At 41.9% G+C, this 144,179-nt stretch overlaps 1 protein-coding gene across 2 annotated transcripts; it reads left to right on the top strand.

The window, feature by feature from the left end:
• The first annotated feature begins 51,086 nt into the window (after window positions 1-51,086).
• On the top strand, window positions 51,087-98,357 carry LOC148022194 (uncharacterized). 2 transcript variants are annotated; one of them, XM_087697834.1, is made up of 6 exons: window positions 51,087-51,384; window positions 52,025-53,782; window positions 54,030-54,281; window positions 96,470-96,550; window positions 96,679-97,347; window positions 98,119-98,357. In XM_087697834.1, the coding sequence occupies exons 2-6, from the start codon at window positions 52,463-52,465 to the stop codon at window positions 98,173-98,175; spliced, it is 2,379 nt and encodes a 792-aa protein (XP_087553960.1). In that variant the 5' UTR covers window positions 51,087-51,384; window positions 52,025-52,462; the 3' UTR covers window positions 98,176-98,357. The 2 variants fall into 2 exon arrangements, with proteins under 2 accessions (XP_087553960.1, XP_087553961.1); XM_087697835.1 differs by having other exon boundaries at window positions 51,087-52,070; window positions 52,231-53,782.
• Window positions 98,358-144,179: the final 45,822 nt, after the last annotated feature.

The following is a 144,179-nucleotide window of genomic DNA, read 5'->3' as shown; positions in this document are numbered from 1 at the left end:
AGCTAGGACCAATACTGTCAATAATTTCATTCCTATCCAAGGTAATGGCTGCAATCTCTGTTGCTTCCATTGCAACGAACTTGGTCATTTCAAAAGGCAATATCGCAAGCTTGGTGGAGGACAACGTCAAGGACCATCCCAAGGAACCATCTGTGGCCAAGGAGCCGCCACCCGGGCCAGAGGGAGGACCGCCAGTGTTGCCGAAAAGGAGTTCAGTGATGAAGAAGATCCAACCATGGAAGCTGACTTTGAGAGGGCAACAGTCCATGCCACTCTCCACAAGAAAGGCCCAAATCGCCAGTTTTCAGTGATTCAGACTCCATCGGATTATCAAGGTAAAAGCTTCAAAACCTTGATTGATTCTGGCATTACACATTCCTTCATTTCACCTAGTTTGTGCAAAAAGATTAGGAATAGCCACAATAGATGCACCTACCTTACTTGTGGAATTAGCAAATGGTCGTGAGGTCACTTGTACTAGGCAAACGTCTAAGGTGAAATTCCTACTTGGTGGAAAGTTGACTTTGGTCAGATTCAGGGTTATGAACCTAGGTGTCCACGAGTGTTTGCTTGGAATGGATTGGCTTAAACCTAACGATGCCCACATTCACTGTGGAAAGGTCCAAGTTTCCTTTCGAAATTCTGAAGGGGAACTGGTCACAACTCAAGGAGAGGTTGGTATGCCAAAAATTCAACTGGCCAAAGCATCTCGGATAATAAAAGGAGTTAGAAAGGGGCTACTTGTCTATTTGATTAAGCTAAATAAGCTAGACCAGAATCAGGAGTCTAGAGAAGAACCTTCATGGCTAAAGAAATACGCAGACGTATTTCCTGAAGAGCTGACAGAGCTTCCTCCTCGAAGGGAAGTCGATCATGAAATCAAGCTAGCACCAGGAGCTGCACCAATCGGAAAGAGACCATATAGAATGTCCATCCCGGAAGCGATTAAGGTGAAGGAGCAACTCAAGCAACTTTTAGACCAAGGCTACATCCGTCCTAGTAGTTCACCATGGGGAGCTCCAGTGCTGTTCCAGAAGAAGAAAGATGGAATGCTTTGGTTATGCATTGACTACAGAGGGTTGAATCAATCAACCATTAAGAACAAATACCCTATTCCACGAATAGATGAACTTCTTGACTGTCTTCAAGGTGCAAAGATCTTCTCCAAGATTGATCTCAGGTTTGGATATTATCAGATAAGGATCACGGAAGAAGATATCCCAAAGACGGCATTCAACACAAGATATGGACAATTTGAATTCCTAGTCATGTCATTCGGGCTGAGAAATGGTCCAGCTACCTTCAACAGGTTAATGTAGGATATCTTTAGGCCCTATCTTGATGAGTTTGTACTCATCTTCTTCGACGATACCTTAGTCTACTCCAAACAGGAAGAAGATCATGAACCCCAGCTTCGCATTGTCCTTGAGACAATGAGGGCACACAAGCTTTATGCCAAAAAGAAGAAGTGCACATTTTTCAAGCGACAGATTGAATATTTGGGATTCATTGTATCAACAGAAGGAATTTCAGTGGATCATACGAAGTTTTCTTGGATTGACAGGATGGTACATGGTCTTTATCAAAAACTATGCTTTGATTGCAGCGCCTCTAACGGATCTACTGAAGAAGCAAACATCAATTGTATGGTCAATTGCTGAACAAACCAGCTTTGATAAACTAAAGCAAAGCTTGGTATCAGCACCCATCCTGAGACTTCCAGATCTTAGTAAGGAGTTTGAAGTAATAACTGATTCTAGCACACTTGCCTTAGGATGTGTGCTTATGCAAGAAGGTCATCCTATAGCATACTCTTCAGGGAAACTGAAGAGCCATTAGAGGAACTATGCTACCCACGATCTGGAACTGTTAGCTGTCATCCATGCTCTCAAGCTTTGGAGACACTACTTGCTGGGTAACAAGTTCACCTTAGTGACAGACCACAAGAGTCTCAAGTGGATTTTTACCCAGAATGAGCTCAACATGAGGCAACGTCGATGGATTGAAGTGCTGGAGGAATATGACTTTGAAATCAAATACCGGCCTGGAAAGGAGAATGTAGTTGCCGAGGCACTCAGTCGTCGCAAGGCATTTCTAAATTCTCTGATTTTGCAAGATCCATCAATAGCAAGATCTCTAGCCACAAAGGTATCCATGCCAAACAACCCAATTCTTGAGCTAGCTAGAGAAGAGGCATGCCATGATCCAACCTATCAGAAATTGCTAAGGGAGATCCCCATCAAGGATCAAGACCCGAAGTACAAGCAAAGTATCTAGAATTCTCTATCAATAGTGGACTTGTCTACTATAGAACGAGATTATATATACCGGCAAGCCAATCACTCAAGCAGAAGATGCTTTGGGAAGCTCATGACTCCCCTTTTTCAGGACATCTTGGCTATGCCAAGACCCTCAATGCAGTCAAAAAGAGTTATTATTGGGAGAGGCTCAAAGGTGATGTTCTCAAATATATCACTGAGTGTTTGTCTTGTCAACGCATTAAGGCTGAACATGTCAAAATGCCAGGGAAATTGCAACCACTTGACATTCCCCAAATGAAATGGGAATTCATTAGTATGGACTTTGTTGTTGGCCTACCCCAAGTTCAGGGAGGATACAACTCCATTATGGTTGTGGTGGATATGCTCATCAAGGTTGCACATCTAATTCCTGTTAAGACAAACTATAAAGCCTCTGACATTGCAAGGTTATTCATGAAGGAGATATTCAAACTACATGGGTTACCCAGAAGAATCATCAGTGTGATCGTGACTCTCTCTTCACATCACACTTCAGGGGAGCCGACTTCGAGGCCATTGGGACTTAACTCTGTTTCAGTACAGCTTACCATCCCCAAACCGATGGTCAAACGGAACGAGTCAACCAAATCATTGAGGATATGCTAAGGGCACACTACTGTCGCGAACCCAAAAAGTGGATTCAATATTTGCCACTGGTTGAGTTTGCCTACAATGCTTCCTACCAACAAAGCATTCAGATGACCCCTTTTCAAGCATTGTATGGGCACGACTGTTGTAGTCCTTTAAACTTCTCGGATCCAACCATGAGGATTGAAGCCTCAAAGTAGATGCTGGAAGACATGGATGACCAAATCAAGTCAATAAGACAAGACATCCAAACCACCAAGGATAGATAGAAGGCATACGCGGATTTGAAACGTCAAAGATAGATCCTTTGCTGAAGGAGATATGGTCTTCATTCACGTACGTCCAAAGAAGAGTTCCCTATCCTTAAGTGAATGCAAAAAGCTAAGTCCAAGGTATTGTGGACCCTACAAGATTCTCAAGTGTCTAGGGCCTAATGCTTACACACTGCAACTCCCTGAAAACCTAAAAGTTCATAATGTATTCCATATCAGTCTACTGAAGAAGTATGTACCTAACCCTAGTCATGTACTTGATGATCAACAAGTTGTAATACCTAGCCAAGGAGTACTTGAGCTACGGCCTGACACGATCTTAGATGTTAGGGAGAGGCATTTGAGATCAAGGACCTTGAGAGAATATCTCGTCCAGTGGAAAGATTATCCCGAAGAAGATGCCACTTGGATGGATGAAAGTACTCTCAACCAACAATACCCCCAGTTCTTCTCAAGATGAGGACATCTCGATTCCTCTAAGGGGGAGAGAATGTAATATTTTTGCACGAAATATTAATGACCCCTCACACGACGCGCAAAAAGAGGTTCAAAATAATCTCTCGCATCGATAAATGTTGTGGCTAAGAATTCCATCCACGTGCATTGATAAATTCCAAAATTATACAAATTACTTTTAACAAAAAAATTATTACAACAAGATATAATTTGTTCCAAGACATCTTGAACTAGTCAAAAGACCTCCTAGATCAAAAGGTATGCCAAGATGATAATCATCATACACCCAACAATAATCATCCTTACCAATATCAAAAGGTATGCCAAGATAACAACTATCCAAGAGAGGAAAACTACCATCAATCCTTTCAACCATGTCATATGCATATGCAATCCATGAAAGGTAAGAAGGATCGAAGCTTGCACTCGAGAGCTATGGTGGGAGAGCAAGAGCAAGAAAGAGAGAGACAATAAATGGGAGCTCCAACAGTCACAATGTGTGACCGGGCCTTCTTTTATTCAAACTGTCACTAAAAGAATAAAGAATAAAGTGACGGTGACAAGCGCCCACCACCTGTAGTGTGCAGTGGTGGTGACTGTAAGTGTAGTAATACATGGGCGGCTAGGCGGAGGCACCTTTACCCCCAAAAACCTCCCACTTAAAGGCAAATCTACCCTAGTGAGGAGTGAAAAGAAAAGGAAAAAAGATAGTACAACATGTACAATGGGATGAGGAAAGATGTCATCTCATCCCATGCCCATCAACCTCCTGAGGAAGGCAAAGCACTCTGTAGAGAGGCTTTTCATGAGCAGATCTGCAGGATTCTGGTTCGTGGAGATCTTGACAAGGTTAACAGACTTGTCCTCAATGACCCCACGTATGAAGTGATACCTCACCTCAATGTGTTTTGTCTTCGCATGGAAGACTGGATTCTTGGCTAACTGAACAGCACTCATAGAATCCGAATGCAGTGTAGGGGTAGCATCAATACCAAGGTCAACAACCAAATGACCCAACCAAATGGCCTCCTTGCAAAGACAGGCTTCACATACCTTATGCACTTCTGCAACCTTGAATTTAGGCAATCCTGCAACAATATTTTGGGCCTGCATTGATTTAAGTCGCTGTACATTAACATGACCAATGCGTTTATGCCAGATATCAATATCTGCAACTACACCAGTCCCATGTGCAAACATTGCTGCACTCAATTTAGACATGTCTCCATCCAACGTAAACATTATGCCCTTCTTCTTTCCTTTTGCTATCAAGTGACCTTTATTTTTCATATCCTCAACAAAGCATCCATGAGGATTAAATCTGACCTGCAAGCCCTGTTCAACCATTTGACCAACAGAAACTAGAATCTTGGTGATATTCGGAACATGAAATACATCGGATAGGTATTTCTTTTTCCCATCCTGCATAGACAAAGGAATTTTTCCAATCTGCACAATAGGATGTGCAGTATCATCACCAGTCTCCACAAATCCTAGTTTTTCCATTTTCCTTGCATCCTCCATCCATTCTGCATGACCTGTCATGTGGTTTGATGCACCTGAGTCAACATACCATACATCGTTGCTTTCTTCTGCACTTGTCACAGAATTGTTCATGTGCTGCACCATAAACAAATGCTTTTTTCTGTCATCACCCTGTCTACTAGAAGATGCATAATTCCCTTGTTGCAATTTACCATTCATAATGTCATTCTGCTTTTTATAGCAGTCCTTAGCCATATGACCCATTTTACCACAGTAGTAGCATTCAACATTGTTGTTTGCATTTTGGCCTCTTTGCCATCCACCATGACCTCTTTGGCTCCCCCTGCCTCTAGAGTTACCACGTCCTCCTCCATAGGACTAGTTTTCTTGAGTTTGCTGCATATTCTGATTTCTACCACGGCCTCCAAATCGGCCTCCTCTACCTCTGCCTCTACCTCTTCCAGCATTTGAGTAGAAGACAGCTTCTTTTGAAGTTCCTCCTGAAGAAGATGCACCACCATTTCTCTGCTCCTCAGAAATTAGAAGAGCAATCAACTCCTCAAAGTCAGGAAATCTTTCACGGACGAAAATGGATGTTCAGAACTGTGCATAATCCTTTCCTAGACCATTCAAGGTCACTGAGACTAAATCATCATCTTCCAAGCGCATCTGCAATCTTCTTCACCTTCATGTGGTAGTCATTGATGCTCATACTTTCTCTTTGCACATTGTGCAACTCTTGCTTGAGCTGCATTTTCCTGGCTTGCGTATTTGTGCTATACATTTTTGACAAAGTATCCCATGCCTCCTTTGGCGTACTTGCATCCTGAATATGCACAATCATAGAGTCTGAAATACTGATAGACAGCCAGTACATAACTTTCCTGGCTCTCTCATGCCATGCTTTGAATGCCTGCATTTGCTGTTGATTGGGAACATCAGGAAGAACTGGTTCTTCTTCATTTCCTGCAACAAATTCCCAATATCCTTTTCCCATAAGGAAATTCGTCATTCTAAACTTCCATGCTTGGAAGTTGTTCTTGTCAAGCTTTTCAGTGACAATCTGTGAGAGAGAATGAGACGCCATTATAGAACACTGCAAAAAATTCTGTCACTGCAAAGAACACAACTTCAGCCTCACAAGGGCTAATCTGCAAAACTGACGAAAGTGGTATTTGACCACACTGTCACTTCCTAGTGACGATTTTGCATCAACAGGCAACGGGGATGATTCTGTAACTCCCAATGTCTCTGCGCACAGGTATACAATGCAATTTCTACAGTAACTTTTCACCGACCTGTAGAACAGTGGCTGCACAGCATAAAACTGGGTCTTTTCCTGAGTGCGTGCAGAAAACTTCCGCCTCCAAAACAAGCCCCGAAATGGCCTCAAATCAAAAAAACAAGGTCGCCAAGGGCTAAAGCCCTTGCCCGCAGCATATACTGCCCTCTTGCTTCACCGCGAAGGGCGTCTCAACCTGAGACAATGCAGTCTTGCAATTTCCGGCTGTGCTACCTGCAGAGATCTACTCCCAAAACAGAAAATGAAAGCAACACTGCTCCTCTTACCAGAACACCGCGAGCTTGGCTTGCTTTCTTGAGCTCCTTACCACGAACAAGGCTCTGATACCATGTCAATATTGTGGGAGAGAAGGAAGGAGTCTCACTTGTAGCTTTCTTGCTTGCACAATGCACAATGGGGGAATACACACAAGGGTGGAGGCTGAAAACAGTTTTCCTCTTCTTAGTTGTGGAAGCCAAAAGAACTCTCATACAAAGAAATAGAAGAACCCTATATATGGGTCTCAAACCAAACTCAACTAACTAAGGTGGCATACTAGCTGAGCCACGAACTAGAGTAGATAAGGATAGTTGTCATGTAGCTATTATTCATGGGCGGTGTACCAACCGCATCTGCAACTGACACGTCGGTGACATAAATGCACAACGGTCACCCTCGCATATCACGAGTGGAGCTCGATATCTCAACAATAGCATGCCACAACACCAACTGCAAAGGCAATATCTGGATGAGTGGCTATCATGGCATACATAAGACTGCCCACTACGGATGTATAGGGAATCTTGGCCATCTCGGCCCTCTACTCATCTGTTTGTGGACAATCAGCCTGTGATACCTTCACATAAGAAGGTAATGGATAGCCAATAAGCTTTACGTCCTGTATGCGGAAGCGCTCAAGCACTTTATGAATGTACTCCCTCTGTCACAAGTAGAGGAGTCCTTGATGCCTGTCGCATCTAATGCACATACCAAGTATGTGAGCGGCCTATCCCAGATCTTTCATCTCAAAGCTCTTCTTGAGCTGAGCCTTAAGAGCATCTAGCTCATCATGAGCTTTCCCTGCTACTATTAGCATATCATCCACATAGAGGACCAAAATCAATAAAGAACCATCATGGGCTTTCTTCGTGTAAAGACATGAATCCATAGCACTCCTGCTATAGCCCTGTGACTGCATAAAGGCATCAGCTATGTAAGAAAGCCGTCTTGACATCCATCTGGTATAAATCCAAGTCAAGCTGAGCAACCAAAGCCAAGACTAAGCGCAGGGTGGTCATCTTAACCACATGAGAAAAGACCTCATCAAAGTCCATACCATGCTTCTGCTTAAAACCCTTTGCTAGCAATCTAGCCTTGTATGCCAACTTGGGATGGCTAGGGGTACTTTTCAGCTTATACACCCAATTGCATGGCAAAGCCTTCTTGCCTTTAGGCAAGGAAACCAAATCCCAAGTCTCATTCTTATGCAAAGAGTCTATCTCAGACTGCATAGCCCTCTCCCAGGAGTGACTGTCACCCCTGCTCATAGCCTCATCATAAGTGAAAGGCTCTCCGGCATCTGTAACCAAGACATAATACATCGAGGGCTGAAATCTATCAGGTGGACGTCTGTCTCTAGTAGACCGTCTCACCATAGGCTATGTTGCCTATCCAACTACTTGTCCAACACCCTGACCATAAGCATTTGCTGCAGCTATAGGCTGTCCAACTGGCTGTGCGCGGCTCCTTCTGAAATATGACCCTGCGGATCTCAACAACTCTCTCAGGCTGCCTATGCATCTTGTCTTCATGGAAGACTACATCATGAATGTGGATGACGTTCCATGCCTGCGGATCCCAGAGACGTTAACCCATCTCACCTACATCCCCATAACCAAGGAAAATGCATTTGACACTCTTAAGATCCAGCTTACTTCTCTTGTCCCTAGGCACATGGCAAAATGCCTCATATCCAAAGACACGGAGATGCGCATAAGAGGGAGGTTTTCCAATCCATACCTCCTTGGCAACCTGGAAATAAAACCACTAGAATGTGATCTGTTTATGATATGCATAGCTGTACTAACTGCCTCAGCCCAAAAGCTCTGTGGTGGCAGGCCTGCGTGGCTAAGCATACTATGTACACGCTCCTGGATGGTTCTATTCATCCGCTGTAGGGGGCGGTCAACTAACACTTAATACTCCTCTCATCACATAACTGCTCAAAATCACCTGAGACATACTCACCCCCATTATCTGTCCTTAGGCATTTTAGCCTATACCCAGACTGGTTCTCAACCAATGCAAGCCATCTCTGAAACACAACCAAGACATTGGATTTTAGCTTAATGGGATAAGCCCAAACTTTCCGTGAAAAATCATCTATGAAAGTAACAAAATACTTGGCACCACCCATAGATTGACAAGGGACAGACATCCGAATGTACCAATGCCAAGGACTCACTCATGCATGGCCTAACAGACTTCTTATGCATAGACCTAGTCTGCCTGCCATAAAGACAATGCTCATATGAATCAAAACATGCATAATCAAGGGGCGGTAAGTACTGCAAACCAAAAAATATTTTCATTCTCTTCAAAGACATATGGCCCAAACGGGCATGCCAAAGAGATACATGTGGGATAGAACCCACAGACAAAACATGATCAAGGGAAGAAGCGGATACAATCAAGGGATAGAGGCTGCAGCCTTGGCACCTCTCGCAATCACAAGTCTGCCACCACGAGTGATCTTCCATGCAGAATCTCCAAAAGATATATGATAACCTGCATCATCAAGCTATCCAGCTGACATGAGACTGTGTGTCAAAGCAAGTACATGACATATATCCTACATAACAAAACTGCTACCAAAAGGAAACTACAGCCTAACATCACCAATGCCCACAATATCAAGAGAGTTGTTATCACCCAAGCGCACAGAACCCAAAACAGTATGGTATGAATGAAACCACTCTTGGCAAGGTGTCACGTGAAAGGACGCACTTGAGTCTAAGAGCCAACACTATGCATACATAGAGTGTATCTCTATCATCTGCAAAGCACTAGAAGAAGCTACAAGGATATAATCATCATAAACATCCTCAGGCTGCATAACATTGATCTCTTTAATTTTAACATTAGACTTTGCAGGCACTATGCTGCGATTAAAAGACTTATCCTGCACTTTTTCTTTCCCCTTATCTTTTCACCTTTCATTGCGCAGTTCATGGCATTGTGGCCTAATATGGTCCTTTTTCCCACAATGGTGATAAGTAACATCTGCATTCCTGCCATGGGATTTGCTACATGACTTCCCACGAGACTTGGACTGAGATTTCTGAGAATCCCGTCCACGGCCATTGCCACTACCACTGCCATGTTTTCCATATCCATCATTCCTGCCTCTAACTGTCATAGCATGTGACATACAAGAGGCATCCAAATTCTTACGGTTAACCTCTTCCTATATAAGAGCACTCTCAACATCAGATAATTTCAAGGTAGCAGTAGAGGCACATAATGCAGTGCGGAATACATCCCATGACTCATTAAGAGTACCAAGCAAGAAAAGAGGAGTGACATCCTCTGCAAAAGTGATGTCATGCGAAGTCAAGTTCTTGAGTATAGCATGGAACTGGCTCAAGTGAGCAAACATGGTCACATTCTCCTTCATGCGCAGATCCATAAGCTGCTTCAGCCAATACATCTGACTCGCTCGACTTTTCTTGTCATAGAGATTCTTGATTTTATCCCACAATTGCCATGCACTCTATTCTTCCTCAAATACATTGTAATGAACATGTTCTGTGAGAGATAATACAATAGTGGACTTGCATAACTCATCAAGCTCAAGCCATTCCTCATCTGGCATAGTTGCCCAACCTCAAAGGTTTGATCTGCGATTTCTGCACCAACACCTGCCAAATCTGGCTCTTCCAATAAGAGTAATTCGTACCATCAAGCTTAGTGATGTTGAAAATAGCATGTTCAATGAACAAACTCGCCATAATGTAGGCTGGAAGACTGTAGATAGTTCAAAATTGCTTGTTGTTTACGGCAGAAAATGACGAAAAAGTCAGCAAAATTGAGAGAAAATGGTGAGAAAAGTGTAACCAAAGCTGCTGCCCACCAAGTACTAGTGAAAGTACATCATTTCAAAATATTTCAGCATGAAAAATCCATGTCAGTCCATATATATATGCTTGTTGTAATAAATTATAGATTTTAGTAAATGAGAGCTAACGGTGCCAAAATCGGATCCCAGATCAATCAGATACTGCTAAGACCAAAGCCGGCATCATGCGGGCATAACATAGGCATATGACAGTCGATAAGCATGAACCCAACACCGAAACATGTCATACAAACATCTGCCAGTGAGTAGGCACACCCCCCAATCAACGGGGCAAAGTGTTCCTGCCACTACCAAGACTTAACACAAGTAGGTGTTAGCTCACAAAGAGAGGGACCCAAAGCAAAGAGTCAACTCATAAGCATCAGAGGAACCAAGACATATGAACCATGCATCATCCTGAAGGATAAAATATCCCAAATAGTCTCAAAAGCTCAAAGAGCATAGACCGCCTGCTCAATGGCTGTCAAGCATCCAAAGACACTCCCACTGGCACAAAAGACGTAAATATCAAGCAACAAAGCTCGAACAAAGCATGTACAAGCACCAGTGAGAAGTGTCCAAGATCAAGCATCAATGGTACATCCCGAACATGTAGGCCGTAGAGCATCCGTATATAGCATCCATAAGCATGTAAGACATCAAGTACATCCCAAGATACAACTCTGGCAAGCCAATAAATAGCTCAAGTAAGCTCCGAGAATCCAAGATCAAGCCAAGACTGAGCTCCAGTAGCAATAGGCTCAAAACAATGTAGCTAGCATGTAGTAATGGCATAGGCTAAGCATGTCAAGACCGGTCCGACATAAGCAACATACATGCCATAAGTACATCCAAGAGGGAGCATCCAAATGCTTTGCAAAGCAAGCTCAAGCTCAACCAATGATCCCGAATCAAAACCAAGCTCTATGTCGAGCCCCAAGTGTCAATACATCACCATATATGCCCGAAACATAGCCCGAAAAGCATAGGCATAAGCATATATGAGTAAAATGACTTCAGCCCAACTGTGTACAACAATGATTTACTATTCATAACTGAGAATTTCAGCACCAAAATCAACTCCAAATGGTTGCCAAACAATAGGCATACATTCCCCTAACATCCGCGCATCAAACGGGATCAACCGTGCATCAAATGATAATGCCAAACAAGATGTAGCATCAAATGTCAGTGTAACACTATCATAAATTGTATGTGGACTGTTATAGTAGTCCCAAAACAATGTTAAATCAGTCCAAATGCTATGCCAACACATCAACCATTAAAACCAAGCATCAAAGCATGTTCATATGCCCGAAATGGAGCCTTTCCAAGTGCCAATGGAGGGGGAGAGCTGCTGTTGTGACTGTCAATGTTGAAGACACATATGGGAGGGCTATATGATTGCGCCAATTGTAAATGCTGGTCCTGGGGCTGCAAAAAATGGTGGCCAAGCTTCGGAGGGGTCCAGTTAAAGCCAAAGAAGGCCTCAAACAAGCTCCAGCAAGGGGAGAGCAGCCCACATATGAAATGAGAGCTGGGAGTGTAATGGCTACCCTGTTTCAAGAGGGCTGAAAACTGAGGTAAACCCTGTAAAGAGTGAAGCAATACCCCTGTGTGAATGCCTTGAGGGTGCCCAAAGGGGCCGAGAAGGTACTCGGGAAGCTGAGGAGTGACGGGATCTCGATGGAGTCAGATATGGCTGCCGGGAAGGAGACCCAATGTGAGTGGGGAGTCGATGGGAAGCTGAGAATGCCACGAACCAAGCTCAATAGTCGGGAAGCCGAGCTTTGATACTAGTTGAAAGATGAGAAGGATCGAATCTTGCATGCAAGAGCTATGGCGGGAGAGCAAGAGCAAGAAAGAGAGAGACAAGAAATGGGAACTCCAACAGTCACAATGTGTGACCGGTTTATTCAAACTGTCACTAAAAGAATAAAGAATAAAGTGACGGTGATGGGCGCCCGCCGCCACCTCCAGTGTGCAGTGGCGGTGACTGTCAGTGTAGTAATACACGGGCGGCTAGGCGAAGGCACCTTTACCCCCAACACCTTGGCACTTCCCTTTTCCACTATCTTAATGAAAGATGTTTCTGCCTTCCTGTCTATGACATGTTTCCCTATGGTAAGTGTGGTGTCATTATTAGTTTTAAGTGTTATCTTTTTGCTAGGTCCAGGTAATGAGATACCGACCCATTTTGTTTGAGCTCGGTTCATGACTTTTAGTGGGATTGGTGTGGCTTCATCATCAAGTGTTTCGACACTAAAGAGTCCAAGTGGTATTGATGGCACAATTTCCATACTAGTGGAGGGTTTCTATCTAGGGAAATCAGCATACAAATGTGTAACTCCACACTCTAGACATCTCAAGTTGGGGCCTTGTCCTTTTTTGCTTGCTCCTTTTCAGTGCAGTGAGATGAAATGTGCCTTGGATGTTCACAATTCCAACACGCTAGTGGCTTTTGGTTCGGTCCCCCTTCTAGACCTCTACCTCTTCCAGTGCCTAAAGCCATAACCAACACTAGTCTTCATCAATATAGGAATTACCCTTCTCATCATAAGAGACATAGGGATTCACATACGTTTTGTCCTCTAGTGGCTCCTCTACAAAGTGTATTGGAGCATCGCTCTGTGAATGGGTCACTATGGGTCCAAGTGGCCTAGGGATTCCCATGGGGTTAATGTCAATCCTAGTGGTAGTTGGCTTCGAATCATTAGGCGCATTGGTAGAGATAATGGAGCTCCTCTTACAAAGGTGGGTTACCTATTCCTTGGATAGTAGAGCTGAGTATAGGGATGTGGGTATGGGGGTCTTCTCAGGAATTGAAAATGCATTGCATCATGCCCAAATCTACCACTGTTAGCACATGACCATGATCGAGAGTTGGGACATTCAGTTGAAAGATGGTTTCCACCACAATGCACACACTACATGTGGGATCACACTAGCCTTCTCAACATCTCTTATAGCTTGGCCAACTCTAACTTCAAGTCAGCTATCTCTTGGATTTAGTTGATGTTTTTTCCTTATCTTGTGTGCTATAGTTTGATCGCTCAAGAAGGGTTATGGTTCTCTCAGTGTTTCTAGAGGTGGTGTTCTCTTTGCAGTGTGGCTCTTGAGCTTCTCTCTCTCTCAACAAGTCATCCACATGTATTGCCTCTTCAAAGACCCTATCTAGCATGTCCCTTTGTAGGTTTGAGTTACTAGCTAAGGCCTTATAGAGTTCTTCGTTTGGGATTCCATTGATAAACTCGGTGGGGATTGCTCTCTTATTGGGTTGCACCATCTGTAGAATCTTTTTCTAAGACTTCTCACGTAAGTGACATAATCTCATATTTCCGCCTTGCCTTTTTGGATGGCATTCGTCAACCTAACAATGAGGTTGTTTGAGTATTTGGCTTCAAAAAATCTCTTAATGAAAATATCATTTAGGCTATTGAAGTTGTTGTGCTCAGCATTGTTGAGGCTAGTAAATCAAGTCCTTTGTCTCCTAGGTGGCAGAGTCCAAAGCTTGTGCACGTTGAGTAGTGGGGTCCATGATGCTATTTGCCTCACACACCTGCTCAAACTATTCAACGAAGGTGTAAGGATCATTACCTACTTGATACTTCTCAAGTTGCTTTGTAACTATAGGTATCTTGGTCTAGCTTCTAGCGTTTTGGGTGATTCCCAGTCTAGCTAGCAATGAGGTTACTTTGGGGCTGCTCTACTTTGCTCTATGGTAGTGTTATCTAACTGTCACTTCATGAGAAGCTCACTCAACATAAGATCTACTTCTAACCATCTCTCTCTATTGGCATCTCCTCCTGCTTTGTTCCTGCTTGTAATAGCTAGAACTCATTAGACCTCGTTGAGCTCTATCTCCTGGCGTAGCCTCTATCTCTTGGCGTAGCCTCTAAACACATTGCTCTTGGTTGTAGCTGGCTATGCATTGCAAGGCAACTCTTTCTAGTCTCCTATCCTCCTCGAGAGCAGCTATGATCTCATCTATTGACCTCCCGTGGTGTGTTATTTACGTTTGATGGTCGTATCATGATATGAGTTGCTATATGTTGACTAGAAAATCTCCTAGGTCAAGGTCTTGGTTGTATATGTTCGTGCTAGCACCTACCATGTTTGCGGTCTCTTGAACCACTAAGGTGTCAATGAGGGTGATTAGGTCGACTAAGAACACGACTCTAATTATGGTTCACTTCTTTCTTCACTCAATTATTAGGTGATTTGAGGTTATTCACTTCTCAAAGCTGGGTTTCTTGGTTTATTTATGTGGTTCCACAAGTTTAGCAAGTCCTACTGGTGCGTTCATTTCTTAGCTTAATTTTCCTTTAGTGTGTTCCTTGTTAATTGAATCACTTCGCAATTTTACACTTACTTACACACTTGGATGGTGCAATGTAAGGTGAATTGTGCACAATCAGGCTTTCGACTTTTCTCATGCACCTAAGTGCCTATAATGCAATATGCAACCTTCAATGAAATCATTCACACAAACACCTTGCCATTCAGTTCGGTACTGTTGTAGCTCTTTTACGCGAGTTACGATCACACTTGGCAATCAATTTTGATCTTTTATGAGGTCCTAATGATGTGTGGTCTGCCCAAGCAGTCAAATAGTGTCTCTATTGGGAAGTAAACTGCAAGTGACCAGCTGATTTGGTCAATTCTTGGGCTTGTTAGGATAAATTCCAGTATTGGTCAACTCTATGGTCACACTTCTAGGTCTAGGCTCTAGCTGGGGTCACTCGATAATTAGCTTACAGCATTTGGTATGTTTAGGGGTCTTGATGGTCCCTAAAAATGTATTCTAGTTCAAATTGTTTGGAAATTTGGATGTCCATCTGAGTCTAAGAAGGGTGTCTGAGTGACAAAACTCGATGATAAATGACTCCCTCAATCACATGTGTATCTAGCTATGATCCCATCTTTATTCCTCAATCAATAAGGAAGATTTTGAGCATACTTGGAATCATCGAGAGTGATGATACAATAGATTTTTGTTGGTTGTTGCTCTCCTGACCTACTACTCTCTCTTGAACTACTACTCTCTCTCTCAAAAACATGCCAAAATGAGCTCTTTCTCTCTCTTTCTCTTCTTTTAATCCTCTCTCTTTCTTCCTTTACTCTCTATTTTCCTTCTAAGGTATTCAAAATCTATTTTCTTTTCTTTCCCTACTTTCTTGCTTCCTAGTTGTTACATAAACTGATATTTTTCTTTATTTTTCCTTATTTTCTCAATGTTAATGCATCCTACTAATGAAAAACACTATATCACATTGATCTAACTAACATTCCTAAATCTTCCAAAACCTAAACTATATAGCAAAGGAGATTAAATATCTTCCGACTCCCTCACTTCCTACTTACACCAGCATCGTTTCAATGATGAACTCCTACTCTGTCGCTCGATTTGGAGTGCCCAAGCACTCAACCTTGAATCCATCTATCTTGGCAACAAAACCAAAATGTCATCATTATCACTAGCAAACGTCGAGACCCTATGGACCGCTTATCAATTCAAGTATTTCAAGTGAGTGGCAATGGCTACCTCTCATATAGACATGCATGTTCTCACAAAAGGATGTAATGAGCTTACCGTGGAATGTGATCATTGTAGTCATCTTCCTTGAATCCTTTAATGGCTCCATAATTCAATGTGTTTGCTTAGGCAAGCTCCATCTCCATGCTCCAAACTCCAACGTCCATACCTGCATGTTGAGATATCGAGCTCCACTCGTGATACGCCAGGGTGACCGTTGAGTACTTATGTCACCGACTTGTCAGTTGCAGACACAGTTGGTACACCGCCGATGAATAATAGCTACATGATAGCTATCCTTATCTACTCTAGTTCGTGGCTCAGTTAGTATGCCACCTTAGTTAGTTGAGTTTGGTTTTGAGACCCATATAGGGTTCTTCTATTTCTTTGTATGAGAGTTCTTTTGGCTTCCACAACTAAGAAGAGAAAAACTGTTTTCAGCCTCCACCCTTGTGTGTATTCCCCCATTGTGCAAGCAAGAAAGCTACAAGTGAGACTCCTTCCTTCTCTCCCACAATCTTGACATGGTATCAGAGCCTTGTTCGTGGTAAGGAGCTCAAGAAAGCAAGCCAAGCTCGCGGTGGTCTGGTAAGAGGAGCAGTGTTGCTTTCATTTTCTGTTTTGGGAGCAGATCTCTGCAGGTAGCACAGCCGGAAATTGCAGGAGTGCATTGTCTCAGGTTGAGACGCCCTTCGCGGTGAAGCAAGAGGGCAGTATATGCTACGGGTAAGAGCTTTAGCTCTTGGCGACCTTATTTTTTTTATTTGAGGCCATTTCGGGGCCTGTTTTGGAGGCAGAAGTTTTCTGCATGCACTCAGGAAAAGGCCCTGTTTTATGCTGTGCGGCCACTGTTCTACATGTCGGTGAAAAGTTTCTGTAGAAATTGCATTGTATGCTTGTGCGCAGAGACATTGGGAGTTACAGATTCATCCTTGTTGCCTGTTGATGCAAAATCGTCACTAGGAAGTGACTGTGTGGTCAAATACCACTTTCGCCAGTTTTGCAGATTTGCCCTTGTGAGGGTGAAGCTGTGTTCTTTGCAGTGACAGAATTTTTTGCAATATTCTGTAATGGCGTCAGATTCTCTTTCACAGATTGTCACTGAAAAGCTTGACAAGAACAACTTCCAAGCATGGAAGTTTAGAATGACGAATTTCCTTATGGGAAAAGGATATTGGGAATTTGTTGCAGGAAATGAAGAAGAACCGGTTCTTCCTGATGTTCCCAATCAACAGCAAATGCAGGCATTTAAAGCATGGCATGAGAGAGCCAGGAAAGTTATGTATTGGCTGTCTATCAGCATTTCAGACTCTATGATTGTGCATATTCAGGATGCAAGTACGCCAAAGGAGGCATGGGATACTTTGTCAAAAATGTATAGCACAAATACGCAAGCCAGGAAAATGCAGCTCAAGCAAGAGTTGCACAATGTGCAAAGAGAAAATATGAGCATCAACGACTACCATATGAAGGTGAAGAAGATTGCAGATGCACTTGCTTCCATTGGGTCACCAGTGGAAGATGATGATTTAGTTTCTGTGACCTTGAATGGTCTAGGAAAGGATTATGCACAGTTTCGGACTTCCATTTCAGTTCGTGAAAGATTTCCTGATTTTGAGGAGTTGATTGCTCTTCTAATTTCTGAGGAACAGAGAAATGGTGGTGCATCTTCTTCAGGAGGAACTTCAAAAGAAGCTGTCTTCTACTCAAATGCTGGAAGAGGTAGAAGCAGAGGTAGAGGAGGCCGATTTGGAGGCCGTGGTAGAAATCAGAATATGCAGCAAACTCAAGAAAACCAGTCCTATGGAGGAGGACGTGGTAACTCTAGAGGCAGGGGGAGCCAAAGAGGTCGTGGTGGATGGCAAAGAGGTCAAAATGCAAACAATAATGTTGAATGCTACTATTGTGGTAAAATGGGTCATATGGCTAAAGACTGCTATAAAAAGCAGAATGACATCATGAATGGAAAACTGCAACAAGGGAATTATGCATCTTCTAGCAGACAGGGTGATGACAGAAATGAGCATTTGTTCATGGTGCCGCACATGAACAATTCTGTGACAAGTGCAGAAGAAAGCAATGATGTATGGTATGTTGAGGTGCATCAAACCACATGACAAGTCATGCAGAATGGATGGAGGATGCAAGGAAAATGGAAAAACCAGGATTTGTGGAGACTGGTGATGATACTGCACATCCTATTGTGCAGATTGGAAAAATTCCCTTGTCTATGCAGGATGGGAAAAAGAAATACCTGTCCGATGTATTTCATGTCCCGAATATCACCAAGAATCTGGTTTCTGTCGGTCAAATGGTTGAGCAGGGCTTGCAGGTCAGATTTAATCCTCATGGATGCTTTGTTGAGGATATGAAAAATAAAGGTCGCTTGATAGCAAAAGGAAAGAAGAAGGGCAGAATGTTTACATTGGATGCAGACATGTCTGAATTGAGTGCAGCAATGTTTGCACATGGGACCGGTGTAGTTGCAGATATTGATATCTGGCATAAACGCATTGGTCATGTTAATGTACAACGACTTAAATCAATGCAGGCCCAAAATATTGTTGCAGGTTTGCCGAAATTCAAGGTTGCAGAAATGCATAAGGTATGTGAAGCCTGTCAGTTTGGAAAACAGGCAAGGAAACCATTTCCTAGACATGTTCAAGAGAGTGAGAAGCCATTGGAATTAATCCACTCTGATGTGTGGACTACTAAAGCTGCATCTCTTGGAGGCTGTCATTATTTTGTCACTTTTATTGATGACTATAGCAGAAAAGTTTGGGTGTATTTTATGAAAAAGAAAAGTGAAGTTTTTGGGCATTTCAAAACCCTTAAAGCTATGGTTGAAAAAGAAACATGCCTGCAAATAAAATGCCTAAGGTCAGATGGAGGGGGAGAGTACCTCTCAAATGAGTTTGCAAAGTTCTTGCAGGAGCATGGCATAAAGCAGCAATATTCATGCAGTTATACCCCACAACAAAATGGAATTGCAGAAAGGAAAAACAGGCATATTGGAGAGGTATCTCGTGCCATGCTCAATGAAAAAGACTTGCCAGATTTTTATTGGGCTGAAGCAGTTGCTACAGCAGTCTATATAATGAACAGGACTCCCACTGCAGCAATACATGGAATGACTCCAGAGGAGAGGTATACTGGTAGGAAACCAGATATTTCTCATTTGAAAATTTTTGGTTGCATTGCCTATGTACATGTGCCAGATGAGCTGAGATCCAAGTTGGATCCAAAAGCTGAGAAGTGCATCTTTATTGGTTACTCTCTGCAGCAAAAAGGGTATAGATGCTATAACCCTTCTACTCGTAAGTTTACAGTGAGCAGAGATGTTGCTTTTGATGAGATGAGTAGCTGGTATAAACCAGTAAATGTGATTGATGATGTAGATGCACAAAATGGTAATGCTGCACAGAATTCACAGCAGCAGTCACAAAATATTAGTGGACCTGGAGCGTCCTCTAGCAGTGGTTCACATTCTTCGCCATGGACAGGCAGATTGAGATCAGGAGAATCTTCTCAAAGTAATGCAGATAGTGGTATGCAGGTATCACGAAAAGGAAAAGAGAAGGTTGATCAGCCCATGTTTGATGTGAATGCAGGTCACTCTTATGTGGATGGTGAATCCAGTGGCTCAGAACAGAGCATTGATGATGAGTTGGGTATTCCTTCTATTGTTACACCTGGAGTAAGAAAGACCAGGGATGTTTTGAGAGCACCTGGGAGTGAACCTACTTTGCGCAGGTCTACGAGAGCTAGGTACCCTGTGGATAGGCTGAAATATGATGGATTTACAGCCATTCACTATGCATATATGGTTAAAGTGATACAGGAACCAGAACCCACTTCTTTTGAGGAAGCCATGGGAAAAGAAAAATGGGAGAAAGCCATGGATGAAGAAATGGATGCCTTGGAAGCAAATGCTACATGGGAATTGGTACCTTTGCCTAAAGGTAAGAATTCAATTGGCTGTAAGTGGGTTTATAAGGTGAAGCACAATGCAGATGGTTCTGTGAACAGATACAAGGCAAGATTAGTAGTCAAGGGGTATGCACAAACATATGGCATTGACTATGAAGAAACATTCAGTCCGGTTGCAAGGATGGCAACCGTAAGAGCAGTCATTGCTATGGCTGCATCAAAGGGATGGTCTTTACATCAGATGGATGTAAAGAATGCCTTCTTGCATGGTGATTTACAAGAAGAGGTCTATATGGAGCAGCCACCAGGTTATGTGCATGATGTTCATCCTGAGTTTGTTTGCAGGTTGAAGAAAGCCTTGTATGGCTTGAAGCAAGCACCTAGAGCATGGTCTGACAAGATAGGACAGTATCTTGTCACTATTGGCTTTCAGATTTCCAAGGCAGATTTCTCACTTTATGTGAGAAAAACAGAGAAAGGTATTATGCTACTTGTCATTTATGTTGATGATTTGATTATGACAAGTGACAGTGATGAAGATATCCTTCATGTGAAAATGCTATTGAAGCAGAAGTTTGAGATGAAGGATTTGGGAGAGCTGCGTTATTTCTTGGGCATTGAGGTGATTAGATCACCAAGTGGGATACAGCTCTTGCAGAGGCAGTATGGATTGGACATGCTGTCCAAATATGGGATGACAGGCTGTAAGCCTATTTCAGTTCCTTTGGAGCAGAATGTGAAGCTGAGCACAGATGCAGGTGAGCTTCTGGAAGACCCTACTATGTACAGACGCATAGTAGGAAGTTTGATTTATATGACTATTACCAGGCCAGATTTGAGCTATGCTGTTGGATTGGTAAGTCAGTTTATGCAGGCTCCAAGGAAACCGCATTTGGATGCGGCTAGACGCATACTCAGGTATGTAAAGTCCACATTGCAGTATGGACTATTTTATGAGACTGGGGTTCAGATACAGCTGCATGGATACACTGATGCTGATTGGGCTGGTAGTATTTCTGATAGACGATCTACCAGTGGATATGTGTTCTCTTTTGGGAGTGCTGCAGTCACTTGGAGCAGCAAGAAACAGCCTACAGTTGCCTTGTCGAGCACAGAGGCTGAGTACAGGGGTGCAGCAATGGCTGCATGTGAGGTGGCTTGGTTGCATAAGCTACTTTATGATATGCATCAGTCTACAGATGGGCCAGTTGTCATTTATTGTGACAACATGAGTAGTATACACTTGGCAAATAACCCAGTCTATCATGCTAGAACAAAGCACATTGAGGTGCATTATCACTATGTGCGGGAGAGGGTTTTACTAGGTCTTATTGATCTAGTTTATGTCAGCACAGAGGATCAGGTAGCTGACATATTCACGAAGGCATTGGGCGCAGGGAAGCTACGCAAGTTCAGAGACCTGCTTGGTGTGCAGGAATTGGGATTGAGCTCGAGGGGGAGTGTTGAGATATCGAGCTCCACTCGTGATACGCCAGGGTGACCGTTGAGTACTTATGTCACCGACTTGTCAGTTGCAGACGCGGTTGGTACACCGCCGATGAATAATAGCTACGTGATAGCTATCCTTATCTACTCTAGTTCGTGGCTCAGTTAGTATGCCACCTTAGTTAGTTGAGTTTGGTTTTGAGACCCATATAGGGTTCTTCTATTTCTTTGTATGAGAGTTCTTTTGGCTTCCACAACTAAGAAGAGAAAAACTGTTTTCAGCCTCCACCCTTGTGTGTATTCCCCCATTGTGCAAGCAAGAAAGCTACAAGTGAGACTCCTTCCTTCTCTCCCACAATCTTGACACTGCACATGCGAGAAAAGAGAAGGGAAGAAGGAGAAGAGGAGAAGAAGAGCTTCTCCATGGTCCCTCACTCTCACATACTCACACTCCCTCTCTTCCTCTCTCATGCACAAGAAGGAAGCAAGAGCAAGAATAAGAAGTGAGCTAGTTTACACATGCACCAAGAATGAGCTTATCCATTCACTTTTTGGCTTTTATACATGTCATTCTCTCTTTGGGCACCCAACCCATTTCCATGACCGGTCGTCCGGCCCTAGTTCTCTTTTCTATTCTTTTCCTATTCTTTCTTATTCTCATGACTCATTTTCATGCGCCTGTTCATTTACAACTTGCACAAGAGGGAGTCTGGCGCTCTTTTACAAAGGGCTAAAATGTGCTTTATCTCTTGTGATCCATGTTCTTGATTTTAACATTTTTCCCACACTTCTTGGTCTTCTTTTTACCATCGGGTTGTCTTCTTATGCTCCTTCTTAAGCCTTCTTTGCACATTGTCGTGCCGCTATGCGCACACAGTGTGAAAAAATCTAGAGTACATCGTCATGCGGCTTTCTTATTGATCTAGAGAGCCAATGCCATATTAGTCATTAATGTTAGTGTCTGTAGTGTGGATGGTTCAAAAATACCTGATTTTTGGACAAGTTTAGCCAATTTTTTATATTTTAGATATTATCTCTTGTAAATATCCAAAAGCTAGAGACAACTTCTAGAATAGGATGACATGTAAGAAAAAGCAAGTGGCTTTCAACCATTTTGGGAGGATTTTACGTAAAAAAGAAGGATTTGCGAAATCACGCGATGCACGATCGTAGTTCTCAAGTAATGAATAACACTCCAAACAAGCTCCAAACTAGGAGGAGTGATCTGGGAGGATTTTGGTCACAAGTCCTGGTATTTTACCCCCCTTTCAGAGCTAACGGAAGCATCAGATTGGCAGTCTGAGTAACAGAGAGAAAGCTATTATTTTGTGCACTTTTTTTATCTACAAGAGATTTATCTTCTCAGGATGCAGAAATAAATTGATAGGCTTCACCTTTGTGAGTATTCTTCTACATCTTCTATTTCTTTAAACCCCTTCTCTTTCGTCTACTCTTCTCCTTGAATCTCCCTTCACCCTATTGTCTCTTACCCCCGTGGTAGACTTTTGATCCCAAATGCTCCAACAACGTTGTGTCATTTCGAGGGTTAACAAATTTTCAAGACAATCATGTTAAAAGTAGCAAAAGCATTGGTCAAACCCCCAAAAGACATTATGATGAATTTATAAGAACCATATATGGTGCTGAAAGGTGTCTTTGATCATTTCTTATGTGGATTTGATAATATCCAAACCTTAAATCAATATTAGAAAGCATCACTACCCTTTGCAATCGATCCAAAAGCTCATCAATCCGAGGAATGGTTTATTCATTCTTAATGGTGACTTGATTTAATCCCATGTAACTGATACACAATCTGAGGGTCCCATTCTTCATCTTTTGGAATAGAAATGAGCACCCCTAAGAGAGTTGTTGGGATGAATAAACCCTTCATCAAGTAGCTATTTTAATTGCTCCTTCAATTAGATCACTTTGGGAATAGATATTTCATAGGGCCTTCTTGTTGCTACTAGTTTGGCCCCAAGGACAATTTGGATCTCGTGATCCAGATCTCTTTCAAGAGGTAACTCTATTAGCTCCCCGAGAAAGACATCAAAGAACTCACTTAACCATGGAGGCTTATCTTCATCCTTGGTATCCTCAACCTTGTTGAGTTTGATGAGGTAAACAGGAAGGCCTTAATCCCTTCAAGATTCAACTAACCTTAGCTAATTGGATCTTAGGTTTGCTTGCCCTTATGATTGGGCCATTTTTCTTAATAGGCTGTTAAATGTGATCCATCCTTCCCCATAATATATGTTTTCTTGATTAGTCAGTCCATTTCTAATAGGCAATCATAAACTCCTGAAGGCATCTCCGAAATTTTCTATTGTGGTCTCTTCCCTTAGTTTAGGCTAGACATTACTAATGGATTGAGTTGACATTATTTCTCTCTTGTTTGCTAGTTTCACAATGAGTTTCCTAGAGGGTGTGGGGTTTATCTTCAGTCTTTTTATACATTTAGGGGAAATAAATGAATATGTAGCTCCACAATCGATCAAGATTTGGAAGGGAGTACCTTAATGTTCGGATGGAATTTGGATGGCTAAAAACTACTGCACAATGCCCTGATTATTGATTGAAGTGTGAATAGACCCTGTTTCAACTTCTTCATCAAGGGATGGATCCAAATCGTCACTTCAGATGGCACAAACACAAGCTCCGACTCCACACCCTACTCCTTGCCTTGCTCCTTGCTCCCTGTGCAGCCCTTGGCCCAACTCCATGCCTTGCCCTACATGAGCAACCTCAATTATTGAAGTTTCTTCCCTAGGAGGATTCCATGAAGTGTTAGCATAGGTGTTCATTCCCTTGTTGGGGCATTGAACACGGAAGTGGCCTGGTTGGTTGCATTTAAAGCAACATAGCTCATTATTGAAATTTCTGTTATTATTACTTTTTTTTGCTATAGTTTTGGGGATCACTAACAAGATTTATGTAGCCTTCATTACAGTTTCCTTACTGGTAATTTACTCTAGCTCTTTTGGCGTAAGGAAAGCTATTGAATCTATTATAATACCTTGGAAGAGTGGCCACCAATAGTTATACTCTCATCAAAGTATCTTCCAAGTCAGTGGGCCTCATAGCTTCCAACTATCCATTGAGAGATGGGTTTAGGCATTAACAAAAATCCACTACCTATTGGCTCATGGACATGTGAGGTGTATACTTTTATGATGTAACAAACCAAGAATAATGGCCTTCAAGAGTCAACCCTTGCTACTTGAGGCTGAAGAACTCATTCATTTTGAGAGTCTTATAGGTAGGAAACAAATATCAGCTTTGGACTAGTGTCCTGATTTGGCTCTATGTCATAGTAGATTCAGAGATAGCCTTATCACAACACCATTGTTTCCACAATAGCTATGCTTCTCCTATAAGTTTAAGCCGAGTGATCATTGCTTGATTCATTGGACTGATTCCAACATAGCAAAGAAGTAATCCTCCATCTACTTGATCTCAGTTTCAAAACTTACTTCTATCCTCATTTTTTTGCCATTAAATTCAAGTGGCTTGACCTCTTTGAGTAGAAATTTCCACTCTTTCTCCTCTCGTAGGTCAACAGGGACAATTAGGGTAGCCACTGACTACATTCCCATTGAAGAAACCTAAAAGAATTTTGCTATATTTTAACTCTGTATGGATTTAAATAACTTGATTATTCTCTAGATCATCCAAGAGCTCCTTTATATGAGTCAATGATTTTAGTTATTTCTCAACTTAACACCTTACTTGCAATCATGATAGGATTTGTTTAAAAAGAGAGTTATATATTCACATATTGCATGTACAGTTGCTAATTCGAGATCCAAAAGTTACAACAACCCAACTTGGTTAGATGATTTCCATGACCTGTGATAGACCCATTGATTAAAGGTCATTGTCTCTTTGTGTCATGGTCCAGCAAGTCGATCGCTCCGTGTTCATCGGGTCTTTCTACCCACTGCTTTAACACTTGCCATAGCATGGGATTTTGCTTAAGAAATTCTTTTAATGGCAAGGTTATAGAAGTTGATATCAATGTTGTGAGCGAATTACCAACCTTTTCCTTTTCCTCTAAATCAAGGCTTTTTTGCTAATGTTGTTGGGTAGTTCGTTTATCCGTGGCATCTAGATTCCACTTGTGTGGTGCTACATGAGGTATTGGTGTACCTCTTGTTCTTGAGTGCGTAAGGCTGGTGGACTCACCTAGAGAGCTTATTAATCTCATCCTCCATGACAAGCTCTATGTCCTACAAGTGTGCTTAAGCTTCTCTCGCCCACTCTTTGACTTTTTCTACAACTTCTAAGAAAGTTGATTTGAGCAGTTAGATCTTGCAAAACATATGCATGATAAGCGGCAAGTTGACGTTATGGGTAATTGAGAAAAGAGTACTATCATTGCATTAAGAAAAGGAAGTAAGTACAATGCTTTATAGGAAAGTAGGAAACTGCAGTAGTTTAGCATTATCAATTTTGAGTGGGATGGTGTAAACTACTTGATCTTGCCTGAAATTTGGGCATAATAAATTTTTTAATAAATTCTTAGATGTACATTACACATAACATCCAATGCAAGCAACAACCAGTCAATCCTTCTCAAATAGTATTTTATTATTTAAATAAGAAGGGTGGTTTATACATATATTATGATCATGCTTCCTATATTAATCAAGTAGAAATTTTGGTATTTTGTCTTTTGATAATTTTTTCTATGCATCACTAGCTAGAATTACATGCTTTTACTGACATGCATGTTTTATCAATACAATTGATCGCTTTTGCCTAATGTTGAAAGGTGAGAAGGATCGAAGCTTGCATGCGAGCTATGGCGGGAGAGCAAGAGCAAGAAAGAGAGAGACAAGAAATGGGAACTCCAACAGTCACAATGTGTGACCGGGCCTTCCTTTATTCAAACTGTCACTAAAAGAATAAAGAATAAAGTGACGTGACGGGCGCCCGCCACCTGCAGTGTGCAGTGGCGGGTACTGTCAGTGTAGTAATACACGGGGCGGCATGGCGGAGGCGCCTTTACCCCCAACAACCTCTCACTTAAAGGCAAATCTGCCCTAGTGAGAGAGAAAAGAAAAAGAAAAGACAGTACAAATGTACATAGGTACAAGGGATGAGGAAAGGCGACATCTCATCCAACGCCCATCAACCTCCTGAGGAAGGCAAAGCGCTCAGCAGTGAGGCTCTTCGTGAGCAGATCTGCAGGATTCTCGTCAGTGGAGATCTTGACAAGGTCAACAGACCTGTCCTCCACGACACCACGTATGTAGTGATACCTCACCTCAATGTGTTTCGTCTTCGCATGGAAGACCGGATTCTTAGCCAACTGAATGGCACTCATAGAATCCGATTGCAGTGTAGGTGTAGCATCAATCCCAAGGTCAGCAACTAGACGGCCTAACCATATGGCCTCCTTGCAAGCCTCAGTGGCTGCAACATACTCGGCCTCAGTGGTAGACAAAGCCGTACACTTCTGAACCCTGGACATCCAAGAGACAGCCCCTCCAGCATAGGTGAATACATAGCCAGAAGTGGACTTCCTACTATCTGCATGTCCTGCATAATCCGAGTCAGTGTACCCCACGACCCCTGTATCCTGGCTGCCATAGCAAATACACATATCTGCTGTGCCCTTCAGGTACCTCATGATACCCTTCACGGCATCCCAATGTCTGCTGCCAGGTGTAGCCATATAGCGTGCCACAACACCAACTGCATGCGCAATATCTGGACGAGTGGCTATCATGGCATACATCAAACTGCCCACGGCTGAAGCATAAGGGATCTTGGCCATCTCAGCCCTCTGCTCATCTGTCTACGGACAATCGACCTGTGATACCTTCACATAAGAAGGTAATGGACAGCCAATAGGCTTTACGTCCTGCATGCGGAAGCGCTCAAGGACTTTATGAATGTACTCCCGCTGTGAGAGATACAAAAGTCCCTGATGCCTATCACGCTTAATGCGCATCCCAAGTATATGTGAGGCCTGTCCCAAATCCTTCATCTCAAAGCTCTTCTTCAGCTGAGATTTAAGAGCATCTAGCTCATCATGAGCTTTCCCTACTATCAGCATATCATCAACATAGAGTACCAAGATAAGCAAACTGCCATCACGGGCTTTCTTCGTGTAAAGACACGGATCCATAGCACTCCTGCTGTAGCCCTGTGACTGCATAAAGGCATCAAACTTATGATACCATTCTCTAGGTGCCTGCTTCAAGCCATACAAGCTCTTCTTCAACTTGCACACTAGGTGCTCCCTGCCAGGTTCTGCAAAGCCCTTAGGCTGATCCATATAGATCTCATCATGCAAGTCCCCATGTAGAAAAGTCGTCTTGACATCCATCTGATATAGATCTAAGTCAAGCTGTGCAACCAAAGCCAAGACTAAGCGCAGGGTAGTCATCTTAACCACAGGAGAGAAGACCTCATCAAAGTCCACACCATGTTCCTGCTTAAAACCCTTTGCTACCAATCTAGCCTTGTATGCCGGCTTGGGGTGTCCAGGGGTACTTTTCAGCTTGTACACCCACTTGCATGGCAAAGCCTTCTTGCCCTTAGGCAAGGCAACCAAATCCCAAGTCTCATTCTTATGCAGGGAGTCTATCTCAGACTGCATAGCCCTCTCCCAGGAGTGACTGTCACCCCTGCGCATAGCTTCATCATAAGTGAAAGGCTCTCCTGCATCTGTAACCAAAACATAATGCATAGAGGGCTGAAATCTGTCAGGTGGACGTCTGTCTCTAGCAGACCGTCTCACCGCAGGCTCTGCTGCCTGTCTAACTGTCTGTCCAACACCCTGGCCCTGTGGAGGAACTACTGCAGGCTGTACTACTGGCTGTGCTGGAGCTCTAGGCTCCTCCTGAAAGATCACTCTGCGGATCTCAACCACCTTCTCAGGCTGCCTGTGCATCTTGTCTTCATGGAAGACGACATCATGGCTGCGTACTATTTTCCGCGCCTGCGGATCCCATAGGCGATAGCCCATCTCTCCTGACTCACCATAGCCAAGGAATATGCATTTAATGCTCTTTGGATCCAATTTACTCCTCTTGTCCTTGGGCACATGGCAGAATGCCTCACATCCAAAGACACGGAGATGCGCATAAGAGGGTGGCTTACCAGCCCAAACTTCCTCTGCAACCTGGAAATCCAATCCACTGGAAGGCGATCGGTTTATGACATGCACTGCCGTACTAACTACCTCAGCCCAAAAGCTCTGTGGTAGGCCTGCATGGCTAAGCATAGAGCGGACACGCTCCTGAATAGTCCTGTTCATGCGCTCAGCCAAACCATTCTGGGCGGGGGTGTAAGGGGCGGTCAACTGACGATTAATACCCCTGTCATCACAAAACTGCTCAAAAGCACGTGAGACATATTCTCCCCCATTGTCAGTCCTAAGGCATTTCAGCCTATACCCAGTTTGGTTCTCAACAAGAGCAAGCCAACGCTGAAAGACTGCCAAGACATCGGACTTTTGCTTTATGGGATAAGCCCACACTTTCCTAGAAAAATCATCAATGAAGGTAACAAAGTACTTCGCGCCACCCATAGACATACACGGCATGGGCCCACAAACATCTGAATGGACCAAAGCCAAGGGCTCACTCATGCATAGCCTACCCGATTTCTTATGCGTAGACCTATTCTGCTTACCATAAAGACAATGATCACACGAGTCAAAACGTGCATAGTCCAAAGGCGGAAGATACTGCAAACCAGATAACATTTTCATTCCCTTCAAAGACATATGCCCCAAATGGGCATGCCAAAGTGATACATGTGGGATAGAGCCCACTGCCAAAACATGGTCTACAGAAGACCCAGATACAACAAGAGGATAGAGGCTGCCAGCCTTGGCGCCTCTAGCAAGCACAAGTCTGCCTTTGGTAATCTTCCAGGCAGAATCCCCAAAACAGACATGAAACCTTGCATCATCCAACTGTCCTGCAGACATAAGACTGCGCGTAAGCGCAGGTACATGACGTACATCCCTGAGCAAAAAAGAACTGCCGGTGGAAAACTGCAACTGAATATCTCCACAGCCCACAATATCAAGAGACCTGTCATCTCCAAGTCTGACTGATCCAGATACAGTACGGTAAGAGTGAAACCACTCATGGTAAGGCGTCACATGGAAGGACGCACCTGAATCCAATAACCAGCACTGTACATACATACTAGGTGTCTCAGTCAAGTGTGAAGCATCAGAAGAACTAGCTGCAAGTATAAACTCATCACCACCATCGGACTCCTCAGTCTGCGTGACATTAATTTCCTCAATCTTGACGCTGGACTTCGCAGGTACTATGCTGCGATCAGAGGACTTCTCCTGCACTTTATCTTTCCCCTTATCCTTGCGCTTCTCATTGCGCAACTCATGACACTGTGGTCTAATATGGCCCTTTTTCCCACAATGATGACAAGTGACATTTGCATTGCGCCCACGCGACTTACTACGCGACTTGCCACCACGAGATTTAGACCGACCCTTCTGCGAGTCACGGCCTCGGCCATTACCACAGTCATACCTGTCATTCCTTCCTCTAACTGTCAAAGCATGACTACCACGAGAGGCATCCAAGTTTTTGCGATTCACCTCTTCCTGAAGAAGAGCACTCTCAACATCTGCCAATTTTAGAGTAGCACTAGAGGCACAAAGAGCAGTACGGAAAACATCCCATGACTCATTCAGAGTCCCAAGCAAGAAAAGAGGAGTTACTTCCTCTCCAAAGGTGATATCATGCGAAGTCAGGTTCTTCAGTATAGCATGGAACTGGCTTAAGTGAGCAGACATAGTCGCATTATCCTTCATGCGCAGATCCATAAGCTGCTTCAACCAGTACATCTGACTTGCCGGACTTTTCTTATCATAAAGATTCTTGATCTTATTCCATAGATCCCATGCACTCTGTGCTTCCTCAAATACATTATAATGTACCTGTTCAGTGAGAGACAATACAATCGTGGACTTGCATAGCTCATCAAGTTCAAGCCAGTCGTCAATGTCCATAGTTTCAGGCTGCTCCCCACTCAACCGAAGTGGCTTAATCTGAGATTTCTGCACCAAGACCTGCCAAATTTGACTCTTCCAGTAAGAGTAGTTGGTACCATCCAACTTTGTAATGTTAAAGATGGCACTATCATGCAAAGATGACGCCATTATGCAGGCTGGAAATGCCCAAACAGTCCAAAACTGCTTGTTGTTTTACTGTAGAAACTGCCCAAAAATGACCAAAACGGGGTCCAAAGGGTGAGCAAAGTGTGCCAAAAGTTGCTGCCCACTTAGTACTAGGTGCGGTACACCAAATCAGGATATTTCAGCATAAAAAGTACACCTCAGTCCACCAATAACTGCTTGCTATAATAAATTGCAGGTATGCAGTCTAGAGAGCAAATTGTCCCAAAATAGGATCCAATGTCAAGCAAACAATGCTAGGTCCAAAGCCGGCATGAAACGGACATAAGCAAGGCCAATGACAGTGAAAAGAACATGAGCTCAACACTGAAGCATGTCAAAATAACATCTGCCAATGAAAGGCACACCCCCAGACACTCTAGGCAAAGTGTTCCTGTAACTGCCAAAACCTGACACAAATAGGTGTCTGCTCAAAGAGAAAGATCCAAATATAAGACTCAGCTCATAAGCATCCTGTGAACCAAGAGTACATCAATGCATATCCATAAAGATCGGAGTATGATCCCAAAGTCTCAATGCGTATGTAGCTGCTCAAGACATAAACTGCTCCAAATACATGTAAGTGCTCCAATAGCATGCAACTGTCAAAGGTCAAGCAAGCATGTAAAATGCTCCCACTGGCACAAAAGGCGTACAAAGCAAGCTCAGAAGCTCAAACAACCCAAGAGAAAGCACCAGTGATAAGTGACCATGTCAATGCATCAAGCGCATCCAAGAGAGCATGACATACATGAAGCACCGGTCGTATTAACCATGAAGCAATACATAAGCCCAAATAAGCTCTCGGTCAACTCAATGACATCCAAATAGCAACCAAGATCAGTGATCAAGTAAGCCGGGAATGCTCAAATACATCCAAATCCAAGCTCCAAATGTCGGTATGGCATACACGAACCAAATAGCATATGTCACGAACCAAAGCATGTAATGCAAAAGCCTAACTGTCAAGCAGAGACATGAGGCATAGGCGGTCCACGAGCATGCCAAGTCGGTCCAAATGCCAGTGAAGACGGAGCTAATGCGAAGCTCAAAAGCATCCCATAATCTCATACATATGCTCCAAGCCGTCCCCAAATGTCAGAGACATCATGCCAAAGCTCAAAGCATACATCCGGTATCGGTAGGTAAGTGCCAAAGCCTGTAAAGTACCTTCAGCCCACTGTTATTCCAGCATGTATTTACTGTTCTAAACAGTAGATTTCAGCCCCGAATTCAAGCCAAAATCATGGTCAAACCAAATGCATACATCCCCAATACATCTGGGTAGGAAGTAGACCGCATACGGGCATCAAACAAGGTAACCGGAGTAGAGTATAAGCATCAAATGCCAATGCCAAGTGTGGCTGCCCTGTTTCCAGCACTGTATAACAGTAAATAACAGTCCCAAATCAGCCAATATTTCAAGCCAAAATCATGGCATAATCATGTGCATACATTCCCAAGGCACTAGGCATCATGTAGACCGCATATGGGCATCAAATAGCACAACCGGAATGGAGTATAAGCAACAAATGCTAATGCCAATGGTGCTGGCCTGTTTTCAGCCTGTTATGACAGTTTATGACAGTCCCAAATCTGAAGAGATCAGCCCCGAATGATCAAGACCAATGCCCAAAGCTTGAATGACATCAAACATGAAGTCTATAGCCCTCTTGATCAAGGTAGAGAGCAAGAAGCAATGGCCAAGTGTGGAGCTGAAGTAGATGAGTGCTCACAGCCTGGAAAAAAATGATGCAATCTGCCCTGTTGGTGCTGAACTTGCTGCTGCTCCACATGGGCTGAAAAGGGGGTAATGGGGGGCTCAATGATGGCCCAAGGTAGGCACATACCAAGCCATGAAGACCTAATGCAAAGGGGAGGGAAGATATGAGCTATGGAGCTCAAGAAGAGTGGCTGCCCTTTGTTCCTGCCCTGTTTCAATCTGAGAATACACTCAAATGCCTGCAAATGCTGAAGCAATACCTCAAGGGCAAGGCCCTGATGATGCTCAAGAAGGCCAGGATGGAGCTCGGGAAGCCGGGGAGAGTCGGGAGCTCAAGAGGTCGGCTATGGCTGTCGGGATGGAGACCCAATGCGTGAAGCGAGTCGATGCGAAGGTCGGGAAGCACCGAGTCGAGCTCGAGCAAGAGAATGCCAAGCTCTGATACCAGTTGAAAGGTGAGAAGGATCGAAGCTTGCATGCGAGCTATGGCGGGAGAGCAAGAGCAAGAAAGAGAGAGACAAGAAATGGGAACTCCAACAGTCACAATGTGTGACCGGGCCTTCCTTTATTCAAACTGTCACTAAAAGAATAAAGAATAAAGTGACGTGACGGGCGCCCGCCACCTGCAGTGTGCAGTGGCGGGTACTGTCAGTGTAGTAATACACGGGGCGGCACGGCGGAGGCGCCTTTACCCCCAACAAATGTATGGTTTGGATAATATTTGCAAATGCTTTTAAACCTCATGATTTTTTTCTCATTGGATAGGTGCAACCATTCTACTTTATTTTCTTCAATAATTTCTATGTATTACTTTAATATATCAAATTGTCTTTTGAGATTTATTTATTGACTTTGAGAGAATTCAATTATATATATATTTCATAGTTATATGTATGCCAAATTATGAGCTCGATAAGATTTTAATGAAAGATAATAATTTAGGATATGAGTTAAAGAATTTAACTAATTATTTATGCATTATTTTTAACATGTGGCTCATGCTTCATGCAAGATTACTTAACATCCTGACCTTACCTAAATTATTGATGTGTATGCATGAATGTCTTAGCAATATTTTAATAATAAAAAGTGTTATAAAAGATGCACCCTATTTTTTAAGATAAATCTTCTAATTTTTTTACTAAGATACTTTGTCTATATATATTTATAAAGACCAAATATATTTATTAATTCATTAATAGTGAGTTGAATTAAGCTTATATTTGTATTTATTTTAGGAATTTAAAAGTTTATATATTAAATAAGTTGTTAATATTTTTTATTATTTTCTAAAGATAATAAGGTTATTTCAAAAATTATATACAAATACTTAAGAGAAATAATATATGATTTTGTACATTAGAATGGATAGCATTGTTGGTTGCCATTTTACATGTGTGATATGTCGCTGAAGATGGATCTGCCATGTTAGAGGGTCCTACCTCATTAAACATGTTGACCTTCTTGCATAGGGGCATGATGAAGGGGAAAAAAGGAAGCAGATAAGACGAGATGAAGGATGATGAATGAGGAAAAAATCAAGTGGGTAGGATTTATGGCTTAGAAAAAATATACATCCAAAATCTTGATCTTCACCTTCTTACTCTCTCTCAACCGTTCTACTAAAATGCTCTGCTATTGCCTACCTCTCTTGCCATTTACTCTCTATCGGTCTTCCTTTTATAGATGAGGAGAGAGAGTTGGGATTTTGCCTACACCATGGGATCATTGACATGCCAACATGTGGCATGAGGAGGAGGAAAAGATCTAAATGACTTAAATACAAATATCCATGTGTCGATTAAGAGGGCAATTGTATGAAATATCCTCATAAATAGGGAAAAGAGTTCTCTCTCTCTATGTGTGTGTGTGTGTGTGTGTGTGTGTGTGTGTGTGTGTGTGTGTGTGTGTGTGTGTGTGTGTGTGTGTGTGTGTGTGTGTGTGTGTGTGTGTGTGTGTGTGTGTGTGTGTGTGTGTGTGTGTGTGTGTGTGTGTGTGTGTGTGTGTGTGTGTGTGTGTGTGGGGGGGATTTGCTTGACTGATGAGGGAGGGGGAGTTGTCCTTTTTTGAACCTGGGGGGCGGGGGGGGTGCATGCCAATGATTGATTTTGTGGGGTGCAATGAGGATAATAATGATAATTATACCTATGGGGGGTAAGGTGGTGTGGAGGTGGCCAATGAGGTGGTGAAGGTGATGATTGAAGGGAAGGGGGGGGGGGCTATTGGTTAGTGGCCATAAATAGGCCACCCCTTGCCCCCCTTTATTATCTTCCTTTCATTCTCTTATTATAACATTTATTAGGTTATAACTTTATAAAGTTTTTTTTTTAAATTCTCTTATGGGGGTTGATTCCTATGTGGGGATTGGGAGGGGAGTTTCATGCGCATGGGGGGAAGCTCATACGGAATGTAGAGAAGGAAAGTTACTTGACGAGTCGGGGGGGGGGGGGGGGGTTTCATGTGGGAAGAAAAAATTTAATTCATTGATAGTAATGGGGTCATGACACTACAAAAGCTTAGAAATTCACATATAGCAAGAAATCTAACCCTTGGAGCAATGCCAAGAAGCATTGTAACATTTTTTTCTGAGTTGGGGGAGTAGGGGGGAACAACCAACAAGTGAGCCATTAACAAGAAATTGGTAAAGTGATAAAAAATTTTAAACAATGACAATATCACGAGCCACAATCATTCTCGTGATTGCTTCTCAATCTTTAACATTTTTCCATCACTTTGTAAGGTTGAAAGCCTCATTATATGGTAGTCAAATATTTATCCAAAAAAGAAAAGATAAGCATATGTGCACACACACCCACACACACACGCGCACACATGCACGCACAATCACAACATCATACCTAGGGGTCCTTAAGCTAGGTATGCCTATTGGCCGCAATTGGCTAGCTCAGGGCACATCAAGGTTAGGATAATGTGCCCTAAGTATGCCAATTGGCCTTAGTTGGCTTATCTTAGTTTCTCCACACTTGCTTAGGGCACATCAAGGTCAGGATATATCTAACGAGCTCAACTCGCCCGTGATTAGACCTATCTACTTGAGTCACTTGCACTCTCTCACTCGCATTCTCATTCACTTTAGTGCCATAATAGCAATAACAGAAGCAAGGAAGAAGTACACTTGAAAAAGAAATCAATTTCTCCAACCACCACAAGTAGTTGCGGTCATTGGAGACCTTGGCCTTCAAAATTGTTTAGCTAGGATACAATGCTTTGTCCAACATATTGATGGTGTCTCCCCATACTCTTCTTAATGTACCCTTTTTCTCAACATAGATAATCTTTCCCATTATCAACTACCAAGGTCCCTTACTTCATTGACTACATAACTCTAAAGAACCAATCAAGTAGTCTTCTAAATAAGTAATATCTAAGTCACACCCATATAGTAATCATACAATAGTATATGCACTATTTGGATCTTTGAGTGTGGAGCAATATTACAGGCTTGCTTGGAGTTTGAGCACTCAATTAAAACAAGAAAAAGGCACAAGTGGGTGTGCAACAAATGTGAAAAGGGATATCCTTTTTCTTCTCCTTTGGTTGCTAGTAATGTGCAAGGGTAATCAACAAACCCCTTCTTTCTCTCCCCTCTAGCAAGAGCACTCAATGTTGCCCTATGTATTGCTATCCCTTGTATATCATCTAATTTGTTGTGGTATACCACTATAAACTATTATTCGAGTAAGTATTCAACGACAAATATTTTATTGATTCTTGGTTCACTAATTTAGCAACAAAAGGGTTGCTCTTTGTTGTCTATGACAAAATGCAAATGGCACTTTGACTTTATCCTTGATCCCATTTTCATTAGATTATGCTTACTTTCTTACTCCATTGGATTGCTTGTCATTAAAGAAAGTAGTGCAACACCCATCTTCTTCTATTTCAAGTGTGGATGATGTGTAAAGTAGCAACATATGGAGTGCTTTGCAAACTTCTTCTATTAACTTTCCTTTCCTTATTTGGTATTTTCTTGATCTATTGATTTAGACTTATGGCTTATCTTATCTCTTCTTCAAGTGCTTTCTGCAAGAACATGCACACATCTAACTTTCTTGTCTTCCTTGGAACTGCAATGAATAAGGCTTCGTGCTGACTTCTATAAGCATCTTGAGTAGAGGATGCCAAGGGGCTTATGCTGATTCAAGTCCAACATATCTTGATTATAGAACCACATAAAGAAAAGATTAAGAGAGCAATGTTGTCCAGCTTGACCTAAAACTAAGGCTCCATTTAAAGTCACACTTAGCCTAGCCATGGCTCTCATATGATGAAAATGTTATGGTAGGAGACTCAAGTGATATGACTATATGATCGACAACCAATAAAAGATTGTAAGATGAAAAGACTTACACAAGCATGCTCAAAGATCACTTATATTACACGAGATGTGTTTACAATGAATCGCTATTCTTAGCTAGATTTGTGGTGGCTTACTCTATTTTGCTTGCATGTGGGGCTCCTTTGATTGTTAGTAGATAGATTTGAAAAGAATAGAATAGGATGCACAATGGAAAGAGCAATGGCACAAGATATGGAGGCTCGAGTTTTTATTCATCATCTTCTTCATTCTTCTCCTTCTCTCACTGTCCACTAATACACACAAAGACCTTTAAGTCACTTCACACACAACCCCTACTTTCTTTATGCATACATAGACTATGACTTAGCCTATATCTTATTTCTCAACACTTCTCCTCAAGCTCATAATGAGCTTGCAAATACAATACACCAAGTGCACTTCTAAAGTACTCAAACTTATCTTTGCCTAATGCTTCAGTAAATATATGTGTAACTCTGTTGTTGTGTTGGGGGTAAAGGCACCTATGCCTACACCACCCTATATTTACTTTATACATCATGATCACACACTTGTACACTGTAGGTGGTGGGTGCCCATCATTGTCACTTTATTATTCATTCTTTCACTGACTATCAAATAAGGGAAGGTCAATCACACATTGTGACTATTGGAGTTCCCGTATATAGTCTCTCTCTCTCTCTCTCTCTCTCTCTCTCTCTCTCTCTCCACCATAGCTCTTGTTTCTATTTGCATGCTTTCACTCAGGCTCTACCTTGCAACTAGTATGAGAGCTAACCATTCAAGGAGGTTCTTCATCCTTTGCTTCAGCTCGAATTCAAAGTGTTAGCTCAAAGTTTCATGGCAACCATTATTTCTTCCTCCCAAGGTATGCATTGAATCTTCCCTTCTCTTAGCTTATTCCAGCTTATCAAGGAGCTTCCTAAGGCTTAGTCGAGCCTTATTCCATAACTTTTGCACATAGTATTAGATTCAAGTGTTCTATAGCTAGAAATGAAGATGTGATGAGAGACACAAATGTGAGCACTCACAACGTTGATTTTGTGTAGCTTTCTATTCTCTGTTTCACACAAAATATAATAGTTTTGGTTTGGATAGCAAATTGTAATGCATGTTTTATGATTTTGGGATGCTATTTGGATTGTTTAGAGCTTGATTAGCTCAGTTTTGCACAAATTTATTACTGTCATAATAGTTTGGAGAAGAAGCATACAACAATGAGCTTCATGCTTTGAATGACTATTGTGTCTACATGGTATTTTAAGTTTGCCACATGTTTATGAGGATATCCAGCATTGATGTATGAGCCCAGATATGGTTATGACATGATTTGATACTTGGATTTGAGCCATATATGGATGTACTTGGACTTTGGTCAGTTGCTTTAAGCTTCTATACTTACTTACTTATGGATATTGAATCTTCACTTGACACTTATACGCATGGAAGTATTTGTGAAGCGCTTGGGTTTCTTGGATGCTTTGATGTATATGTCTTGAGCTTTGCTTGCTCACTTTGCATTGTTGACTCTCTTCCAATGGGAGATGCTTGTACTTACTTGGCAGAGCTTGGTTATTTGAGCCAATGGGACTCTAGGTTCATGTATATGATCTCTTGGTTCTTTAAGCCAATGGGACTCTTGGTTCATGTATATGATCTCTTGTATGATATTGGATGCATTTATCTCCACTTGTGGGCTAATTTGATTTCGTATACTTTGGACATTGGTACTTACCTTTGTTCATAGTTTGTCAATGATATATATGCATATGGGATGTATAGCTTGTCAAGATTGTGGGAAAGAAGGAAGGAGTCTCACTTGTAGCTTTCTTGCTTGCACAATGGGAGAATACACACACACGTGGAGGCTGAAAAATAGTTTTCCTCTTCTTAGTTGTGTAAGCCAAAAAGAACTCAAGTACATAGAAATAGAAGAACCCTATATATGGGTCTCAAACTAAACTCAACTAACTAAGGTGGCATACTAACTGAGCCACGAACTAGAATAGATAAGGATAGCTGTCATCTAGCTATTATTCATGGGCGGTGTACCAACCGCATCTGCAACAACTGACAAGTCGGTGACATAAATACACAACGGTCACCCTGGCATATCACGAGTGGAGCTCGATATCTCAACACTCCCCCTCGAGCTCAATCCCAATTCCTGCACACCAAGCAAGTCTCTGAACTTGCGCAGCTTCTCTGCGCCCAATGCCTTCGTAAATATGTCAGCTACCTGATCCTCTGTGCTGACATAAACTAGATCAATAAGACCTAGTAAAACCCTCTCCCACACATAGTGATAATGCACCTCAATGTGCTTTGTTCTAGCATGATAGACTGGGTTATTTGCCAAATGTTACTCCTCATGTTGTCACAATAAATGACAACTGGCCCATCTATAGGCTGATGCATATCATAAAGTAGCTTATGCAACCAAGCTACCTCACATGCAGCCATTGTTGCACCCCTGTACTCAGCCTCTGTGCTCAACAAGGCAACTGTAGGCTGTTTCTTACTACTCCAAGTGACTGCAGCACTCCCAAAAGAGAACACATATCCACTGGTAGATCGTCTATCAGAAATACTACCAGCTCAATCACCATCAGTGTATCCATGCAACTGTATCTAAACCCCAGTCTCATAAAGTAGTCCATACTGCAATGTGGACTTCACATACCTGAGTATGCGTCTAGCCGCATCCAAATGCGGTTTCCTTGGAGCCTGCATAAACTGACTTACCAATCCAAGAGCATAGCTCAAATCTGGCCTGGTAATAGTCATACAAATCAAGCTTCCTACTATGCGTCTGTACATAGTATGGTCTTCCAGAAGCTCACCTGCATCTGCGCTTAGCTTCACATTCTGCTCCAAAGGAACTGAAATAGGCTTACAGCCTGTCATCCCATATTTGGACAGCATGTCCAATCCATACTACCTCTGCAAGAGCCATATCCCACTTGGTGATCTAATCACCTCAATGCCCAATAAATAACGCAGCTCTCCCAAATCCTTCATCTCAAACTTCTGCTTCAATAGCATTTTCACATGAAGGATATCTTCATCACTGTCACCTGTCATAATCAAATCATCAATATAAATGACAAGTAGCATAATAGCTTTCTCTATTTTTCTCACATAAAGTGAGAAATCTGCCTTGGAAATCTGAAAGCCAATAGTGACAAGATATTGTCCTATCTTGTCAGACCATGCTCTAGGTACTTGCTTCAAGCCATACAAGGCTTTCTTCAACCTGTAAATAAACTCAGGATGAATAGCATGCACATAACCTGGTGGCTGCTCCATATATACCTCTTCTTGCAAATCACCATGCAAGAAGGCATTCTTTACATCCATCTGATGTAAAGACCATTCCTTTGATGCAGCCATAGCAATGACTGCTCTTACGGTTGCCATCCTTGCAACCAGACTGAATGTTTCTTCATAATCAATGCCATATGTTTGTGCATACCCCTTGGCTACTAATCTTGCCTTGTATCTGTTCACAGAACCATCTGCATTGTGCTTCACCTTATAAGCCCACTTACAGCCAATTGCATTCTTACCTTGAGGCAAAGGTACTAATTCCCATGTAGCATTTGCTTCCAAGGCATCCATTTCTTCATCCATGGCGTTCTCCCATTTTTCTTTTCCCATGGCTTGCTCAAAAGAAGTGGGTTCTGATTCGTGTATCACTTTGACCATATAGGCATAGTGAATGGCTGTAAATCCATCATATTTCAGCCTATCCACAGGATACCTAGCTCTCGTAGACCTGCGCAAAGTAGGTTCACTCCCAGGTGCTCTCAAAACATCCCTGGTCTACCTTACTCCAGGTGTAATAATAGAAGGAATACCCAACTCATCATCAATGCTCTGTTCTTAGCCACTGGATTCACCATACACATAAGAGTGACCTGCATTCACATCAAACATGGGCTGATCTACCTTCTCTTTTCCTTTTCGTGATACCTGAATACCACTATCTGCATTACTTTGAGAAGATTCTCCTGATCTCAATCTGACTGTCCATGGAGAAGAATGTGAACCACTGCTAGAGGACGCTCCAGGTCCACTAATATTTTGTGACTGCTGTTGTGAAATCTGTGCAGCATTACCATTTTGAGCATCTACATCATCAATCACATTTACTGGTTTATACCACCTACTCATCTCATCAAAAACAACATCTCTACTCACTGTAAACTTACGAGTAGAAGGGTTATAGCATACGTACCCTTTCTGCTCTGCAAGAGTAACCAATAAAGATGCACTTCTCAACTTTTGGATCCAACTTCGATCTCAACTCATCTGGCACATGAACATAGGCAATGCAACCAAAAATCTTCAAATGAGAAATATCTGGTTTCCTACCAGTATACCTCTCCTCTGGAGTCATCCCATGTATTGCTGCAGTGGGAGTCCTGTTCATTATGTAGACTGCTGTAGCAACTGCTTCAGCCCAGTAAAAATCTGGCAAGTCTTTTTCGTTGAGCATGGCACGAGATACCTCTCCAATATGCTTGTTTTTCCTTTCTGCAATTCCATTTTGTTGTGGGGTATGACTACATGAATATTGCTGCCTTATGCCATGCTCCTGCAAGAACCTTGCAAACTCATTTGAGAGGTACTCTCCCCCTCCATCTGACCTTAGGCATTTTATTTGCAGGCCTGTTTCTTTTTCAACCATAGCTTTAAGAGTTTTGAAATGCCCAAAAACTTCACTTTTCTTTTTCATAAAATACACCCAAACTTTTCTACTATAGTCATCAATAAAAGTAACAAAATAATGACAGCCTCTAAGAGATGCAGCTTTAGTAGTCCACACATCAGTGTGGATTAATTCCAATGGCTTCTTACTCTCTTGAACATGTCTAGGAAATGGTTTCCTTGCCTGTTTTCCAAATTGACAGGCTTCACATACCTTATGCATTTCTGCAACCTTGAATTTAGGCAATCCTGTAACAATATTTTGGGCCTGCATTGATTTAAGTCGTTGTACATTAACATGACCAATGCGTTTATGCCAGATATCAATATCTGCAACTACATCGGTCCCATGTGCAAACATTGCTGCACTCAATTCAGGCATGTCTGCATCCAACGTAAACATTCTACCCTTCTTCTTTCCTTTTGCTATCAAGCGACCTTTATTTTTCATATCCTCAACAAAGCATCCATGAGGATTAAATCTGACCTGCAAGCCCTGCTCAACCATTTGACCAATAGAAACTAGATTCTTGGTGATATTCGGGACATGAAATACATCGGACAGGTATTTCTTTTTCCCATCCTGCATAGACAAATGAATTTTTCCAATTTGCACAATAGAATGTGCAGTATCATCACCAGTCTCCACAAATCCTGGTTTTTCCATTTTCCTTGCATCCTCCATCCATTCTGCATGACCTATCATGTGGTTTGATGCACCTGAGTCAACATACCATACATCGTTGCTTTCTTTTGCACTTGTCACAGAATTGTTCATGTGCTGCACCATAAACAAATGCTCATTTCTGTCATCACCCTGTCTATTAGAAGATGCATAATTCCGTTGTTGCAATTTCCCATTCATGATGTCATTCTGCTTTTTATAGCAGTCTTTAGCCATATGATCCATTTTACCACAGTAGTAGCATTCAACATTGCTGTTTGCATTTTGGCCTCTTTGCCATCCACCACGACCTCTTTGGCTCCCCCTGCCTCTAGAGTTACCACGTCCTCCTCCATAGGACTGGTTTTCTTGAGTTTGCTGCATATTCTGATTTCTACCACGGCCTCCAGATCGACCTCCTCCACCTCTGCCTCTACCTCTTTCAGCATTTGAGTAGAAGACAGCTTCTTTTGAAGTTCCTCCTGAAGAAGATGCACCACCATTTCTCTGCTCCTCAGAAATTAGAAAAGCAATCAACTCCTCAAAATGAGGAAATCTTTCACGGACAGAAATGGATGTTCGAAACTGTGCATAATCCTTTCCTAGACCATTCAAGGTCACAAAAACTAAATCATCATCTTCCACTGGCGACCCAATGGAAGCAAGTGCATCTGCAATCTTCTTCACCTTCATGTGGTAGTCATTGATGCTCATATTTTCTCTTTGCACATTGTGCAACTCTTGCTTGAGCTGCATTTTCCTGGCTTGCGTATTTGTGCTATACATTTTTGACAAAGTATCCCATGCCTCCTTTGGCATACTTGCATCTTGAATATGCACAATCATAGAGTCTGAAATGCTAATAGACAGCCAATACATAACTTTTCTAGCTCTCTCATGCCATGCTTTAAACGCCTGCATTTGCTGTTGATTGGAAACATCAAGAAGAACTGTTTCTTCTTCATTTCCTGCAACGAATTCCCAATATCATTTTCCCATAAGGAAATTCGTCATTCTGAACTTCCATGCTTGGAAGTTGTTCTTGTCAAGCTTTTCAGTGACAATCTGTGAAAGAGAATCAGACGCCATTACAGAACACTGTAAAAAATTCTGTCACTGCAAAAAACACAGCTTCACCCTCACAAGGGCAAATCTGCAAAACTGGCGAAAGTGGTATTTGACCACACAGTCACTTCCTAGTGACGATTTTGCATAAATAGGAAACAAGGATGATTCTGTAACTCCCAATGTCTCTGCACACAAGCATACGATGCAATTTCTGTGGTAACTTTTCACCGACCTGTAGAACAGTGGTCGCACAACATAAAACAGGGCCTTTTCCTGAGTGCGTGCAGAAAACTTCCGCCTCCAAAACAGGCCCCGAAATGGCCTCAAATAAAAAAAACAGAGCAACCAAGGGCTAAAGCCCTTGCCCGCAGCATATACTTCTCTCCTACTACACCGCGAAGGGCGTCTCAATCTGAGACAATGCACTCTTGCACTTTCCGGATGTGCTACCTGCAGAGACTTGCTCCTAAAACAGAAAAATGAAATCAACACTGGTTCTCTTACCAGAACACCGCGAACTTGGCTTGCTTCTTGAGCTCCTTACCATGAACAAGGCTCTGATACCATGTCAATATTGTGGGAGAGAAGGAAGGAGTCTCACTTGTAGCTTTCTTGCTTGCACAATGGGGGAATACACACACATGTGGAGGCTGAAAAACAATTTTCCTCTTCTTAGTTGTGTAAGCAAAAAAGAACTCAAGTACATAGAAATAGAAGAACCCTATATATGGGTCTCAAACCAAACTCAACTAACTAAGGTGGCATACTAACTGAGCCACGAACTAGAGTAGATAAGAATAGCCGTCATCTAGCTATTATTCATGGGCGGTGTACCAACCGCATCTGCAACTGACAAGTCGGTGACATAAATGCACAACGGTCACCCTGGCATATCACGAGTGGAGCTCGATATCTCAACATAGCTTACTAATAATTCAAGTTTGTAACAGTCTTTGGTACTGATGGTCTGCACTTAGTCACTGCTAGTTTTACTCTTAGTATCTTGGTTGCTACTTAGATATCCCTAACAATGGGAGCTTGCTTTCTTGGCTTTACCCATAGTTGGATTAATAGAAGCAAATGTCTTTATTTCAACATTGTTGTAATTATAGTTTTCAGCATTGTCTTAGAGACTAGACAATGCACTTTGGGAGTCTATTGCTTGTAGTCGGTAGACACCTCTATACTTTGGTCTTTCCTCCTGTTTTGCCTTTGTTTTTGGCTAAGTTTTGGGGTTAATTTGCAATCATTCACAATAGCCCATTCTCTTGGATTTTACATTGGTATACTGTCATTATGACTAGTTCTTCAAATGATAGTACTATTTTTAACATTGAAAAGCTTGATGGCACAAACTTCACCAAGAAGTAGGCTAGGCCTTTAAAAACCAAGAATATAAAGCCCAAAGACATTGATCAGGATACTTGGGATGAGTTGAATGAGCTATGTAAATCCACTATTATACAATCATTGTCAAAAATAGGTTTATTTCAATGTTGTGGCACCTGAGGATAATGCTTAGTCATTATGGGAGAAGATATGTAATCTTTATGATAATCAAAGCCCTGCTTCACAGATATATTGGTTGAAACAACTCATGGACCTTTGCATGAAGTAAGGAACTAGTGTATCCATGCATTTGAATGAGTTTCATTTGATTTTTAGTCACTTGACTTTACAAGGCATCAAGTTTAAGGATAATCTTCCTCCCTTATTCTTGCTTGTGACACTTCTCGAGTCATGGGACACTTTTTTGTACTACCATATGTGCTAATATGCCTAAGGATGATTTGAAACTCCAAAATGTTGAGAGTATCTTACTCACAGAGGAGATAAACAAAAAGAATGTGGATGCATCCCACACTTCTCATGCATTGAGTGTTAGGGGAGACATGATGGTAAGAGCAATAATGATCATTGTGGCAGAGACTCGTAGAGATTCCAGTCTCCCAAGCAATCTCACAATAAGTCCCGTGATTGTAAGGCCTCTCTTATATGTCATTATTGTGGAAAGTAGGGTCATATTAAGCCACAATGCCATAAGATGCATAATGATAAGCACAATGAGAAAGGCAAGGGCAAGTATAAAATAAGTCTCATGATCATAGCATTGTTCCTAGTAAGTCTAGTGTGAAAATTGAGGAGATAAATGCCTTGGAGCTTGACTCTGATGATGATTACATCTTGGAAACTTCTTCTCTTGATGTTAGTCAGCACTTGGTTGATGCCTCATCGTCTTTTTCTCCGTGCTCGCTCCTTGATTCGGGGCTTCTTTTCATGCTACCTTGTATAAGGATTGGTTTCATTCATATCATAATATTACAGGTTCTGTGAGACTGGGAAATGACTTGGCATTGGATATTATTATAGCATTGGTGAAATTAGACTGTAGTTTGCTTCAAGCAACACTTTTGTTTTGCATGATGTATGCCATGTTTTGGCTTTGACCGAAAGCCTACTCTTTGCTAGACAGCTGGATGATGCAGGATATCATGTATCTTTTGGCGATTCCATGTAGAAGATTACCAATGGAAATCTTGTCTTTGCTCGAGGTGCCAAGGTTGGCAACCTCTATCCCTTACGTATATCTAGATTTATTAACCATGTTTTGGATGTGGTTGATATACCATATGTATCTTTATGGCATCATTACCTTGGGCACATATCTTTAAAAGGAATAAAAATGCTTTCTCATTTGTAGTATCTTCAGCCCCTTGACTGCAAATGTTTTGATTCATGTGATCATTGTCTTTATGGCAAGCAGACATGTAGTTCTCATAAGAAATCTGGTATTATGCGCATGGGTGAGCATCTAGCTCTTGTTCATTCTAATGTACGTGGTCCCATGCCCTATCAATCAACTAAGTGGCACAAAGTACTTTGTGACTTTCATTGATTATTATTCGCATAAGGTCTGGGCATATTCCATAAAGCAGAAATCAGATGTATTGGCCACCTTTACGTGTTGGTTTGCTCTTATTGAGAACCAATCTAGGCATATGCTAAAATACCTAAGGTCAGATAATGGGGGTAAATATGTCTCTAAAGTATTTGATTAGTCAATGAGCGGGGTATTAAGTGCTGGTTGACTGCCCCTTATACCCCACCCCAAAAATGGTGTTGCAAAGTGCATGAATAGAATGATTCAAGAGAGAGTCCGTAGTATGCTTAGCTAGGTATACTTACCACAATATTTTTGGATTGAGGCAGTTACTACTACCATACACTTGATAAACACATCCCCATGCAGCACTGCTATTGGTTGCCAAGTTGCAAAGGAGATATGGCCTAGAAAACCTCCATCATATGCTCATTTGTGTATCTTTGGATGTGAGGCTTTTTGCCATGTTTCCAAGGACAAATGCAATAAGATGGATCCTAAATTAGTAAAATGCAGCTTTCTTGGTTATGGGGATACAAATAAGATGGCCTATCATATATGGAGTTTGTAGGCTAGGAAGGTCATCCGTAGCCATGATGTTGTTTTCCATGAGGAAAGATGCATAAGTAACCTGAGCAAGTAATTGAGATATGCAAAGTGATATTTCAGGAGGAAGCTCCTATTAAATATGGGAGTCTAGACCATTTGCCAAACTGACAAGTCTCACACACATGATTATAATTTATATATCCAAACTGTGAAAGCCCACGAACCACTTGTCTAGACTACATCTATTTAAGCCTTTCTAAATTCACATGTCCAATCCTTCTATGCCATAGTTCTACATCTTTGTCTTGTCCATGCCCTATCTCAATATACATAGACATCCAAAGTAAATAACCTACCTTGCTTTTGACCACGATCAATAAGCTTGCCAAGTTTCCCATTCCTGAAATCCTCAATGAAGTAACCATACTTGTTAAACCTAGCTTGCAACTTTCGATTAGCCATTTTGACCAACTGAAGCCAAATTTTTAGTGATAGTGGGCACACATAAGATATCCCGAAGCTTATTTTTAGTTCTATCTCTAGTCGACTAAGAGCACACTCCCAATATGAGTTATCTTATGCAATGTGTCATCTCTCATAGCCACATACATTTCAATTTGCATTTGCTATTTTCTATTAAACCATTCTACACGGTGAGTCATATGGTTTTGTAGCACATGAATCCAAAAACTAGTCATTCTCTCTAGGAAGGTGTGTCATACTGCCAACTACATGCTCCATGGCGAAGAGATAACCTCTAGGTGATGAACCACCTCTAGAACCATAGCCACCAGCACTATATCCACATGTAAAGCAAGTTACAAAAGATCTTGCTTCCATAAATGCACTAGTTGATAATGACGATTTAGTATCAGTCACTCTAAATGGACTTGGATTGGCATACATGTCCCTTGATGCCTCCATTTTTGTGAGAGGAGGATCAATGCTTTCTTTTGAAGAGTTAATTGCTTTGCTTCTTACGGAAAATATCAAGTTGGGGCTCAATGCATCAAGTAGTGGAAAGAATGCAAATCAAAATAGAGTGCTTTATCATCGACGAGGCCGTGGTAGCTCATTTAGAGCTAGATGGTTATCTTATGGCCATGGAGACACTTTTGTACAAGGCCGTAGTACTTTTGGACATGGTGATTTTATGCCTAGAGGCAATGGGAGATCCTACTCTATAGGTAGAGTACGTTCTAGTCCACAGAGAGATGGTGCATGCCATTATTGTGGGCAGTTTGGTCACTTTGAGAAAGAGTGAGTTCGTAAGCAATATGCTATGTTTATGGGTCAAGGAAGGACCCGATTTGGGCATTATGCAAATAGTCCAATGTTGCTTCTATTTCCTCACCATACACCATGCAAGATCTGCTGTAGTTGTATTTTCTTGGCCTTCGTACATGTGCCATACATCTTCTCAATGATTTCCTAAGCATCCTTATAAATATCTGCCTTTTTAATGTGCAGAATCAGTGTCTCTGAGATACATATAGATATCTAATGCAAGACTTTTCTATTTTTGCTTGCCCAATCCTTATACACCCTTTTCTATTCCTCAATGGGCTCATTAGGTGGTTCTAGGCATACATCTTCACCTATAATGAGGTCCCGAAGACCTCTTCCCATAAATAAATTTTCTATATGGTAGGACCATACTCTATAGTTGTCCTTAGTAAATTGCCACCCACAATTTGCGCAATCTATGTAGTTTTTGAAATTATAACAATTGCAAACTCGACAAAAATAGTTGTATAGAATGTGTCAAATCAATATCCAAGCATATAAACAAGACCGAGCATCAACTGGTCAAAACCGAGACCATAAAGCATTCAAAATGCCCAAGCCAATGCATGTAAATTGAGTTCTAGTGCAATAGGTATCATACTTGTGTTCACATATATCATGCCCGTATGTCAAACATTAGCTGTCTAGCAAGAAACAGTGAAAACATGGCTCGAATCATGCTCATATGATCTAAAAAGCATCAAAACATGGGTCAAAAATTGACAATTTTCATATAGTTCTTATGTAGTTTTTCATGCCAAGAATGAAGTCCTAGACAAGCTCAATCTAGAATTTTTTTCTAGAAAATTTTTGACACTTTTTCCCCTTGATTTGGCACTCAAGAATGGCATAAAACCAGTCTTTAACCACAAAACATCTAGCTCAATCTTTTGTAATGCAAACATATAACCCATGAACTGGTTCAATCCAAACCAATTCGACCCAACTCAATGTGAAAATAACTCTAGAAATAACCAATTCACTACTATTGAGTGCGAAACAAAAATGGTGCAACTAATTCATGATTTATCAATGTGAACATGGGTTGGATTGAAGAGGTTAATTAACCATTGTATTGAGATTACAAATGAGGGAGAATAAGAAAACAACTCGGTCGTTTTTTGGATAGTGTGGAATCGCCAAGGCCTTCAATATGCTTCGAATCATTTCGACCTGCTCAAGAACGTCCTCTTACCTCAATTGATGAAGTCCAAGGCTTCAAGCTTTCACATTAATCACCGTTGCTACTCTTCAATCGCCTTCTATGTCTCTATAACATAAACCCCTTGCTTCTTTTTTTCGAGCGCACCCTATGCTTTCCATGAGCAAGCCCTATGCTTTCGGGATCAAGTAGGCCTTGAGCTTAGGCTGCATCCTAGCTTCTGACAATCGATACATAGGTCAATTTGAACTGGAAGACCAACAAAACCTTAATGTCATCCATAATTTCTGGTCTCCTTTGACTTTCCAAATACATTCAAAATGAGCACCAATGCCTAAAATCTAAGCTCCAATGGCTCCACAATCCAATGTACTTGTTTTAGGTGGATTGGTCAAAGATTAGTACTCGATTTAATGGCAGAAAGCAAGCTTTCAATTCGATATAGACCTCGATTCAACACACTCCTTGGTCTAAGCTTTTGATCTTGCACTCCCCCTCTAATACCAATTGAAAAGAATAGAATAGGATGCACAATAGAAGGAGCAATGGCATAAGATATGGAGGCTCAAGAGTTTTTCTTCATCTTCATCTCCATTCTTCTTCTCCTCTCATTATCCACTGGTATACACAAAAGTATCCTCTAAAGTGATAAATACCTTTCAATCTTTAAGTCACTTCACACATAGCCACTACTTTACTTATGCATACATAGACTATGACTTAGCCCATAGCTTATTTCTCAACACGATTCGCACTCATAGGAACACAATATATCATTGTCTTCTAAACACTTGGCGATTGAAAGTTCAATTGAGGAATGGCTAGATAAAGGGTGGGATCCATACTTGGATCTATATGAAACTATGGTTGGGTGAAGAACTCATTTTATTATCACAAGTTCTGTACATGGATGTTATAAGTCATCTACCTCTTTCTCATATGGCAATTGTCTGAGAGTGGAATTGGTTTACATATAAATCTTGTTTTCATAACCTAAAAGTGCATAATGAGACACATGAGAGATTGAATACTAAAAGTAAGGTACTAGTTTGCTGGGGACATCTAATAACTAGCAAAAACTCTGCATGAGGAAAACCATGTTAACACTATGAGTTTGACCTTCAAATGTAGACTACCTTCCAAGGTTTAAAGATGCCCATGTACTTGGGTTTCATAACGTACCACCACCTATTTGGATTGTTCACTAGAAGTAGACTTGTCTTCCCACATTTATTGAGAAGAAAAGGAGCCAATTCGGTTCAATAAATGGTAATCCCCATTTTCACACTCATTTGGTTGGGCAATGCACACAATCTAATGTGGATTGTAGAATACCATTTGACCTGTCCACAAAAATGACTGGTACTGGATGTGCTCCCCAAAAATTGTCACGCGACAATAGCCACCAATGAGAGCTCCTTGGGAAGGCTAAAATCCCTTTTCGATTGCCACTAACCATGTGTTGCGACACTTTACAGCAAGTAGATAAGCACGAAAGCTATGCAACTAGGGCTTGCATTAGAAATCTCATGGTGTCCAATGTTCGCTCATGCATTTGACGAGTTATGAAAATAACCTTGGGAAAGAATGCTTCTTTTCACATCATTCACAAGAAAATTTAAACTAATTCCCACATTGTAAATTACTACAACATCATGAGCTTCTATGAGGGAGGGACTCCATACCTTGCTAGGTGTACTGGGATAAAAACCCAACCTCACCTACCTAGGTATGTGGCACAAGCTCATGTGTAGGCCCTCTCTCAGAAAAGCTCATGATGTTAAGGTAAGCACTCAATCATACCTAGCTAGGTATGAGATCTGTCCCTTGGAGAACGACAAAAGAGAGCCTTTTTTCCCACATGGGAAATTGTCAAAAACTGTGTTACGAGAAATTCCCTGGTTGATGAAATGACAGACATGCCAAAGGCGGGTTACGGGTAGGCAGGACGGATGGCGGAGTGTGAAAGGACCTGGCGGTGGGTTTGGGACATGATGTGGGATGTAGGTAGCGTGCTGGCGTCGGGGGGTCAGAAGCCAGACGCAGTTTGCATATGGTCCGTCCAAGTAATAATAATACACAGGCGGACTCCGGAAAGAGAGAGAGAGAAGACACGAGAGAGAGAGAGAGAGAGAGAGAGAGAGAGAGAGAGAGAGAGAGAGAGTCAGCCCACCGCACGCAAGCATTTGGGAGACGTGGGCGTCTCTCGCATCCTTCAATTGGTCGCGGGATCCCCTGCTCTGCGTATCTCCCGATTCCTGCAAGCCCCTTCTCTCTGTTCGCCCCGGATCCTCTGCCTCTCGCGTTTGCGAATTGGGCCTCCTTTCATGGTGGGCTTGGCCTCCGCCCCCCTTTTCATGTAGTGGGTCTCCATCTCCCACTCTGGGTCCATCCGCCCACAAGCCCATTATGTGGTTCGCCTCGCCCCCCCTCGTCACTGAAAACAGCATTTATACCCTCCTTTTGCTGCATTTAGCCCTCTACCACATAATACAGGCTTTTAGGATTGCATCCATCCAATCCAGCCTCTTCTTCTCTGGCATTGCAGTTTCTCTGTCTGGCCGGATTACACGTGTGTAATGGTCTGATGTAACTGCTCAAAGTATAGCCTTCCCATGGGTCATTGCCTCTGTCTGTCTGCTTGGTGATTCCTTGAGGCACAAAACACGCCTCTGGTGGTATGTTCTTCATCAAGGCCTAGACGCACTTGCTGGGATGATTCCATGATCAAACAGCCTTTGTGGTAGTGCTGATTGATAGAAAGGAGCTTCTTTTAGTGAAAGTTTCATATACGTGCTATTACAAGCTTTGAGTAGCTATTGAGGGTCACAAGCGGTGTGATATAACTTGATCTGTAATGGGTTCCAGAAATTGTCACTGAAATCGCCAAAAAGAGACTTTGGATCTGAGAGAGAGAGAGAGAGAGAGAGAGAGAGAGAGAGAGAGAGAGAGAGAGGTGTCTACTCCCTGCTATCAAGGGAGATATGTTGCTTCCTCCTGTAGTCCATTGGAGGAGGGGGGACAGCACAACTCACTTTGTTTGCCTGGTTGCAGAGAAATTTGAGCCACCGGGCAGTGCCAAAGTGATCATTATCACAAGGTGTATTCTTCCCGTTCAAAATCAGGCCTTCTAGTCACGGGGGTGTTGCTATGAGTATTGCTATCTGTTTGTGACGTTAATTTTCTTGATAAGCTGTACTTGAAAGAGTCTGCCTCAGGTTTATAAGAGACAATGAAACATTGTACTTTTTGATGCTCAGTTGCAGAGGACATATTCTTAGTAGCTCCTATACTAGCTCGATGAGTTGAGAGCTGGAGAAGCAGTCACGAAAACTTGTTCAACTAGTCCTTTCAAGCTATGGCTTGGCGAGATTATATGATTCTGTTGGATGTAGGTATTGATTGAGTTAGATTACCGTGAGAGGTACTGGACTGTAGAAGGGTATTTTGTTCTTTGAAATTCCTAAAAGGGTGCGAAGAGTCTTTAAAGCAATGGGGTTGCCCCAGCCTCCATATGGTGATCATGATAATGGCGGAACAGATTCAGTTGCCCAGGATCACTTTATAGCTTCTACTCCTAGCAGTTCGTGGAAAAGAGATCCTTTTGACACTTTGGACATTGCAACTTCTCAAAGTAGCTATGGTACCACTGTCTATGATCAGAGTATTGTGACTGGTAACTCCATCGGGTTTAACTCGTCAGTAATAAGTCTTGGTTCAAGCACGCACTTAAACAAGGTCACTGAAGCTCATAGATCAAGGGATCTTATCATCCATCCTAGTAACTTTGACACAAAACATGAAATTGTGGGTTCTACAATCGGCAAGTCTCCACATTCTCACAAGGAATTCAGCAGTAGTCCTGCTTCAATCATTGTTGGCTTTGAGACACACGGGCTTGAATGCAAGGGAAGAAGTCAAGAGACAAGGAATGACACACTCAAGGTCAAAAGTCAGGAAAGTATTATCTCGTCGCAAGAACTTGGTCACCAGCATGCTGGACTATCGAGAAAGAAGACATTTTCTCCTCTATCAGATTTGCTTTCCAGTACAGACAATGTGGCTTTGCTTGGATATTTGGAACCAGATTCCCATATTGACAATCAAAGGGCAAAGGAGGAACAGAATTCTGGCACTGACTTTGTGCTGGAAGATGTAAGTACGGGGTTTTGTATTTACCAAACTGCAAAGAATAGTAACTGTATTACAAGCAGCCCATTGAACATCCCTTCATTGGATAAGGACTGCCACCCTAGAAGGGTGGCCAAAGTAGATTACAGCTGCTTGCCGACTGATGGCCCATTGCTCACAGCAAAAGAAGCGCAAGCATTGCAACGCGAGTCTCAGGATTATACATCTCCTCCTAGGGGACGGCAAGTCAAGGCGGACAAATGGACAAAGACAACTTTGTTTGAGCATTCACCTCAACAATCGAGCATCCCAGCTCTTTCCTTATCACCACTTGGGCCAAGATGCCTTTCAAAGGCAAAGAGTTTGTCCAGCGACCTTGATGCTACCAAGCAAGTTCCATCTACATTTACTGCCAGTAGAACTCCTTCAGTGAAACACCATTCAAAGGAGACAAAGGCTCAGTCTCTACTTGCTGAGGACGAGTATGATGATGACTTATTTTCACAGTCTGGACATAAGCAGCAGTCACAATGCCCAGACTGGACACTTGAAGCTGGCCGATTTATGCAACCTGGGTATAAGCCTGCTGCCAGTGCAATTAGCTCGACTAGGAGGTCACTTGTGGGTTCATTTGAGGAGTCTTTGTTATCTGGCCGATTTCTAGCAGGAAAACCATGCAAGGTAGCTATATAATGTGTGTTTCATGCTGTGAGAAGCTGTGACGGCATTTTGTTACATTAGCTTTGTCTATCCTGCAGCAAGAGCCATTATTTGGATGCCCATTTGTTCTTCTGGTTGTAGTGTTTAGATATCTGCCATGTGGTCACTTGCTTGTGGTATTTGGTTGTCAGGAGTGTTGTGAAATTTTGGAAGTTGTGACCTGCGAGCCAGATGGTGATATCTAACTTGTTTATGGAACTTTTTGCAGAAGCTGGATGGTTTTCTTGCACTGCTCAGTATAACTGGTGGACCTTGGTCACCACCTATGCAAAAGCTTCCTTTTTCTGTTTCTTGTGTGGATGTGGACAACTTGTTACTCTACTATGCCTCAATTGATCTTGTTGGGAGTGCCAACGGCTTGAAAAGTAAAGGAAACAGGAACAAGAAAAACAGTTCTTTGGAAGACTCTCCTTCAAACAAAAACCGATTCAGAATTCCAGTCAGCGGCCGTGTTCAACTGGTAAGTTACAAGGTGGTAACCTATTAGGTTATGAGAGGAGGAAAAAATGTGTAGTGTATGCATGGTTGTGTGTGCATGCATATGCAACTTGCCGCTCATCTCCTTTGTAGAAGGACTATGGCTCATAGTGCATTGGCATCTTAAAACCACAATTTCTCTTGCATAAAGCTGCTTTGTTACTTTACTGACGCTTGCAGTGTGGATAAAGTGGCCTCAAATCATGGGCCATGGCACAAGCAGCGGGCATGGTATCAATTGGGGATTAGGGTCTAAATGGTTCTTACCAGAGGACAATCGAGTTTTAGAATTAGATTTATCTGGTCTGGTTATTTTATTAGCCAGAGATCTTCTTTCACTGGTCCCAAACCTGTCTCAACTAGCAGAGGTGATTAAAATCTTAAAATCTCAAATCTGTTGCAAAAGGCTGAAAATACAGCATTTCCTCCTCCTTTGATAGCAGTCCCCGCACAAAAACAGCAATTTAATCTCCCTTTTCCATTCATCTCCGCTCGCTCTAGCCTTGTGTCGATGTGCAGCCCTCTCGTTTGCACTCAAACACTGAAAACACAGCGTTGGTCTCGTGATGAAATCTCCTCTTTAGGTCTCCCCACAATCAATCAGTCCTTCAACATTGCTCTAATACCATGTCAAAGTGCAACAAATCCTGTAAGTGTATGACCAGACTGAAAGAAGTGAACGAGAGAGAGAGAGAGAGAGAGAGAGAGAGAGAGAGAGAGAGAGAGAGAGAGATTAATGCCTACAAAATGCCAAATGGCCTACGAGTCCAAAATGTCACATTTGAAAAGTCCGTGAATTTTCCCAAGTCTCTAGATAGCTGTCATCTAATGCTATGACTAGTCACTAAGTGAAAGCTAAACAATAAACAATACATGGCTGATCAGTACAAAATGATGTCTAAGCTGGATACAATGTGGGAGTGCTCAGGAGGCACTCTTATCCCAAGATCTCTCTCAATGTGGACAATTAGAAGATGAATGTGACTAGGGTAGACCTTGTTAGAAGTGGATGGAGCAATGGAAGCGTAGGAAATTGCTATAATAGATTGCATAACACAAGAGAAAAGAAAAACACTGTATAGAAAAGAAGAACATTGCACAGGAACTCAGAAAGAAAGAGATGCTCGGGAAATGGAATCCATGTAGCAAGACATGAGATAGTATAAAAACAATGTGATTCACTGGTGGCATTGACTCCCTCTTGCCATTAGTACATGCTATGGAAGTATGCAAATGAGTTAATGATAGAGGAGGAGGGAGTGCCTGAATACATAGGCATAAAATAATGCCAAATAAGCAATGAGCATCAGGTCATCGAGCATAATAATGGCCTCATAATGCAGTCGACCAACCAATCAATCCCAAAAATCTCGTAAATAAGCACCAAAAAAATACCTAAAGTACTCTATTGTGCCCAACCCACTGGAACATGCATAGACTCACACATGAAATGACATGTCCACTAACACCCTCTCTCAGATTATGGGTGATCTAGTACAGTACAATATACAATGATAATGACCCACATATTTATTGCTTGAAATGCTCTTGTTAAATGCGATGATGTATAAACTGTCCTAATTTGCCTTGACCATGTTTGTGTTGTCTTGGAGGTGACCAAGTCCTTAACAGGATGTGGTTGAAGGCCAAAGAAATTGAAGGGGATTTGAGGGTAGTAAAAGGAATGTCAAAGTCCTGTGATGTAGTTCATCAATGAAGAAGCTCCTCATGATCGTGGGAACCCCCCTTCGGAACAAAAGGGACTAGGAAATCAGTAGCCGCATCATTGATATTTTCCCCCTTTGAAAGGGAAGGGTATGAGGGAACCACTAGAGGAGAAGGTGGGGGATGAAATGGAATCTTTGGGATAGATGATGCATAAATGGAAATGGATGCAACATTAGAAGACTGCCTCGGAGGATTGTGTACAAAGGAAGGCAAATGGAGCCTGTATAGCCTCCTCTTCTATCGACGGGTCACAAGAATGGCTCCTATAGAAGAATCCTCAACAAAGATGGTTTGCTCAATGAAGACAACCCTAGTATCAAGTCTAGCAAGGCCATGAACTGAGAGGAGTGGGAAGCCCTAATTTGGAACACATATAGGAATTTTGAAACAGGGCTCAATGGAAAATCAAGCAATAGTAGCAAGGTACCAACACCACAATTAGGCATCAGAGAAATGTACCAACAATGACTAAAGGATGGAGATCTTGCAGCCAATCTTTGCAAGGAGTTGTGTGACTCTAAGCATTGCTATCGATGAGCCAAGGGCTGCTCCAAAGATGAGACAATTGAAGAACGGTCCTCCATCTCATGGATTGTCATCTTCAAAGATGACTTGAAAGCCTTGCTTATTGAATGTTAAAATTGACAATATATTTTTTGTAATCCTAGGAATAAACAAATCGCATAAAGTTAAATCCATCTACGATAGTAATCAGCATTGAACGAATGCCATAGACATCACAGCTAGAGTTACTTGCACATGTAACTCTCTTTCTTGCAAGGGTTGAATGCATAGATGTAAATAGACATTTCCGTGAAGTGATGTGTCTAGCTGCCCCATTGTCAAAGTACAATGCATGTTGCGTTTCAGCTACATTAAATGTAGGATCAGCCATAGGATTGTCATAATTGCATGTCAAGAATGCATAGTTCTCAACAAAGTTGGTTGTAGTATCCCCATCCGAAGACCGAGTGGTAGATGTCTCGTGGTCAACCAAACCGGAGACTTTTTTCTTCCCTTTGGCACATCTCTTTTTGCATTCTTCAATGTAATGATTGGGCTTCTTACAATAGTGGCATTTTTCTTTCTTCTTGCCTTTATTTGCATCACAGGTAGCCTTGCTAGATGGCTGTCCCACATTAGCCCTTGGCTGATTTTTCATTGGTTGCTTTGCTTTGCCTTTGCCTTTGCCTTTGCCTTTGTATTTGGAAAGCATGGGTACATCACTTGAACAATTAGCAATATTCTTCTTGGTTTGTTTCTCTTGCAACACAAGGCCTGTCAAGTCCATATGCCCCCCTTAAAGACAAATACAATGAAGTATGAAATCCAAGGTAAAACTTTGGAAGAGAGTTAAGGTGATGTTTATCATCTCATCATCTGTTAGCACCTCTTCGATATTCAATAGTTGATCTCTCAAATCTTGAATGTATGTGAGGTGATTTGCCATAGCATCACCCTTATCCGTATGTGCATTAGCTGATTCTCTTCGCAAGTAAGAGATTTTTAAACATCTGTTCCAAGATATCCTTGTGAGGATGCGCAGCGGAAAGGTAACATGAACACAGAGACAAAGGAATGGAGAGAGACTGCAAGAAAAGAAAAAGACATCTGCATTGACCAAGAAACAAATGCTGAATATAGGAGGATCGATTAGTCCTTTCACATGTCCCATAGCGCTAATGAGGGCACCGGATTAGGCTGATGATGATGGTAGCACTCAAGACGGAGGAGAAAGTCGAAGTCAGAGTGTGCACTTGCAAACTTGCAAGGGAAGAATGGAAGGTAATCTACTAAGTGAGTGGGGGGAGGCTATATATAGCCAATTGCCCCTAAATCTTGGCAACCTACTCTCTCGGCACTTAAAACAAGCCGACCAGCATTTAATGCTAGGAAACTATATCAGATGGGCATGGAAAAATTCCAGTAGGGATGTAAAAAATCCAACAGGTAATGGTTGTCAAGATTGTGGGAGAGAAGGAAGGAGTCTCACTTATAGCTTTCTTGCTTGCACAATGGGGGAATACACACATAGGTGGAGGCTGAAAACAGTTTTCCTCTTCTTAGTTGTGTAAGCCGAAAAGAACTCTCATACAAAGAAATAGAAGAACCCTATATATGGGCCTCAAACCAAACTCAACTAACTATGGTGGTATACTAACTAAACCACGAACTAGAGTAGATAAGGATAGCTGTCATCTAGCTATTATTCATGGGCGGTGTACCAACCGCATCTGCAACTAACAAGTCGGTGACATAAATGCACAACGGTCACCCTGGCATATTACAAGTGGAGCTCGATATCTCAACACCCCCCCTCGAGCTCAATCCTAATTCCTGCACACCAAGCAGGTCTTTGAACTTGCGCAGCTTCTCTGCGCCCAATGCCTTCGTGAATATGTCAGCTACCTGATCCTCTGTGCTGACATGAACTAGATCAATAAGACCTAGTAAAACCCTCTCCCGCACATAGTGATAGTGCACCTCAATGTGCTTTGTTCTAGCATGATATACTGGTTTATTTGCCAAGTGTATACTACTCATGTTGTCACAATAAATGACAACTGGCCCATCTGTAGGCCGATGCATATCATAAAGTAGCTTATGTAACCAAGCTACCTCACATTCAGCCATTGCTGCACCCTTGTACTCAGCCTCTGTGCTCGACAAGGCAACTGCAGATTGTTTCTTGTTGCTCCAAGTGACTGCAGTACTCCCAAAAGAGAACATATATCTACTGGTAGATAGTCTATCAGAAATACTACCAGCCCAATCAGCATCAGTGTATCCATGTAACTGTATCTGAATCCCAGTCTCATAAAATAGTCCATACTGCAATGTGGACTTCACATACCTGAGTATGCGTCTAGCCGCATCTAAATGTGGTTTCCTTGGAGCCTGTGTAAACTGACTTACCAATCCAACAGCATAGCTCAAATCTGGCCTGGTAATAGTTATATAAATCAAACTTCCTACTATGCGTCTGTACATAGTAGGGTCTTCGAGAAGCTCACCTGCATCTGGGCTCAACTTCACATTTTGCTCCAAAGGAACTGAAATAGGCTTACAGCCTGTCATCCCATATTCGGACAGCATGTCCAATCTATACTACCTTTGCGAGAGCCATATCCCACTTGGTGATCTAATCACCTCAATACCCAAGAAATAATGCTTCTCTCCCAAATCCTTCATCTTAAACTTCTGCTTTAATAGCATTTTCACATGAAGGATATCTTCATCACTATCACCTGTGATAATCAAATCATCAACATAAATGCCAAGCAACATAATATCTTTCTCTGTTTTTCTCACATAAAGTGAGAAATCTGCCTTGGAAATCTGAAAGCCAATAGTGATAAGATACTGTCTTATCTTGTCAGACCATGCTCTAGGTGCTTGCTTCAAGCCATACAAGGCTTTTTTCAACCTGTAAACAAACTCAGGATGAACAACATGCACATAACCTGGTGGCTGCTCTATATAGACCTCTTCTTGCAAATCACCATGCAAGAAGGCATTCTTTACATCCATCTGATGTAAAGACCATCCCTTTGATGCAGCCATAGCAATGACTACTGTTACGGTTGCCATCCTTGCAATCGGACTGAATGTTTCTTCATAATCAATGCCATATGTTTGTGCATATTCCTTGACTACTAATCTTGCCTTGTATCTGTTCACAGAACCATCTGCATTGTGCTTCACTTTATAAACCCACTTACAACAAATTGCATTCTTATCTTTAGGCAAAGGTACCAATTCCCACGTAGCATTTGCTTCCAAGGCATCCATTTTTTCATCCATGCCTTTCTCCCATTTTTCTTTTCCCATGGCTTGCTCAAAAGAAGTGGGTTTTGGTTTCTGTATCACTTTGACTGTATAGGCATAATGAATGTCTGTAAATTCATCATATTTCAGTCTATCCACAGGATACCTAGCTCTAGTAGACCTGCGTAAAGTAGGCTCACTTCCAGGTGCTCTCAAAACATCCCTGGTTTTCCTTACTCCATGTGTAACAATAGAAGGAATACCCAACTCATCATCAATGCTCTGTTCTGAGCCACTGGATTCACCATCCACATAAGAGTGACCTGCATTCACATCAAACATGGGCTGATCTACCTTCTCTTTTTCTTTTCGTGAAACTTGCATACCACTCTCTGCATTGTTTTGAGAAGATTCTCCTGATCTCAATCTGCCTGTCCATGGCAAAGAATGTGAACCACTTTTAGAGGACACTTCAGGTCCACTAATATTTTGTGACTGCTGCTGTGAAATCTGTGCAGCATTCCCATTTTGTGCATCTACATCATCAATCACATTTACTGGTTTATACCAGCTACTCATTTCATAAAAAATATCTTTGCTCACTGTAAACTTACGAGTAGAAGGATTATAGTATCTATACCCTTTCTGCTGCAGAGAGTAGCCAATAAAGATGGACTTCTCAGCTTTTGGATCTAACTTGGATCTCAACTTATCTGGCAGATGAATATAGGCAATGCAATAAAAAATTTTCAAATGAGAAATATCTGGTTTTCTACCAGTATACCTCTGCTCTGGAGGTATTGCTGCAGTGGGAGTCCTGTTCATTATGTAGACTGCTGTAGCAAATGCTTCAGCCCAGTAAAAATCTGGTAAGTCTTTTTCATTGAGCATGGCACGAGATACCTCTCCAATATGCCTGTTTTTCCTTTTTGCAATTCCATTTTGTTGTGGGGTATGACTGCATGAATATTGCTGCTTTATGCCATGCTCCTGCAGGAATCTTGCAAACTCATTTGAGAGGTACTCTCCCCCTCCATCTGACCTTAGGTATTTTAATTACAGACATGTTTCTTTTTCAACCATAGCTTTAAGAGTTTTGAAATGCCCAAACACTTTACTTTTCTTTTTCATAAAATACACCCAAACTTTTCTACTATAGTCATCAATAAAAGTGACAAAATAATGACAGCCTCCAATAGATGTAGCTTTAGTAGTCCACACATCAGTGTGGATTAATTCCAATGGCTTCTTACTCTCTTGAACATGTCTAGGAAATGGTTTCCTTGCCTGTTTTCCAAATTGACAGGCTTCACATACCTTATGCATTTCTGCAACCTTGAATTTAGGCAATCCTGCAACAATATTTTGGGCCTGCATTGATTTAAGTCGTACATTAACATGACCAATGCGTTTATGCCAGATATCAATATCTGCAACTACACCGGTCCCATGTGTAAACATTGCTGCACTCAACTCAGACATGTCTGCATCCAACGTAAACATTCTGCTATTCTTATTTCCTTTTGCTATCAAGCGACCTTTATTTTTCATATTCTCAACAAAACATCCATGAGGATTAAATTTGACCTGCAAGCCCTGCTCAACCATTTGACAAACAGAAACCAGATTCTTGGTGATATTCGGGACATGAAATACATCGGACATGTATTTCTTTTTCCCATCCTGCATAGACAAATGAATTTTTCCAATTTGCACAATAGAATGTGCAGTATCATCACCAGTCTCCACAAATCCTGGTTTTTCCATTTTCCTTGCATCCTCCATCCATTCTGCATGACCTATCATGTGGTTTGATGCACCTGAGTCAACATACCATACATCGTTGCTTTCTTTTGCACTTGTCACAGAATTGTTCATGTGCTGCACCATAAACAAATGCTCATTTTTGTCATCACTCTGTTTACTAGAAGATGCATAATTTCCTTGTTGCAATTTTCCATTCATGATGTCATTCTGCTTTTTATAGCAGTCTTTAGCCATATGATTCATTTTACTACAGTAGTAGCATTCAACATTGCTGTTTGCATTTTGGCCTCTTTGCCATCCACCACGACCTCTTTGGCTCCCCCTGCCTCTAGAGTTACCACGTCCTCTTTCATAGGACTGGTTTTCTTGAGTTTGCTGCATATTCTGATTTCTATCACGGCCTCCAGATCGGCCTCCTCTACCTCTGCCTCTACCTCTTCCAGCATTTGAGTAGAAGACAGTTTCTTTTGAAGTTCCTCTTGAAGAAGATGCACCACCATTTCTCTGCTCCTCAGAAATTAGAAGAGCAATTAACTCCTCAAAATCAGAAAATCTTTCACGGACGGAAATGGATGTTCGGAACTGAGCATAATCCTTTTCTAGACCATTCAAGGTCACGGAAACTGAATCATCATCTTCCACTGGCGACCCAATGGAAGCAAGTGCATCTGCAATTTTTTTCACCTTCATGTGGTAGTCATTGATGCTCATACTTTCTCTTTGCACATTGTGCAACTCTTGCTTGAGCTGCATTTTCCTGGCTTGCGTATTTATGCTATACATTTTTGACAAAGTATCCCATGCCTTCTTTGGCATGCTTGCATCCTGAATATGCACAATCATAGAGTCTGAAATACTGATAGACAGCCAGTATATAACTTTTCTGGCTCTCTCATGCCATCCTTTAAATGCCTGTATTAGCTGTTGATTGGAAACATAAGGAAGAACTGGTTCTTCTTCATTTCCTGCAACAAATTCCCAATATCCTTTTTCCATAAGGAAATTCGTCATTCTAAACTTTCATGCTTGGAAGTTGTTCTTGTCAAGCTTTTCAGTGACAATCTGTGAAAGAGAATCAGACGCCATTACAGAACAGTGCAAAAAATTTTGTCACTGTAAAAAACACAGCTTTAGTCTCACAAGGGCAAATTTGCAAAACTGACGAAATATAGTCACTTCCTAGTGACGATTTTGCATCAACAGGCAACAAGGATGATTCTGTAACTCCCAATGTCTTTGTGCACAAGCATACGATGCAATTTCTACAGTAACTTTTCACCGACCTGTAGAACAGTGGTCGCACAGCATAAAACATGGTCTTTTCCTGAGTGCGTGCAGAAAACTTCCGCCTTTAAAACAGGCCTCGAAATGGCCTCAAATAAAAAAAACAGAGCAACCAAGGGCTAAAGCTCTTACCTGCAGCATATACTGCTCTCTTGCTACACCCCAAAGGGCGTCTCAATTTGAGACAATGCACTCTTGCACTTTCCGGCTGTGCTACCTGCAGAGACTTGCTCCCAAAACAGAAAAATGACAGCAACACTGGTCCTCTTACCAGAACACCGTGAACTTGGTTTGCTTTCTTGAGCTCCTTACCACGAACAAGGCTCTAATACCATGTCAAGATTGTGGGAGAGAAGGAAGGAGTCTCACTTGTAGCTTTCTTGCTTGCACAATGCACAATGGGGGAATACACACATAGGTGGAGGCTGAAAACAATTTTCCTCTTCTTAGTTGTGTAAGCCAAGAAGAACTCTCATACAAAGAAATAGAAGAACCCTATATATGGATCTCAAACCAAACTCAACTAACTATGGTGGCATACTAACTGAACCACGAACTAGAGTAGATAAGGATAGCTGTCATCTAGCTATTATTCATGGGCGGTGTACTAACTGTATCTGCAACTAACAAGTCGGTGACATAAATGCACAACGGTCACCCTGGCATATCACGAGTGGAGCTCGATATCTCAACAATGGTAGACTGATACATGTAGAAATTGCATGGAAAATGCACATATAAACCCAACTAGAGGAGAAAATGCACAGAAAGGCAATGAAATGAGTACTCTAGAATGAGCTACCTCCTTTGTCAAAACAAGTGACAGACATGTTAGAGCTCCTAAAGTCCTCGTTTGACTTAGATTGAAGCTCATAGGCAAGAGATGACAAGGCATGACAATCATGATTGCAAACACCCCCTCTCAAATCCTGGATGTGGTGGAAGTCCAAAGAAGAAATAGATTGTGGGGTGGCAAGAGGAATGCCAATGTCGATGAAGGTTGTCGATGTAGATTGCTGATGAAGAAGCTCGTCACGATCTTGGGAAACCCCCTTTGAAACACTAGGGGCTAGGAATCCACAAGCGTATCACTGAGATCATCCCCCTTTGAAAGGGATGGGGGGATATGAGGGAACCATTGGAGGATAGGGTGGGGGATGGAAAGGAACTTGTGGAAGGGATGGTGCACAAGCTAGAACGGGTGTAGCAATAAACAACTGCCACGGAGGACCTTGCATAAGAGAAGGGGAACGGAGTGTGTAAAGCTTGCTCTCTTGTTAACTTGCCACAAGAACATCTCCTGTAGAAGAATCCTCAATACAAACGGCTTACTCGGTGAAGACAACTTAGAGAGACAGTGAAACACAGAAAATCTGTAGTGAAGAATGTTGTATAGGAATGCAGAAATATACACAGGTGCAGAGAGGATATCTGTGTATGTCTCCACCTCGAAGATCTTAGTCTCCATCAGCCTTGAGAGCAGTCTCCATAGTTTGCAGCTTGAAATCCGTGAAAAACAACTAATCAAGTCAGCTGCAACCAGGGCTGATAAATAGGCTGGGAAAAACACGAAAAATAATGTAGGTTGGTTGCATTAGGCCGATTGTTGTCTGACTGCTTGGGCTATGTCAACTACCATGTGGTATGCCCCCCGCACCTATTGCTTGCTAACCAAGTGCTGTACTTGCTGCTCTTGTCCAAGCAATGATCAGCTAACCAGCTCTAACACCCTGTAGCTACCAACTGTTTTGTTTCATTAGCATCTTTGGGAGCTTCAAATGAAGGGTTTGGCATTATCTTTAGTGCATCTTGTTGTCTCGAAGGTGTAGAAGACGTCTTCTTTTTCTTGCCTTTGCTGTCCTTCTTTGGAGCATTCAAAAATCGGGTAAATTGAGGATCCATTGTTAATTCAGCAAAGAGATTTGTTGTTGTCCTCATTCGATTCTTGAATTGGTCATCAGATTCCTCCACTTTGTTGGTCATCAACCTCCTTATGCCCCAAAGGCCGTGTATCTTGCCTAACAACAACATTTTTAGTAGCTATCCATGGTTTGAGCCTTATCCAAGGTCAAGCATTGCATTTCCTTCATTCCCATGTGAAATGTTCATACTGAGAGGCATCATCATAGCTTGAGTCCATCTCACTGTATGAAGACATATTACTGTAATTTCTTAGCCGAGAGTAAAAATTAGCACTAGCAAAAAGCTTTGGCTTGTAATCAGGTGCCTCGGGCCCACCAAATCAAGGGATTGAGTGGTATCTCGGCAATGGAACCATAAAATCAGCCTTATTTCCATGGATGGGTGGTAATTCTTTGATTACAATCTAGTTACAGCAGCAACATTTAATACAAAATTGAGAAATGCAAATTAACTTACAATCTTGGGTAATGGACGCCTTGTTGGCTCCAAAACTAGTGCCCTTCTTCTTTAACTTAATTGAAGAAGAAGCTGATGTACAATGGGATTTTTCCAATCCCTTTCGGTATTCCAACTTCCTTGTTGTCAAAAAGGACTGGCAAGTCTTTGATCTGATTTGCCCCTTGATTCAGGCAGTCAATTGGCCTTTACCCGCTTTGATGGAGATAGAAAATGCCCCAAATTCATTGATTTGCTGGTCCCTACACTTGAATTTGACTGAAAATAGCTTCAGCCCTTTGAATCCAAGTCTTGGAGCTTCCAATTTTTGGCATGCTTCTCGAAGCTGTTGCTAAACCCTAATTTTGCTATGCAGATTAGGGTTTACAGTAGAGAAATCTGAAATTTCTTAGCCTTTAGTGATCTCAATGTTGTAACCTTCGGAGCAAGGTTGGGAGATGAGAGAGAATGCTGAGGTGAGAGAAAATTCAGACTTTGTTAGCGAAGAATTGGAGAAAATCAGTCATTTATTGTTGTTGCCCTATCTCAACAGCTTGTAGATATTGTCTCCTGTTGTTGATTGGTTTTCTCTTGCCCCTGGCTGTCTCAGAAGTTCCTCCAATGGCTGTAGATGAGACTACTAGCATCTCGCTCTCTCTTGCAGGTTGGATGCACTAAAATGCCTCTTTCCGGTCTCTAAAGACGTTTTTTAGCCTTGCATGGGCATCTTTGATAAGTGTCAGTCTTCCCAAATGGTTTTTCTAGCATTATCCATAATTAAAGAATAAATTTTTAGCTTTTAAATATTAAAAATTAATCTAATAATTGTTTTGATGCCCAAGAAAATAATTTGATTGTCCAATAATTAAATTGGTTAGGCAACTTCCATTCTTGAGTGCCTTTGTGTCATCTTTGACCATTAGATTGGTATTTGGTACCATTAAAGGTCACTTCTCTAGTGTCACCAGCAACGGACACTTATGGCCAAATGAATGACCTAAGCCAACAACTAGCACTAGATACCACCGAGTACCTGTGCAGTATAACTTGTAGCAACTTTTGTCTTTGACATCCCATGATTTTCTCGGGTCTCAGGCTCGTAAATTTACTCTAACCCTAGTTACATCTCACATGTGCAACATTTACTTAACCATGTGATTAAAAATTAATTAAGTGAGGTTTCAAAAATACATGTCCTCGTAATAGATAGGGTGGGTAACAAACTCTTGAAGATCGAAGGTATCAAGGAGACACTCAACCTTTCACAACCAAAGCGAGTAGTTTGAACCATCAACTAGTCTTCTTTGGGCAAAGAAGAGAGTATAGGCATTAGTATAGAGGGTGATGTAGATGGCATTTTGAGACCATTAAATTTACTCTAACCCCACTTACACCTCACATGTGCAACATCTACTTAACCATGTTATTAAAAATTAATCCACATGTTAAGTGAGGTTTGAAAAATACATGTCCTCGTGATAGTTAGGGTGGGTAACAAACTCCCAAAGATCGAAGGTATCAAGGATACACTCAACCTTACAAGACTAAAGCGAGTAGTTTGAACCATCAGACTAGTCTTCTTTGGGCAAAGAAGGGAGTATGGGCACTAGTATAGAGGGTGATGTAGATGGCATTTTGAGACTTGTAGATACATGTGCAACATCTACTTAACCATGTTATTAAAAATTAATCCACATGTTAAGTGAGGTTTGAAAAATATATGTCCTCGTGATAGATAGGGTGGGTAACAAACTCCCAAAGATCGAAGGTATCAAGGATACACTCAACCTTACAAGACTAAAGCGAGTAGTTTGAACCATCAGACTAGTCTTCTTTGGGCAAAGAAGGGAGTATGGGCGGTGATGTAGATGGCATTTTGAGACTTGTAGAACGTGTCTTTTTGTGAAACATGGAGAGAATGGGGAGGTGAGGGATCCCATACAAACAGGCTAGATGACCTTAGTCTCTTTTCATGACCTAGGCAATAGCCTTTGCGAGAGTCTCGCCGGTGTTTGGAGGAGTGATAAGAATGCTTCTCATCTGTATCATCAAATTCCCAAAATTGGTGGTAAGACATCTTCTATATCTTACAAGACACCTAGAAGAAACCTGTATTTGGGCGGTAGATAGTCCTGAAATAGGAGGAAATGACTACAAGATCACCATGGAGTCGATGTAGAGGGTCCACCTACGGGCGATATAGTGTTGATGCACAAACACTGTTGCGTTTGCGGAGGAGAGTTGTCGCCTTGCTAGGATACGTGTGCGTTTGTAGTAGAGGACTGTTGCTTGACCAAGGAAGCTGGTCGCCTCCGGTAGAAGAGCGAGTGAGTAGCAAAACGATGAGGGAAACGGGTACTTGACATGAGCAAAACTGCCGCCTCTAAGTAGAAGGCTGTGTTTTCAGCAAAAAATGCTATTGAAGGGCCGCTTGGCAATCAAGGTGGTCTCCTCTGCGGTAGATTAGTTGTGTGTCTCACTTAGGCGATCACACCATGTGAGATTGCGTAGCTGAAAAGAAACATGAATAGAGAGACAAAAGAATAAAGAGAGACTCCAAGATACGAAGAAAGAAATTTGGAGTGAACAAGGAATAAATGATGAATACAGGAGGACTTGATCAGTCCTTGCACGCAACCCACAGTGGAAGTGAGGGCATCGGATTAGGTTGATGATGACAGACTTGAGTCTCTCTTCTTTTCTCTTCTCAATGTTTGCCATGCATACTTCATGTTTCTCCTTGCAAACCCTACTCTCTCTCTGGTTCCTCAGTCATTTTTTGACATGGTATCAGAGCCAGAGGTGCTCAGTGAGCTACAAAGATTCTCTGCATCCGTGAAGGCAAAGATAGTTGCAGGTTCGGTGTTCACATTTGATTTTCTTACCATTTCTATTGTGTCACTAGGAGATATCCTTTTTCTGCCTCCCACCCTCCATTTTCCAGGTTGGCACTACGGTATCATGGCATCTCCTTGCCAGATTGCCCATCTCCTAGGTGCTCCTATTGTGGCAAGAACAGTCACCCCACCGACGATTGTTGACATCGACCTTTGCTCTCTACCCCTCTGGAGTATATGCGTCTTCCCCGGGGCACTCCTTGTGCTACCTCTGCTTTTTGGGCCATAGAGATTGTTCTGCATCGGCTCTCAACTTATTATGCTCAAGGCCTTAAGCATGGTAACTGTGAATCACATTTCCTTGGCACTGAAACACACAATGCCTAAAACGTTTCAATGAAACGTGAAATGCCTCGAGTGAAATGGCTGATTGAAACCTCACTTTTAAATTGGAAAAAAATCATTTTTTCTTGCTCTTTTGAGAGTTTTTAGATACTTTGCATATAGGATAGACATCATTTTTTGACGTGAAAGTATTCGCCTTGTATAAATATGTAAGTTGCAACTGATTATCTACTAAGAAAACTATCTTATATATATTATTCAACTGTTTCACTTGGTGTTTCGCTTGGGACTTGCCCAAAGGTGTGTTAGAGTGCAGCAATGCGGAAGCGTAGGACAAAGACTGAGAGAGAGTGAACACAGAGAGGAGAGAGAGAGAGAGAGAGAGAAGGAGACAATGTAAACACAGAAAATCTGCGGTGTAGTATGCTGTATAAGAGTGCAGAAATACACAGGAAGGCAGAGGAAATATCTGTGTATGTCTCTGACTTGATGACCTCGATCTCCGTCAACCCAAGCACAGTTTTTGTCTCAGCCAACAGATCTCAAGATCACAATCTGAAATCATTGAATAATGTGTAAACAATGTGCTGGAGGACTGCTATATAAAGCAAAAATAAAAGGCATAAAATAAACAGGTCGGCATGGATTAAATGCAGCCAACTGCAATAAAATAATGCCTAAAAACAGACCGATTGCACTATAGGCTGCCACGTGGCACCTGTGCAGTTTGCAGCCTGTCCAGGGGATGACTCAAATGCTAACACCCCCTCTCAGATCCTGGACGAGGCATCAGAGTGAGAGATCTGGGATGCTGCCGAAGAAGTGCTTGGGGAAGCGCCTTCGTAAACAAATCTGCAAGATTATCCTTCGTCTTGCAATACTCCACATCAATGGTCCCATCCAAAAGCTTCTCCCGAATGAAGTGATACTGGATCTCAATGTGCTTCATCCGGGCATGGAATATTGGATTCCATACCAAAGCAATGCAACTCTCATTGTCGCACTGCAGAAGAGTAGGACGAGTTTGGGGGAAGCCAAGCTCCTCCAACAATCTCCGAAGCCACACAACCTCACATGTGGTGGAAGACACATCTCGATACTCTGCCTCAGTAGAAGAAAGGGCTACCGTGGGTTGCTTCTTGCTACTCCAAGAGATAACACTTGTACCCAAGATAAAACAGTAGCCTGTAGTAGACCGTTGATGGTCCACATCGCCAACCCAATCCGAGTCACTCCAACCTGCAAGAACCAGATCTGAAGCATTTATACTTGTGGGATAAGAAATCCCTAAGTCAGAGGTCTCCCTCAAATACCGAAGAATCCTCAGGGCAGCCTGCCAATGCACCTGTTTGGGTTTTGTCATGAACCCTGCCAAAAGACCCACAGCAAAACAAAGATCAACATGAGTGTTGAGAAGCCAAATCAAGGATCCAATCAACTGACGGTAGCGTGAAGCATCCATCATGGGAGAATCTAAGTGTGAAGTGGCCTTCCAATTCGGATCCATAGGAGTAGTAATGGGCCTACAAGACTCCATCTCAAAAGTCACTAAGAGCTCCTGAATGTACCTTTGCTGAGAGATGAAAATCCCCTTCTGAGACTGATAAATCTCGTGACCCAAGAAGAAATGAAGAAGCCCGAAATCTGTCATCTTGAATGCCTGATGTAAAGTTGTCTTGGTCTCTTGGACCTTCTCTACATGATCCCCTGTCAAAATCAAATCATCAACATACAATACAAACAACACACGACCAACCTTGGAAGTGTGCACATAAAGCTGTGGATCGGCCTTGGAGTGTCGATATCCCAACTGCGACTGAAGAAACGAGTCAATCTTCTCGTTCCATGTACGTGGAGCCTACTTGAGGCCATACAAGGCCTTCTTTAACCTGTAAACTTTCCCATCCGAGGATCCAAAGCCAGGAGGCTACTCAACATAGATCCCCTCTTGTAAGTCACCATTCAAAAAGGCCGACTTCACATCCAACTGATAAATAGGCCATCTCCTATGGCCAGCCAAGGTAAGAACTGCGCGAATAGTTGCCATACGAGCAGTGGGGGCAAAAATATCATGGAAATCAATGCCTGGGCACTGAGTAAAACCTTTAGCAACACGGCGAGCCTTGTGCTTGTCCAAAGAACCATCGCTAAGGTACTTGGTCTTGAAGACCCACTTGACACCAATCACCTTCTTGTGAGAGGGACGAGGCACAAGAGACCAAGTGCCATTCCTCTCAATAGCCTCCAACTCGGCTTCCATGGCCTTTTGCCAATGATCAGACTGCAAAGCCTCCTTCACTAATGATGAGACTGCAAAGCCTCCTTCACTGAAGTGGGCTCTCGATCTTGCATAACACGGGTCAGCAAACAATAGTTGGAGCAGACAAGCTCCGAAGAATATACCTGGTTCCTCCGTGACCTCTGCGGTCCATCTTGCGGTTCCCACTCCTCAGGGACCCCCTCGATCCCTGAATCTCAGTGTGTTACGGGCCTAACGAGAGGGAGGACGAACTTCTCCCCATCGCTCTCCATCTACTGAAGACTCAGGAACATCCACCGGCGGAAGCTCCTCGAGGGTCGCCGGTGGAAGAGAAGACTCTGAATCCGAAGAAGAATCTCCATCAAGAGGCTCTGGCTTCAAAGGAACTGTCTCGGGAGCCCAACTTTCCCTTGGATCTCCAAGGACGGGGTGCTTCTCATCCCTCTCTGTGGCCGGTACTTCTATGAACCGCATATCTCGGCTCGTGTAGACATCCCGCTTAACGGGATCAAACAAATGATAACCTTGGGATTGGGAGCTATAGCCAACAAAAACTTGTCGTCGGGAAGCCGCCTCGAACTTATCACACTGTGTCTTTGGAATGTGCACATAAGCGTCACACCCAAAGATCCTGAGATATGAGACATCAGGCTTAGTCCCGAAGTAAGCCTCAAAAGGTGTCATCCTGTCAACGGTCGAAGTGGGAGATTGATTGAGGATGTGAACTGCGGTAGCCACTGCTTCGGCCCACAGAAACTGAGGTGTCTGTCGGTGCTTCATCATGGTGCATGCCATCTCGATCACACTTCGGTTCTTCCGCTCCAAAATGCCATTCTCTTGGGGAGTGTTGGTGTTAGCAAACTCTTGGTAAATGCCACTATCTGCACAAAAACGAGTAAACTCATTAGACATAAATTCACCTCTCTTGTTTGAATGCAAGGTCTTTAGTTAGCGGCCAGAATGGTTCTTCTCAAGGAGAAGCCAATCCTTGAAATGAGAGAAAGCCTTCGACTTCAAAGTCAAGAAATAGGTCCAAGTCATCCTACTGTAGTCATCTGTGATCAACATGAAGTACAAGCTCCCCTTTAGGAACTCGGTCCTCATCGGGCCATAAAGATCCGTAGATACAAGCTCCATGGGTGAAGCAGACCTCCTAGAAGCTTTGTTGGGAATCGCATCCCGATGTAGTTTCCCACGAAGGTAGGAGACACATGATTGATGGCTCACCACTATGTTCGGCAAGCCTCGGACAAATGACCCTCGCGACGCCTTCCGAAGGTACTTGTAGTCCAGGTGGCCAAACCGAGTATGCCATAGCTCGAACTGTGTCTGAGAAGTAAGAAGAAGAGAAGTAAGAGCTGAAGAAGACTTCGATTTGTAGACTCCATTCTCCTCATACCCTGCAGAGAGAACCTTCCTCGATCCACGATCAAGGACTCGAACAGTATCACTGTCAAACTCCACCAAGAGGCCAAGAGCACAAATCTTATGAATCGAAAGTAAATGATATCCCAATCATGGCACATGCAACACCTCAGAGGTGTGGATACCACCACGTCCATCTGGAATAAGCTGCATCTCACCCCGCGCATCAATAGACACAGAAGAGCTGTCTCCAATGAGAATCTGCCTACGCGAAGGTCGCAAATGGGCAACACCAACGGAAGGAGTCATGTGCTGTGAGGCACCACTGTCTACAATCCACTCTCGAGCCTGGGGAGCTGTCATCGCAGCATTAGAAGTTGTCGGTGTAGAGTCCTCAATGACTGCTAAGTGTAGAAAAGCAGCTGATGAGGGTGCAGCCACCGCTCTAGAGTCCTTCGTGTCCTTCTTCTTGTTATCCTTCTTGTCTTTGTGGGGGCAATCCTCTTCCAGTGACCGGTCTTCCACAAATATGGCAAGCCGATTCCTTCTCCTTGTCCTTCTTGGATTTGTTGTCCTCCTCCTTCTTCTTTTGGTCCTTCCCCTTCTTCTGAGAGGCTTGACCAACCAATGTCTCCGATTTGGAAGCATTCTGTCCCTTCAATTGTTTCTCCTGGTCCAAGACCATAGGAACCAACTCTTCCCACCGAAGACTCGACTCCCGCCCTGAAGCAATAAGAGCGGAATAGAAGTACTGAATCGTGGCGGCAATTGGGATAGTAAAGTTATTGCCATGTCTTCAAAGGAAATAGGCTTCCCCGCATTTTGAACCTGCATTTGAAGCTGCCGAAGCTTGTTGATGTGTTCCCGAAGTGAAGAAGACTTATTCACGGACAAAGTCCGCATTTGCACCTGCAAAGAAACCCTCTTCATCAGGGTCATCCGGTTGTACATTTGGTCAAGCTCCAGCCATATCTCATGAGCCACCGTCAAGTGCTCAATGTGAGCTATCATGGTTGTGGTGCAAGACAAACAGAAAAGATCGAATCCTAGCATTTAGTTTGTCCTAATGAGATTGGGCCTTGGTCAACTCCGTACGAGCATTGGAAGAGAGTTTGGACTCATCCCTCACCGAGGGCTTGTTAATCTCCTCCATCACCAGTTCCGCCAAACCATAAGACTCTAAAATGGCCAACATCATCACCCGCCAGATGCGGTAATTGTCACCATCAAGCTTTTGATCCGTTGGAAGAGCTGGTAGGACAGGCACCTTCTTGTCCATGATCGCTTGGAACTCCAAATCAGTCTTTGTAGACATGTTAACCTGCAATACTTGCACAAACACAAAAAAAAACAGCCCCCTCTGACTGTGAAAACACAGCCTTCTAAGGCTGATTCCTCCGCTGCCCAAATCTTCTTCACCCGCCGGAGGCGATGAAAAGGTAAAATTTGCAATGGAAGGCCTCAAACACAGCCTTCCTCCCCTTCGAACAGCAATAACTTGCAGCAAATTCACCGATTAGACTCCTTTCCCGCACGCCCACGCTCGCTTCAGCCTTGATCCGATGCGCAGCCCTCCCGCTCGGTCTCAAATCCTGGAAACACAGCCTGGTGTCGCGCTGAAATCCCTCTTCAGATAGGTTCAGCCCTCAGTCAGTCCATCTTCACTGCTCTGATACCATGTTAGAATGCAGTGATGTGGAAGAGTAGGACAAAGACTGAGAGAGAGTGAACACTGAGAGGAGAGAGAGAGAGAGAGAGAAAAGGAGACAGTGTAAATGCAGAAAATCTGCGGTGTAGCATGGTATATAAGAGTGCAGAAATACATAGGGGGCAGAGGAAATATCTGCGTATGTCTTTGACTTGATGACCTCGACCTCCGTCAGCTCGAGTGTCTCTGCCAATAGATCTCAAGATCACAATTTGAAATCACTGAATAATGTGTAAACAATGTGCTGGAGGACTGCTATATAAAGCAGAAATAAAAGGCATAAAATAAACAGGTCGGCTGCATTAAATGCAGCCAATTGCAATAAAATAATGCCTAAAAACAGTCCAACTGCATTGCAGGCTGCCACGTGGCACCTGCGCAGTCTGTAGCTTGTCCAAGGGATGACTCAAATGCTAACAAGGTGAAAGTTTCGAGTTGGAACGCAACGTTTCAAGGGTGAAATGTTTTAGGGGTGAAACGTTTCGTGGTTACCTTGGCCATAAGTTGCATCTGACGCACACTAAGTCCTTTCGAGTAGACGGAGGCTTTAAGGCCTTACAAGGCGATACGTCCTCTTGGAGACCACCACATTGCGTGAAAGTTTTTCCCCACCCATTTTTGAGTCTAGTGGCTCCCACGGCCCACATCTCCTCCATAGTCCACTCTATTGAGAGCATTTGACTGTTCCCCACTCGGCTCCCCTTGACCCTCCTACTCCACCCCCTTCTCCTCAGGTTCAAGAAGACACCTTTGGGTGCTCTCTGGCTTTTGCTCCTTCCAAGATACCTTCTTCGGCACGATCGATGGTACTAGCTTCATCATTAGATACCTTGGAGTTCGTGATCCATGAGTTGGAGTATCTATCTCTCTTATAGGGGGATCTGTTTCCTTTGCCCTTAGAGGGGGCATCTCCTTTTTCTTTGGCTTTAGAGGGAGCTCCTAGTCCTAGTTTCAGAGGGTGACCCTACTGCTCTGGAAGTTCCTTACCCACCATCATTTATTTTCGAGGAGTGGCTTTCTTTTGAGCAATCCTTTCCTCAATTCCTACCCAATCTTTAGAGGAACTATCTTCGATGAGGGCCCTTGGATTTTCAGCTGCAACTTTCGGCTTCATTAGTTTACGTTTAGTTGTGTGGTTGGTTCCTTCATCAACTAGCGGCAAATTACTGGGCCATGCACCTTGCGTTTGGCAGTAAGGAAGTTTCACCCATTTGCGTTTGCTGCATCTGGGATCTCCTTCACTATTGGCGACCTTCTCCTCCACCAGGCGTTAGCATTAGAGGTTGCTACATTTGCATTTTTCAACTTTTGACTCCTCCACCTCCGGCGAAGCTGGCGTCAGTCTTCAGGCTCGCGTTTGCAGACTTAGAGGCTCCTCTTCATCTGACGGTAGTCTCCCTGCTCAAGGCATCACCAATCATCATCCCTACATTGTGGATTCAGAGGCTTCTCTTCGACGGTAGTCTCCTTGCACTAGGTGACACCTCATCGTCCCTGTGCCTGTAGAATCAGAGGCTTCTTTGGCAGTCTCCTTGCTCTAGGGCATTCTTCGTGCTATGGCACCCTTGTATCAGATTCACTTCATTATTTCATTCATTCATTTGAGTTTCTCTTCTTTTTTTCCTCTCAGTTTGCTATACATACTTTGTGTTTCTCCTTGCAAAACCTACTGCCTCTTTGGTTGCTTAGTCATTTCTTGACAAGGAAGAATGATAGGGAAGAATGAAAGATGATCTGCCAAGTGAGTGGGGGAGGCTATATATAGCCAATTGCCTCCTAAATTTGGCCGACCTGCTCTTTGGTCCTGAAAAATGGGCTGACCTGCATTTAATGGTGGAAAAATGTTGGACGGGCACGAAATAATTCCCAATAGGGGTGATTAAAGTGGCAAAGTGTGAATTTTCAGTTTTGTGAATTTGTTAAGTGCTATAATTAAGTGCTCAATCAGGTTTCACCACTCTCTTTAAGAAGGAAGACTGGTTTCATGGTTCCATCACCGAGATGCCATCAATTTTCTCGAATTGGTGGGCTCAAGGCACCCGATTGAAGGTTACAAACGTTTCTCTAGTGCTGAAATTGTATTCAGCTGAGCATTATAGCAAGAATGTCTTCAGATAGTGAGATGAGATTAGGGAGGAATGATGTCTCTCAATCTGAAAATACACACAATGTTGGGGAAAAAGCAATGTCTGATCTTGGACAAGGCACATAGCATGGACAACAAGCTGATAATGTTGATTTAGACCAAAATGTGGGTCCTTTTAGTCCTTCAGAAGCTGATGACTAGCAAGAGCAAGATAAATTTTATTACTAGTTTAAAGATCAGTTGAGGGCAGCAGTTGAAATGTTTATGCATTCGGCAAATGATTCTTAGTTCAAGCGTTTTTGGAACCCTTAAAGGAGGGCATCAAAGGCAAGAAGAGAAAATTGTCTTCAAGAGCTTCAGGACAAGAAGATGCACTGAAGGAAGAGCCAATATAGTAGCATGATGTTCCAAATGTGGGTAGTCAATATAAGCAAATGATGCCGGTGGGGCAATTGATGCATATGCAAGGTCAACTTGGAAGTGCCAATCCAATGTTTTTTGGACAGCAGGGTATGTGTGCAATTGTGGGTCAGTCAGGTTACTTTGATGGTGGCACTAGTTTCCATGCTATGGTGGGTTAGGGACCACATATAGGTATGTATGACACAACTCCTTGTCATATGCAGCTACCAATGCTTGGTGTGCAAGTCCCGATGCATTCAGGTATAGCTGGTAATTGTTGGAGATTATTCATTCCTTAGACTAGCATTTCCCAGGTTACCATTGGTGCAGTCAGTTCTCTTGGAGGTACTTTGGGAGGGCATTATTCATTATTCCTATCAGTCCAGTGGGCATTTTCAGCAGACACAGTGTACAGGCAGTTTGGAAGGCAAGCGATGGTGCCACGTGGTAGTAGGACTGATTGCTGATTATTTTATTCATTTATATTGTAGCAAGAGCAAGAGAAATTTTATTACTAGTTTAAAGATCAGTTGAGGACAGCAGCTGAAATGTTTATGCATTCGGCAAATGATTCTTAGTTCAAGCGTTTTTGGAACCCTTAAAAGGAGGGCAGCAAAGGCAAGAAGAGAAAATTGTCTTCAAGAGCTTCAGGACAAGAAGATGCAACGAAGGAAGAGCCAATATAGTAGCATGATGTTCCAAATGTGGGTAGTCAATATAAGCAAATGATGCCGGTGGGGCAATTGATGCATATGCAAGGCCAACTTGGAAGTGCCAATCCAATGTTTTTTGGATAGCAGGGTATGTGTGCAATTGTGGGTCAGTCAGGTTACTTTGATGGTGGCACTAGTTTCCATGCTATGGTGGGTTAGGGACCACATATAGGTATGTATGACACAACTCCTTGTCATATGCAGCTACCAATGCTTGGTGTGCAAGTCCCGATGCATTCAGGTATAGCTGGTAATTGTTGGAGATTATTCATTCCTTAGACTAGCATTTCCCAGGTTACCATTGGTGCAGTCAGTTCTCTTGGAGGTACTTTGGGAGGGCATTATTCATTATTCTTGTCAGTCCAGCGGGCATTTTCAGCAGACACAGTGTATAGGGAGTTTCGCAGGCAAGCAATGGTGCCATGTGGTAGTAGGACTGATGACTGATTATTTTATTCATTTATATTGTAGCTGGCAGTTTTTTGATCAGGTCAGTCAGTTTTTTGTTGGTCGAATGTATTATTTTATTTCATTCTTTTCTCCTATTAGCCCACTTGGCACCCTACCCCATATACTTCTTTCCAAGTGTTGGTGGGAGAGATTTGGCTCAAGGAGATATGTTTACAGCCCGTGTATATTTGCCCTCTTCATTTCAACATTCATTGATTGCAGATTTCTGCATTCTTTTGTCCCTTTTCTCTCTCCCTTTCTCTCGTGTTCTTTTTATTTTATTCTTGTCCATACGCTTCCACATTTGTTGCACTTTGACATGGTATCAGGGCAGTGTAGGAGGGTTGATTGATCATGGGCAGAGTCTTGATCGAGAGGATTCTTCACGACAAAAGTTTGAGGTTTCAGCCTTTGGAGGCTATGGTGAATAGGTTGTGTGTAAAGAAGGAGCGAAGTTGCTGTTTTTTGCAGGTCTTTGTTGTTCGTGGAGGGCAGGTTTCGTTTTCAGCCTTTTGTTGCAGATTTTATGTTTTCATCGCCTCCCGTATAGGTGAGACTCTTTGAGGACAAGCAGAGAAAGTCCTAAGCAAGCACCGGTATTGTGCCTAGAGTCAGAGGGGGACTGCCCTTGTTTTTGTGTAGGTCATTTTGTTTACACCGTTGACTGAAATTGACGCGGAGTTTTAGGCTATTATGGACCATAAGGTCCCCGTGTTGGCTGCTCTTCCTACAGATCAAAATTGCCATCTTGGAGTCTTATGATTTGGTAGAGCTTGTGAGACCGTCCTACAACTCGTGATTTCTCCAAGCTTTCTTCAGATGAGAAAGTTGAGTTGATGAAGGTACAAATGTATTGGGACAAATTGAATGCGTGCATCCATTCTTTCCTCTCTCTCTCTCTCTATCCTATACTCCAACCGTCATTGCTTACATTGAGCACTTGATTGTGGCTCGGGACATATGGCTAGAGCTTGGTGATCAGATATACAATCGGATGATTGTGATGAAGCGGGTGTCCCTGGAGGTTCAAATGAGGACTTTAAGTCCTAACAAGTCTTCTTCTATGGGGGAGCATGTTAATAAGCTTTGGTTGCAGATGCATGTCCAAAACACAGGGAAGGCGATTATCTCGGAGGACATGGTGATAACTTTTCTTTCTTAGGTACCACACCGATTCAGTGTATTTTACTCTTTGTTGGGAAGAGTTGGTTCTTATGGTTTTGGACTAGAAGGAGCAATTGAAAGGATAGAATGCTTCCTAATCGGAGGCATTGACCTATGAGTTCTCTCAAAAGAAGAGAAAGAACCAAAAGATGAAGAAGGACAAATAAAAAAAGAACAAAGAGAAGGATTCCGCTTGTCACATCTGTGGCAAGGTAAGTCACTAGAAGAAGGATTGCCCCGATAAGGAGAAGGAGAAGTCTTTAAAGGATTCAGGAGTGGTGGTTGCTCCCTCATTAGTTGCCTTCCTCCAATTGGAGGTGATTGATGCATTAATCCCTAGGGCTTTTGATGCCGTGTTGACGGTCCCACATTCTCGCGAGTGGATTGTTGATAGTGGTGCCTTTTGGCACATGACTCCTTCTGTAGCAGGTGTTGCACATTTACAACCTTTGCATGAACAAATTCTCATCAGCAATAGCTCTTCTGTCCCTATTCAAGGGAGGGGTAACATGCAACTTATTCCAGATGGGCAGGGTGGTGCTCATACTTAAGAGGTGCTTTATGTGCTAGGCTTGGGTTACCACTTGCTTTCGGTACACAAGATTGTACCATCAGTCTCTTGGTTGAGTTTGATGAGGTTTCCTTTCAGATTCTTGATCGTGGATCAAGACACGTGCTTACTTCCAGTTATGAGGAGAATGAAGTTTACAAGTTAAGGTCTCCTTTGCCTTGACCTCTCTTCTTCTTACCTCTCAGACACAATTCAAGCTTTGGCATGCTCGGTTTGGCCACCTAAATTATGATTACCTTCAAAGGCTTCTAGGGCACAGCTTTGCCGGACATTGGGGAGAGCTAGTAGCTGTGTGTATCCTACATTCGTGGGAAAGAGCATCGTGATGCCATTTCCAAAAAGGCTTTGAGGCAGTCTTCAACACCCTTGGAGCGTGTATCTATAGATCTGTGTGGGCCTATGAGGAAGGAGTCACTTAAGGGGAGCTTGTATTTCATGATGCTGATTGTGGACAATTTTAGCAAGATGACATGGGCTTATTTTTTTGTAGTTGAAGTCAGAGGCATTCTTCCACTTCCAAGATTGGTTACTCTTTGAGGAGAACCAATCAGGCCGAAAATTGAAGACATTACGATCAGATAAGGGTGGTGAATTTGTTTCTCATGAGCTTGCTAGATTTTATATAGATCGTGGCATCCATCGAGAGTTTTAAAACACAAACACATCTTAAGAGAATGGCATATTAGAGCGGAAGAATTGAAGTGTGGTTGAGATGGCTTGCACCATGATGGAGCATAGACAGACACTGCAATGTCTTTGGGCAGAGGCTATGGCTACTGCAGTCCATATCTTTAATCAATCCTCCACTTCAGTGGTTGTTGGTATGACATCCTATGATACGTATTCCTGTTTGTGCGACTGCTAGTGGATGTACCAGAGACTTCAGTAGATGGTGCACGTAGAGGAGCGATCCGGTCTCCTCCTCCTCGAACACGAGATACACTTCGTGATTCAAGGATTGAGGGAGTCCTTGAGAAGTGGCAGCCACACGATGGACTATGTTGGTTTGGGAGGAACCGGACACATGCAATTGAGCTTGTTTGTACTAACTACTGTTTGATGACCTGTGCCATACAAGATAGGGAACCCACCTTCATGAAGGAGGCTTTGTAGTCACACGGCATTGGAAGAAGGCTATGGAGAAGGATTTGGATGCTATTTAGTGAAATGGCACTTGGGCTCTTGTGCCTTGGCCTGCTCATAGGAAGGTGATTGGTTTAAAATGGGTCTTCAAGTCCAAATATCATAGTGATGGCTTGCTCATAGGAAGGTGATTGGTGTAAAATGGGTTTTCAAGACCAAATATCACAGTGATGGTACTTTGGATGGAGCTTCGCATAGTAGCCAAGGGTGGATTTCCATGACACCTTTGCACCTACCACACGGATGGCTACCATTAGAGTTATTCTTGCCTTAACCAATGGACAGGTATATAGGCTGAAGAAGGCCCTTTATAGCCTCAAACAGGCTCCATGTGCTTGGAACGTGAAGATAGACTCTTTGCTCCAAGGGAAGTTGGGGTATCAATGTTTCTCTTCTGATCTCTAGTTATACGTCCACATCTCAACTAGAGGGCACGCGTTGTTTATGCTTTATGTGGATGATCTTATTTTGATAGGTGACTACCCAGAAGGTCAAGGAGACTAAGACAGCACTACACAAGGTGTTCGAGATGACAGATATGGGCCTTCATTTCTTTTTAGGCCATGAGATTTATCAGGCTCCAATGGGGGGGTTTTCTCCCAGCAATGGTATGCGCAATAACTTTTGGCTAGGTTTGAGATGGAGGGATGTAAGGCCAATTTTACTCCTATGGATCCAATTGGAAGGCTACAACCCATGTAGATTCTTTGGCAATGGATGCTACCTGCTATAGGCAGTTGATTGGTTTCTTGATTTGGCTTCTTAACATCCAAGTTGATTTGTGCTTTCCTATAGATCTATTGGTTGGGCTCATGAGTGATTCTAAGATGGTACATTGTCAAGTTGCTATGTAGGTGGTTCTTGAGTGGGACTTCCGATCTTGATATTCATTATCCAGCAGCAGGTACTCGAGATTCTCCTTTGGTTCTTGCTACTCCACAAGATAACACTTGCACCAAAAATTAAACAATATATTTGGCACAATCTAAATCTGTCCAATCTATAAGAACCAAAGGAGAATCTCAAGTACCTGTTGACCTTCGGTGGTCAATATCTCCGGCACAATCTGAATCTGTCCAACCTAAGAGAAAAATTCTGACAAATTTGGCCAAATCCCCAATTTAGTTGAAGTCACCACATGCAATGTCTGCAATTTTTGACCTGAATGTCATTGCCAGGCATGGACAAGATCAAATCCGGGAAAAGCCCCAAATTTCATGGCTTGAATTTGCACAAATCTGAGATTTGTGCCTCCAGTGCATGAATTCTGGTTAAAGGAAGGAATCTCAAAGGAGATTTTTGATTTAAAAAAAAAACGGAATGACGGGGTCCATTGACGCGTCAGGCGGGTCCTGTGATTGTCAACCAGTGACCCGTTTGCCACCTGTTACCCGTTGCCCAACCGTTCGCCTATGCTCGATTGGCTGGTCACATCGCATTGCCCTGTCGCTTGCATGCCTGGTCCCCTGTCGTCACGTACAGTGCCCACCCACTGGTCCTATCACTTGTTGGTTGGACGGCTGCCTGCTAACGTATGTTGACTATCACGTGCAATCTGTCTCGTCCACTTTCTCTCTTGCGACTGTAGCCCGCGGCTATTGCCTGCACCTCGGTAGTGTCAGTTGACCCGTGAAGCGTGCACAGAACCTTAAGCTCTGATACCAGTTGTTGGAGCTCAATTGGGGATGTGGAGCAACAGTTCGAGGAGAGTGAGAGTGAGCTATGGTACACTTACTTGGGCCTTAAAACAAAGATCAGCATTACTCCTACTCTAGACTTGGATAAAAGTGCCAGTGAAGACTCGAGTGTTTTATGGCTTGAGACTCAATCTATGAATGGAAAAACATCACGTCCACATCTAGGTTCTATCCCACCCTTCAAGTTCAAAAAGAGCATGGGGTTTGGAATTCTTGGCTTTTTTAAAGGCAAGCCAAAACCATTGAAGTATGTAGGGCATATTGTTCCTAAAGGATTGTGAGGATGCTTTGCAGGAAGATACACCTGCACAAATGTTTGATGCAGATTGGAGTGGAGTAAATAAAAAGGCTGTGGCTTACATTAAGATGGGTGTCACTGATGACATCTTGATAGACATTAAGGGTTTAGATACAGGTTATGCAATATGGGAGAAGTTGAAAATTACCTATGAGATCACCACACATGTTAATCAGGTGCATTTACTAATGCACAAGTTGGTGAATATGCGACTGGATGGGTCAAAGCCTGCAAAGCACTTGAGTGTATTAACATGCATTTTAAATCAGCTCAAGGATGCAAATTTGGACTTTGATGATAAGTTAAAGCCGATCTTTTTGATCATGACACTGCCTTATTCTTGGGAGACCTTGGTGGTTTTTCTTAGCAATAACTCCAATATCTCATATGATGGGGTGAGGGGTTTAAACTTGAATGAAAAAATTAGACGTATGTCTAGTGGAGAAGGTAGCAACTCAGCTTATAATGTAAGAGGTAGGGTTGAAAAGAAAAATGCAAATGCAGGATAGAGAAATAGGAGCAAGAGCAAAGGAAAGGAAAAGAGTGACATTACTTGCTAACACTGTGGTCAGAAGGGCCACAGGAAACCTGATTGCAGATATTACAAGAAGGAACAAGAGAGAAAGTGTAGAGATAGGTTGGGCACGGAGATCGAGACAGACAATTGTTACGCGCAGTGAGAGAGAGAGAGAGTGAGATAGAGTAGAGTAGAGAGTGAGCACGTTTTTAGGTACAATGACGAGTCAGTACCTTTAGGTTTTTAGATAGATATATATGTGTAAGTATAAGTGCTAAGGGTGTGTTCACACCCGAGCACATTAAAAAATGCACGAGGGCCTTGTAGAGATGGGTTTGACACAGAGATCGAGACAGACAGTCGTTACACGCAGTGAGAGACAGAGAGTGAGATAGAGCAGAGTAGAGAGTGAGTACGTTTTTAGGTACAATGATGAGTCAGTATCTTTAGGTTTTTAGATAGAGATATATGTGTAAGTACAAGTGCTAAGGGTGTGTTCACATCCGAGCACATTAAAAAAGGCATGAGGGCCTTTATTCCCAACAACCTCCCCACCTAAAGGCAATGTATCTGAAGAGGAGAAAAGAATCAGCTAAGTCTAGGTATGTACAAAGCTGAAATACATATATTTATCCTACTCCCATCATCTGTCGGCAATGAGCAAACCGCTCTGCTGGAAGACCCTTCGTGAGAAGATCTGTAGGATTATTATCTGTATGCACTTTGACAAGCTCAATGCTCTTGCTGTCGAGTACATCTCTAATGAAGTGGTACTTCATCTGTATGTGCTTTGTCTTTGCATGAAAGACAGGATTCCGTGTTAGCATGATAGCACTTCGACTATCACAATGGAGAATAGGTAACTCTGAGATGCCAAGCTCTCCCACCAGACGTGAAAGCCATAAAGCCTCCTTGCATGCCTCAGTGGCAGCCACATACTCTGTCTCTGTAGTAGACAATACAACACACTTTTGTAGCTTGGAGATCCAAGAGACTGCTCCTCCTGTGAAAGTAAACACATACCCAGAAGTGGACTTCTTGCAGTCCACATGACCAGCATAGTCTGTATCTGTAAAGCCAACAATAGATCCTTCTCCTTTTCAAAGCAGATGCACAACTCCTTTGTGCCTTTGAGGTATCTCATAATACCTTTCACTGCATCCCAATGCTTCTTGCCAGGGGTTGCCATGTTTCTGCTAACCACTTCCACTGCAAAGGCAATGTTAGGACGTGTAGCAACCATAGCATACATCAAACTGCCAACAGCTGAAGCATATGGTATCTTGGCCATTTCAGCCTTCTCATCATTAGATGTAGGGCTGTCCTTTGCACTAAGTTTTACATATGGAGGCAATGGAACCCTAATTGTTTTCCCCCCCTCCATATTGAAATGCCGCAAAACTTTGGAGGTATACTCCTATCGAGATAGATAGAGTAAGCCTTTCGATCTATCTTTGAGTATTCGCATGCCAAGAATGTGATTTGCATCACCAAGATCCTTCATGTCAAAGCTGCCATGAAGACTTTGCTTCAGTGAATCCAAGGCATGAGTATCCCTGCCAACAATCAGCATGTCATCAACATACAAAACCAAGATAATCAGGTTGCAATCTGTTGCCTTCTTGGTATACAAGCAGTGATCTACTTGACTTCTATGAAAGCCTTGGGACTGCATGAATGTATCAAACTTATGATACCATTCTCTTGGTGCTTGTTTCAGCCCATACAAAATCCTGAGTTTACATACCATCTTTTCTTTCCCTTGTTCAACAAACCGTTCAGGCTGCTGCATATAGGTGTCTTCATGCAGATCACCATGTAAAAACACAGTCCTTACATCCATTTGTATGAGCTCCATATCCTCAACTATAACCAAGCCCAAAATGGTTCTCAATGTAGTCATCTTGACTACAGGAGAGAAAATCTCATCAAAGTTAATTCCATGCTCTTGTGTGTACCCCTTTGCAACCAATCTTGCTTTGTACTTTGGTGAGGAATCAGAAGTGACCTTTATCTTGTAAACCCATTTGCATGGAAGTGTTTTTTCCCCTTAGGCAATTGCATCAAGTCTCAAGTGCCATTTTTCTCAAGAGATTCTATCTCTGACAACATGGCTTTATACCATTTCTTGCTGTCCTCTCTGTTCGTTGCTTCCTTGAAGCAAGACGGTTCACCACTTTGTCAACATGACATAATCAGCTATTTTTTTTGCACCAGGAACAAATTTGTCAGGTTGTCTAGTAGCCCTAGACGATCTCCTAACCCAATGGTCATTGTTTGTTGGCTGTTTCCTGCAAATTTTCATTTTCAGCATGCTGTCTTGGCATTTCAGCCTGCAAATCAGCATTAATAGCTTGCTGTCCCGGCTGTTCCTGCACATGTAGCGGCTCATAATCATGGGCAATAGTTGGCTGTGTTAGCAGTCATGTTTGTCATGCCTTGTCATCTCCTGCCTGTGAGCCTCAGTCTGAGTCAGATGAGGACTTTAGGAGCTCTGACATGTCTATCACTTGTTTTGACGGAGGAGGTAGCTCATTCTAGAGCACTCAGATGTGCATTTCCCGGGGCAATTTCTGCATTCGTCAGCCTGCCTCACCTGCTGGACATTGTCCACCCTTTCCGGGACTTTTCTGAGCATTCCTGGCATTTTTACCAGCATTAAAGGCTGGTCAGATCAGTATTAAATGCTGGTCGGACATATTTATGGCCTCAAATTTCAGGTCGGCCAGTTTGTGGGTTTTTTGGCTATTTATATAGCCATTTCCCACTTGGCAGTCAGTTGCATTATCATCTTCCCTCCTTCTTTGGCAGGTGCACACTCCGACTCCGTCATCTTCCTTCGTCTTCGGTGCTGCCGTCATCATCAGCCTGATTTGGTGCCCTCACTGACGCTTCGGGCTGCGTGCAGGGGCTGATCAGTCCCTAGTTTTGTATTCAGCATTCATTACAGTCAGTGCAGATTTTCTTCCTTCATTTTCTGCTGTCTCTCTCTCCTCCTCTGTGTTCGTGTTCTTCTTCCGTTGCGCACTCTCACATGGTATCATCGCCAAACTGAGAGCACGGAGGTCTTCATCGACTGGAGAGAGACCACACCTATCATCTGTTGCTGCCCCCCTTCTCTCCAACAGCCAGGCGGCCCCTCCAGGTGGTCTGAATATTTGCGTTTGCTGCATCAGCCCCTTCCAGAGGCTGCCACGTCATCAACCAGCCCCTGTCTCCTTGCGTTTTCAGCTGGGCGGCCTTCTCTTCAGCTGGCCGACTCCACTACAGGCTGCGTTTTGCATCCAAGGTGGTCGTATTCCCTCCTGGCGGCTCATCTCCAGCTGGCGCTTCTCTTCTTGGCTGCGTTTTGGTGCCTGGCAACTTTCCCTCCGGATTTTGTGCCCTACACAGCTGCGTTTTCACCTCCTGGTGATAGGCGACCTGATTTCCTGGAGTTTGGTGGTTCTTCTAGTGGTTGGTGACCCTTCTGGTGGTCATTCTTCGGCATCGGCACAGTTTTTTTTGGTGTTTGGTGTTTTGCAGATTTAGAAGATATCTTATCATCAGTCTACAGGTTTTGATGATTCAGATGACGAGCTTTTGTCTCGACATTCATCTGAATAGAGGCGTGATTTCTATCGCGAGGATCGTCATACGGAGTCTATTCCTCGTTCTCGTCCCCCTTCTATTCATGTATCTCGGCGAGCCCCTTCCAGTGGGCCGAAGATGCAGCCTTTGGTACCCCCTGTACAGGTACCCGTACTTCCTCAGCTGCCCAAAGAGGATCGGTTGGATGGCTCCAACTTTTCTCTATGGTCTTGCAAGGTGGAGTGTATCTTGGACTCCTTCGATCTTTGGGAGCTTGTTTCTGTTCCTATTCCCCGGCCCAAGGTGGATCCCGCAGATGGGACATCTATGGATCGTGCAGCCTTATGGGATCGGCTTAATTCTAGAGCCAGATCTTTCCTCTTTCTGAGTTTGCAGGATTCTGTCCTTGTTCATGTTCACAGGTTGAAGACTGCAGGAGACGTGTGGAGAAAGCTCGCGTCTCTCTATCAACAGAAGACGTTTGCCCACTGGATATCTCTCGAAAAGAAGTTGCGGATGCTCGCTATTGATGATAGTCCTTCCATGAAGGACCACATCAACAAATTACAGGATATGAGGGATGAGCTTGCATCCCTCGGTCGGACGATATCTTCTGAAGACATGGCTATGATTCTTTTGACTCAGCTGCCATCGCCTCGGTTTGATGTCTTCTACACCAGCCTTCTTACATCGAGGACCTGTGAGAAGCTTCTATGGGAGGAGCTATCCCCGCTTGTCTTGGAGCATGACGAACGACTCAGAGAGGTCAGTGCTAGTGGATCCGACTCCACTAGAGCCTTTGTTGCAGGTTCGGGAGGACAAAAGAAGAAGAAGAAGAAGTCAAAGGCTAAGAAGAAGGACAGTTCTTCAGGCTCTGACTCAGATTCAGAGAGACCGAAGTGCCCACACTGTGGGAAAGGGACACATCCAGAGGAGAAATGTTGGAAGAAGTACCCTCACCTTCGTCCGAGAGCGAAGGGTGGATCTACATCGGAGCCTTCTTCTACCTCTACACCAGCTGTTACCCATGAGTCAGTGTTCCTTCATATCCATACTTTGGAGGAGGATCCTTCTTCCGTGGCTGCAGTGTCTTCTGCGCAGCCTTGGTTAGTGGACAGTGGTGCTTCGAGTCATATGACTCCCCGAGGTGATTTGTTACAGGATCTTCGTCCATCAGAGGGTTCAGTCATTGTTGGTGACCTTTTATCGGTGCCTATTAGTGGTGTTGGCACATTGCCTTTGTTTACCGACCGACCTTCGAGCTCCTTTTCACAGGCCCTACATGTTCCGGATTTGGGCCTTCCCCTCCTCTCAGTTTATGGCCTTACGAGGCTTGGCACACGAGTGATCTTCACCGAGCATGCCGCTGTTATTGAGGATTCTTTTACAGGAGCTGTCTTATCTACAGGTTGGCAGGAGAGCGGGCTTTACAGGCTCCATTCCCCTTCTTTGATGCAGGGTCCTCCGAGGCAGTCTATTGCTACACCCGTTCCCGCTTGTGCACCTTCTATTCCACAGGTTCCTTCCCATCCCCCACCTTCTCCTCCGGTGGTTCCCTCGTACCCCCCATCCCTTTCAGCGGGGGACGATCTCGGTGATGCGGCTGTGGATTCCCTGGCCCCTAGTGTTTTAGAGGGGGATTCCCAGGATCGTGAGGAGCTCCTTCAGCAGCAGTCTACATCGACGGACTTCATCGACCTTGGCATTCCTCTTGCCACCCCAGGATCCGTTTCTCCCTTGGCCTTCCGCCACATCCAGGATCTGAGAGGGGGTGTTAGCAGTCATGTTTGTCATGCCTTGTCATCTCCTGCTTGTGAGCCTCAGTCTGAGTCAGATGAGGACTTTAGGAGCTCTGACATGTTTATCACTTGTTTTGACGGAGGAGGTAGCTCATTCTAGAGCACTCAGATGTGCATTTCCCGGGGCAGTTTCTGCATTCATCAGCCTGCCTCACCTGCCGGACATTGTCCACCCTTTCCGGGATTTTTCTGAGCATTCCTGGCATTTTTACCAGCATTAAATGCTGGTCAGATCAGCATTAAATGCTGGTCGGACATATTTATGGCCTCAAATTTCAGGTCGGCCAGTTTGTGGGTTTTTTGGCTATTTATAGCCATTTCCCACTTGGCAGTCAGTTGTATTATCATCTTCCCTCCTTCTTTGGCAGGTGCACACTCCGACTCCGTCATCTTCCTCCGTCTTCGGTGCTGCCGTCATCATCAGCCTGATCTGGTGCCCTCACTGACGCTTCGGGCTGCGTGCAGGGGCTGATCAGTCCCCAGTTTTGTATTCAGCATTCATTACAGTCAGTGCAGATTTTCTTCCTTCATTTTCTGTTGTCTCTCTCTCCTCCTCTATGTTCGTGTTCTTCTTCCGTTGCGCACTCTCACAGGCTGATCATTTCCAGCATCATTTTGTGCATTTACAGGCTCATTTACAGTAGGTATTTGCTGCTGTACAGCATGCACATTTTGCTGTCCAAATTTTTCCTAAAATACAACCCTACGGACCTCAGTCTTTTTGGGTTGTTGTACATGCGATCTTCCCGCAAGATAATGTCATTGCTGCGTACTACTTTCCTTTTCTCGGGATCCCACAATTTATACCCCATTTCACTCTCGTCACCATATTCTAGGAAAATGCATTTACAGGACTTTGGCTCAAGTTTGTTGCGTTTTTCTTTATGAATGTGCACAAAAGCCTCGTAGCCAAACACTTTCAAATGAGCATATGAAGGTGGTTTGTCCGACCATGCTTCTTGGGGAACCCCTCCCCCTAGATCTGTTTGGTGACCGATTAATTAAGTGAATGGCTGTCATAACAGCCTCTTCCCAAAAATCATGGGGTAATGCAGCATGAGACAGCATCGTACGGACCTTATCCTGTATGGTTTGATTCATACGCTTTGCAACTCCATTTTGGGGCAGATTATGAGGGGCACTGAGCTCCCTCTTTATCCCTTTGCTGTCACAAAATGCTTGAAAGGCCTTGGATACATATTCCCTACCATTATCAGAGCGAAGACACTTAAGTGTCTTATCTGTTTGATTTTCATCCAATGCCAAGAATTTTTTAAACTCCTCAAGCACTTCATCCTTGCTACGAATAGGGTAAACCCATACTTTCCATGTAGCATCATTGACAAAGGTGACAAAATATTTCTTTTCCCCTAAAGATAATCTTGGCATTTGACATACTTTCAAATGTACTAACTCTAGAGGAGACGATTTCAAAGAAAGAGACTTTTTGTGAGACATCTGTGCATGTTTGCCATAAATACAATGATCACAATGCTCAAAATCAGCATAACGAAGACAAGGCAAGTAATCCAAACGAGAAAGCACTTTCATTCCTGTTTGACTCATGTGTCCCAACCGGCAATGCCACAAAGAAACGCTTGGCTGCTCGGTCACGGCAACAATATGGTTACGCACACTAGATACATGAAGTGGATATAAAGTATCACTCTTGCAACCTCTGGTAATAACCCTAGATCCCTTACAGATCTTCCATTTTCCATCACCAAAGGTGGTATGAAAACCATCATCATCTAGCTGCCTTGTGCTAATCAAGCTCTTCTTGAGCTAAGGTACATGCCGTACATGTTGAAGTGTAAAGATAGAGCCATGCTGAAACTGTAACTGCACACTGCCAATACGTGAAATGTCACATGCATAGTTATCCCCAAGATGGACAACACCATGTTGACCCCCTGTATAGGTGGAAAACCACTCACGATGAGGGGTGACATGAAAGGAAGCACCTGAATTGAGAATCCAGGTATGCATGTCATCGTCCGTATCTACAAGTAAAGCATGTGCACCAAAGTGTAAAGAGACAAAGAGTACATCACTCCCACTATCACTGTCATGAGTGACTATATTCACATCTTCAATTTTTACACTACTCTTCTTAGGCTGACTGTCCTTCTTCTCTTCCTTGCTATCATCTGTCTTCTTGCCTTTTCCTTTCTCTTTCTTCCATTTGTAGCAATCACGTTTAAAGTGACCCTTCTTGCCACAATGATGACATTCAACATCTTTGCCATGTGATTTACTGCGTCCCTTGCTATCATATTTGCCTTTTTTCTGTGATCTGCCCCTAGTATGCAAAGCATTGGAAGACTTACTGGATGCATTGTTCTGCCGATTCATCTCTTCCATAAGTAGAGCACTCTCTACATCAACATACAAAAAGATCACATTAGAATTGCTCATAGCAGTCCTGAATGTATTCCAACTCTCTGGTAGAGTGCAAAGCAAGAAAGTAGCCTTAAATTCCTTATCAATCATGAACTTCAAGGCAACGAGCTGGCTGAAAATGGAGTTAAACTCACTCAAGTGAGTAGACATTGCTGTACCCTCTTCCATACGCAAATCCATAAGCTTTTTCAGCCAATACACTTTGCTTGTAGCACTCTTTTTGTGTATATAGCTCTTCCAGTCTAGTCCATATAGCATATGCAGAATCCAAACCTTCAATATTGAACAGCAAGGCATCAGAGATCGATAGCTCTATGGTTGAGCGTGCAAGCTCATTTAACTCATCCCAATCGTCCTGTTCCATGTCTGCGGGCTTTGCCCCTTTGGTTTTGATTGGCTTTGCTTGCTTCTTTTGCAACAGGATATTGTAGCATTGCTTTTGCCAAACTGCAAAGTTATGTGCGCCTTCAAGCCTCTTTATGTGCATCAGATTACTCCTGTCATTGCTGCCAGCCATGATTTTCAGCCCAAATGTGACCAAAAAACAGAAAATGCAAGCCCAAAACTGTCACTTAAGTGACCAAGATACAAACAAGTACCAATCAGCAATAAATGACCATGCAGAAGCACAGATTTCAGATCTGTAATTAAAATTTCAGAAGCACCAAACCATGTGCTACAACATTCCACAACTGATTATAGCTGTTCCAAGGGCATATGCATCACATTACATGAGAAATCCCAGATTTTAGCTGCAATTTCTATTGTACATGTATCCACGAGCATGAAATTTGACACGAACGGCCAAAATCACCAAAAAATTTTGTGCTCAAAGCATCAAACACACATCTACATTTTCTCTGTCATGTATAGGACATGCCAATTTTGCCAAAATAGAGCAATTTCAGCAAAACACCCAAATTTTACCAAGTGTTGATGTCCTAATTGCGTGGAATTCAACTTGCATGTACATAAACTGACCAAATGCTGCACAAATTTTGCCCAAACTGCAAAAGCCCCAAATTGCACGGGGTCCAATGTGCATCAATGTCGAGAAATTGGGTAAATTTCAGCCCAATTTATGCATGTACATTTAAAGCCCTAAATGTCGGTGACAAAATGTTACAAATTTCTGCAATTTTTGAGACAGATATCACTGTTGCATCTTGCTCGCATCAAATCTGGATAAATCTCCAAAATTTTCAAGTCTTGCATGCACTAATTTCAGCGAAATTGAAAGAATTTTACTAAAATGTGAAAAGTCCCAAAACTCCTGGACAAATGTGTATCGACTTTGCAATTTCTGAGTCAGATTGTCCAATTCCGTATTGAGATCCCCAAATTTGGGAAAAGAGCTAAATTTCTGGCTCAATTTTGCAGAGATCTGAGATTTCATGCTTGCGCGCACGAACCTTGGTTAGAGAAAGAGGATTTTCAATAAATTTTGAAGAAGAAAATAAAAAAAAATGGATGATAGGTCTGTTGACCTGTCAAACATGCGCCGTGAGCCCCGCCAGTCGCATGCAATCACGTGGTTGTTTCCTGGTTGCGTGCGTCTTTTGGCGCCTGGTTGCAATTCCTGTCCGTCACGTCTGGTGCATGGCCTGGCGACTGCTGCGTGGCTTGGCGACTGCTGCTTCCATCAACTGCTGCTTGTCGTGATTTGTCTGTCGTGACCTGTTTGTTACTTGTCGTGGCTTGTTTGTCGACTGTTCTCACTGCTTGCGACTATCCACGATGCCTGTAGCTGTCTCTTGCTAGCTCTGATACTAGTTTGTAGGGACGGGTTGGATACGAAGATCGAGATAGACATTCGTTACGTGTAGTGAGAGACAGAGAGAGCGAGATAGAGCAGAGTAGAGAGTGAGTACGTTTTTAGGTACAATGACGAGTCAATACCTTTAGGTTTATATATATATATATATATATATATATATATATATATATATATATATATATATATATATATATATATATATATATAAGTACAAGTGCTAAGGGTGTGTTCACACCCGAGCACATTAAAAAAGGTACGAGGGCCTTTATTTCCAATAGAAAGAAGAATGCAAGAGATAAAAAAGAGGAGGAGGATAAAGCAGATGCATTTGAGGCAGCCAAAGGCAAGGAAAAGGCCAATGTGGCCTCTAGTGTGGTCATAGAGGAGCTTCCGGATACAGAGGCTGATGTATCCCTAGCTGAGCTCCAACAGCAGGGCATAGGTAAAATCTCAGATTTTTGTGAGAGCAAAGCACTGAATGTTTTGCAAATAAGTGCCTTCGAGGTTATCCCATTGCTTTTTTAGCCATCTGAGGCCGTTTTAGGCCCCATTTTAGCCGCAAGGTTGCAAGCAGTAGTTTCGGAGCATATTGTGATTTTGGTTGTGTTGATCAAAAGTTGGTGCACAGGTCATAGATTTCGAATCTGTATGTTCTGAGGTGTTTGCCGTGAAGCAAACACAAGTTTTATTTGCAAATAGGTTGCAATTTCATGTACTATTGAGCAGTCCGTGAAAAAGATTGCTTAGTGTATTGTGTTGGTCATGAGGAAAAATGCAGCTAGTAATGCATGCAATGTATGGAAAAATGTAATTTGGTATGGTTGGTAGTATGCAAATTCCCATGCATAGTCACATTGCAATGGTTCAAAGTATGCAAACAAGAATGTTTTCTAATGCATTTGGTGCTCCTAGCATGTAAAGTACACATGAGGGGCTAGTCAATTGGATGCAATGTTGCATATTAGTTAACCTGGAATCGCAACAATGTGAAAGTAAAAAACATCACAATGCTTAAGCGAAAGAAAGGCCTATAACCTAGTGGAGGTTTGGAGACAAGTAAAGGTAGAGATAAAGTTTCTATATGCTTCTTGATGAAGCTTCAACATTGTTTCATCAATAGATGCAAAGTGGATGGAAGAGGATGATATGAAAAATCATCCTCAGTTATTGCAACTTTATCGAAATGCCTTTCAGTTGGAGCGGACTTTAATTTGGGCTTAGTCAGCTTTAACAGAGCAAGGGTTTGGAGCATTGCCTGATGCTCAAGAGGGAGGTAGCACTGTCACTCTAGTTTTGGATGGCTCTTGTATATAGTGGATCTTGGATGTATTCAATATTCATCCAAGGTATTGTGTTGACGGTATGTGTGCTATGAGATCACTCTACTTAGTGTACTAGTCATTGTGAGATGTATGTAGATGGTTATGAATTTCACCCCAGTACTGAAGCTATACTTTTGCATTTGTTTATAATCAGTTTGACATGAAGTTTTGCCTTAGTTTCAAGACAAAAATTCAGATTAGTTTCAGCTCAATTTTTGATCAGCTTAAAAACTATTTATGATCACTTTTGGGATTGGTTTTGCATCAATTTTTAATCAGGTTTTTCAATCAGTTTGTGATCACATTTGCATCAGTTTGTGATTAGTTCTTAGATCAGCAAGTGTTTAGTTTATGATCAGATTGTGCTTAGTTTTCAATGGTTTATAGTTGGCTCCATGGATAACAACATGTAAGTAAATGCCATTGAGAGTTTCAGCTATGGTTCATACTGAAAATGTGCTTTATTGTGGTTCTAAAGTTTTGCAGTAAGAACAGTTGAGAAGCATGAGTTATGGATGTATCCAATGGGTTTTTAGTAATAGTTTTGGACTATTTTTAAGATTTATGTCATGTTTATGCTGAATGGAAATTTTCAGCTAGGTTGGGACATGGGACATGGTTAGACAACATTGGCCAATAATGTGATTGCGATGCCTTATGGAAATTCCAATGCAGTATACTTTTCCTTTGACACAATGCTATGCAATCGAGGATGATTTCAAGGATTTCAAGGGGGAGATCTATCACGAGGACGTTAAATTTTGAGATGCTCTAAGCTTGACGATAACATTTGATTAAGATATTAATCAAATGTGCAAGGTTGTTTAGCATGTGATGCACATGGCAATTATTTTATGGTGACAAGCCAAGGGCCTTGAGGATGCAGTGGATGTCAAAGTAAAAAGTTGTAATAAGTTATTCGTGACACGTATTAGGTGGTACTTGGTGTTAGATTTGACTCTAGACCAATTTATTGTCCATTAATGTCATTGGTGACATTAGAGACTAGACATTAATTAATTCATTAATGCTAGTCTAATGGGCAACAACTGCTTAGGGATACTTGGAAGACAAATTTGCCTAGTCAATTCAATTATTCGTTGGTGAAATTAAAAATTTGAGCACTAGAATAATTATTAATATTTTAAAAATTAATTAAATAAGTTGGATAATGTTGAAAAATAGGATTAGAAGGTTACCACTCGGCAAAACTTGCCCATACAAGTGGAAAAAAGTTTTTAGGAGCTGATGGAAGTCTATTTCAACCATTGTGAGAGAGGTCGTTGTTAGAGAGCAAGGAGAGGTTGCTGATGTGATTTGCAGCCACGAGGAATCAGTCCTACATGCGACAGCAATTTGGAGCCTCCCTAGGAGTAGGTGATAGTAGCTCGAGGTTCTTTTGGTGCAGGTGGTAGAATAGAGGAGGGGGTTAGCAATCTTTCTGGTGATCCTAAGCTGTAGGTGATAACTTCCATGGTTGTTTGAGCAGGGAAGTAATAGTTTTTCAGCATTTCTTGCGATGAAACTTTTGTCGCTATAGCATCTCCTGTCATCCCCTAGCCATCTCTCAAGTTATGTGAGTATTTTCTAGTAGTTGAAGCTATCAAAGGAAGAGATTTCAGTCAATCTCTACTGTAAACCCTAATTTATAGTAGAAATTAGGGTTTGATAGCCACCTTGGGATGTATGCTTAGAATTGAGGGCCCAGGACTTGAATTCAAGTAGTTGAAATTGGGAATTCCAGGGAGATTCAAGAGGCCAGCCATCCAATATCAGATTTGGGGCTGAATGTGTCTTCAAGGAGTAAGGCGAAGGCCAATCCTTGAGCAAACCAAGGGGCAAATTGGTTTGGAGGCTTGCTAGTTATAGTTTTGATAGCAAGAGGCACTCTGATTAGCAGAGGAGATCAGAGGATCTTAGCTGTACTCCTTCCATTTGCAATATGAGATAGAGAAATATTGCAAGGGACGCCAGTTTAGGCTAACACGGTGTCCAATGTCCAAGATTAAAGTGGTAAAGTGTGCATTTTCAGTTTTGTGAATTTGTTAATTGCCGTAATTAAGTACTTAATCAGGTTTCACCACCCTCTTCAAGAAGAAAGACTGGTTTCCCGTACACCAAGGAAGATAAAAAATATGTGATAGATTGATGATGAAAGTACAAAGTGTAGGGCCTCATTATATAGGTCTAGGGCTCCATCTAAACCTCTGATCCTTATTTAATTTTGGGAGGTGTAAAAGGTGTTCACACCTTTAACACACACATGGGGGCATGTACTTACCTAAGTTGTGTTCACACATGGGGGCATGTATAAAATTAACAGATATCTGGTTCAGTTCTTATTTAATTTTGGGAGGAGTAAAAGGTGTTCACACCTTTAACACACACATGGGGGCATGTACTTACCTAAGTTGTGTTCACACATGGGGGCATGTATAAAATTAACAGATATCTGGTTCAGTTCCTGGCAGACTGCACTGGCAGGGGCATGATGGTGTTTATGCTTGCTCTAGCCCTCTTTAGGGGCACTCCTTATGGTTCCTCTTTAGGCCAGGGGGAAGATTAGCATTTGGCTATTCATCTTTAGAGCAGCTTAATCTTCCAAGCATTGAATAACGGTGAGTTAGGTTCTAGGAGCTTCGGTTGTAGGAAATTTGCTAATGCGATTGTGCTAGTTGCCCTGCTCTTTGCAATTGCTTTGTGTTTATCTTGTTGAGAGTTCAAGACAGCGTAGGTCCTGCAGTGGTTTGGTAAAATTTTCAAGGGTTGTTTTAAGCTGTAGGTGAACAATTTGCAAAACATTATCTTACAAGACTACTGTAATGTTTTACGATGGCAGGTTCTTAGCAACCCAGAAATGACTCCTGTGCATACTTTCCTGTGTAGCTATGATTTGACAGACATGCCGCCTGGTACAAAGGTAGGACAGTCTTAATGAGGTGCTATAAATCTGTTTGGGTGTATTTTGAGTATTCATTCAGCAGCCTTTTATGAGGTTTCTTACTCATGTGTGCTTCTGCTCCTTTTATGGGTTACAATTGTGACAAGACATTTCTTCGTCACAAAGTCTTCTTATCAGCACCTGTAGCAGGAGCAAAACTTACTTCTTCCTCCACAAATAAATTCTCAAGGTCCGGCCCATCATTGAGGAACAGTCTCACTGTATATAGCAATGAAGTTGAGGATGTTCCGAACTTGGATTGCTCTGGTTCAAAGGAAGCAGGGAGCAGTGAGAAGTCTATGTTATGTACAGAACAGATTTCTGCTTTTAGATTCGGGGGACACATACCAATTAACTCATACAATAATGGAAAGAGTGGTAGCCACAAAAGGGCAGGCAATCACAGTATGACTTCCTATAGTGGAATCAACCATGAGGAAGGCCGTTCAGTTTGCCAGGCTCCTATTAGCCGTGTTCTTAAACGTTCAATTGACAAAGACATCTCTAGTTGCGACATTGTACAGCCCAAGTGCAGACAAAACAGAAAAAACTCAGAAGGTGGAGGGAGTGTTTTACGTTATGCCCTTCACCTACGGTTTTTGTGTCCTCCTTTGAAGGCAACTCAGCATTCCAAGACTACAGTTCTTTCTGCTTCAGAATCCTCTGAGGCTTCTTTCTGTAGTGGTGAACCTTACGTGGACCGAAGGCGCTTTTACTTGTATAGCGACCTACGGGCCATCTTTCCACAAAGGCATGCAGATTCTGATGAGGGAAAGGTGATATGTTGATTCATTTGAGTTGGAGTGTGTTATTCTAAATACATGCATTGATTTTATTACACAATAGAAAAGGTATAAAACATTCCTTTAGTTGTGTTGGCCATGCAATCATTAACATGTTGCTAGAGGGAATGCTTTGTATCGAGAAAGTGTCACACAGATTTTTTATGCTTTTCATCTATGGGCATATTAGAAACCATCTAACTGCTGAATCTGAAGTCAGCTTATATACAAGGCCTACAGGAGGCATTGAAGTGAATACAGCTTGGAACAGTAGTTCTGCAAACCTTAGCTTGGCTAAAGAGTCTGCAGGAGTTAGTCTTGATGTAGAACACTAATAACTTTCTTAGTATGGGCTTGTGGTATTTTCATTGCATTAAGGCTCAAACAGCCTCTTCTGCATCGGTTGAAATAGTTTTGCTTTTGTTTTGGTCTGCGGTTTTTGATGATGGGCTTTGTTGCAAGCTTATGTTTTCATGGATCATGCTATATATAATGTACCAGGTAGGTAACTGGCATGTTTTTTTCAAGGTCGTTGAATCAGTCTGGTTTTACTGAATTTGCTCTGGTTTCAAATTGGCATGACGCATGGCCTAGCAAGCTCTATCTATGCATTGCAAGAAGTCCAAGTCTTTCTAAAGTAAGCTTGACTGCACTTTTTAGGTGCTAGGAAATGCACAAGGAAAACCTGATAGTTTGAGAATATTGTTTAATTATGGGTTGTACAAAATTTAATTTTGACTTTCTTTTTGTGCTTTCATCCTACAGCTTGAAGTGGAGTATGATTTTCCAGCAGATCCGAAGTACTTTGAGTACTGCAGCTAGCTGTACCTCAGTGCATGTACTCACACTTGCTCCTAGATGTTCTTTGCAAATTTGTACAGTGCATCTCCTTCAGCTCAGTGCACCATTCATTGTTTCTGCAGTACATTGCCACATGGCAATCTCACATTGGTGACGATTCTTTCAAAGAAAGCTATACAAATCTGTTTTTGTTGCTGCAGTTACCCTGAATGTGCTTGTTGTGATAGTGTAATGTCACTTTGAAGGGTCTCAGTTTTTTGGATGTCTACACGAGTCTTGTTGTTTTGAAGATGTTAGCCCATATGGCCAAGCCTGTGTGTTAGCGAAATTTTGGTTCAGTATGAGTTCATTTTTCCAAAGGGCTTTCAGTTTTGGCTTGGAGGTGCCAAACTTAAGAACTTGTTGAGGAAAGGCACTAGTGCCAGTAGCTATGAACTCCAAGCCAAACTTAAGAACTTGTTGGAGGTGCCAGTAGCAATCAGTTTTGGCTTGGAGGTGCCAGTAGCTATGAACTCCACAAAGTTCATAACTAGGGATAGTATTGCTCATATGAGAGCAATCAGTTTTGGCTTGGAGGTGCCAAACTTAAGAACTTGTTGAGGAAAGGCACCAGTGCATTGGCTACCCCAGAGGTGACCAATATTACCAAAAGGGTGTAAAGTTTGCCATCTAGGCTAGGGAGAAAAGTGTTCAGGTGGGTTGGTACGTTACCCCATCAATGGATTTCTGTTCTTCATTTCTTTGGTTTCTTTTGAGTGTCTGGCAGTTGATACATTAGCTTAAGAGTGTTAAGAGGTAATTGATAGGTGGCTCATCTTATAAAGTGATTTAGCAAGGGTTGTGGTAGGCCAACAAATATCAGGGGGAGCATTCTGAAAATTATTATTCGACTTGGGATGTTGCCCCATGTTGAGTTTGGAGACATCTACATCTCATTGGGAGAGAAGGCTTTCATACTACCAAGGTTGGCTGCATGGAATCACTATGAGATGGCATGAGATTGATGCCACCATCTCGCGTGATTATATTTGAGGTAGCATAAGTCTCTTCATCAATGAGTCGCTCCATATGGCTAGGTTTTTCTTGAGGCTTTGACTGCTTCCTACTTTTCTATTTAGCAATGTGGTGTACTAGAAAGAATTGAGGGGTGTCACTTCAAGAAATGCCTTTCTTGAGCATTATAGTTGTTTTAGTTGCACGGGATCTTAAAGCTTGATCATGAAGCTATGCATGAATGATGCTTGTGGATGTGGGTGGGCTTCACCCTAGATGAGCTCAATTGGGGCTTTTAGCGTGCAATGTTGCCAACTTTGTCAAAGTTTTATTTTCTTTAGTGCAAGCCTAGTTCATGTATTGACGCTAGGATAGGATAGGTGGTCTTCTAGGCCTAGGTATGGGTAGAATAGACTATCAACTTCCTTAGGCACAATTTCTACAAGAGAGATTTCATTCTTCGTAGCTTGTGCCTCATGATGGCCTTTGTGCACTTATAATAGATCAATGGCCTTTGCGCACATATAATATATAAGTGGCCTTTGGCATAGCTAGTTGGGCTAGGATAAATAGGTGTCTAAGGTGGTGCTTGAAAGATTGAATGCATTGATTTTGGGATTGCTCAAAGGTGTAGATGGTGTGGAGGGTTGTATAGGAATGTTTAATTGGGTAGAGATTGAAGCAATCTTCTATTGGCTTGAGTCACTAAGTCAAGAGCCTACTTGACAAGTTATTCGATGTTGAAGAAACTTGAGTTATTTTTAAAGAGGTATATAGGCACTCTAGGGATCCAAATATTTTTTTAGCATACATGCACCTGAAGATCCTAGATAGGAATGAATCTTATAGGAGCAACTTGTAGGTTTAATGAAAGACATTGAATGTGAACTATTGCTAAATAGGTGCTTGAAGATTGAAGGCTAACGATGCAGATGGTGTGGAAGGCCATATAGGATTTTTAAATTGGCTATAGGCTTAAGGAGCCTTCTATTTGGGTAGGTTATTTATTGTTAAGCTTGGGAGGTTATTTTGCAAAATGTATATAGGCATTCTAGGTGTCCAACTACATAGCTGGGGAAACTCGAAGAGTTACTTTGGAATAAGTATGAAGGAAATATAGGGGTCTAAACATTGTGGCATTAACCATGAAGTTAAGGATCCTAGATAGAAATCAAGCCTATAGGAGCAATTTGTAGTTAATGAAAGGCATGTAAGGAAAACTAGTGTGAAATGGGCAGTCACGTTTAAGAAACTTAACTTGTCACATGCTTTCAAGGCCCTATAAAGAAGCTTCTTCATAATTTTGGTATCCCCTAAATTAATAAGTGATGTGCTATTTGAAGGGCCTATTATGGACACTTTTTCCTTGAATTTAATGAACCCCTTCTTTGAAGAACATGGAATAAATGTACTTCGAAGAGTCTATTATGGATACTTTTTCCTTGGATTTAATGAGCCCCCTACAAAGAACATGTTATAAAATGTACCCCTATGTATTTGTATGTCACATGCATTGAAATTATGTAATCCATTAACTCACATGATGTGATATACTTAACAATAAGTGATTTCTTAGAAATAAATTCAAATAGATGATGGAAAACAAAAAATGAAGTAAATCCTAATAGAAGATGGTACACTTTTTTGTTTTCCAAAATGAAAGGAATGCCTCATTGGAGTTGGTGCTTTCTATTAGGTACCTAGAGTTGGAGTGCTCTTCTTTGCTTTACGCTTACACCCTAGCTTCTTTTTCTCCTTCTCCGTTCTATTGATATGGTTGCAAGAAAATATTTCGACTCTCATCTTGCTTTTAGTAGATATTCAATTGTCCCTTTCCATTTCCCATTGGTTCGAATTTTGAGGAATAGCTCTTGTACATTGGAGGGTGATTTCCAACCAAAAGTATTGTACTTGATGTGATGATTTTTCACTTTCCTCTTTTTAACTTTGAGTAGCTTTGATGTGGCTTTTGAAAAGTGGAATACATTTTAGATGCCTTCAAAATTTAAAATTAGAAACTTTGCCTTGATCTAAGGGGCATTTAAATATATTGTTTTTCACACCTTATTTTGTACATTCTTGTCCAAGCTTCATTCTTGTACTATCTTAGCTCTTACACCTCAAATTTCCAACCTCTCAATTCTATGGCTTCTTCTAGAAGACTATCTAACTCTATACATGCATGCATATATTTCAACACAAAGGGGGAGGATGTATAGCATCCAAGAATCTTCAAGCTCCATGATTGGGTGACAATACATTCCTCTTGCAATGTCATCACAAAAGCAACATACAAAAGAGTGAAAATATCAACTTCTCTACTCTCATTTGTAGAAAGAAACAAATTGTAGGATTTAATGTAAACATTGAATATTTATACTTATAAAATAATCCCTCATGTCATATTCTATTTAACAATCATTTCCACCTCATTGTAAGGCTACAACAATGTTTTTTATTCATATTATTGTTATTTCATTGAAACTTCAGAATTATCATCAGAACTTTATCAAGATGTATTTCCACCAATGAGATTATGGCAACGTCTAGAATCACAAGTACATTCAACCTCATGCGTGTAGAATTTAGCAATTATATTTTCCCTTATCAATATCCATCTCCTTTATGCAAAAGAATTTATTTTGTAACTTCGCAAAATAAATCGTCCCAAAAATTGTGTAGGTCTCTAAGAAGTTGGAAAAGCTCCCTACACTTGATTTCAAGTCGCTTACTAACTACTCGCTAACTAAACCATCCAGACCTTCTAGCCGAAGATTATTGAAGATATCCCATGTTCAATGAATATTGGAAGATTATTTTACTGTCCAAGTTTTTGCAAATCTATTCCTTAAAAGAAAGATCTAAACACATGGATTGGGTTAAACCAAGACAATTTAACTCATCCATGGTAAATTGATTGGAAAAATAGTAAAAAAATGTGTAAATGTGATGAGTTGTTTTAACATGGCATTGTACAATTTTCAAAGAAATACAATCATATATGTGCCCAATATTTAACTCTAAAATGTCAAATTTTTCCTGATTTTGAAAAATACATTTTTCTACTACTTCATTTGGTTTAGGGTTCAAACACTTTACAAGTTCAATAGTGTAACTTATACTATTTAAAAGATATAAGGAGTGGTCATGATTGTAACACTCCAATGTCAAGTGCAACGGCCAATAAGGGTGATATAATATATCTTTTTCAATCCATTCTACTTATATATAATTGGGCTCTTAAATCCTTATTATTAAAAGTTTAACTCCAAAATCCTATTGAGACTATCTTTTGGCTTAGCAAATGCACCATATTTTTCTTTTCCAAAATTTCTAGCATTTTATGGACTTCTTAGGGTTGTACTTGATAGCGGGGCTCTTGATTCTTGTTGGAATTTACTTGGTATAAGCAAAAGCACCCTTTCTTTTGCCACAAATTCTAGCAATTTTTGCACTTGTGTGGTTGACTTGGACTACCAATTCCCATTAGAGATTAGTTTTGGTATGGGTGAGAGCACCCTACTTCCCTTTCTCGATATTTCCAATATATTCTGGAGTTGTATGTGTCTTTGGAGGGGTTGACTCCATTGAGATTTAGGAGCATTCGTAGTGGTTTGCCTTATTTTGATAATTGCATACAACTAAGAAACTCCTCAAAGCTAGGAGAAAATACAAACAACCTAAAGGATTGGTAAATGTGGCACATCCAATAAGTTGGACACAATGGCATTTTGAGAGATTATCAATGGCTTTTGGAGAGCATGTATCCGTGCCATTTAGTTCCAAATCAAAGGGAAAGAGACAATACTAGGATTAAGATATTGCGCACATACATTGACACAAACATACACCATCGAGTGCTTGATTGTTCCATAGCAAAGGGGGACTAGGATTAAGATACTGTGTACATACATTGACACAAATATACACCATCAAGTGCTTGATTGTTCCATTAGCAAAGGGGGACTAGATACTTCACACATACAACACATGGGGGTGGTGCAAAAAAGACAAATGACTTACTAGAGTGGCATAGAACGAGGTTAGGAAAAGCAGAGAGGATGTGTCAAAACTCAAATGTAGCTCTAGCATTATAAATATACAAACAAAAGAGACAAGAAGCATATAATAAATCATATGTGAATGAACATTTTGTAAAATGGTTAGCCTCTAGGGAGAGATAGGGCCAAAGATGGGGCTTAAATAGTGGATAATCAAAGCTTCATTCCTAGCTATGTGGGCTCGAAGAGGAAGGTTTCATTTCCTTTTCCAACATTTCATAGTCTTCATTACTCTCATCCATTGAGGTTGGTAGCTATATAAGTGGTGCTAGCACTGTTAAAGGTAGAGACTCTATAGGAATCCTATGTTTTATCCATTGCAAAAAATAACTTATTTCATAAGGATGAAAAATTTGTAGTTTAGCACATGATAAGTAATAAGGGGCCCTTAAATCTTGGCATCCATATCCAAGGCAAAATAGTTGCAATGCAAATTGCTTTTTGATATCAGACTTGTTTTCTATACATTCATTGAAAGGGCATAGTCTCCACGATACTTGATTAATATCTTGCATGCAAAAAGGGGGAGCCTTGCATTTTCTGGAGAATACTCAATGTGAAAAGTGATAATCTGTAATCACAAACATATTCAATACAATCTTCTTCTACAATTTATTGCAAGACATTGTATTTGCATGTGCGTACCTTTTTATGATCCAAATTTCCAATATATTACGAAAGAGTCATATATTTTTTGTGCCATGTGGACTTGGCGATGCTCTAATAAACAATGTCATTGAGCCCCTTGCTTGTGTAAGCTATCACATCCTTTTTTGTGCCCCGTTGACTTGGTGCTTCTTTGGCTGTCCTTGAGCCCCCCACTCACATAAGCTGTCAACTAGGACTTGGTTACAAAGATACATTCTTAGAAAAGAAAACTAAGAACTATGATTGATTAAGAATAAGGAGAGTGCAAACTAAATACAAGTTGATTTTCATCACTTTCTAGCAAATGTGTTGTCCACAAAGGGATTTTGCCATCCCATCTTCTTGTGCCATTGATGTCTCAAACTTTCTCACATTGGCTAAACCGAGCCTTTTAATTATTGTGACTCTTTCTTCTTTTGGGCAATTATTGTCGCTTATAAGCCTTGCTTCTTTCAATGCTTTTGAGGATTTGCTCATTGTCATAAACTTTGGATCTTGGATCCTAGAGTCAGCCAATATATATAGATCTACATTGTCCATTGCCACCCTGAGTTATCCTCACTAAACTGGGCTAAGGCAGCAAGATTGCAATACTCATGGATATCTAGCAAATTCATTATATCATCCAACAACACATAGTCTAGCTCATTTGACATTGTAAATGTAGACATGCAACATGCACACAAGCTTTTTCCCTCACATACATTGACCCGTTGCACATTCATTAAGTCATTAAGGAGACAATAGTTAAGACTCAATTAAAACTTTGTAGAGTAGCCTCCACTCTCTCCTCCTCTAAATCAAAGGGTATCACCTTGTCAGCCTCTTCAACCTATCTAATAGTTATGACAGACTGTCTTCTATCCTTAGCATGCAATGCTTGTGTGAAGTCCCTTCTGAGTCATTCTCATCCACAAGGAGATGCAAATAGCAAAGGAACACAAAGGAAGATTGCAATAGATGACACCTCTTTGAGTGTACTAGAAAATTCTCTCTGTCCTTGTGTGCATTCCCAAGTAATTTATCCACCAGCACTTTGGTTAGCTGTCTCTTCATAACTTTGTTGGTCCTAAAGTCATTTGTGTGAACATATTTCTTTGCCTCTATATTCATTGTGCTACTTGAAGTGATTCTTTGGTATTCCTCCATGTGAAAAATTAGCACATCCCTATAGGAGCACAAAACTTTCTCAAAAGGAAATGACACATTAAACATACTCTACAACTCAAGAGCATGAGAATGAGTGTAAGTATTGTACAAGAATATAAAGCTTTTCAGTTGGGATTTCCTCCACATCATCCTCAAACTTTAGCTTGAACTTCATCTTGTTTTGTGTTTCTAATAGAGAAAATAAGTAGTAAGTGAAGAAATTCTCCAACCTCTCACTTGGTAGGGACCTATTTGAGTTAACTACACTTGAGGATCACCACAAAGTAATATGAGGGTCCTTCACTCTTGGGAGGGTCCTTTCTTGCTTTGTGGTGATCCATTGGGCTTTAAACACACACGAGTGTCACCATCAAGTGATATGAGAGCCTTCTACTCTTGGGAGGGGCCTCTCTCACTTTGTGGTGATCTATTCGGGTTCAACACACATGAGGGTCACCATTAAGTGTTACATGGGCTCTCCACTCTCTAGATGGGGGCCTCTTGCTTGGTGGTGACTCATTGTGGGTTTACACTATGTGAGGGCCACTAGTAAACAATATAGAGTCATGCCACTCATTGTAGTTGTTGAGATGTTAACCTTAACATGAGCTAACACCCATGTACCTGGGTGACCATTTCCATATTCATATCATTGATGTGGTTGGTACTTGCATAAGCATAGTGATACTTTAGAATTGGACATCAAGTAGAGTCCACCTGCCTAAGTTATGGAATATCTATCTAGTTAGCATATTGATACTATGGACCTCTTGTACATTATGTATGTTTTACGCTCTCTTTATTCTTTATAGATTGTTATAGTGGAGAAGAAGAATAATAAGAAACACTAGGGTTTTCATCTTCCTATTTTATGTATATTCTATGTGTGCTATGTGTCTCGCAAGATGCAAAGCTCCCTCTCTTTCCCCCCATCTTTTGATGGTATCAGAGTGGCATCTAGGTGAGGAGCTAAGAGTTGCAAGCATAAGAGTCTATAAGGAAGCCCTATTGTGGAGTGAACTTGTAGAGATCTTTCTCATATGATCTTTGACTGATGAGCAATCTTTGCAAGCTTGGAGTGCTCATGGGAGTGTAAGACATCTCATGTCTACATATATGTGGTTGGATTTGTGTTGCATGTGTATTTTGGCCTTTGTTCATGTGAGTTAGGGACTCTTCATGTGTGAATTAGGTAAGGTTTAAGAACTCTATAAACCTCATCATTTCACAACCAAGTTGCAAGTGTTAGTATGCCAAGCAGTATTTACAAAGAAATTTTTGCGAACTATCAAATATTATAGGTGTTTCTTAGGGTATAGTTTTGTACAATTATTGGGACTACATTGAAGAAGATAATAATGAGGCTCTAGAGTTACCAGAGGAAAATGTCATGCCTAAGCATACCAAGGCATTTAAGGAGTGGAAGCAAGGATTAAAATCATTGTTGAAGCTCTTGGATCTATCAAAGTGTAGGTTAATGATGTTGATATAGTGTTTTGATGGTTTGGGCAAGAAGTACAAGTAATTTCGAATATCCGTAAACACAAGAGACATCATCTTTGATTTTGTAGATCTATTATCTATGTTGATATTAGAAGAGAAGAAATTGGGTCTTACTATATCCTCATCATAAAGCAATAATAGTTCAGAACATGTACTCTACTCTAACACAAGTAGAGGTAGAGGTTGTGGTGGTAGAGGCCACATAGTGGCCATTACAACAAAATCAAGGGTAATCTTACGAATCATAGGAACAGCCACATACAAGTGGTAGAGACTAGTCTCGCGGTAGGGGGAGCCATTGAGGATGTGGCGGGCAAACAAAACATAGGTTATGATATTAGAGGATGCTATAATTGTGGTAAAAAAGGTCATATTGCATATGAATGTCTAGAAAAGAGAAGAGATGGAATAACATGAATAGGAGAAGATAGCATAATAGTACTTCATCTATAAGCAATTAGGTTGATAATGAGAAGTTATTTGCTATGCATCACATGATGAATGCAACACATACGAATATATTAACAATGAGTGATGATATATGATATGTGGATTTAGGTGCCTCTAACCATATGACATATTGTGGAGAATGTTTTAGATAAATGAACAATCTTGACATGCCTACTCTTGTGGAAGCAGGTGACAATATAACAAATCCTATTACTCATGTTAGGAATATCCCATGGGCTATGCAAGATGAAAAAGTTAGATGTTTGGTTGATGTGTTGCATATTAGTAACATTACAAAGGACTTGGTTTTTGTCAGAAAAATGGTTGAGTAGAGATTGCAACTAAAGTTCAATCAGGATGGCTGCTTTGTAAAAGATTTCAAGAATGGATGTAAACTGGTTGCAAAAGATAAGAGTGTAGGAAGAATGTTAACCTTGGGTGTAAATGTACCCAAGCTGAAGGCTGCTATGTTTGCACAACATGCAAGAGTTGTGGCTGTGATATTGACATTTGCTATAAACGTATAGGCCATATAAATATGTAGTGGTTGAAGAATATGTAGTCATTTGAAATCATGATAGGCTTGTCTATGTTCAAAGTGGTTGATATGCATGTTAGCCTCAGCTCTAACATCATAGGCTTGTCTATGTTCAAAGTGGTTGATATGCATGTTAGCCTAGGCTCTAACATCATATTCACATATGGTATTAGTATTATGTTTTACCTTAGTCTATGTTCAAAGTGGTTGATATGCATGTTAGCCTAGGATCTAACATTATATTCACATATGACATTAGTATTATGTTTTACCTTAGTCTTTTACATTAGTCATTTATAGTGCATTTGGTCTTGTTATGTAAATGGACTCTAAAAGTCATATGATCAGTAGTTTATGTAGTTAGAACATGTGTGGCCTAAAGAGCCATGATTATTATGTATTTTTATCGATCGTATTGCATAAGATGATGCAATTTGATGATGATGGAAATCTACTTTAAGAGTTTGTGCCCTATTTCACTCTTCCATTTTTATGCATTTTAGCAAAATTGTCTATTTCTTGTCTCTCTAATGCTGTAGTCTTTTCTCATCTTCCATAATATTGTTGTTAATCTCTGTGATTATGTCCTAAATTAGTAGGGATGTAGCACTTTGGTGATCAAGTATATTCTTTCTTTACCTCTTGTTTAAAATTAAAACAAAAATGACCTTGTTTTATGGTAGATATTTGAGTTTTAAATAAAACTTGAAGTAATGGATTCTGCACAATTGAGAGAATTGTGGGCAAGGCAATTACAATAGTAATCACTATGGAATGAAGGAGGAGAAGTAGGAGAATCCCCAGCCTCGGATGAGGAACATGATAAATTATCCATAGAGAGTTTTCAAAAGGCATTATATTTGTAGGATTAGTGGAGAAGAGGAATCAATATCTTTTGCTTACTCTATATAGAGCTTAGATTGGTGTAATGGAATAAATGCAATGCTGGATTGTTTTGATAGATAGCCTAAAGAACCATGTTTGCATTGATAATTGTGGCTTTGAACGAGGAAGGTTCTTATTTATCTAGCCATGCTAGTAGTTTTTCCTATAGCAGCAATTCTTTGCTTTCCAAAGCCCAAGCAATGGTAGACTAGAAAAAGCTCATGCTTGAATGTAAGCTATGGGCTACCATAGTATTCAATAGCCTTTAGACTGCTAGCAATAGCAGATTTGAAGAACCAATAAGGAAGCCAACAAAGAAGGGTTGCTATGGTAGCACACCATTTTCCATTAGAAGAACAAGGTTAATGATATTGGGGCAGGTGTGCTTTCTTAGTTAAGCAACATGAAGAAGTGAGGAAAAATGTGCCACCTTATAGTAATAAGTAAAAGGAGTGGTGACTCAAGCATGTAGAAAACAAGTTTGAGGAGAAGAGGTGGAAGATTGAAGATGGAATCTTACAACCATGAATATGAAAAAGAAAATGTAGAAGGAAAATGTGAAAATAAGAGGAAGAAAAAGGCACAAAGAAGAAGTCTACATCCCCTATGCCTTATGATGATATTATTGGATACAAATAAAGTGTGCCTTCTAGCTATTGGTGCTACCTTCCAATTGTTGATGGAAAATCTTACTATGTGATGAAATAACATATTACTGCTACAGGGACAAAGGAAGCCACCGTCACAGTGTTGAAGACTAATATGTGATTCTTAGAAAGTGAAGATAAATACAAAGTAGGCAACTTGAAAAGAAGGAGATAAGGATAAAGATCATACTTGTTCACAAGTATTTGAAGGTTTGTATCTTAGCTTCCTTTACAATCATGATTTTTATGGATGGTTTTTCATGCAAGCACTTATCAATTTGTTTTGGAAAGAGTGCATATGGAAGCAAATATGTTTTGTAAAGGCTAGCAAGCATTGAGAAATATGTAACCTTTGAGTTTAATACAATGGGAAAATCCAAGAAGACAAATAGGTGCAAAGTTTTCTTTGAGCATGGACATTCCTTAAAATATTGTCCTTATGTTTATGTGCCTTACGAAGAAGGAAAACCTTGTAAGTATTTCAACATGGTTGATTTATGCAAGGAGTTCAATGGTATCCACAATAAATTTTCTTCAGTAATAGCAAAGAAGTATTCAAGTTCCAAGATGAATAAAGAATGGGAAAAGTTTATTTCTTTTGGGAATATTATTCATGATGCTTATGAATGGCATGATGATTGTGAAGGCAACAAAAGTCAGGTCTTGCTGCTCAAGTGCTAAGCATATTAGGAGATTGCTTGAAGCAATTGAAAAGCTCAAGGAAAGATATGAAGATGTTTTGCATTCAGATTCAGATTCAAGTTCAAGTAATGAGGATGATGATTGGTGCCCTTTACCCATGGTCTTGTTAAAGATTGAGGTAAAGGGAGTGAGAGAGGACAAGAGCTAAAGAAGCCAAGGATCTTCAAGTGTCGCAAACCCAACAAAGGAGCTATCAACATGAGAGTGGAAAATCACATATGTGCATCAAAAACTTGAAGCTATTTTTCATATTTTGGTATCTTGTAAATTGTTATAATCAATCTCCAATTAGTTTTCCACAAGATTAAAAAAATAATGAAGTTGTCAAAAAGGAAGATGATTAGTTATATGATCAAGAAGATAAGTCATGCATTCTAAAAGTTGCTATTATCATGGATGACAAGCTTGAGAATCATGATTTTCTCAACTCTTTTATCACTTTTGAGAAAGTTAATGGAACTAATATGTTGGATTTTAATAAAGAGGCTTTGTAAGTACTTAAAGTGCCAGTACCCCTAGTGCAAACTACACCATCATTAGGAGAAATATGGACTCTCTTTTTTCCCCTTAAGGAGCGAATAAACAAATATAGGCCTAACCAATGAGAGAGTTGGGATTCCAAATTCATGTAACATGAATCTTCTAGCCATATCTTAGCCCAAATCTTCCCTTAGCAATAAAATAAGGGGAAATGTGGGGAATACAATGCTGACACTTCCTGGAAGTTTGTGACTCAAATTTTCATTTTCTTAATTTTTTATGTTTGACTTTTCATTTCTCCCCTTTTCAATTTTCCCCTCTTTCTTAGGCGGAACTCAAATTTATCATATCTCTTTCCCTGCTTCTTCTTTCCTGATGAAATTTTACAGTCTCATTGTTGCTTGCCCTATTTGTAACCATGTGAAATTTCATTTCCTCTACACAAACACAGAGTGAGTTTCACATGTTTTATGAGAGCAGAGCTTGTTCTACCAAAGCTGTAAGATTTTATTCACAAAACTTTATAGGTATATTGTTCTCTTCCATGGATGTTCTATAGTAAAGTTTTATCTCGTTTGGACAAAACCTTTGGACAAAACCTGTGCAAATTATGTGCATTCTCTGACATTTGTTTTGGTACTCTAGGAGTCTTTTACAGTCAAGAACAATGATCTTTTGAACACTCAACTTCTTCTTCAACATCTTATGGTTTCTTTGTAAACAAAGTTACAGGTATGTTGTCTTGTTTTTTTTGCTGCTCCATAGTTAAATTTTATCTCGTTTGGACAAAATGTATGAAAGCTATATGCATATTGAGTTTTCCTTTGTTTTTTTACTCCAAGAGTCTTTGAGAGTGGAGAACAATGATTTTTTAAAAACTCAACTTTTTCAACATCTTTGGGCTTCTTTGCAAAGAGAGCCATAGGTATATTGCCACTTTTTTTTGTTGCTCCATGGTTAAGTTTCAACTCATTTGGACAAAGCCAATGTAAGTTATATGTATGCTTTTGGTGCGCAAATCGGATGTCATATGCGTACATAGCGACCGCCGGAAGGTCCCCACGAATAAAGAACTCTACTTTAAGCTCAAAATTCAAGAGAATAGACTTGCACGACATGAGGCAAAAAGACCAATTGGGTACAATCTCTCCCCATGCCTTGTATGAGCGCTCCACAAAGCATATATTTAATATTTCATTCATCTCCAAGCTCAAAAATAGCCCAATTTTACAAATAGCATGCTTTAGCTTTTGTTTAAATAAAGAATAAAGCGGTTGGGTGGCCCAAGAGTCGGGCATGTTAGAAATCAAGCTCACCGTCAGTGTGTCTTCATCTATGACCGACATCTATGACAGCTAGTGTGTACAGCTGTCTACATGTGACTACATTAAATAAGTCGGGTTAGTAGTCAGTTAGTGACCTGACTAGAGTTAGTCCGTCTAGTCTACATTTACACTAGGTCACTTTATCTTGTTGAGTGTGTGGAACATGAAGAAATGAGCTTGAGAGCCTGAAGGCTCATGGATATGGTGTTTTTCCCTGTCTCTCTCTCCTCTTTGAACATGGTATCAGAGCCTTACTTGGTGGACCTCTTGGAGCAAGAGGGAGTGAAGATGATCTACAGTTGAAGACTTGTGTCATTTTCTCAAACAGGCTGAATGCCATTGTAAGCTGAAGGTATGCATTGAGTGATTACCTACTCTATGGGTCAAGCTGCAGGTTGTGACTTGTTCAGAGCCTTGTGAAGGGTGTATTGAGCACTAGTGTGTGCTCCATCAGCATCAAACTTAGCAAATAGAGCTGCTGGAGTAGAGGACAGATCTGCGTGAACTGCGCCTGTTTCCTGCTCTCAGTTGTTGGGCTGCACTTCATCAAATGCTGGTACATTTGGTCATCAAATGCTTGGTTATGACAGGTATGAAGTGTTTTAAGATGGCAAGAGGCAAATGCTTGACCTTAAGCTCTGACATGAGCTGAGATCAGAGTGGGCAGATCTGGAAAAAAGGGCAGCACTGCTGTATACACAGTATACATGGTATATGCAACACATTGAAGAGCTTTGGAAGCTCTCTGACAAGCCCAGAAGCACTCTTGGAGCATAAATATATGCTGGAGATCATATGTACTTGTTGTGATCCATTGCAAGCTGATTTTTGTAATTGAAATACTCAGATTTGGAGCATTTCAAACATGCTGAAAACTATCATTTAATATGGACAACAAGCATTTGTTCCTTACTGAAGCATAGTGTGATATTTGGTGACATCTATGAGATGTATGTATTGACATGTGTATGTCAGAATGTTTATGGGTTGAGAAAAGCATTAAGTGCTACTGAATGCTGAAATTTTTGGAGCTAAAGCAAATGCGATCTTGTCTTGTTGGCTGAGTACAAATTGCAGAAGTAATGTATGACTTTGCTCATTAGAGACAGACAGTCTATGGTCACTACATAGTCATGCATTGACCTTATGTATGATTTGGATTGAAGAAACTTTGAAGTGGTTTGGAGCTTGTTATGCTGAATTCTGGTTGACTGCAACCTGCAACTGAATTTGTTGACACTTGTATGTGCTAGTTATGCACTGTTTTGTGCCTTTATGCTCATGTCTTGACTGCCAAATGTACTAGCAGCTACATGGAGATTTTGGAACATGTATGACATGATTACCACTCAGTTTTGGACTTGAAATTGCTGCTGGTTACTCACAGTTTACAGTTTTCAGACTGCATGTATGTACCCTGGCAGTGAGGTTACAGAAGCTTAAGCTAAAGCAAACACATAGCTTATGTATTGACAGTTATATCTACAGTTGAGACCACTTGTTTGTGGGTTGTTTTGGGGTGTCAGTGGGCTGAAATACCCTGGTTTTTTTTCTGCAATTTAGTGCAGAAAACTGCCATAAACTATTATAGACTGAACTTAGTCAGTCATACTTATTGGACTGCAGGGAGTCAGGCACTTGATAGACAGTCTATTGCATCATGGCTAATGCACATGGAACTGACAATATCACTCAGATAGTTGGAGAGAAGTTGGATAATAAGAACTTTGCATTATGGAAATTCAGAATGAAAAACTTTCTGGTTGGCAGAGGTTATTGGGATTTATGTACAGGAGATGAAGTTGCTCCTGAGTTGCCTGCACACAATCCAACAAACGAACAGAAAAGAGCCTACAAGCTATGGAATGAAAGAGCATGCAAGGTGCTGCATTGGTTTTCCTTATGTATATCTGATGCTATGGTAATTCAAATCACTGGATGTGAGACTCCGAAGGATGCTTGGGACATACTGATGAAAAATTATGGAACCATGACACATGCAAGAAAGATCCAATTGAAATAGTAGTTCAACAACATGTCTAGGAATGGCAAGAGCATCCAGATGTATACCACGGAGATTAAGACCATAGCTGATCAACTTGCTACTATTGGCTCAAGTGTATCAGAAGATGATATGATTGCTGTTGCCTTGAATGGCTTAGGCAAAGAGTACAAAGCTTTTGACACTTCCATTTCTGTCAGAGAAGAGCCCCCTAGCTGGGAAGAGCTAGTTGCTTTGTTGCTGCATGAGGAAGTCAAACTTGGTTTGAATACATGTTCTAGTGCATCTCAGAGTAGAGACACTGTGTTATACTCTAGCCAGCGTGGCAGAGGATCTAGAGGTCGTGGTTCATTTCGAGGTCGTGGTGACACTCGTAATACTTATGGACAGCAGCAGCAACAGAGTAATTGGCATGGTGCTAATACACAAGGCCAGCATGGATCTGGTGGGTTTAGAGGCAGGGGGAGATCACCCCGAGGTAGAGGTGGTGGATCTCATTCATGGCAGTCGTCTTATCAGTCCAACAGGGACAAGGATTGCCATTATTGTGGCCGGTATGGGCATATTGCAAAGGATTGTTACAAGAAGCAGGGAGATATGAAGGCAAAGGGCAGACAGCATGGGCACTATGCATCTTCCAGTGGTGCTCATGATGAGCCAGTTGATAGACTCTTTGCCATGCATCATGTATCTAAAAATGCATCGAGACATGATAGAGATGACAGATGGTACATTGACTCTGGAGCATCAAACCACATGACTCCGCATGGAGAGTGGTTTGATGAGATGGTTGCAGGTACACATGGTCATGTATGTACTGGGGATGACACCCAACATGACATAAAGCATAAAGGGATTGTTCCTCTTATGATGCCTGATGGCAAGAAGAAAGGCCTGCATGATGTATTACATGTACCAACCATAACAAAGAATCTGTTGTCTGTGGGTCAAATGGCAGAACATAATTTGCAAGTGAGGTTCAACAAAGATGGGTATTTCATTGAGGAGTATGGAAATGGCTGCAAGTTAATTGCCAAGGGCAGACGTGATGGCAAGATGTTTACATTGGATGCGACCATTCCGAGACTCAAGGAGGCCATGTTTGCACATGATGAGAGTGCCATTCGGGATGTAGAGATTTGGCACAAGCGGATTGGACATGTCAATGTACAAAAGCTGAAATCCATGCAGCAGAAAGAAGTAGTACTTGGATTACCTGAATTCAAGTATAATGATTTTGGTCATGTATGCCCTGCATGTCAGTTTTGAAAGGTGAAAAGGATCGAAGCTTGCACGCGAGCTATGGCGGGAGAGCAAGAGCAAGAAAAAGAGAGACAAGAAATGGGAACTCCAACAGTCACAATGTGTGACCGGGCCTTCCTTTATTCAAACTGTCACTAAAAGAATAAAGAATAAAGTGACGTGATGGGCGCCCGCCACCTGCAGTGTGCAGTGGCGGGTACTGTCAGTGTAGTAATACACGGGGCGGCATGGCGGAGGCGCCTTTACCCCCAACAACCTCCCACTTAAAGGCGAATCTGCCCTAGTGAGAGAGAAAAGAAAAAAGAAAAGACAGTACAAATGTACATAGGTACAAGGGATGAGGAAATGTGACATCTCATCCAACGCCCATCAACCTCCTGAGGAAGGCAAAGTGCTCAGTAGTGAGGCTCTTCGTGAGTAGATCTGCAGGATTCTCGTCAGTGGAGATCTTGACAAGGTCAACAGACTTGTCCTCCATGACACCACGTATGAAGTGATACCTCACCTCAATGTGTTTCGTCTTCGCATGGAAGACCGGATTCTTAGCCAATTGAATGGCACTCATAGAATCTGAATGCAGTGTAGGTGTAGCATCAATCCCAAGGTCAGCAACTAGACGGCCTAACCATATGGCCTCCTTGCAAGCCTCAGTGGCTGCAACATACTCGGCCTCAGTGGTAGACAAAGCCGTACACTTTTGAACCCTGGACATCCAAGAGACAGCCCCTTCAGCATATGTGAATACATATCCAGAAGTGGACTTCCTACTATCTGCATGTCCTGCGTAATCGGAGTCAGTGTACCCCACGACCCCTGTATCATGGCTGCCATAGCAAATACACATATCTATTGTGCCCTTCAGGTACCTCATGATACCCTTTACGACATCCCAATGTCTGCTGCCAGGTGTAGCCATATAGTGTGCCACAACACCAACTGCATGCGCAATATCTGGACGAGTGGCTATCATGGCATACATCAAACTGCCCACGGCTGAAGCATAAGGGATCTTGGCCATCTCGGCCCTCTGCTCATCTGTCTGCGGACAATCGGCCTGTGATACCTTCACATAAGAAGGTAATGGACAGCCAATAGGCTTTACGTCCTGCATGCGGAAGCGCTCAAGGACTTTATGAATGTACTCCCGCTGTGAGAGATACAAAAGTCCCTGATACCTATCGCGCTTAATGCGCATCCCAAGTATATGTGAGGCCTGTCCCAAATCCTTCATCTCAAAGCTCTTCTTCAGCTGAGATTTAAGAGCATCTAGCTCATCATGAGCTTTCCCTACTATCAGCATATCATCATCATAGAGTACCAAGATAAGCAAACTGCCATCACGGGCTTTCTTCGTGTAAAGACACGGATCCATAGCACTCCTGCTGTAGCCCTGTGACTGCATAAAGGCATCAAACTTATGATACCATTCCCTAGGTGCCTGCTTCAAGCCATACAAGCTCTTCTTCAACTTGCACACTAGGTGCTCCCTGCCAGGTTCTGCAAAGCCCTTAGGCTGATCCATATAGATCTCATCATGCAAGTCCCCATGTAGAAAAGCCGTCTTGACATCAATCTGATATAGATCTAAGTCAAGCTGTGCAACCAAAGCCAAGACTAAGCGCAGGGTGGTCATCTTAACCACAGGACAGAAGACCTCATCAAAGTCCACACCATGTTCCTGCTTAAAACCCTTTGCTACCAATCTAGCCTTGTATGCCGGCTTGGGGTGTCCAGGAGTACTTTTCAGCTTGTACACCCACTTGCATGGCAAAGCCTTCTTGCCCTTAGGGCAGGCAACCAAATCCCAAGTCTCATTCTTATGCAGGGAGTCTATCTCAGACTGCATAGCCCTCTCCCAGGAGTGACTGTCACCCCTGCGCATAGCCTCATCATAAGTGAAAGGCTCTCCTGCATCTGTAATCAAAACATAATGCATAGAGGGCTGAAATCTGTCAGGTGGATGTCTGTCTCTAGCAGACCGTCTCACCGCAGGCTCTGCTGCCTGTCTAACTGCCTGTCCAACACCCTGGCCCTATGGAGGAACTGCTACAGGCTGTACTACTGGCTGTGCTGGAGCTCTAGGCTCCTCCTGAAAGATCACTCTGCGGATCTCAACCACCTTCTCAGGCTGCTTGTGCATCTTGTTGTCAAGATTGTGGGAGAGAAGGAAGGAGTCTCACTTGTAGCTTTCTTGCTTGCACAATGAGGGAATACACACAAGGGTGGAGGCTGAAAACAGTTTTCCTCTTCTTAGTTGTGTAAGCCAAAAGAACTCTAGTACAAAGAAATAGAAGAACCCTAGATATGGGTCTCAAACCAAACTCAACTAACTAAGGTGGCATACTAACCAAGCCACGAACTAGAGTAGATAAGGATAGCTATCATGTAGCTATTATTCATGGGCGGTGTACCAACCGCATCTGCAACTGACAAGTCGGTGACATAAATACACAACGGTCACCCTGGCGTATCATGAGTGGAGCTCGATATCTCAACACTCCCCCTCGAGCTCAATCCCAATTCCTGCACACCAAGCAGGTCTCTGAACTTGCGCAGCTTCTCTGCGCCCAATGCCTTCGTGAATATGTCAGCTACCTGATCCTCTGTGCTGACATAAACTAGATCAATAAGACCCAGTAAAACCCTCTCTCGCACATAGTGATAATGCACCTCAATGTGCTTTGTTCTAGCATGATAGACTGGGTTATTTGCCAAGTGTATACTACTCATGTTGTCACAATAAATGACAACTGGCCCATCTGTAGACTGATGCATATCATAAAGTAGCTTATGCAACCAAGCTACCTCACATGCAGCCATTGCTGCACCCCTGTACTCAGCCTCTGTGCTCGACAAGGCAACTGTAGGCTGTTTCTTGCTGCTCCAAGTGACTGCAGCACTCCCAAAAGAGAACACATATCCACTGGTAGATCGTCTATCAGAAATACTACCAGCCCAATCAACATCAGTGTATCCATGCAACTGTATCTGAACCCCAGTCTCATAAAATAGTCCATACTGCAATGTGGACTTCACATACCTGAGTATGCGTCTAGCCGCATCCAAATGTGGTTTCCTTGGAGCCTGCATAAACTGACTTACCAATCCAACAGCATAGCTCAAATCTGGCCTGGTAATAGTCATATAAATCAAGCTTCCTACTATGCGTCTGTACATAGTAGGGTCTTCCAGAAGCTCACCTGCATCTGCGCTCAGCTTCACATTCTGCTCCAAAGGAACTGAAATAGGCTTACAGCCTGTCATCCCATATTTGGACAGCATGTCCAATCCATACTGCCTCTGCAAGAGCTGTATCCCACTTGGTGATCTAATCACCTCAATGCCCAAGAAATAACGCAGCTCTCCCAAATCCTTCATCTCAAACTTCTGCTTCAATAGCATTTTCACATGAAGGATATCTTCATCACTGTCACCTGTCATAATCAAATCATCAACATAAATGACAAGTAGCATAATACCTTTCTCTGTTTTTCTCACATAAAGTGAGAAATCTGCCTTGGCAATCTGAAAGCCAATAGTGACAAGATACTGTCCTATCTTGTCAGACCATGCTCTAGGTGCTTGCTTCAAGCCATACAAAGCTTTCTTCAACCTGCAAACAAACTCAGGATGAACAGCATGCACATAACCTGGTGGCTGCTCCATATAGACCTCTTCTTGCAAATCACCATGCAAGAAGGCATTCTTTACATCCATCTGATGTAAAGACCATCCCTTTGATGCAGCCATAGCAATGACTGCTCTTACGGTTGCCATCCTTGCAACCGGACTGAATGTTTCTTCATAGTCAATGCCATATGTTTGTGCATACCCCTTGACTACTAATCTTGCCTTGTATCTGTTCACAGAACCATCAGCATTGTGCTTCACCTTATAAACCCACTTACAGCCAATTGCATTCTTACCTTTAGGCAAAGGTACCAATTCCCATGTAGCGTTTGCTTCCAAGGCATCCATTTCTTCATCCATGGCTTTCTCCCATTTTTCTTTTCCCATTGCTTGCTCAAAAGAAGTGGGTTCTGGTTCCTGTATCACTTTGACCATATATGCATAGTGAATGGCTGTAAATCCATCATATTTCAGCCTATCCACAGGATACCTAACTCTGGTAGACCTGCGCAAAGTGGGTTCACTCCCAGGTGCTCTCAAAACATCCCTGGTCTTCCTTACTCCAGGTGTAACAATAGAAGGAATACCCAACTCATCATCAATGCTCTGTTCTGAGCCACTGGATTCACCATCCACATAAGAGTGACCTGCATTCACATCAAACATGGGCTGATCAACCTTCTCTTTTCCTTTTCGTGATACCTGCATACCACTGTCTGTATTACTTTGAGAAGATTCTCCTGATCTCAATCTGCCTGTCCATGGCGAAGAATGTGAACCACTGCTAGAGGACGCTCCAGGTCCACTAATATTTTGTGACTGCTGCTGTGAATTCTGTGCAGCATTACCATTTTGTGCATCTACAACATCAATCACATTTACTGGTTTATACCAGCTACTCATCTCATCAAAAACAACATCTCTGCTCACTGTAAACTTACGAGTAGAAGGGTTATAGCATCTATACCCTTTTTGCTGCAGAGAGTAACCAATAAAGATGCACTTCTCAGCTTTTGGATCCAACTTGGATCTCAGCTCATCTGGCACATGTACATAGGCAATGCAACCAAAAATTTTCAAATGAGAAATATCTGGTTTCCTACCAGTATACCTCTCCTCTGGAGTCATTCCATGTATTGCTGCAGTGGGAGTCCTGTTCATTATGTAGACTGCTGTAGCAACTGCTTCAGCCCAATAAAAATCTGGCAGGTCTTTTTCATTAAGCATGGCACGAGATACCTCTCCAATATGCCTGTTTTTCCTTTCTGCAATTCCATTTTGTTGTGGGGTATAACTGCATGAATATTGCTGCTTTATGCCATGCTCCTGCAAGAACTTTGCAAACTCATTTGAGAGGTACTCTCCCCCTCCATCTGACCTCAGGCATTTTATTTGCAGACCTGTTTCTTTTTCAGCCATAGCTTTAAGGGTTTTGAAATGCCCAAAAACTTCACTTTTCTTTTTCATAAAATACACCCAAACTTTTCTGCTATAGTCATCAATAAAAGTGACAAAATAATGACAGCCTCCAAGAGATGCAGCTTTAGTAGTCCACACATCAGAGTGGATTAATTCCAATGGCTTCTTACTCTCTTGAACATGTCTAGGAAATGGTTTCCTTGCCTGTTTTCCAAACTGACAGGCTTCACATACCTTATGCATTTCTGCAACCTTGAATTTTGGCAATCCTGCAACAATATTTTGGGCCTGCATTGATTTAAGTCGCTGTACATTAACATGACCAATGCGTTTATGCCAGATATCAATATCTGCAACTACACCGGTCCCATGTGCAAACATTGCTGCACTCAATTCAGACATGTCTGCATCCAATGTAAACATTCTGCCCTTCTTCTTTCCTTTTGCTACCAAGCGACCTTTATTTTTCATATCCTCAACAAAGCATCCATGAGGATTAAATCTGACCTGCAAGCCCTGTTCAACCATTTGACAAACAGAAACCAGATTCTTGGTGATATTTGGGACATGAAATACATCGGACAGGTATTTCTTTTTCCCATCCTGCATAGACAAAGGAATTTTTCCAATCTGCACAATAGGATGTGCAGTATCATCACCAGTCTCCACAAATCCTGGTTTTTCCATTTTCCTTGCATCCTCCATCCATTCTGCATGACCTGTCATATGGTTTGATGCACCTGAGTCAACATACCATACATCGTTGCTTTCTTCTGCACTTGTCACAGAATTGTTCATGTGCTGCACCATAAACAGATGCTCATTTCTGTCATCACCCTGTCTACTAGAGGATGCATAATTTCCTTGTTGCAGTTTTCCATTCATGATGTCATTCTGCTTTTTATAACAGTCTTTAGCCATATGACCCATTTTACCACAATAGTAGCATTCAACATTACTGTTTGCATTTTGGCCTCTTTGCCATCCACCACGACCTCTTTGGCTCCCCCTGCCTCTAGAGTTACCACGTCCTCCTCCATAGGACTGGTTTTCTTGAGTTTGCTGCATATTCTGATTTCTACCACGGCCTCCAAATCGGCCTCCTCTACCTCTGCCTCTACCTCTTCCAGCATTTGAGTAGAAGACAGCTTCTTTTGAAGTTCCTCCTGAAGAAGATGCACCACCATTTCTCTGTTCCTCAGAAATTAGAAGAGCAATCAACTCCTCAAAATCAGGAAATCTTTCACGAACTGAAATGGATGTCCGAAACTGTGCATAATCCTTTCCTAGACCATTCAAGGTCACGGAAACTAAATCATCATCTTCCACTGGCGACCCAATGGAAGCAAGTGCATCTGCAATCTTCTTCACCTTCATGTGGTAGTCGTTGATGCTCATACTTTCTCTTTGCACATTGTGCAACTCTTGCTTGAGCTGCATTTTCCTGGCTTGCGTATTTGTGCTATACATCTTTGACAGAGTATCCCATGCCTCCTTTGGCGTACTTGCATCCTGAATATGCACAATCATGGAGTCTGAAATGCTGATAGACAGCCAGTACATAACTTTCCTGGCTCTCTCATGCCATGCTTTGAATGCCTGCATTTGTTGTTGATTGGGAACATCAGGAAGAACTGGTTCTTCTTCATTTCCTGCAACAAATTCCCAATATCCTTTTCCCATAAGGAAATTCGTCATTCTAAACTTCCATGCCTGAAAGTTGTTCTTGTCAAGCTTTTCAGTGACAATCTGTGAAAGAGAATCAGACGCCATTATAGAATACTACAAGAAATTCTGTCACTGCAAAAACACAGCTTCACCCTCACAAGGGCAAATCTGCAAAACTGGCGAAAGTGGTATTTGACCACACAGTCACTTCCTAGTGACGATTTTGCATCAACAGGCAACAGGGATGATTCTGTAACTCCCAATGTCTCTGCACACAAGCATACGATGCAATCTCTATGGTAACTTTTCACCGACCTGTAGAACGGTGGTCGCACAGCATAAAACAGGGCCTTTTCCTGAGTGCGTGCAGAAAACTTCCGCCTTCAAAACAGGGCCCGAAATGGCCTCAAATCAAAAAAATAGGGTCGCCGAGAGCTAAAGCTCTCGCCCGCAGCATATACTGCCCTCTTGCTTCACCGCGAAGGGCGTCTCAACCTGAGACAATGCACTCCTGCAATTTCCGGCTGTGCTACCTGCAGAGATCTGCTCCCAAAACAGAAAATGAAAGCAACACTGCTCCTCTTACCAGAACACCGCGAGCTTGGCTTGCTTTCTTGAGCTCCTTACCACGAACAAGGCTCTGATACCATGTCAAGATTGTGGGAGAGAAGGAAGGAGTCTCACTTGTAGCTTTCTTGCTTGCACAATGAGGGAATACACACAAGGGTGGAGGCTGAAAACAGTTTTCCTCTTCTTAGTTGTGTAAGCCAAAATAACTCTAGTACAAAGAAATAGAAGAACCCTAGATATGGGTCTCAAACCAAACTCAACTAACTAAGGTGGCATACTAACCAAGCCACGAACTAGAGTAGATAAGGATAGCTATCATGTAGCTATTATTCATGGGCGGTGTACCAACCGCATCTGCAACTGACAAGTCGGTGACATAAATACACAACGGTCACCCTGGCGTATCACGAGTGGAGCTCGATATCTCAACACTTGTCTTCATGGAAGACGACATCATGGCTGCGTACTATTTTCCGCGCCTGCGGATCCCATAGGCGATAGCCCATCTCTCCTGACTCACCATAGCCAAGGAATATGCATTTAATGCTCTTTGGATCCAATTTACTCCTCTTGTCCTTGGGAACATGGCAGAATGCCTCACATCCAAAGACACGGAGATGCGCATAAGAGGGTGGCTTACCAGCCCAAACTTCCTCTGCAACCTGGAAATCCAATCCACTAGAAGGTGATCGGTTTATGACATGCACTGCCGTACTAACTGCCTCAGCCCAAAAGCTCTGTGGTAGGCCTGCATGGCTAAGCATAGAGCGCACACGCTCCTGAATAGTCCTGACGGTCAACTGACGCTTAATACCCCTGTTATCACAAAACTGCTCAAAAGCATGCGAGACATATTCTCCCCCATTATCTGTCCTAAGGCATTTCAGCCTATACCCAGTCTGGTTCTCAACAAGAGCAAGCCATCTCTGAAAAACTGCCAAGACATCGGACTTCTGCTTTATGGGATAAGCCCACACTTTCCTAGAAAAATCATCAATGAAGGTAACGAAGTACTTCGCGCCACCCATAGACATGCAAGGCATAGGCCCACAAACATCGGAATGCACCAATGCCAAGGGCTCACTCATGCGTGGCCTACCCGATTTTTTATGCATAGACCTATTCTGCTTACCATAAAGACAATGATCACACGAGTCAAAACATGCATAATCCAAAGGCGGAAGATACTGCAAACCAGATAACATTTTCATTCCCTTCAAAGACATATGCCCCAAACGGGCATGCCAAAGTGATACATGTGGGATAGAGCCCACTGCCAAAACATGGTCTACAGAAGACCCAGATACAACAAGAGGATAGAGGCTGCCAGCCTTGGCGCCTCTAGCAAGCACAAGTCTGCCTTTGGTAATTTTCCAGGCAGAATCCCCAAAACAGACATGAAACCCTGCATCATCCAACTGTCCTGCAGACATAAGACTGCGCGTAAGCGCAGGTACATGACGTACATCCCTAAGCAAAAATGAATTGCCAGTGGAAAACTGCAACTGAATATCTCCACAGCCCACAATATCAAGAGACCTGTCATCTCCAAGTCTGACTGATCCAGATACAGTACGGTAAGAGTGAAACCACTCACGGTAAGGCGTCACATGGAAGGACGCACCTGAATCCAATAACCAGCACTGTGCATACATACTAGGTGTCTCAATCAAGTGTGAAGCATCAGAAGAACTAGCTGCAAGTATAAACTCATCACCACCATCGGACTCCTCAGTCTGCGTGACATTAATTTCCTCAATCTTGACGCCGGACTTCGCAGGTACTATGCTGCGATCAGAGGACTTCTCCTGCACTTTATCTTTCCCCTTATCCTTGCGCTTCTCATTGCGCAACTCATGACACTGTGGTCTAATATGGCCCTTTTTTCCACAATGATGACAAGTGACATTTGCATTGCGCCCACGCGACTTGCCACGAGATTTAGACCGACCCTTCTGCGAGTCACGGTCTCGGCCATTACCACGGTCATACCTATCATTCCTGCCTCTAACTGTCAAAGCATGACTACCATGAGAGGCATCCAAGTTTTTGCGATTCACCTCTTCCTGAAGAAGAGCACTCTCAACATCTGCCAATTTTAGAGTAGCACTAGAGGCACAAAGAGCAGTACGGAAAACATCCCATGACTCATTCAGAGTCCCAAGCAAGAAAAGAGGAGTTACTTCCTCTCCAAAGGTGATATCCTGCGAAGTCAAGTTCTTCAGTATAGCATGGAACTGGCTCAAGTGAGCAGACATAGTCGCATTATCCTTCATGCGCAGATCCATAAGCTGCTTCAACCAGTACATTTGACTCGCCGGACTTTTCTTATCATAAAGATTCTTGATCTTATTCCATAGATCCCATGCACTCTGTGCTTCCTCAAAGACATTATAATGTACCTGTTCAGTGAGAGACAATACAATCGTGGACTTGCATAGCTCATCAAGTTCAAGCCAGTCATCATTGTCCATAGTTTCAGGCTGCTCTCCACTCAACCGAAGTGGCTTAATCTGAGATTTCTGCACCAAGACCTGCCAAATTTGACTCTTCCAGTAAGAGTAGTTGGTACCATCCAACTTTGTAATGTTAAAGATGGCACTATCATGCGAAGATGACGCCATTATGCAGGCTGGAAATGCCCAAACAGTCCAAAACTGCTTGCTGTTTTACTGCAGAAACTGCCCAAAAATGACCAAAACGAGGTCCAAAGGGCGAGCAAAGTGTGCCAAAAGTCGCTGCCCACTTAGTACTAGGTGCGGTACACCAAATCAGGATATTTCAGCATGAAAAGTACACCTCAGTCCACCAATAACTGCTTGCTGTAATAAATTGCATGTATGCAGTCTAGAGAGCAAACTGTCCCAAAATAGGATCCAATGTCAAGCAAACAATGCTAGGTCCAAAGCCGGCATGAAACGGACATAAGCAAGGCCAATGACAGTGAAAAGAACATGAGCTCAACACCGAAGCATATCAAAATAACATCTGCCAGTGAAAGGCACACTCCCAGACACTCTAGACAAAGTGTTCCTGTAACTGCCAAAACCTGACACAAATAGGTGTCTGCTCAAAGAGAAAGATCCAAATATGAGACTCAACTCATAAGCATCCTGTGAACCAAGAGTACATCAATGCATATCCATAAAGATCGGAGTATGATCCCAAAGTCTCAATGCGTATGTAGCTGCTCAAGACATAAACGGCTCCAAATACATGTACGTGCTCCAATAGCATGCAACTGTCAAAGGTCAAGCAAGCATGTAAAATGCTCCCACTGGCACAAAAGGCGTACAAAGCGAGCTCAGAAGCTCAAACAACCCAAGAGAAAGCACCAGTGATAAGTGACCCTGTCAATGCATCAAGCGCATCCAAGAGAGCATGACATACATGAAGCACCGGTCGTATTAACCATGAAGCAATACATAAGCCCAAATAAGCTCTCGGTCAACTCAATGACATCCAAATAGCAACCAAGATCAGTGATCAAGTAAGCCGGGAATGCTCAAATACATCCAAATCCAAGGTCCAAATGTCGGTATGGCATACACGAACCAAATAGCATATGTCACGAACCAAAGCATGTAATGCAAAAGCCTAACTATCAAGCAGAGACATGAGGCATAGGCGGTCCACGAGCATGCCAAGTCGGTCCAAGTGCCAGTGAAGATGGAGCTAATGTGAAGCTCAAAAGCATCCCATAATCTCATACATATGCTCCAAGCCATCCCCAAATGTCAGAGACATCATGCCAAAGCTCAAAGCATACATCCGGTATCGGTAAGTAAGTGCCAAAGCATGTAAAGTACCTTCAGCCCACTGTTATTCCAGCATGTATTTACTGTTCTAAACAGTAGATTTCAGCCCCGAATTCAAGCCAAAATCATGGTAAAACCAAATGCATACATCCCCAATACATCCGGGTAGGTAGTAGACCGCATACAGGCATCAAATAAGGTAACCGGAGTAGAGTATAAGCATCAAATGCCAATGCCAAGTGTGGCTGCCCTGTTTCCAGCACTGTATAACAGTAAATAACAGTCCCAAATCAGCCAATATTTCAAGCCAAAATCATGGCATAATCATGTGCATACATTCCCAAGGCACTAGGCATCATGTAGACCGCATACGGGCATCAAATAGCACAATCGGAATGGAGTATAAGCAACAAATGCTAATGCCAATGGTGCTGCCCTGTTTTCAGCCTGTTATGACAGTTTATGACAGTCCCAAATCTGAAGAAATCAGCCCCGAATGATCAAGACCAATGTCCAAAGCTTGAATGACATCAAACATGAAGTCTATAGCCCTCTTGATCAAGGTAGAGAGCAAGAAGCAATGGCCAAGTGTGGAGCTGAAGTAGATGAGTGCTCACAGCCTGGAAAAAAATGATGCAATCTGCCCTGTTGGTGCTGAACTTGCTGCTGCTCCACATGGGCTGAAAAGGGGGTAATGGGGGGCTCAAGAAGGGCCTATCAAAGGCCTATGACAACCCTCTTTGAGCCTTGATAGGTGTAAGGCACAGTATGAGGAGAATAAGCTTCAAGGGTTTGAAGCCATGGCTGCCCTTGCTGTTTGCAACCTGTAGACTGAAATAAAACCCTGAAAGAATGATCAAATACCTCAGTATCAATGCCTTGAAGGTGCCTCAATAGGCCGGGAAGGTGCTCGGGAAGCCGGGGAGTGATGGGAGCTCGGAGAGATCGGATATGGCTGCCGGGATGGAGATCCAATGCGTGAAGGGAGTGATGCGAAGGTAGAGAAGCACCGAGTCGAGCTCGAGCAAGAGAATGCCAAGCTCTGATACCAGTTGAAAGGTGAGAAGGATCGAAGCTTGCACGCGAGCTATGGCGGGAGAGCAAGAGCAAGAAAAAGAGAGACAAGAAATGGGAACTCCAACAGTCACAATGTGTGACCGGGCCTTCCTTTATTCAAACTGTCACTAAAAGAATAAAGAATAAAGTGACGTGACGGGCGCCCGCCACCTGCAGTATGCAGTGGCGGGTACTGTCAGTGTAGTAATACACGGGGCGGCACGGCGGAGGCGCCTTTACCCCCAACAAGTTTGGGAAGCAGGCACGGTTTCCTTTCATGAGACATGTAAAAAACAGCACTAGGCCTTTACAATTGGTGCACTCTGATGTCTGGGGTCCTTCACATAATGCTTCTTTTGGTGGTGCACGGTATTATGTCTCATTTATTGATGATTTCAACAGGTACACTTGGCTTTATATCTTGAAGCATAAGGATGATGTGTTTGATGCATTCAAAAACTTCAAGAAACATGCTGAAAATGAATTGGGCTGTTACATATCATGCTTGAGATCAGATGGAGGAGGTGAATATGTCTCAAACTACTTTGACAGGTATCTTGCTAAACATGGGATCAGAAGACAGCTCACATGCAGTTATACACCGCAGCAAAACGGTGTTGCAGAGAGGAAAAACAGGGTTTTGATGAAGTCAGCTAGAGCTATGCTGAATGAAAAATGTCTGCCAAATGGTTATTGGGCTGAAGCAGTGGTGACTGCTATATATATGCTGAATCGAACCCCTATAGCAGGGATTCATGATGTCACTCCGTATGAACGGCTGTATGGTCATAAACCTGATATTTCACACTTGAAGGTATTTGACAGCATTGCATATGTGCATATACCGGATGAGAAGAGGAAGAAATTGGATCCTAAGGTAGTAAAAAGTGTGTTTATAGGATATGCACAGGAACGGAAAGCTTATAAGTGTTATGTACCTTCTACGCATGAGACACTCATAAGCAGAGATGTGGTATTTGATGAGTTAGCATCCTGGTATGGGAATCCTGTGGTGGCAGTGCCTATTGATGGCTCACCCAGTATGAGTCATGCTGAAAATACTCAGACAGGTGATGTATCATCTACAGTGAGTCCTTGGACAGGACAGTTATGGAGTCGCACTACTGCATCCACTGACATGGATATGTCAGTGAGGGGGAGAACAGATAAGGAAAAAGAAAAGGTTTTTGAAGATGTAACAGGTCCACTCACTGCAGGTTATGATTCATCTAGCAGTGACAGCTTAGACAGTGAATTGGGGATTCTGTCTGTTATGACGCTAGGTGCTAGGCAGAGCCGTTATGTGTCGCCTCATGAGAGGCAAGCTCACAGTGAGCCACAGCTCAGGAGATCAGAGAGGGTCAGACGACCTGTTGACAGGTATACTTACACTAGATATTCAGCCCGTCATTATGCTTATATGACGAAAGTAATAGGTTTTAGAGAACCAAGTAAGTTTGATGAGGCTGTTGCAGATGAGAATTGGCGTGCTGCTATGGATGAGGAATATTCAGCTTTGGCTGAAAATGGTACATGGGATTTGGTACAGTTGCCTGAGGGCAAAACACCTATTGGATGCAAGTGGGTGTATAAGGTAAAATGTAAATCAGATGGATCATTGGAAAGATATAAGGCCAGGCTGGTTGCAAAAGGGTATGCCAGCAGTATGGTCTTGATTATGAGGAGACTTTCAGCCCTGTAGCAAAGATGGCTACAGTTAGAACTGTGATTGCTTTGGCAGTAGCTAGAGGCTGGAAAGTATGGCAGATGGATGTAAAGAATGCATTTCTCAATGGAGAATTACAGGAAGAGGTTTACATGGAACAGCCTGAAGGCTATGTACATTCAGAATTTCTAGCACATGTATGTCGGTTGAAAAAGGCATTATATGGGCTGAAACAGGCACGCAGAGCATGGAATGCTCGCATCAGCAGTTATTTACAGCAACATGGTTTTCGATTGGGAGATGCTGATCATAGTTTGTTTGTGAAAAAGACAGATAAAGTCAGTTCATGCAGAAGCCTCGCAAACCACACTTGGATGCAGTCAAAAGAATTCTGAGATATGTAAAGAGTACCACAGATCATGGGCTGTTTTATACATATGGGAAACCCCTTGACTTGATGGGGTACACTGATGCTGACTGGGCTGGTTGCACGTATGACAGGAGGTCAACCAGCGGCTGTGCATTTGGATTGGGAAGTAGCATAATTAGTTGGTAGAGTAAGAAACAGCCTACAGTTGCACTGTCTAGTACGGAAGCAGAGTATCGTGGTGCGGCCTTAGCGGCTTGTGAAGCTAAGTGGTTACAAAAGTTGCTGAATGACTTGGGAGTACACTTGGACAGCAAAGTCAAGCTGTACCGTGACAATTTGAGCAGTGTTATGTTAGCAAGAAATCCTGTTTATCATGCAAGATCAAAACACATTGAGGTTCACTACCATTTCATCAGGGAAATGGTTTTAGCAGATCAGATTAACTTGGAGCATGTGAAGACTGAAGACCAGGTAGCAGACATCTTTACCAAATCACTTGGTAAAGATAAGTTCATTCACTTTAGACAGCTACTTGGAGTGATGCAGATGATTTGAGTTTTGTTTTTGAGCTTGAGGGGGAGTGTTAGAAATCAAGCTCACCATCAGTGCATCTTCATCTATGACCGACATCTATGACAGCTAGTGTGTACAACTGTCTGCATGTGACTACATTAAATAAGTCGGGTTAGTAGTCAGTTAGTGACCTGACTAGAGTTAGTCCGTCTAGTCTACATTTACACGGTCACTTTATCTTGTTGAGTGTGTGGAACATGAAGAAATGAGCTTGAGAGCCTGAAGGCTCATGGATATGGTGTTTTTCCCTGTCTCTCTCTCCTCTTTGAACAGGGCAGTACCCAAATACAATGTCAAATAATGAATATTTAAATAGTACGTCCATGCGCATGCAAAATAATAAATATATGCCAAGCACTTCAATAAATAAGCGTGCCAAAATAAATATTAGCGCCATGCCTAAGACGCACGCCCATAAAAAATGATAAATTCTTCTAAATAACTTGAATACATGCTATCGCCCAGCGCTTCCCAGCGCCACCACCGCCTGCTCTACACATCAACTGAAGCATTCACAATTGTTAGAAAATAATAAAATTAAACCGACCAAAGTGAATACCTAGCAGTCTTCAGCCACAAAATAAATAAACATGTTGGAACTCTGTCCTAACCTTAATTTAATATGAGTGTGCACTCTGAACTCATAAACGTCCATTAATTTAAATATGTATTTTACGGAATCACCCACTTGCACATTAAATTAACGTGATGCTCGAAAAGGACATGTGTCCCTGTCAAATTTTTGCACAAGGAATCCAACTTGTGTACAAGCCCTGGAAAATCAATATAATTTTACGAAATTCATCGCAAAACCTTATAGAATCCACCGTGGTTTCACAGAATCCACCGTAGAATATGCCTCTTGGCATCGTACCCCCTCGGGGTGGGATAATAATTGTCCTCAATTGGTATTCGCTCAATGTGGAGTGAGCAGTGAGGGGTAAGCACTTAGGTCACGAGCGTGTATCTATTGGGCATCTTCAACAGGATGGTTTTTAAACTTTACCAAATATCTAGAATATCTACGACTAGTTCTAGCGGTCATATAATCAGTATCTAAAATAGTTTTGGGTTCAAGGATTTCAGTTTCGTCTTCTAACAAAGGAGGATTTTCATAGATAGGGTTGACATGCAATTGGCCTTTGAAAGATCGTAACAAACTGATATGAAAAGTATTGTGGATTTTCCAGTATTGGGGTAGTTCTAATTTAAAGGCATTGTCATTGATTTTGTGAATGATTTTGAAAGGTCCATAAAATCTAGGAGCTAATTTGACAACAGGGTGTTTTTCAACACTTTGTAGTCTTTGTTTTTCAATGCGTAACCAAACATAATCATCAACTGTGAAATTCATAACTTTTCTTTTCTTGTTAGCTTGTTTAGTATATGATTGCTAGGCTTTCGCAATCATATCTTCAACTTCATCGAAAATAGTAGCATGCATATTGGTGATATCATCAACAGCTTTAACTTTGTTAGACAATAAAGTAATAGGTGTAGGCAATCTATATCTATAAATGATTTCAAAATGTGCTTTCCGTGTGGCTGTATGTCGGGTATTATTGTATGCAAACTGAAGCAAATGCAAGTGTGTATCCCATGTTTGTGGTTTTGAAATTGTGTATGCACATAAAAGATCCACGATTGTACTGTTTGTAGCTCCTGTTTGCCCATTTGTTCAAGGATGAAATGCATATGAAAAATCAATCTTTGTTCCTGAATTAGCAAACAAAGTAGTCCAAAAATTATTGCAGAATCTAGAATTACGATTAGAAATAATAACTTTTGGCAAACCATGGTTAGTGAAAACAATTTTCAGAAATAATTGAGCAACTTGAGATGCAGTTAATGTTTTCTTACATGGAATGAAATATGCTTGTTTGCTAAACTGATATACAATAGTCCAAATCATATCATGATTAGCTTGAGTGTTAGGCAAACCAGTAATAAAATCCATTGAAATATGTTCCCATGGTCATTTTGGAATTGGTATAGGCATTAACAAACCATATTGTTTACCATGGTGTCGCTTAACTCTTGGACAAATTAAACATTCAGATACAAAGTTAGAAACATCAGATTCCATTTGTGGCTAGTAAAAATCTTCAACCAATGTATGTAAAGTGGAATAATACTACCTCTATGGCCTTGATATAGGGGACAATGAATTTCGTGCAATACAAATGATCTAAATGAAATAGTTACACATAACCTTTTCTCATAAAACATAAATCCATCAGCTTAAGATAATGAATCAATTGAAATCGAGTTATTTGTAATTAATTTATTCCAATCAGCTTAAAAACTAGGGTCTTGATCATAGGTATCATTCATAGGAATAAGGGAATCAAAAGATATCACAGAAATATTATGAAAAGTTGTTCTTCTATCAAGACATCGGCAACAACATTTTCTTTTCCGGGTTGATATTGGATAAGTGGATGAAAACTTTGAATAGAAGCATCCCATTTAATATGATGGTCAGAGATTTGTGGCTGACTAAGGAGATGTTTGATACTTTGTTGGTAAGTTTTGATCATGAATTCAGATCTCGTTAAATAGTGTTTCCATTGTTGTAAAGCTTGTACTACTGCTAGCAATTCCTTATCATAGGTAGAATACTTAAGTTCAGAGGGTTTAAGTTTGCAGCTAGAGTAGGCTATGTAATGTGAATCTTGCATAAGGATAGCTCATATTCTAGATCTACTAGTGTCAGTGACTACTAGGAAAAATGGTCTATTAAAGTCAGGGAGTTGCAATACAGGAGCATGTGTTAAGGCATGCTTGAGTAAATCAAAAGACTTTTGCTGATTTTCAGACCAATGATACACAATACCTTTCTTTAATAATTTTGTCAAAGGTAATGCAAGCAATGAAAAATTTCTCACAAATTTTCTGTAAAAGCTAGAAAGACCTAAGAAAGAACGTAATTCATGCACATTTTTAGGTATAGGCCAATTCAAAATTGCTTCTATCTTTTTAGGATCAACTTTAATACCTTCAGATGAAACAATGTGTCCTAAGTATTTAATGTGGGTTTGGAAAAATTCACTCTTTTCAAGATTATCATATAATTGATTCTCTTTCAATAATTTGAAAACCAAGAATAAATGTTCATAATGCTCGTTCTCATTTTTACTGAAAACCAATATGTCATCAAAGAAAACAATGACACAATGTTGATGCTTCAAAAATATGCAGTTCATCATACGATTGAATGTGGCTGGTGCATTAGTTAAACCAAAAGGCATAACAAGAAATTCATAATGTCCAAATTGAGTCCTAAATGCAGTTTTGAAATTATCAGATGTGTCTAGTCGTACTTGATGGTATCCAGATTTAAGATCTAATTTACTAATATTGCAGCCCCTTGTAGTTTATCCATGAGGCCGTCTACCCTAGGAATTGGATATCTATTTTTAACAGTGATCTTATTTAGGATACGATAATCAATGCACATCCTATAGGTGTTATTTTTTTAAAACTAATAGGACAGGTGCACCAAATGGGGAACTATTGGGTCTAATGAGTCCTCAGGTTAACAATTCTTTAACTTGGGTTTGAATTTCTTTCTGTTCAATTTGATTATGTCGATAAGGTGCTTCACATGGTGGTTGAGAACTTGGAATTAAGTCTATTTTATGATATTCAGGACGTGTAGGTGGTAAACCAAGAGGTAAGTCAGTAGCAAAACAATCTTTAAATTGTGAAAGAAATTGTGCATGCCTAGGATGTATCTGATTTTTCTTAACTTCAATTTCGTTCACCCATATTAAGTAGGATTTGCTACCTTTTCTTAATGCATGTTTAGCCTATGTATGACTAAGCAATGGAAAATTATCGAAAGTGTGCATGCCATGCAATGTGATTTGTTTTCCATTAGAATAAATCTTCATTGAATGCGTGGAATAATCTATATTGGGATTATATTGATGATGCCAAGGCATTCCTAAGATAATCTCACTAGATTGCAAAGGCACAACTAAGAAATTTCCGTGTTTAGCATAATCACCAATTTTAATTTCTAAGTCATGCACTTCTTGTTGTATTTAGTGCCTAAGAATGTAGCTTTGATGTGATAATGAGTGGAAACAGTATGTAAATTCAATTCTTTGACCAATTTTACAGAAATAAAATCATGTGTGTTCCCGCCATAATATAAAACAATATTTTTTTAATCATACACAAGACATTTCATTGTTAATAAAAAATGGGGATTTGGCATACTTGGTAAAGCATCTAAAGTAGTACCGATATCGGCACCATTTTCCATGAAATCTGGCATTTCTTCATGGTCTTCATCTTCAATCGCGCTCCCAAGTAATTGATGTGAACAATTGGCTTTTTGGATTGACAATTCACCGCTAGATGTCTAGGTTGATGTCACTTATAGCAGACTATGGATTTGGCTTTAGAAACATTATTGGTAATAGCGGAAAGTTTAGGAATGTTGGCATTTATGGCTTAGGATTTGGATTTGTGTTTGATGGTAAAGTAGGGGGTCGTGTCTAAGATTTACAGAATGAAGATGGAACAAAGCGGTTTTAATTGAATCTTCGAAAGTTAGAATTGAATTACTTTGTATTGTTATTTGAGAATTGTTGTGGTCACTTCTCTCGTTCTCGAATTTTGTCTTCAGCATCATGGGCCAAGGAAATTGGATCCTCGAGAGTCATTGGCTTGAACATGTTCACTTCCGCATAGAAGTGACCAAGCAAACCAGACATAAACTTGTGCTTATGGGTCGCCTGAAGTACATCTTCGAGCATTTGAAGTTGCAATAAAGTATTCTAGAAACACTTGGTATATTGTGAAATAGGCTCACGATCTCTTTGTTGCAGAAGATCCAACTGTTTGATTGCTTTTTCATGGAATTGAGATGGAAGAAAATTCTGCAAAAAATTCTTTTGAAAAGTCTCCCAAGTAGTAGGACAATCAATGCTTTTGCGGACAACAGTCCACCGTAGTGATGCTCTGTCCCACTGAATGATTAGTGACACACTTAATTTTGTATTTTTCGCCATATTTTTCTTCATAGAAATAATAATCAAATTGACTGATAAAAGCGAGAACAGTCTTTCCATCATGTAACCCATTGAAAGCACGAAATTTGAAATTTCTTTTACTTATCTTGACTTCTTTCGGGATAGATTGTGCTTAAAGTGTCTCTTCGATCGTGCGTCGTATAACGTCTTTAGGTTGCGGTCCATCTTGATCGGCAGTAGATCGTTGAAGAGTGGCCAATTGAGCTTGCAAAGTTTGACATGCTCTTCGTTCCTCTTGAAGCTACATCATAATTAGGTCCAATTTTTGCTCCATCATTGGTTCCGGTAAATCACCTTCGATCATAAAATCTTCGTTTTTTTGATCGGTCATCCTGCAAAATTTCAAACAACCTCACACACTCAAAATATTGTTAGCGCGATGAGTGTAGTTCAAAGTCGGATTTACAAGGCTTGCTCTTTTTTAAAAAAAAATTGGCTTTTAACAATCTTTCTTCTTTGTGGATTTAGAAGTTGCTGAAATCCTTCGTCGACAAATTCTTTGCCCGTGAAGACTGTGTAGCGCAATCTACTCACTGTAAATTAACTATGTCACAATATGGGTGTGAACAAAGGCTTTTTGGGAGGTTGAGACGAGTTTGGTATTAGTTGTGTGTGAACTGCCACAATGGGAAGATTGAAACTTTGAAAGTTTTAAGCCTTAATAGCTTAAAGAGACTTAAGCTTTAATTTAAAAGCTTAATGAAATGTTTTGATCACGACCAGGACGTCAGGATGTCGTCGACGAATTCGGCAGCAGTTAGTTCATGCTGTCGCCACGGAGGACTGAATTATATGGCTTAAGCTTTTTAAGCTTTGTAACCTCCAGCTAAGCAAAATTTAACTTATCTTCTTTTGAGAAAAAATGACTTGATGAAAGAGCTTGGGAAGTGGTCCTCCGCTATTAGAGGTTGGTCCTTCGCGATCCAACAGCGTAGTAGGGGGTTCTTCACTACTAGGAACACGGTGGTATTGATGGATTGTCGCAAGACTGACTGTAGAGCCCGTTCGTTCCAGGAGCTTCGCCTTCACGTGAGATGGTAAGCAATTGGAAGCCCTCGATCTCAGCTTCGCTCTGATACCATTAGTGCGCAAATCGGATGTCATATGCGTATGTAGCGAGTGCCAGAAGGTCCCCAAGAACAAATAACTCTACTCTAAGCTCAAAATTCAAGAGAATAGACTTGCACGACATGAGGCAAAAAGACCAATTGGGTACAATCTCCCCCCATGTCTGTGTGAGTGCTCCACAAAGCATGTATTTAATATTTTATTTATCTCTAAGCTAAAAAATAGCCCAATTTTACAATTAGCATGCTTTAGCTTTTGTGTTTTCTTTTGTCCAAATAAAGAATAAAGCGGCTGAGCGGCCCAAGAGTCGGGCAGTATCCACAAGAAATCCAATTAATGTCCAATGAGCCCCTCTACAACTTCTATTTCAAGTTAGATAATAGAAAAGTTAGGATTTGTGGTGAGCAATCCATGACATGTAAACAATGTGCTTTTCCACATATCCTTGAGATAGTGGAATCCTTGTAATTAAACAAAAAATAAAGAACGAATATAAATTTTTTAAAAACTTTGATTAGATAATCTTAGTTTACTATGATCCAAGTGTGTGATAATACATACTGTAATTAGTCAATCGTGTTGGTTAAAATCATAATTAAATTACAAGCTTGAGTTCTATAATCTATGCAATATTGTATTTGCATAATGATATATTGTAGCTCATCTCTTCTACTTATTTCTTAAAATTAAATATTAAATTGGATCCAAGGGATTTTGAAGGTCTTTTAGATTTCTTTTTAAATTTTTTTCTATATTTTATGTAGTTGGACTTGAATATACTTAGCGATCCAAGTATATTCGAGGATATAATAATGTAGAACAAAGCATTTGTCTGTATGAGTAATTTTAACGGTTACTTTAAAGTATTGAAATAAAGAAACTAAAGTAAGAGTTTTGATTTGAAACTTTAGGGTTTAAAAAAAAGTTTATTTAAAACCCTAGATACATAAAAAGCTATAACTCCAAACTCATTTTCACTTTCATTCTCTACTTCCCTATACTTGTGCTCTCCTTTCTTTTCTCTTTGTGTGCCATGGCTACTACTCCCGCCTTCACCGCATGGATTAGCTCCACACGCTACACACACATATGAGACCAGATATACCCTAGGTTTTGTGTGACCTTGAATCCAGAGAGCTTGCTTTCCACCATAGACCCTAGCTTTAGTATATTGTCATCGTTTTGTGATGCGGCAAACCCTCTCACCTATTCTATTTCGGACCCTGCTCTCAAATGGGTCCCCATAGATTTCTTATATAGTTGACGTACTAGACCAAGCCATGCAAAGGTAATAAATCGAGCCCTCGTGCATGTGGGGCAGCATCTCCGTGCTAGAGAAATGCCCACCTCATCCCAAGACCATGCCACGATGGATCTCATCGAGCGTGATGTAGCATTTGCCATATATATTTTGTGCATAGAGGTGCAAGAGGACAGTGAGGAAGACATCGACACACCCTCTCGGCCACAGCTAGAGTATTTCGAGAGGGAGCCTGAGGAGATCACACTCGATCTGAGAGTAGAGGCAGCACAAAGCTTAGACATTGTGCACCCACCTCCTTGTGCTGTTGAGACACCGACAAATGATGAGCCACCCTCGCTTCTCTTCATGCTATTATCATCGAGGAGATGGAATATTTACTTATACAGGATGTACTAAACATTTTGGAGCTAAGGGAAGAAGAGCTATATTGTATCATGGTGCGTGATGCACCTGATGATTTTATAGATTTTGATATACAAGATTGCCAGCACATGTTGATGAGGTGGCTCGATATGATGGCATGAGCGTCAATGACATCTCTACCATTGTGAGCATCCAAGAGCAGATTGAGAATGCAGCGCCACAATATGAGATCTTAGATGAGGAGTTCGAACGGTTGCAAGAAAGCATTTTTTGACCTCAACGATTTGAGTACGCAGTACCTTTTCAAGAGAGAGACGAGGGTGGCCCAGTTGCAGGAGTAGACCTGGATGCTCCGTTACAACAATAGATAGATGATGCAAAGAAGGTAATATTATCGGATTCACGTAAAAATTTACCAGTAGGGCCTCTAGGTGTTAACCCTCAGACGAACAAGGTGGAAAATCTAGAAAATCAAAAGCAAAAGGCAAGGCCAAGGCAAAAGTGGAATGGAAAGCGAACACAAGAAGTGCAGAAAAATCCTAAATTAAGGAGAAAGGCATACAAGAAAAAGCACAAGGCAATACTTTTGTAAAAGAGCACAAGACGCACCGTGATTTATTTTAAGAGCATCGGGCTCTCACTCGTGCAAATTGTAAAGGTAGATGGGCAGTAGGAAGGAAGCTAAGAAGATAGGAGAACAATGGGAAAAATGGCCTAGGCCACGGTCGACCGTGTAAAAAAGGGGATATGGGGATGACCGCCCAAAAGGGATTTGGGGGTTTGTATATAAAGTTCAAAAAGTGAATAAGAGGTCATTCTTTGGTGTGTGGCAAAGTGGATTCGTCTTCTTCTTCTCTTATTCTCCTCTCTTGCTTGCTTGTGAGTGCTTGAGGGAGGGAGTGTGAGGGAGTGAGGGAATGAGCTTGTGAGAGTGAGGAATCTTGGAGGTGAAGCTCTCCACCATCCTCTCTCTTCTTCCCCTTTCTCTTCTCTCGTCTCGCGCATGGCTATGGAGGATGGAGCTTTGAGAAAGAGGCATGAGGATGCTTGAGCTCGCATCACGAATCATGGAGCTATCGGAGTGCTTGAAAGAGTAAGCAACTCAATTGGGCATCAAGGTAGGCTCACTACACTTGTAGAGAGGGATAGCACGTCGACTATGTGAGAGATAGCCATTAGCGCTCGCTTGAAATGCTTGAATAGTAAGTGGTCTGTGGGTCTTGGCGGTTGAGCTTGAGCTCGCCTCTACATTTTGGTTCCATTGCCGGGACCAATGGATTCAAGCCTTGAGTGCTTGCGCACTTCGAATCGAGCATTGAAGTAGGGTTTTCCTTGAATGGTAGATAGGTAGGAAGCGAGGGAGTTTGAAGAGGTATTCAATCTCCTTAACAAGTAGCTTTTTATTTTTTTGGATTTGGAAAGTTAGATCGGAGTAGTGTAGGTGTTTTCTTTGTGATTTGGATGCATTAGGGTAGGAAAAAACAAAGAAAAGAAAGGAAAACAAGCATTGGGGTTTTTGATGTCATAACAAGGAAAGAGGGTTTTATTTGTTTGCTGATTTTTATTTTGGAGTTTATTTGCTATTCCAGGTATACACAATCCTTCATTAGGGTCTATTCTTACGTTCTGGAAGTTTATGCGACCCCTCATAACCAAATCATGAGAATCGAGTTGATTTTCGTCATCCCTGAAACTCATCCGTAGAAATTGGACACTGTTACCAGAGTTCGATTCCCTGAATTGGCGGTCTGATTCCCATTATCGCACGATTTGATTTTCAGACTTGGGCCAACCCATCCTATTCGATAAGAAATACCCTGTCCTATTTTGAAAATCAGACATCCTAGAATCGGACATGAAAATCAAATCGAATGCTCAAAATTGGACTACCTGGGAATCTGACGTATGAGAATCAGACACTTCAAATCAGACACCTGTCAAATCGGACGTCTGACTCCCAGAATCAGACGCACAAAAATCGGACACACGAAAATCAGACCAATCCATAATCGGAATCGAATAGTTCAATTCTGGGAATCAGACCAACAAACCAGAATAATAAAATACAAACCTGGGGCCAATTCCATGGCTCAAAGCCAGTCAGGATTGAAATCAAGATGCCCCTGGAAACCCATGCTGGCTCACCAAAGCCAGTAACTAGAGGAAACCATGACTATACGGCCTAGAGGTAAACACTAGGAGCCCGATCGCATAGCCGATTAGATGTGTAGCCCAAAGGTTGACATCTAGACTGTAATCCAGGCTTGATAGAGCATAGAGGGAGCATCATAGACCTCAGATAATCCTTAGGAACGACCAGAGACCACACTTACAGCCATATTAGGTCATAGAGAAGAAGGGGGGACAGCTAGAATTGCATAATCATTTTGCAGGTACACCCCACATAGTGATTTCTTCCACATAAGTGTACTAAAAAAGGACAAAAAGCTTAATTTTGCACCATGCACAATAGAGCACCCAACTTTGAATGTACATAAGTTGAGGATTGTTTTCGATAACAAGGAATACAGGTAGACTTATGTTTATTGTGTTTACCGCAGCATAGATGTTGAGATATCGAGCTCCACTCGTGATACGCCAGGGTGACCGTTGTGTATTTATGTCACCGACTTGTCAGTTGCAGACGCGGTTGGTACACCGCCCATGAATAATAGCTACATGATAGCTATCCTTATCTACTCTAGTTCGTGGCTCAGTTAGTATGCCACCTTAGTTAGTTGAGTTTGGTTTGAGACCCATATATAGGGTTCTTCTATTTCTTTGTACAAGACTTCTTTTTGGCTTACACAACTAAGAAGAGAAAAACTGTTTTCAGCCTCCACCCTTGTGTGTATTCCCCCATTGTGCAAGCAAGAAAGCTACAAGTGAGACTCCTTCCTTCTCTCCCACAATCTTGACATGGTATTAGAGCCTTGTTCGTGGTAAGGAGCTCAAGAAAGCAAGCCAAGCTCGCGGTGATCTGGTAAGAGGAGCAGTGTTTCTTTCATTTTCTGTTTTGGGAGCAGATCTCTGCAGGTAGCACAGCCGAAAATTGCAGGAGTGCATTGTCTCAGGTTGAGACGCCCTTCGCGGTGAAGCAAGAGGGCAGTTTTTTTGATTTGAGGCCATTTCGGGGCCTGTTTTGGAGGCGGAAGTTTTCTGCACGCACTCAGGAAAAGGCCCAGTTTTATGCTGTGCAGCCACTGTTCTACAGGTCGGTGAAAAGTTTCTGTAGAAATTGCATCGTATGCTTGTGCGCAGAGACATTGGGAGTTACAGAATCATCCCTGTTGCCTGTTGATGCAAAATCGTCACTAGGAAGTGACTGTATGGTCAAATACCACTTTCGCCAGTTTTGTAGATTTGCCCTTGTGAGGGTGAAGCTGTGTTTTTTGCAGTGACAGAATTTTTTGCAGTGTTCTGTAATGGCGTCTGATTCACTTTCACAGATTGTCACTGAAAAGCTTGACAAGAACAACTTCCAAGCATGGAAGTTTAGAATGACGAATTTCCTTATGGGAAAAGGATATTGGGAATTTGTTGCAGGAAATGAAGAAGAACCAGTTCTTCCTGATGTTCCCAATCAACAGCAAATGCAGGCATTCAAAGCATGGCATGAGAGAGCCAGGAAAGTTATGTACTGGCTGTCTATCAGTATTTCAGACTCTATGATTGTGCATATTCAGGATGCAAGTACGCCAAAGGAGGCATGGGATACTCTGTCAAAAATGTATAGCACAAATACGCAAGCCAGGAAAATGCAACTCAAGCAAGAGTTGCATAACGTGCAAAGAGAAAGTATGAGCATCAATGACTACCACATGAAGGTGAAGAAGATTGCAGATGCACTTGCTTCCATTGGGTCGCCAGTGGAAGATGATGATTTAGTTTCTGTGACCTTGAATGGTCTAGGAAAGGATTATGCACAGTTTCGGACATCCATTTCCGTCCGTGAAAGATTTCCTGATTTTGAGGAGTTGATTGCTCTTCTAATTTCTGAGGAGCAGAGAAATGGTGGTGCATCTTCTTCAGGAGGAACTTCAAAAGAAGCTGTCTTCTACTCAAATGCTGGAAGAGGTAGAGGCAGAGGTCGAGGAGGCCGATTTGGAGGCCGTGGTAGAAATCAGAATATGCAACAAACTCAAGAAAACCAGTCCTATGGAGGAGGACGTGGTAACTCTAGAGGCAGGGGGAGCCAAAGAGGTCGTGGTGGATGGCAAAGAGGTCAAAATGCAAACAGTAATGTTGAATGCTACTATTGTGGTAAAATGGATCATATGGCTAAAGACTGCTATAAAAAGCAGAATGACATCATGAATGGAAAACTGCAACAAGGAAATTATGCATCTTCTAGTAGACAGGGTGATGACAGAAATGAGCATTTGTTTATGGTGCAGCACATGAACAATTCTGTGACAAATGCAGAAGAAAGCAACGATGTGTGGTATGTTGACTCAGGTGCATCAAACCACATGACAGGTCATGCAGAATGGATGGAGGATGCAAGGAAAATGGAAAAACTAGGATTTGTGGAGACTGGTGATGATACTGCACATCCGATTGTGCAGATTGGAAAAATTCCTTTGTCTATGCAGGATGGGAAAAAGAAATACCTGTCCGATGTATTTCATGTCCCCAATATCACCAAGAATCTGGTTTCTGTTGGTCAAATGGTTGAACAGGGCTTGTAGGTCAGATTTAATCCTCATGGATGCTTTGTTGAGGATATGAAAAATAAAGGTCGCTTGATAGCAAAAGGAAAGAAGAAGGGCAGAATGTTTACGTTGGATGCAGACATGTCTGAATTGAGTGCAGCAATGTTTGCACATGGGACCGGTGTAGTTGTAGATATTGATATCTGGCATAAACGCATTGGTCATGTTAATGTACAGCGACTTAAATCAATGCAGGCCCAAAATATTGTTGCAGGATTGCCTAGATTCAAGGTTGCAGAAATGCATAAGGTATGTGAAGCCTGTCAGTTTGGAAAACAGGCAAGGAAACCATTTCCTAGACATGTTCAAGAGAGTAAGAAGCCATTGGAATTGATCCACTCTGATGTGTGGACTACTAAAGCTGCATCTCTAGGAGGCTGTCATTATTTTGTTACTTTTATTGATGACTATAGCAGAAAATTTTGGGTGTATTTTATGAAAAAGAAAAGTGAAGTTTTTGGGCATTTCAAAACTCTTAAAGCTATGGTTGAAAAAGAAACAGGTCTGCAAATAAAATGCCTAAGGTCAGATGGAGGGGGAGAGTACCTCTCAAATGAGTTTGCAAGGTTCTTGCAGGAGCATGGCATAAAGTAGCAATATTCGTGCAGTCATACCCCACAGCAAAATGGAATTGCAGAAAGAAAAAACAGACATATTGGAGAGGTGTCTCGTGCCATGCTCAATGAAAAAGACCTGCCAGATTTTTATTGGGCTAAAGCAGTTGCTACAGCAGTCTACATAATGAACAGGACTCCCATTGCAGCAATACATGGAATGACTCCAGAGGAGAGGTATACTGGTAGGAAACCAGATATTTCTCATCTGAAAATTTTTGGTTGCATTGCCTATGTACATGTGCCAGATGAGTTGAGATCCAAGTTGGATCCAAAAGCTGAGAAGTGCATCTTTATTGGTTACTCTCTGCAGCAAAAAGGGTATAGATGCTATAACCCTTCTACTCGTAACTTTACAGTGAGTAGAGATGTTGTTTTTGATGAGATGAGTAGCTGGTATAAACCAGTAAATGTGATTGATGATGTAGATGCACAAAATGGTAATGCTGCACAGAATTCACAGCAGCAGTCACAAAATATTAGTGGACCTGGAGCGTCCTCTAGCAGTGGTTCACATTCTTCACCATGGACAGGCAGATTGAGATCAGGAGAATCTTCTCAAAGTAATGCAGATAGTGGTATGCAGGTATCACAAAAAGGAAAAGAGAAGGTTGATCAGCCCATGTTTGATGTGAATGCAGGTCACTCTTATGTGGATGGTGAATCCAGTGGCTCAGAACAGAGCATTGATGATGAGTTGGGTATTCCTTCTATTGTTACACCTGGAGTAAGGAAGACCAGGGATGTTTTGAGAGCACCTGGGAGTGAACCCACTTTGCGCAGGTCTACCAGAGTTAGGTATCCTGTGGATAGGCTAAAATATGATGGATTTACAGCCATTCACTATGCATATATGGTCAAGGTGATACAGGAACCAGAACCCACTTCTTTTGAGCAAGCCATGGGAAAAGAAAAATGGGAGAAAGCCATGGATGAAGAAATGGATGCCTTGGAAGCAAATGCTACATGGGAATTGGTACCTTTGCCTAAAGGTAAGAATGCAATTGGCTGTAAGTGGGTTTATAAGGTAAAGCACAATGCAGATGGTTCTGTGAACAAATACAAGGCAAGATTAGTAGTCAAGGGGTATGCACAAACATAGGGCATTGACTATGAAGAAACATTCAGTCCGGTTGCAAGGATGGCAACCGTAAGAGCAGTCATTGCTATGGCTGCATCAAAGGGATGGTCTTTACATCAGATGGATGTAAAGAATGCCTTCTTGCATGGTGATTTGCAAGAAGAGGTCTATATGGAGCAGCCACCAGGTTATGTGCATGATGTTCATCCTGAGTTTGTTTGCAGGTTGAAGAAAGCCTTGTATGGCTTGAAGCAAGTACCTAGAGCATGGTCTGACAAGATAGGACAGTATCTTGTCACTATTGGCTTTCAGAATTCCAAGGCAGATTTCTCACTTTATGTGAGAAAAACAGAGAAAGGTACTATGCTACTTGTCATTTATGTTGATGATTTGATTATGACAGGTGACAGTGATGAAGATATCCTTCATGTGAAAATGCTATTGAAGCAGAAGTTTGAGATGAAGGATTTGGGAGAGCTGCGTTATTTCTTGGGCATTGAGGTGATTAGATCACCAAGT

The sequence above is a fragment of the Lygodium microphyllum genome, chromosome 17, assembly GCF_053477565.2.
Source record: "Lygodium microphyllum isolate KBCC chromosome 17, Lygodium_microphyllum_v1.1.10, whole genome shotgun sequence".
Lineage (NCBI taxonomy): Eukaryota > Viridiplantae > Streptophyta > Polypodiopsida > Schizaeales > Lygodiaceae > Lygodium > Lygodium microphyllum.
Note: the sequence above shows the minus strand (reverse complement) of the source record. Positions and strands in the feature narration are given on the sequence as shown.

Excerpts from the sequence above, each read along its gene's own strand:
- LOC148022194 (XM_087697834.1), top strand. The coding sequence starts at position 52,463 with ATGGGGTTGCCCCAGCCTCCATATGGTGATCATGATAATGGCGGAACA. Across the intron at positions 53,783-54,029 it reads TAGCAGGAAAACCATGCAAG|AAGCTGGATGGTTTTCTTGC; the intron begins GTAGCTATATAA and ends AACTTTTTGCAG. Across the intron at positions 97,348-98,118 it reads CAGATTCTGATGAGGGAAAG|CTTGAAGTGGAGTATGATTT; the intron begins GTGATATGTTGA and ends TTCATCCTACAG.